The following is a 116,314-nucleotide window of genomic DNA, read 5'->3' as shown; positions in this document are numbered from 1 at the left end:
AACAAAGATTTTAACTGGTTTTCCTGCACATGGAGGAAAGTTTGGCTAGATGTCCCTTGTAGCCCTTTCCAACTTCATAACTTTCTGATTATATTAGAGATAGCTGCTAACAAACTAAACCATTTCTATATCATTACAGAGAGTTAGTGGCTGCTGTGTCTTTCCAAAAATCAGTGTAAAAGGGCCATAGCTTAATAATAAAGGACCTACCGTACTTCACATACTAAAGATCTTGTTTCAGGACCGATTGATGGTCTGTGGAACGACTTGCCTCCAGATATTGTGGGTGCTCCAACACTGGATGTTTTGAAGAAGAGATTTGTCTGAAACCTTGGCTCTTTTATGACTCGTGGACTTCAACTCCCAGAATTCCTGAGCCAGCATGGCTCAGCTTGGAAACCTCTCCCTTTCTCCTCAGCATGGCTGGCTCAGGAATTCTGGGAATTGAAGCCCACGAGTGATAAAAGAGCCAATCCTATCCCTGGTATAGGATTTTCTGCTTGAGCAGCGGGTTGGACTAGATGACCTCCAAGTTCCCTTTCAACCCTGTTATTCTGTTAAGCAGCAAAAGGTTCTCAATGGTTTCCTAGTGTAAACTAATCAAGGCTTTATCTAGTGTGACTTGAGAGGAATTACATGTGAAGAACTCTGTCTTCTCTGAAGGTTGATGAACAGAACCAAGAGAGGTGCTTAAACCTGAACAAACAAGTTGGATTATCATTAAAGAATCCTGATCCGTTTTTTGCGGATTTCAATCCAGAAGGAAAGTTGAGTGTATCCTGGCAGGTTTCAGTACTTGGACTTGCTTTCTCTTGAGACCGAGCAGTTAAATTCCCAATTGCTGATAACAGTTATTGATATTGATAAGGGCTTAAGCAATTCAGTGTTTTTGTGCTGGATTATGTCCTCTCCTGTTTTCAGAATGAGGACCAAACCCAGGAACAAAGAAGCTTCCAGGTGGGTATCATGATCACGTGAAGTATTAATACCACTTTACAATGCCTTGGTAAGGCCACACTTGGAATACGGTATCCAGTTTTGGTCACCACGATGTAAAAAAGATGCTGAGACTCTAGAAAGAGTACAGAGAAGAGCAACAAAGATGATTAAGGGACTGGAGGCTAAAAGCATATAAGGAAAGGCTGCTGGAACTGGGTATGTCTAGTTTAATGAAGAGAAGGACGAGGGGGGACATGATAGCAGCGTTCCAATATCTCAGGGGCTGCCCCAAAGAAGAGGTAGTCAAGCTATTTTCCAAAGCCCCTGAAGGCAGGACAAGAAGCAACGGATGGAAACTAATCAAGGAGAGAAGCAACCTAGAACTAAGGAGAAACTTTGCTTTAGGGTTTATAATAGGACATGAATCCAGAGTTAATTTTCCAAGTGCCTCTGAGGTATATATGATGTTTCACCCAGCATTAGCTAGATACTGATGTTAAAATTGTCCTGTTTCTTGTAGGGCAAGGAAGTTTTAGCAGGTTGAGAAATGTGAAGCCATGATTCTGGTTTTAGCTATTGCGCCTGTCAGGGACGGTGAGTGATGGTTCTATTCTCACAACTGCTGTCCTTCCATGTTTGGGGTTCTAAGCTGGAAAATACACCCGTTTTGTGAAAGGTTCTCCATCCTGCTGGAGGTGGCTTTATTCTGAATGGCTCTCTGAACATTCCCAGTTCAATCTCTCTTGCTTTGCTGAAATGTGCTAAGGTATAATTTGTGCTTGACTGCTTAAAATGGTTGGGATGTTGTAAGCCAGAAAGCACAGCTTGCTCGTTTTCCCTGCTGCATTAACAGCTGCATCTTGGAAGGGGAAACTGGTATAGATAATAATAATAATAATAATCTATATAAATAAAAATGTAAATGTTCGTTTGTTCAAAATCTTAAATCTCCGAAAGTTCTTCATCGATTGCTTTGAAATTTTGACACAATGTTGCATTCGAACACGCGCGTGTTTTTATATACCTATATTATATAGATGTCACACCTGTGACATCTAAAAACATGCTTTTTTTGAAAAACAGCGCCATCTGTTGGACGTAAAAGCAACACACGCTTTTACCAGACTGAGCCACAGCAACGCGTGGCCAGGTACAGCTAGTAGTAATAATAATAATTAATAATAGGAACTGCTTCCATCCTGTGATGATATCTGTAATACCATCAAACATCCACATCTGCCTTGGTAAGGACTCGATAGGTAGACAAAAATGCCAAATCCAGTCTGAACATCTGGCTGACTGTGCGATGATCAATAATAATAAAAAATAATAATGTTGGGAGGGACCTTGGCAGTCTTCTAGTCCAACCCCCTGCTCAGGCAGGAAACCCTATACCATTTCGGACAAATGGCTGTCCAGTTTCTTCTTAAAAACTTCCAGTGTTGGAGCATTCAGAGCTTCTGGAGGCAGGTTGTTCCACTGGTTAATTGTTCTCACTGTCAGGAAGTTTCTCCTTAGTTCCAGGTTGCTTCTCTCCTTGATTAGTTTCCATCCATTGCTTCTTGTTCTATACTTGTCATCTACTTGTTCTATACGGTGCTGTCCTTGAAGATTACCCGGAACATTCAGCTTAATAAGAAAATATCAGCATGCACGCTAGGTGCTCAGTTACAGTACTGCCCTGTTATTCTCATAACATAACTGCTATGTTAAAAAAAAACCTGTATCAATTGAAAATTCCCATATGTCCCAACATATCTTCATGTTGTCATTTATAAAACTAATAAAAACCTGCCAGTGCTAGTGTAACTGTTTCCTACTGTTTTTTTATGCATGTGGATTTTATCAGAGAACTTGTCAAGCAGGGCAAACAAATCTCACCCTATCATTTTTCAAGCAAAAAATGATCCAGATGTTTCCACTGGTGGACCGTGATTGACTTGCCTGCTAAGAGCAGATCACCAATAACCTTCTTGCTTCATAACTACGTATTCTTTCAACAGAACGTATGCAATAAGCAAGCCAAAGTTGGGAAGAAGTCATTCTTTTGATTACGGCATCACTTTGTCAAAGACCTCCCTCAAAATTCTGAGGCTTTATGATCCCTCCAGGGATGAAAATAATCCTTTTTTATTCCTTCTCCAACATCTTGTAGAAGAGTTATGTGGTGCAGAGAAGATTCTTGCCGTTGTTAAAAGCCTATGAGATCTTCAGCTATAATTCCTGCATTGAAGTGGAGAAGAACTTCCCAGGGCCTTACAAGGGTGGCCAAATTGCGTCACCCAATTGCTTGTCTAAATCTAAGCTCCCCAGACTATTTCATGCTTAGGATCCAATCTGGGTCGGTCACCGGAACCGGACGTTTTGTCTTCCGAGCGTTGGGACTAGTGCTGGAGCCCACACGCAGAACAGCACACACTCTGCTAGAGAGAAATTCCCCAAGGATGGGCTCCAGAAGGAGTCCCAAAGCTCCGGTGACCGATCCGGGTTGGATCCTGCAACATTATCCTGGGACACGCAGATTCGCCTTCATCGTTATTTCATGCTCAACGCAAGGAAACCTAGACGGATTTCAGTCTAATTACGAGTACAATTTCTATATAATATGTTTGGGTTGTGCAAAATAACAACTCCTAAAAACTGGGCCACAGGAAGTTGACAAGTTACATTACCCTCTTTGTAAAAATGACTTTGTGTTTTGTGCCTTTACGTCCGTGTCGCCTTCTGGACAAGTTTCTGCAGTTTTCTGGGCAATATCTTTGGAAGCGGTTTGACCTTCTTCCTAGAGCTTAAAGACAGGGACTGGTCCAAGGTTCCTCCGCCCCCCCCCGCCCCCTGCTAGTTTTGTGCCTAAGGTGGGACTAAAACTCCGTGTGCAATTTCTAGTCTAGTGCCTTCAAGTATTATAGCAAACTGACTCTCAAAAATTAATTTACTGGAGACCAAAAGGGTCACATTCTTTCACAGTCCAATTGACACTTTATCTCCTCTTTTGGTATGCTATTGTATCTCTGTAAGAAGTCCCTTATTACATATAGAGCCTTCTTTTCCACAATTTCAGGTGTGGTCTCCTATCCTTGTCCCTAGAGAGGGTACGTAGAAATGCCCAGTATAGATACCTAATACTTCTTCTACATCAGGATCATAATTTAAGTACATTTATTATTTAATGTCTTCTTTGCTAGAGATCTTTTGGTGTCAGGTAAAGCGAGCAAATTTGCAAATGCTAAGGGATGTAGAAGAGATCAACCCCGACTGCTCTTTAGAAGGCCAGATCCTGAAGTTGAAACTCAAATACTTTGGCCCCCTAATGAGAAGGAAGGACTCACTGGAGAAGAGCCTGATGCTAGGAAAGATGGAGGGCAAGAGAAGAAGGGGACGACAGAGAACGAGGTGGCTGGATGGAGTCACTGAAGCAGGAGGCGTGAGCTTCAATGGACTCCAGAAGATGGTAGAGGACAGGAAGGCCTGGAGGAACGTTGCCCATGGGGTCGCGATGGGTCAGACACGACTTCGCAATTAACAACAACAACAAGGGATGTATCTGGGGAAACACAGATCTTCATGGGCACCACGTTGGCACAGCAGTAAAGATACTAATTACACAAATGATTCAGTTGGGCTCAACGAGCAGAATGGAGGTTCCCTGCCCACCAGCATCAGGATCTGCTTAATGTACCAAGTTAGAAGGACCACTTCACAAATGCTGAAATTACACCAGACAACTTGCCAACTGAAGGCAGTGGGGAGAGCACGATGCCCGTTTTAGCTCCTGCCTTCTCCATACATGGTCATCCTCAGTGAACCAGCCGAGGGGGGGAACCAAAGAAAAGATTAAACATCTGCTTGTTTTTGCTTCGCTCCCAAATTGCACTCTCGCTGGGCAAGATACTCAGTTCTTGGGGATATCTGGCTGCCACTCAAACTGTCAGATGCCATTTTTAGCACAGATTAAACTTACACCTCTGTTCAGAATGACATCTCAGCCTAGCAAATGTGACTTTGGTCACCTTCCTAGAGCATTTACCTCCACCAGGCTAAGCCCTACAGAGAAGTCCCCAGTTTGGAGCCATCTCATTTGGGGAAGAACATTGATAGTTAATCAATGACCTTTACTATATAAGCAAGTTTACATTAAAAGCTAGACAATAACTTATATTTCTAGCTTTCTTTAATTTATGTATCATCCGTAGGATACTAACAGGCAGGTCTATAATACTACAGCCTGGCTAAATGTTAGCTTCTTTGATCTGGTGACTATATTCCTTGGGTATTTTGAGAAACAGAGCGAACACATCTGGAACTGAGAGTACCCATAAAATCAGATCACTAAAGCAATTCTCTCCAACCTGGACACCATTCAAGTAGGGGGGGCTGAGCTCTCAGAAATGGCCATGTTGGGACCTGAAGTTCAAGCCTCTGAGCACACCATACTAAGGTCTCAACTCCCATTCTAGTATTAGCCACGCTTAGCTTCAAAGGTTAACCAGAGATTGCATCTGCTAAGACTTTAAGTTGAAAGTCTAAGACAGTTCTATTCTTCCTACTTTTCCCTCCAGTTTTCTCAACCATTCTTAACCAAGATGGTCCTATTATAAAGTTGAATTTAAACTTTTGGAGGGATGTTTCACTTGTTGCAAAGTTTGACTTTCCAAGTTGACAGTTGCAAGTAGGTCCAAGGGCACCTCTGTTTTACTTCCTTCACCAACCTGAGGGAGCAACAGTTAATCTGGTTAATGTTTTACCTCAGGTTTTGTCCATCCGTTACTGTCACTAAGACAAAGCAACAATAGAAGTGAAACCTGTCTTACAAAGCAAGGACACAGGTTACCATCCTCATTTTTCATGACAAGAGAGCCGTAACAGATGCATCTACTAGCGAAATAAGAGTCCAGTGGAACAATACAAGGTTTTAAACAAGCTGGCTTGGTAAACACAAATGTCTCTATTCTTCTCCAGAAGGATAGAAATATCTTCATTTAAATCAAAGCTACATCTCAACTCTTCCTATGCTGGCTGAGAAATGCCTCCTTTGACCCAAGGAATCTCATACACTAGAAAAGTAAGGTATACTACTGTGCTAAGCCATAATACAGTTTATGTAGTATTTAGCATACCACAGGTTTTTGAGGATGCAAAAAGTATGGTCTTGAGGTCCACCAACTTTCTCTTTGCAGACCCAGAGATCTCTGAATAGCCAGGAACAAGTACTCAAACCCATTTTTTATATATGGGAAATGGTTGAGGAGCAAATTGGATGCCATGCCTTGCAGATGGGATCCCTACTTGATCCTTTAAAATGCCCGAAGATGTTCCTCAAATGAATCCCACTCCTGACCACTTCAAAGGGTGGCCCTCAAGCTGAGGGAAACTGAAACCCATTGGCTTATATAGCATGGTATGATTAACTACTAGTTAACTAGCTAACTAGCATGGCATGTCTTAGCAGCAGCTATTTGATACTGATTCAATAAATCATGGTTTAGTGTGACCATAGGCTTGGAATCAGTCAAATGTTATGTAGAGCACATCTCTGAAAATAAAGCTTTTTTCTTAATTAAAGGTTTCCTGTCTGATCTTCAGGTTTTAGCAACCTGACCATATTGCCCGAATTAAGGTGCACACTTTTTTATTACAATATCAAGTCTTCCTTGCTTTGAAAAATAAATCTGGGCTTCAAAGAGTTGTCCTCATCTCTTCAAAAGGTAACCAAAAATGTTTATCTCCAAAAAAGCTAAGAGCAAAAAAAAAGTTACCGATTTCTTTAGGAAGTCCCTAGTATGCCTTTTGCTGCCCTCTCAAAAGGGTGAATCCAATCACAAGGGGTACTATAAGTACATGAAGCAAATCCTTCAGGGCAACAATTGATCTGAACTGCTGTGGTAATAAAGAATCCTTTTCATGACTGCTTAGGGGGAATGTCTGAACAAACTTTTACTGAGTCAACCCATCATAAAGTGCTTTAAAAGCTGATTTGCTGGAGCCACAGATGCAAAATAATCAACAGCCAGGGCCATGGCTACCCAAGTCACCAGAAAGAATCGCCAAATTTGCTCAACAGCTATAAAGGAAAGGAGTATATTAACTGTAGCTAATAATGCACTAAGGCTGCAGATGTTGACTATGTATCTTGACTGCTAGCCTAAAAGCTAGCCAATCTGTGGTTTTCCAGATGTTGGGACTACGACCCCCTTTAACATGACAACACTGTCTGGGACTCCCATCCCACATAATCCAATTAGACCTAGAAAATCTAAGGTTCCCCAATCTTGAATTTTTGAACTGAATGTTGAATGAATGGCATATGTTGTTACCCAATCTTGGCTGTAGTTCATGAGTTGGTCTAATGAAGCGTTTCTCAACCTCGGCAACTTTAAGAAGTGTGGACTTCAAACTGTCAGAATTTTCCAGCCAACATGTAGTTGAGGTCCACATATCTTAAAATCACTAAGGTTGGGAAACATTGCTCTAGTGCAGGGGTGGGGAACTATGGCCCCTTCATGATTCGTGGACTTCAACTCCCAGAATTCCTGAGCCAGCATGGCTCAGCATGGAAACCTCTCCCTTTCCCCTCAGCATGGCTGGCTCAGGAATTCTGGGAGTTGAAGTCCACGAGTCATAAAAGAGCCAAGGTTGCCTACCCCAGGTCTAGTGCAATTTGTTTGTGCAAAAGCAAGCAACGAGAAAGGCGTCCATCAGTAGCACCCAAGCTTTAAGAAAAGCAATGGAGAGCTATTTATTGCACTGATCTTAAATCATTACAAACCAACCTTCCCACCAGGAAAACAATTGCCTGTGGTGAAATAAACCAAGTTTACATATACTCAGAGACAAGATTTGTACAAATAGCTTGATTATGGCTCACTAAACAAAACTCTACATTGTTGGGCTCATACAACGTACCAAACCAAATCCCAATAAACAATATATTATCAGAATCTGTGAACTCAGCTATAATATTTACTCTCCAGCAGAAGGCAAGGGAAATCATCCGAGCCAAGCAGAATGTGTTTTTGCGGCTGTTAAAGATTTAAATATTGAACAGGGGGTGCAACTTGTTAATTCAAGGGGTGTGCCAGGCTTAAAACAACATATCTAGGGCTGAATTCCAAAAGTGCCCAATTTTAAGTTTCAAGGTTTTCAAAGGATATACCTTAAAACAGGAGTAGGCAACCTTGGCTCTTTTATGACTGGCTATGCTCGCTCAGGAATTCTGGGAGTTGAAGTCCACGAGTCATAAAAGAGCCAAGGTTGCCTACCCCTGCCTTAAAATATCCATTTGACTCTCCCAAACATGGAAAATCAGTCAAAAGTTTTGATTCTACCTACTCTGGCAGGTCTGAAGGCTGCAACAGAGGTTCTGGTGGTAATGAGATCCAGGCAGTCCTCAATTTTTATCCCCAGGACAGAATTGGGATACCCAATTAAATCTATTCCTAGATAAACAAGCATCTTAAGAACGCAGCCTGGCCTACACTTCATCTGTTCCAAACCATCTATGTAGAAGCTTGTGCCACAAATCTCATTCTATAGCAGGGGTCTCCAACCTTGGCAACTTTAAGACTTGTGGACTTCAATTCCCAGAATTGACTTGTGGACTTCAATTCCCAGAATGGCTGGCTGGGGAATTCTGGGAGTTGAAGTTCACAAGTCTTAAAGTCGCCACGGTTGGAGAGCCCTGTTCTACAGCCAGCTAAATCAATACAGGATCCCAAATATTCATTTGAGAAGGGACTTTTTTTACAGTGAGGTTATCACCTTCCCCACCCCCCTCCCCTGGATTGTTCTGCTGTCAATTCCTGTACTTCCTGGGATAATGGAAAAAAAACATTTAATGGGCCAAGTTACTTGGAAAGATATAAATAACCCATGGGGGGCGGGGAGCAACTACAAGACACCAAGAATGTGTTCTTTGGTCAATAAACTTTTTATGGGCAGGTTTGGTACCCTGCACCCCTCGGAAAAAGTGCTGGTTAGATATTGGGAGAAGGGAGGGGCTGTGCCAGACCAGATAAGCCCCAAGTTACTCACACAGGCGGAGCACCCTGACCCTGGAAGGCTACGGAGGGTGTCTTTATTCCCCCTTGTAACTAAGAACTCTGTTTCTCGTCTCTGGGAGATGTAAACACATTTGATGCAGCCATATATAGATAGAGAGAACAGAGCCGGTCTATTTAGACAAGAAACATCCTACTTTGGCTGGATTCATACATGTTGCTAAGACATAAAGCAGTCGAGTGTCATACATGGTACTAAAACATTGCACGTGTTTATTTTGGGCAGAGTGTCGCTTTTCAAAACATGCTATTGTGGTTCGTGGCTCAATGTTTGGCTTAGTGCGCTGTGTGAATTCAGTCAAACCGTGACTAAACAAGCTATGGCTTCTAAGGTTGTTCAACACCTACCCTTGAGAATTGCCAACCCACAAACTAATAGGGTATTTTAATTGGTGCTGCAACTCCAATAAGCCATGATTAAACAGGTAGCAACTGGGTTCACACATTATAAACCACTACACTGAAAAGACCCATTTAACCATTCTTTAGTATAGCCCAGTGTTTCTCAACCTTGACAATTTTAAGGCATGTGGACTTCAACTCCCAGAATTCCACAGCCAGCAATGCTGGCTGTGGAATTCTGGGAGTTGAAGTCCACATGCCTTAAAATTGTCAAGGTTGAGAAACACTGGTATAGCCATTCTAAATAGGTTGGACTCCCGTTCTCATAACCCTCAGCCAATATGATATAATACTACAATGGCAACTCAAATGTAGCACATCTGGAGAGGACCACTTGGAGAAATCTTAGCAGAATTTGAACACCTCCTTCCTGGATGTATGTAACTAAAGATGAACTTGAAGGTCAACATAGACCAGGGGTAGGCAACCTTGGCTCTTTTATGACTCGTGGACTTCAATTCCCAGAATTCCTGAGCCAGCCATGCTGAGGGGAAAGGGAGAGGTTTCCAAGCTGAGCCATGCTGGCTCAGGAATTCTGGGAGTTGAAGTCCACAAGTCATAAAAGAGCCAAGGTTGCCTATCCCGACATAGACAATGATGATTAGTGGAGGGGGGGAGGTTGATCTAACAATACTGAAAGGGTGGGTCTGTATCTCCTTGTGTCTGATCTTATTTGATGCTTGAATTAGTACAAAGATCAGCACTCAGGCCTTCGCTTTCAACAGAAGGTCTCTCGGAACTCAAAATACACATAGCATCCCAACAACATTCTTTCTCATCCGTCACCAAGATTTGGAGAAAGGTCTCTTGGCAACTTTACGACTTGTGGACTTCAACTCTCAGAATTTATCAGCCAGCACGGATAGAAGAATGGAGTTGCAGCATGACTGGTTGAAGAATTCTGGGAGTTGAAGTCACAAGTCATAAAATTGCCAAGGTTGGAGACCCCTGATGTAGGCCAACTTGAACTGCTAGAAGCTAGCAAGAATCTCCCAGATGACCTTCAACCTTGTTAGCCTTTTGTAAAGCTCTGAAGATCTGGCCGTTCTCCTCCCCCCCCCCAGACCTTTGAGTTGTTAGGAGGTTAGGTGAGCTCTGCTGATGAGAAAGCTTTTTATTTTGAGGGCTGTTTTAATCAGAGTGTCATGGATTAATATACTGCTCGGATGGTTTTAATCTTGCGGGTTCAATCCTAGCGATCTCCAGGTAGGGCTAAACAAAAATCTAGCTTGAAATTTTGAAGCAGCAAATGTGACATCATTTATGTTCCCTTTTCATTTGTCCACTTCAGGTGTTCTTTAAGGGAAACCTCTCAGCTATTCACAGCAACCATCAAAAGGATTAGAACTGCCCACAGAAAGATTATGTTACAGCGAAAGGGAAACCCCACTCTGCTTTTATTACTGCAAATGGAAACATATTGTTGTTAAACATTTTAGTGTGTAACTATTTTGTGAATGTGCCTCCTGTAGGGGAATTTATTTAAGGAGGGGATTTTTTTTCCCCTCCAAAAGCAAGCTTGCTTTATCTTTACTCTCTCTTCAAAAAAAAAAGCATGCAAGGTGGGCATGCTTTCGGAAGTGGGCTCCTTTATTGTCAGGATTGTTTACCAAAATGCTGAATTTTCCATTTGCAAATTGTGGAAATGGAATCTCATAGACATTACGAGTCCCCAGAACCTCACAGAAATTAAAGCATACCTAAAAAACGAGCTGAAGGTACTTTCAGATGAAGATGAAAGTCATGAATTCTTCCCCCCCCCCACACACACACTGCCAGGTCAAAGAAACAGACCCGCAAACTGTTACTTGTGCCAGTCCTGCCCTTACATGCAAATGAATTGCCTAAATTAGATGCAGCATTGACATTACACTGACCACAAACCATGGTTCAGGTAGCATTCTACCAGCATTAAAAAAAAAAAACAACAACCTTCAAGCACACAGGGAAAGTTATTTAGAACATCTGTACATTTAAAGGGAAGATTCACTGCATGATTGCAGGATATTTACTGTGGGTTTAAATAAGCATCTTGCAGACAGGTTGATTTTGGTCTGTTGACCGACAGACAGAGGAACTGTGTCTTCCTCCTAGCATAAACACACAAAACCAGCACACGGAAGGCATCAGAAAGCGTCTGAACGAAAGGCGCACGGTTGCCTAGCCTATCAGCCTTGGCACTCTCGCTTCACACACAAGAAGTGCAAATATAACGTATCCAGTTGTCATTGCAGTAAGAGCAAGTCTCAGGTGCGATTACCAAACCCCAAGGATCCCACCTCTACGGCTACATCAGGAAATTGTATTATAAGAGCATTTTTTTTTCATACATAACAAAAGACGGAAGTCCATGCCAAGCATTCCCAGAGGTTAATTCCATTAGGGCAATACGCCGGGTGGGAATCCATCATTGGTTAAGGAGCTGGGTCAGAATTGGTCGCCATTCTGCACCAACAAAGCTCCGTGCCTGTTTTTCAGAGGGTTGGGGAAGGAACGGAAAGTGGTGCTTTCCTAAGCGGAGGTCAGCTCAGCCTTAGGAACAGGAGCGAGTTTTCATTCAAGCACTAATTAGTAATAATAATAACCTAAGTTTTGATCAGGTTTAGCAACATCGCAGCATCTAGGGAGAGAAAGCAGACGACTAAACAAACCCTCTTTATAAGGGTGGCTGATACAATTGAAACCATTTACGTCATACAGGAGAGATCCTGGATGGATGGAGGGGGAAAAAAAATCAGCCATCCACCATCCATCACTCCGAAGCTGGTCTACCAGCCACAAAGGGCTAGTCAACCCTCTCCAGTCAAGCCACCTCCATTTCTGACCAGATTCGGACATTTTCACGGCTGCGTTGGGCTTGCGGCTTTCTAAGGAGAAAAACCAAGGCACCTCCAGCTTTCCCCAAATGGGAAACGGGAACCCCCCCCACCGCCGTCCCCCTCTTTTCCCAGCAACTCTACCACTTTCTAACCACCCCAGAAAGAAAGCGCCGAATTGCAGAGAAATAGATCCGTCCAGGATTTAGCTTTCGCAGGCAATGCTGGTTAGACGGGCAGAAGAGGGGGTGCAAGTTGCGAGGTGGGGGAGGAGGGGGGCACGTCTGAAGAAAGCCCCCTCGACTCTGGGAGGGGGGGGGGGAGCCCAGCCATCCTTAGACGGCCGCCTGCAAAGAGGCTGCAGGGGCGACACATCTGGAGGGCAAAGCGCAGCCTCCCTATTGGCCACTTCTTACCTCACCAACCCCCCCCACGGGGAAACCAGCCCCAAAGGGGCGCCTGCGGAAGGGGGGGCGGAGAGGGCAGGCAGGGCCGGGAAGGAGGGGAGGGGGGCATCCGGAGGTCTCCAGCGGAGGAGGGCGAGCCCCAAAGCCTCGACGGCCAGAGGAGCCTCGCCGTCCCGCTCAGGCCACGCGGAGGACCCCCAGACGGCGGCGGCGGCGGCGGGGGGTGCGGCCCAGGAGAAGCGCCCAGCGAGCCCTCGAGCTCCCGGGACCCCGCAGCGCGCTCCCCCCCAGCCCAGCCCAGCCCAGCCCAGCCCCGTCCCCCTTCCCCGAGGGGGCGCACACCCGCCCGCCCGCCTGCCCGCGCTTACCTCCTCCTCGAGGCTGCCGCTGCTGTGCTCGCTCTCCTTGGCCAGGTTGCTCATGGTGGGCGCGGGGCGGGCGGGCGGGCTGGAGGGGAGGGGAGGGTGAGGCTCGCGGGCGCCGCTCCGAGGTGGCTGCTTCGCCTGACCGACGGCAGCGACGACGACGGCGGCGTTTTCCCCTCCGGGCTGGCGGGCTTCCTGAGCAGAGCGGAGGGGCCGCGTGGATCCTCCTGGACGGCGCTGCTGTTGCTGCTGGTGCCGGTGGTGCAGCCGCCGCGGGGCGAGGCGAGGCGAGGCGAGGTGAGGCAGGTGGCGGGGCGGGGGTGGCCGGGCTGCGGGGCTCCGAGGTGCGCGAGTGCGGGGCAGGTGGGGCGGGGAGGGGAGGCAGCGCGGCTTATTGGACGCGCCCCGGGCTCACCGCCAGCTGGACGCCGCTGCCGGCCAATGAGCGGCCGAGGGGCCAACGAGCTGCAGCTGCTGCCGCCGCCGCCGCCGGACCCCGCCAGTCCCCCTGCGCGCGCGTGCGCGTGCACGCCCCCCCTCTCGCCGCCTCCAGGGCGCGCGGCCGGGGTGGGTCGGGGTGGGGCCGAGGCGGCGGGGGCGGGACCCTCTCGGTCTCCAGGGGAACCCGCCAGCCAATCCCCGCCGCCCGCCCGCCCAGCTACTTTCGACGGCCGCGGCCCAGCGCCCGCCCGCCGCCAAACTTTTTCAACTTGGATGAACTTCCTTAAAGGGCCCGCGCGCTTTTTTTTTTTTCCTCCTGGCTCGGGCAGGCGCGTCCCCGAGTGGGGGGGGGGGAGAAGGAAGGGTTGCCCCCCTTTTTTGTCGTTTGGCAAGGTAGCAAAGGGACCCTTTGGGGGAACAAGGAAAGTCCTTTTTTGGGCGCCCCCGGGGGGGGGCGACTGTCCTATCCTCCCAGGTGGAAGGAATGAATAGACTAGAGCTGGAAGGGACCTTGGAGGTCTTCTAGTCCAGCCCCCCGCTCAAGCGGGAGAACCAGACCAGTGACTGTCTAGCCCAGGGGTAGGCAACCTTGGCTCTTTTATGACTCGTAGACTTCAACTCCCAGAATTCCTGAGCCAGCATAGCTGGCTCAAGAATTCTGGGAGTTGAAGTCCACGAGTCATAAAAGAGCCAAGGTTGCCTACCCCTGGGCTAGCCTCTTCTTAAAAACCTCCAGGGATGGAGCGCCCACCGTTTCTGGTGGCAAGCCGTTCCACTGGTTAATTGTCCTCGTGGTTAGGAAGTTTCTCCTTAAGGGGGGTCTTCTGAACGAGCGTTCGCACGACACGCCGAACCGCTGACCCCGTTTTAGCCGGGCTGGCCGCCTGCGAATGCGGCCCCGGGGTGGTTTGGGTCATTTTGCGTGGGGCAAAGGCAGAGAACTGGAGAAACGGAATTGGCGGGGGAAAGGAGGTCGTGGGAATGCGGCCGTTGGCGAGACGGAAGCCGTCACGCGTCCCCCCCCCTCCAGTTCTGCATTTGCTACCATTAGTCGAAGGGTCCTGACTTGCGGGGAGCAGCTGAATTAAAGAGAAACGAGCCTTAGCAAAACCAGCTTGCGGTCGGGGAGACGATAGGAAATAGAGATGTTTCGTTATGAATTCGCTTGTTGGGCGAAATTTGTTCCCTCTCCTGAAATGCGCTTTGATCTCTTTGGAGGGGCCCAACTGGCCCCCCGTTTCCCTTAACGGGAAGCCGTGAAATGACGCCCTGGCCGCGGCCTGTTCAGACCCGGGACTCGGCTTGGCTCCTTCTTCCGTCCCACGTCGGGGGTCTCCCTCTGATCTGGCTCGATTCCCATGGCTTTCACGAAGGGTCCGCGTCTTTTTTTTTTTCCTTCCCTGAGAGCAATAAAAGTCCTTCGCCGTTGACTACTTTCTGACTATTTTTCCCCCCCGGCTTCCTAGTGAGTCCTATGGCCCTGGGGTTTCCTCGTGGTGTCCCATCCAGGCGGTTAACCAGCTCTGCCTTTGCTTCTCTCTCTCTCTTTGTTTTTTCCAGATAAACCAGGGTCACTTTGAGGGAAAGCCGTTCCTAGAACCTGCTCGTAGGATTGTCGATTTTATTCCGTTTTTATTCTTTTGCTGTACGGATGCCAGCCACCGTCGGGTGGGGGGGGTGGGGGGGAAGCATCCCGCGTCTTCTAGCAAGGCGGTTGGTTTTTGAGGGCTGGGTTCACACAACCGAGCCTTGTTTGGTTTCCACCGTAGGTTATGGCGCGACTAACCCGATTGTAGTTTGTAAATTATACAGGTTTGGGCTTAAGACACGGGGCGAACTCTGCCAGTTGTGGTTTAACTGTAGTTTAGCGCGACGGTTTCCTTGTGTGTCTAATCAGACTTGGCCAAATAAAATATTCCATTCGGTTCAGTTCTGAACTCGAGCACGTAACGAACCCCGGTTTATCGGGGGAGCTGGAGAGCGGGGCAGCAGAAGCACCGACGGGGCGGGGAGAGGAGGAATTCCGGGTACCCGAAAAGGACCAAAAGCTGACCCTCCTTTGGAGCTTCAACGAAGGAACTGTGTTTCCTCAAATGGGAAATCACCCGTCAAGGAGCCGGGAGGGCGGCGGGACTGTAGCGTGGAAAACTGCGAAGGGAAGCGCATCTTGCACGTCGGAACGCTTCTCCACGCGAAAGCCGATCCGCCACGGTTCTCAAGAGAGATTCCGGGGTTCATCCGTTGCAGGAAAACCCAAAGGGCTCTCCTGCCCCTTAAAAGCTCGGCCAATTTGCGGGGCATCGTTCCTCTTCTCTCCCCCCCCCCCCGTGTGTAACCCTGTTGCTCCCCACGCGAACGGGGACAGTAGGGCCCGCTGCCTTTTCGCCATCCCCTCCTTTATAGTTAACTTCGGAGGGGGGGGCGGAGGGCGTCCTTGTGAGAAGGAAAAAAGGCTCTCCGCACATGCTCAGGAGCACGGTCGCCCTGGCAGAGATCGCGGGGAGAAACCTGATTTGAAGACAAGCGACGCTTTTGCCAAGCCAGACCTCGCCTGCGCGGGGAGGGGGGCGGGGGGCAGGGGGGGCTTAGGAAGAACCCCGATTTTCTTGGAAAGGGGAGAGCGTTATTGCCTATTATTTCGAAGCGTTGTTTTGTATCTGGGTTGGTTTCTTTGGGTCCCGCTGCCAAGAATTTGAAGGCCACCAGGCGGTCCCCATACACACGTTCGCTGGGAAACCCGGGGCTTTTGTGTGTGTGTGTGTGTTTGCGTGTGTATAGGAGACCTCTGATTTCCTTATTTACATTTTTTTTTTTGAAAGAAAAAATAAATAAAAAGAAAACCGGATCCAAACGGTCCGCGTTTTTCCTCGATCAGAAGACCCGTTTTATCCTGGAAAGGCAGCCAGGCGAAAGCGAAGCGAAGGGTCGCGGGGGTGTTAAAAGCTCCCTTCGCTCTTCTGAGCGGAGAAAATGACAAGCGAATAATAATTTTTTTTAAAAAAATCTCTCTTTCCCTTCCCGGTCCGGGTGCCTCTCTTTTTAGACGGGGAGGCAGGGCGGAATCTGACTGCATCGCGGCCGTCGGAAGGGAGGCAAGAAGGACGCAAAATCTCACCCCTTCTGCCTGCATTTTGAAGGTCTCCCATACCCGTGTACGGAGACTCGTGTGAAGGCGACTGGCGGGGGGTGGGGTGGAGGGTAGAGGCGGCTATTCCCCAAGCCAAGTTGGCCGGAGTTGAGGGCGCCGCCGCGGCTTCTCGTCTTCCGTTTGTTCGGATTAGCTCTCCCGTTCAGACGTGCAGCTAACACGAGGAACACACTTACAGCCCTCCTCCTCCTCCTCCTCCTCCTCCTCCCTTGCTTGCTAAAGTTCCTTTTCTCCGGATACGGAGATTATTTTGTGGAGAAAACAAACGCCCGGTCATATCTTCCTCTAATTTGACGCCCTTCACGTGTGGATTACGACTCTCGGGGTGCTGGGAATTCTAGAGACTCTAATCCAGCAAAAATGCTCCTTGTGCTGGGAATTCTGGAGACTTTAATCCAGCAAAAATGCTCCTTGTTCCTTGTGGGGGGGAGGGTAATCTGATTTCATCTCCAGAAAGCAGTTAAGGTACTGGCCCAGAAGCCAGGAGGCTGTGAGTTCCAGTCCTGCCTTAGGCATGAAAGTCAGCTGGGTGTCTTTGGGCTGGTATTTCCCTCTCAGCCAGCTCACTTTACAGGGTGGTGGTTTGTGGCAAAAAAAAAAAAAAGGAAGACATTTTTTAATGTATATTTGCTACCTGGAGTTACCCATAAAGTAATAAAGACAGGATTTTAAAAAATCTAATAAATTAAAATAAAGCAAATTCTGTACTAAAAGGGATCAGTGGGCAGGAGGCACCAGACTGGGGTAGACTGCCTTACTACATCTCCCCTGATTAAGCAACTTTATTTAATTCGTTCCACTGAATTTTGAAAAAAAAAGTCAGGTACTTCTTCCCCTGCAGTTCAAGTATAGCAACTGTCACTTTGGCTAAAATCAAATGGGATCAGCTAGTGATCGTTTAAGCCAAGACTGCTCTTGCTAATAACCACTAACTCTTTCACAGTCAGGTTATTTGCTAAGAATGGAGTTGCAAAGTATCTTCACAGGTAGATTCCTGGCAAACAACCTTTTGGTTATAAGAATTCTTTGGCAATAGCAGTTGTATATCATCTGTGCAATTTACATTTTATAGAAATGCAAAATGCATTTTATACTTAAAATATCCTGTAAGAATCCCATTGAGCTTCGGCCACAGAAGCCTCTTCTTATTCCTCCATATTTCTGATTATGGTAGCCAGAGCAATTTGTAGCTCCTCACCTTAAGACAGACGGGGAAAATTCTGCTTTATTCTCTCCAGCAAAAGAGGAAAAAGCATCTTAAGTCCTGCTCTAGGGTGAGAGAGAGAAAGAAGTTCTCACCAAAAGTTTTTGAGTGGGAGTGGTGGCGGTGAATTCCCTTTTACATTTTTCCCATCAGGAAATTTTGCTTTTCTCACAGGAAATCTTACAACTCTGAGTGTCTGGGAACGAGGGGAGGGGCGAGAGTTATTCCTTCTCTTTTTCCACATTCTTTTCACCTTTCTTCCCCCCCTCTCTTTTCTCACCCGGAAAAGGCCAATAAAGATACTGGAAACTTGACTTTGAGTAGATAAGGTCCTTATATAAACATCAGACAAAGAGCTCTAGCCCTTATCTCAAAGACTGTTTCTTCTTGCAAGTAGGAGATTCTGCCATGATAGTATTTTAATCTTCCCTTAAATAAATGTTACAGCCATTATTCTGTGCCCTGGGACAACTTACTTGCAAATATTGGAGTGGGAAGTGGCTACATTGGCCCAGGTGAAGATAATAATAATAATACTTTAATTTATACCCCGCCCTTCTCCCGAAGGACTCAGATTTAGTGTTCTGACTGGGTTGGGACTAATGCAGCCTCTTGAGCTGATTTGATAGCCTGGAGGCTTATGGGCTACACCTAGTCCTCAACTTAAAATTACAATTGACCCCCAAGTTTATGTTGCTAGGTGCCCCATTTTATGACCTTTCTTGCCACAGCTGTTAAGAGAATCACTGCAGTTGTTAAGTTAGTTACATGTTTGTTAAGCCTCTCGCTCCCCTCCAGCTTTACAGAGAGATGTTTAATGAAGAGAAGGACGAGGGAGGACATGATAGCCGTGTTCCAATATCTCAGGGGCTGCCCCAAAGAAGAGGGAGTCAAGCTATTCTCCAAAGCGCCTGAAGGCAGGACAAGAAGCAACAGATGGAAACTAATCAAGGAGAGAAGCAACCTAGAACTAAGGAGAAATTTCCTGACAGTTAGAACAATTAATCCAGAGGTCCCCAGCCTTTTGGGCACGAGGGACCGGTTCCGTGGAGAAAGGTTTTTCCACGGACCGGAGAGTGCGTGGTTTTGTGTGTGGCCTGCATCCCATGGATGGGGCTTTGCTTGTTTGTGTGGACCCATTGCTGGCATGCTGCGGCCCAGTACTGGTCCACGGACCGGAGGTTGGGGACCCCTGAATTAATCAATGGAACAACCTGAGTCCAGAAGCTGTGAATGCTCCAACACTCTTTTTAAGAAGAGATTGGACAGCCATTTGTCTGAAATGGTATAGGGTTTCCTGCCTGAGCAGGGGGTGGGAATAGATGACCTCCAAGGTCCCTTTCAACTTTATATTATTATTATTCATTAGACGTGAACCTCAGTCAACTGAACATTCAAATTGACTGGCGCTGATAGTTGACACGGGTTCCTGCCAGCATCCGAGGTGTCAATTAGGTACCTCCTTAAAATGTAAGATGTTCCGAGTAGCGCAGTTTTTTGTAGCATTGCTGGAGTTATTGCAGGAAGCTGCAGTTTCTTGAAATATTTTGCAAAGTTTTTGGGCATAGTTCCCAGTGCCCTGATGACAATGGGTATCACTATTACACGTTTCATCCATAATCACGCAGTTTCGATGACCAAGTCGCGATATTTCGTAATTTTTTCCAGTTCTTTTTCGACTCTGGCATCTCCTGGTACAGCGATATCAATCAGCTGTACGCTTTGGTTTTTTAGAACTGCGATATCTGGTGTGTTGTGTTCCAAATGGCGATCTGTCTGTATTCGAAAGTCTCACAAGATCTTCACCCTCTCATTCTCAACTATGATGATGATGATGATGTACGGAAGGAAGCCCAGGATCTCTGCATGCAAACCACTTGCGCTACCACTAGGTTTTGGCCATAGTTGTTAAGAGAATCACTGCAGTTGTTGAGGGAATCACATGGTCGTTCAGCAAATCAGGCTTCCCCCATTGACTTTCCGTGTCCGAAGCCAGCTGGGAGTGTCGCCAATGACAATTGCCTGATCCCAGGGCGCTGAAAACAATACATGCTGGTTTTCAAGTGCTAGAATTTTGATCGCCTGATCACGGGAGTGCTGTGACGGTCGTAAGTGTGAAGACCGGTCATAAGTCACGTTTTAGTGCTTCTGTAACTTCAAGCAGACACTAAACAAATGGTTGTAAATTGAGGATTATATGTAATGTAGGCGCGTCACAAGCCTGAGGAATAGAATAGAGTTGGAAGGGACCTTGGAGGTTTTCTAGTCCAGCCCCCTGCTCAAGCAAGGAAGCATCCTTGCTTTCTGATTTACAGTATATATTTTTTGCTGTAAATATACTGGGGGGAAGGGGGGCGCAGAGGTGTACAAACACAGCTTTACTAGGACTGTGCTCTTCCCAATAATCAATAGGTATTCTGGCCGTTTTGACACTCCTTATCTCCAGTGGAGGCTTAAGGACAAACAGACTGTGATCACAATACTTAACAGCAGTTATAGTCAGCAGCAACTGAGGATTCGTCAGAAAGAGGGGATTAATCCATCATCGTTATTTTGCCCAATTAACGCAGCAAACCCTTTTGCACGGATCACCATCTTGCATTTTAGTATTTCGTGACCACGGTTTGATGATTGATATTATTTGATAGTTAGACCAGGCTGTCTTTTGTTCTCATGCAACTGACAGATTGGACGCCAAACGATGATTTGAATTGGAATTTTATTTCTTTATTATTTTATTCTAGAATTTAAAAATTGGATATTCCTTGAGTGTTTGTAACTCACTCTGGTCTTTGACTGTAATAAACACGGACCCGGACTAGGACTGTGCAGGGCTTGGGGACATCCAGCACCCAAAACACAGTCTCTGTTGCTTTCAACTGGGGCAGACAGTTGCTGCCTTTTGCAGATGATGTGCAAATTTCCCTGGCGCTGTAGAACATATCAACGCTCGTTTTATTGTTTTAAAAGCAGATTCTTCTTTCCAGGAGCCAAGGGATCGTCTTAAAATGCAAAATAATGCCTTTAAACGGGATGCTGTTGCTGTTGCTGCTGCTGGTTAGATTGCAAGGGTTCCAGGCTTCCCTATCCGTCCCACAAATTAGGATTTATTTCTCAGGCCATTTAAAGCTTCTCTCCGCAGAGAAGAAAGATCCAGGAAAGAGGCTTTTTCACTTCGGAAATTTGCCGTCCCTATAAATGGCACAGGCCTGTGCTTGGTCATGGTGCTGTGATGTTGCATTCCTTCCTGCCTAGAAAGTATTTGTGGCGGCCATCTGATAAAGCAAACCCACTTCATCACGGATCACTTTGTTGTGACAGCGTGAAGCTGATGGTCTCCAGATCCTCTCGCAGACTTATTTTAGCCAGCAACGTTTCTAGCAAACGGTTATATCCGTCTCTTTTCTTTGCGGCCTCATTAAAGGTGAAATCTCCACTGGGTAGGGTTCATTTCTTAGGGCAGGGGTCCTCAAACTTGGCCACTTTAAGACTTGTGGACTTCAACTCCCAGAATTCCCCAGCCAGCATGGCTGGCTGGGGAATTCTGGGAGTTGAAGTCCACAAGTCTTAAAGTGGCCAAGTTTGAGCATCCCTCTATTAGGGCCTTGAGAGAATCGCCCAGGCTGTTTTTCTTGGCAACACTACAGGAAGTAATTAAAAAAAACAAAAATCCCTTCTTTGGGGATTTTATTTTATTTTATTTTTTAAATTGCCATCGGACCTTAAGTCTTTCCAGTACAGGTAGTCCTCGGTTTATGACTGCAATTGAGCACCCGATTTTACAGTTGCTGAGACATTGGTTAAGTGGGTTTGGCCCCATTTTACGACTTTTCTGGCCACATTTGTCAAATGAATCACTGTGGTTGTTAAATCAACAACACGGTTGTTGAGGGAATCCGACTTCCCTATTGGCTTGTCTTGTCAGAAAGTCGCAAAAGAGGATCACGTGACTTTGGAACACAGCAGCGGTCATAAATATGAACCAGTTTGCCAAGCCTCCGAGTATAAGTCGGTGCTGCAACGGTCACGAGTGTAAGAAACAGTCATGTCACTGTTTTCAGTGCAGTGGTAACTTCGAAGAGTCGCTAAAACCAAGACAAACAGGCTGAAAAATAGTTTTTATCCCAGAGCTGTAACCATATTAAATACAACTATAGAGCAACAATGAAGTGCAATATTAGGGCCAGCGCAATGGTGAATAGAATGTGAAGGATGTGTGTATATATGTTTACTTGTGGTTTTTACTTGTGTGTAGTGTGCACTGTGGACAGCACTTAATTTTGTTGTGAGTTACACAATGGCAATAAAGCTATTCTGTTCTATTCTATTTCTATTCAATATTCTATTCCTATTCTATTCTATAATCTATATTCTATCCTGTTCTATTCTATATTCTATTCTATTCTATATTTTATTCTATTCTATTCTATTCTATTCTATTCCTATTCTATATTCTATTCTGTTCTATTTTCTATTCTGTTCTATTCTATTATATTTCTATTCAATATTCTATTCCTATTCTATTCTATAATCTATATTCTATTCTGTTCTATTCTATTTTCTATTTTCTATTCTATTCTATTCTATTCTATTCTATTCTATTCTATTCTATTCTATTCTATATTCTATTCCTATTCTATATTCTATTCTGTTCTATTTTCTATATTCTATTCTATTCTATTCTATTCTATTCTATTCAATATTCTATTCCTATTTTATGCTATAATCTATATTCTATTCTATTCTATTCTGTTCTATTTTCTATATTCTATTCTATTCCTATTCTATATTCTATTCTGTTCTATTTTCTATATTCTATTCAATATTCTATTCCTATTCTATTCTATAATCTATATTGTATTCTGTTCTATTCTATTTTCTATATTCTATTCTATTCTATATTCTATTCTATATTCTATTCTGTTCTATTTTCTATATTCTATTCTATTCTATTTTGTTGTCTGTAGTCTCCTATTCTTTTTACTAACAAGGTTGCTTAGACTCCAAACTCAGAAATTATCAACCAAGCATTCCTAATACTAGAGGTTTTACACTTTACTGCCACTTCCCAGGCAAAAGTCAGTGCAGACATAGATTGCAATCCTGGTCCAGATATGCCAGCCTAGCCTCTGGAGCAGAGATGATGAACCTTAAGCCCTCAGTGTGTCAAAAATTCAGAAAACGTCTATTTTGATTCTGCTGGTGTCTCTCTCTCTCTCTCTCTCTCTCTCTCTCTCTCTCTCTCTCTCTCACCCGTGTACACCGCAAACAAGAGAGAAACAATTCTTTACTTATTCATTTATGTGTAAATAATACAAATCGAGGCAGCTCCAAGTCGTACAATTCCTTCATTCTTGAAGCGGCTTCAGGGAATGCTCTTCTACAGCTTTCGAAAACCGTGCAAAAGCACACCCGGCTCTTGCACAATTTTCAGAGGCTCTGGACACTGTGCAAAAGCAGAGATAGCCCTCTCCCACAACTTTCAAGAGGGTCTGGAGGCTGCGCACGAGAGAGCGCACATCTCATTCTCCTGCAGCCTTGGAAAATTGTGCGAGAAAAGGGCACGTTTTTGAGAATAGCCGTTGGTGAACGTGTCGCCCAAAACATCGTGGTGTGTCACTTTTGACACGTGTGTTTGTAGGTTCGCCATCACCGGCCTGTAGACTTCCCTCCACACTCCAGCGTCAATGCTCACCATCTGCAGCCAAGAACCCCTGAGGGATGGAGACATTCATTTTGCTTGGAATGGGTTTAACTTGGTCATTGTTGCAAGCCGAGCTGATCCTGGTTTGAAGTGATGCCTGCCAGTGGGCTTACCTAGAGAGGGTGGCATTGCTTTGTCAGACTCCGATGCTGCTGTTTTTTGTAATAGTCGCCAAACTATTCAAAGGCAAAGACCAAAAAAGATAGAAGCATTTCATCATATGCTTATGGACTACTCAAGGAAGGGATTTCTGTCCTGGGGCCAAGACACAGTGGCTTCATAAGTCAGCACCGGAGAAAAATAAATTTTGTACCAAGAACAACTGCCATGTTCTGCACAAGCCGAGCAAACTGCAGCTGGTGAAATCATCCATAAGCTTAGCATGATGTGTGCACTGAAGCATCTGGGGGACACCCAACCTTCCACAGCATCTTTCTCAGAAAGCCGCCCCCCCCCCCCGTCCTCAGTTTGAGATGCTCTGCTCCAAGAACTAATGCTGTGGTTTTTTTTTCAAACTCGGCCACTTGAAGAGGTGTGGGGTTCAGCTCCCAGAATTCCCCAGCCAACTTGCTGGGAGTTGAAATCTACACCTCTTAAAACGGTCAGATTTGAAAAGCTTGATCAACCGGACTGTCTTTACTGGCATCCTCAAAGAAGTAGATCTAGACAGATGTTAGCGCTCCCTTTTTGCAAAACAAAGAGGAGAGATCTCTAAACACTGCAGAGTTAGTTTGCCACAAAGAAACCCCCAGGAAAAAAAAGATTGTTAACTCCAAATTTTAAGTCAATAAAAGCCATGCAGCTTGGAGACATTTTTTACTTCCTGGTATAACTTGATCTGCAAAGAATAGAATAGAATAGAATAGAATAGAATAGAATAGAAATTCAGAATTGAATAGAATTCAGAATGGAATTCAGAATAGAATTCAGAATGGAATAGAGAATTTAGAATAGAATAGATAATAGAATAGAATAGAATAGAATAGAATAGAATAGAAAATACAATAGAAGATAGAATAGAGAATTTAGAATAGAACAGAATAGAGAATAGAGAATTTAGAATAGAATAGAACAGAACAGAATAGGAATTCAGAATAGAATAGAGAATAGAATTCAGAATGGAATTCAGAATGGAATTCAGAATGGACTAGAGAATTTAGAATAGAATAGATAATAGAATAGGGAATAGAATAGAGAACACAATAGAATAGAATAGAATAGAATAGAAAATACAATAGAAAATACAATAGAAGATAGAATAGAGAATTTAGAATAGAACAGAATAGAGAATAGAGAATTTAGAATAGAACAGAACAGAACAGAATAGCAGCTGGGGTATCCTTTTGAACCCTGATCTTCCACATGACCCTGGGAGAAATGAGGGGAGTGGTCATCAGAACTTTGGAATTGGGTCGTACATATCTTTGTGTGTGTGTGTGTGTGTGTGTCGTAACTTCGAACAGTTGCTAAGTGACCGGTTTTAAGTCAAAAGACAACCTGTACTCCACCGGAGATAAAATTAAGAAAGTTCTCAATGTAAAACTTGTTAACATTTAGCCTACAGCTTGTTCAGTCAATCAGGTGCTTCGTCTCACCTGGACTCAGCCGAGGGCGAGAACGATTAGAACTTTTTTTTTGGCAAAACCCATCTTATGTTCTTACATTCAACTTTTTTTTACAACCCCTCCCCCCAGTTCATTATGTCATATTTTTAATTTTGTCCATGTCAGTTAGTTTGCCTATCTATCCTCTAATGGCCAAGTCACAGGTAGAATCCAACAGGTGGTGCCTTTCCCAGCATCCAGATACTGTATAGAACTGTCTGGATGGCTTTACTTGTTTCATAACAGCTTTAGGGAAGAGGTCCAAAGAAGTATGATTTGGAAGACCCTGGCAAGCCACTACCTGATTTATGGACTTCTGCTTTCTCTGTTTGTTCCCAGCAAGTTATTTTAAAAAGCGGGCAGAGATGGGTTGAGTGTTTGGAGTAAGATTTGCCTTAAATAGTCAAAGCAAGAGGGAGCAGCCCAGAGGAAGGAGGGGGTCCGCCAGGGGGTTCGCAGACCACACCAGCTCCCTAATAGGTTGGGAAGAGAGTTAATCCAGTTTAACCCTTTAGGATTGGGTTGGGAAGATTGCAAGACATTCGGCTTTAAGAGGGAACCAGGCCACTTCACTTATTTTATTGAAGGCCTTACAGATGAATTTAACTTCAGTTCTGGCAACCAGGCAGCTTCCTGGCCCAGACACTCTCCTGGACCTTGGGACTTTGATTCACACAACCGGCAAAGTGAACCATATTTTATTGAATGAGCCCAATGCCTGCTGGAGTCACTCACGAGACACAAAATTAGCAAGCCAGCCATGTGTGGTGAGATCCCACCGTTTTGCAAAGATTTGTAAAGGATCTCCTCTCCCTAGTTGGAACTGAGATCCCGCTCGCACGGCATCAGCAACATGGACTGCCAACGGGATAGAACAGGGGTCTTCAAACTTGGCCCTTTTATGACTTGCAGACTTCAACTCCCAGAATTCCTCAGCCAGGCACGTCTGCCTGGCTGAGGAATTCTGGGAGTTGAAGTCCGCAAGTCATAAGAGGGCCAAGTTTGAAGACCCCTGGGAAAGAACTTGGCTTTCCTGTAAGTGAACTACAGGCTGCATCTAAAATAAAGGAAAATTCTAGTCCTCATGGTTCTGGTTAAAGGTCTGATTTAAATAAGAACAGAGGAAGTTACTAAACTCTAACGCTTCCTCCTTCCGTTATATGTTCAAGATGGGCAGTGATGAATATTTATATCTTACCTATATGTATGGGTGTAGTCCTCATGGTTCTGGTTAAAGGTCTGATTTAAATAAGAACAGAGGAAATTACTAAACTTTAAAGCTTCCTCCTTCCGTTATATGTTCAAGATGGGCAGGGATGAATATTTATATGTTACTTATATGTAAGGGTGTAGGTCTATACATATTTTGGATATAGTATATTTAAATGTGTGTTATGTATGTGTACGCTTTGAGAGCAAGCAACTAAATTTCATTTTTAATGTGTGCCATTGTGCCCACAGTAAAAAATGACAATAAAGATCTATCTATCTATCTATCTATCTATCTATCTATCTATCTATCTATCTATCTATCTATCTATCTATCTATCTATCTATCTATCTATCTATCTATCTATCTATCTGTCCAGTGCTTTCTTTGTAAAAAAAAAAAATGGTGCCGGAACTCACACGTCATACAACCCATCTTGCCTACCCTACAAGGTTCCATCCAAAAAACGTGGCGGAACTCCGTTCTGGGCGTTCTATGACAAAAAAAGCCCTCTATCTATCTATCTATCTATCTATCTATCTATCTATCTATCTATCTATCTATCTATCTATCTATCTATCTATCTATCTATCTATCTACCTACGTACCTACCTACCTACCTACCTGAATCTCATACCATCCCAGTCAAATGGTTGTCCAGCCTGTTTTGGAAAATCTCTAGTGATCGGTCACTTACAACCGCAGGAGGCAAGCTATTCTATTGATTGATTGATTAATTAATTAATCCTTAGTTAGGTCTGTATCAGGTTCCTTTTTCTCAACCTCAGCCACTTTAAGACATGTGGACTTCAGTTCCCAGAATTCCCCAGCCAGCTTGCTGATTGGAATTCTGGGAACTGGAGTCCACACACATTGCTAAAATTGAGAAACACCATTTAACTCAATATTGTTCCCATTGGACTGGCGGAAATTCTCCTGGGTTTTGGCATCCTTCCTTCCTTTCTTCCTGGGATGCCAAGGGATGCAGCTGGACCCTTCTTGCGGTACAAAACAGCTGTTCTGTCCCATTGGATTGGTCCTTCTCCCCCCCAACACCCCAATTTTTCCGGGCACCTGAAAGAATTGCCAACAGACACTTAGCCATTTATTTCATGAGTTACAGCCTTTTTTTATCTGACTGAGCAGCTTTTCCTGCCAGAGTAATATTCCTGAGATTCCGTTTGCGTGCAAAACCAGCAAAGGAAATCAGGTAAGGAGAGTGGCGTTGTCACACCTGGTCAGTGGGTGCAGATGGTGATTTTTCAGAGAACATCTGTACCTTTAAGGTCGCCCAGAGGGCAATTTTATTTTATTTTTTTTATAAGATCTCGATTTTCCGTTGCAGGGACCGGGCAGAGATTTTCCTCCCATGTGCCTTCCTAAAAAATAAACAAGGGGCCCACTGCCAATTTGGGAGGCCTCTGAGAAGAAGCCAAAGATTCAAGCCTCTAAAACTGAGCAGACTTTCCCACGCAAGCCAGAGGCTGGGTTCACACGTTGCCCTGAGCTGCAGTTAATTAACCAGGTTCAGTGGCTCAACAACCATTGCCTCGGCTTTGCTTAGTGTAAGTAAACAGCAACAAATCGTGCTGTAGTAAATAGCAACAAATCGTGCTGAAGTATGAGTAGCAGGGAGGGCAACCCACGGACTTAACTGAGCCCTGTGGCCGATTTGACGTAGTGTGATGTCAAGTAGGGTTTGTGAATGAACCGGGGTTTGTTTTAGGTAGTGAGTACCACTGAAAATCTGTGTTGTTTTTGCTTTTTGATTGGAAGTGTGTCTCAGCGTGACATATCAGAGGAGCCAATAGTTTTTGACTGTTTTATTGAATGGAGAAGGAGGAGGAGGAGGAGGAGGAGGAGGAGGAGGAGGAGGAAGAGGAGGAGAAGGAAAAAGAGGAGGAGGGATAAGGAGGAGGAGATGGAGGAGGAGAAAGAGGAGGGATAAGGATGAGGATGAGGGGAAGAGGAAGAGGAGGGATGAGGTATAAGAGGAGGAGAACGGAGGAGGTGAAGGTGGAGAAGGAGGAAGAGGGATAAGGAGATGGAGGAAAAGGAGGAGGGATAAGGATAAGGGGGAAGAGGAGGGATGAGGGATGAGGAAGAGGCAGAGGAGATGGAGAAAGGAGGTGAAGGTGGAGAAGGAGGAAGAGGAGGGATGAAGAATAAGGAGGAGATGGAGGAGGAATAAGGATGAGGAGAAGAGGAAGTATGAGGAAGAGGCGGAGGAGATGGAGGAGAAAGGAGGTGAAGGTGGAGAAGGAGGAAGAGGAGATGGAGGATAAGGAGGAGGAATAAGGAGGAGGAGGAAGAGGAGGTATGAGAAGGAGGAGGAGGAGAAAGTGGAGGAGAAATATATTGATCTATAAATATATTGATCTATTTAACTGAGAGGACCTCAACTGGGTTTTCAAATAAAGATGTAGAATGATGCTTTGGGGGGCTCTCCTAGCTGTAGCCCCTCAGACCTGGCCTGGCGCTGCATCCATGGGAAACCTGCTCAAGTTGTGTCTCCCGCTTGGCTTTGCCTCCTTGCCTAATGAGGGAGCCAAGACGAGTGAGCGGAACTCACAGCCGTCCCCTTTGGGCGCCCAAAAGCGCAGCTGCTGCGGTTGTGCTCCCGGGAGGAAGGTGGGTGGGAGAGATAAAGACACTTGCAGGGCCCTCACTTCCATAAAAGGCTTGGCCTGTCACATCATCCAGGCCTGGGTTGTCTCAGCTCCCTCCCCTGATGTGTGTGGGGGAGAACTCCCCCCTCCCCTCAACAGTGCTGGTGGCTCTGGATCCCTTGTCCCTCCCCACTTCCTCCCCACAGGCTTATCCAGGGGGAAGGGGCAGCCGTGGGGAGGGGACAAGGCAGTACAAGGGGGGGAAGGCTGCTGCTGCCAGTTCTGCCTAATCAGTTGTGTGATTTTTTTGGGGGGGGGAGGCGAACTGGAGCCGAAGACGCCTGCTGTGAAATGTCTGGTCCATGACATGGGATCCGGCTTATCTCAGCTTGCTGCCTCCGTCCTGCCCACCTGCCTCCACTTTCTGCAACCTGGATGCTTTCCAGAGAGGTGCCTTCATCTCCCAGAATGCTCAGCGATTCTCAGGTAGGCAGGCAATTCTGGGACTTGAAGGCTGAACTTGAAGGGCGCTCCATCCATCTTCTAGAGCAGGGGTCTCCAACCTTGGCAACTTTTAAGAACTTGTGAACTTCAACGCCCAGAATTCCTGTCTAGCTGAGGAATTCTGGAGGTTGAAGTCCACAAGTCTTGAAATTGCCACGGTTGGAGACCCCTGCCCTAGAGACCTCTTCCCGAGATGTCCATCCTCCAAAATTATCTTGGCTGCGTTTATACAACGCTCAAACCATAATTGGCAACCTCAGCCACAACTGGTTGAGCCCATCCCCAGCCCAAGCTACAAATACGCAGTCCCTGCCAGGCTTCACACAACACGCCAACTGCTGCATTTGGGGTGTGGTGTGAATCCCATCCTAGAACGGGCTCAGCAAACAGCACAGGCATCTGGTGGCAACAGCATCCATCCTGGAGGAAGAGAAAGCGGAGCAGGTGCCTGCAGGATTGTGCCGGAGACCCCACCTTCTGCAGTTTGGGAGGGTCACCTCTCCCCCACCCCATCCCCAAGGCAGCCGCTGAGTGGAGTCTCCACCTGCACGCCTGGCTGCAGCCATCACATCCGATCAATATCCAGCAGCCACAAAGCACTTAGAGGGGGCTCCCTCGCCTGAGTGAGCAAACGCTGCATTCCTAGAGCCTGGAATTTTCTCCAGCTGGTACAGTTAAAGAAACAGAGCTCACTAACAGATTTTATTTTTTTTCCCAGGCATATGTTTCTCTTCCGGCCTGCCGGCTCCAAAACTTTTCCCCCTGTAAAGCCTGGCAGGGTCGTCCCCGGGATGTGGTCCAAATACCCCATCAAGATGCAGTCAAGATGGCAGCTACATCGGTGTGATGGAAGTTCCCTTCTCTCCCTCTTCTGCTTTGGGTGTTGAGGGAGATGCAAATTTCTGGTGATTACTCTTCTGGCAGCCTCCATCACTGTTAACTGATGCTGCTTTTGTAGTGTGTCTTTGATGTTCTCTCCATCTTCTTCTGGGTCTGCCTCCTGTTCTTTGGCTTTCTCCTCTTTTTTTTCAATTCAATTCAGAATAGAGCTGGAAGAGACCTTGGGGGTCTTCTAGAGAATCTAGACCAATCCTTTGCTCAAGCAGAAGACCCTAGACCAGAGGCCCCCAATCTTTTGGGCTGGGGAATTCTGGGAGTTGAAGTCCCCCTGTCTTAAAGTCTCTAAGGCTGATAAACACTGCTCTAAGTACTAGGAGAAGGACCTCTTCTTCGTGCTGGCTGGGGAATTCTGGGAGTTGAAGTCCCCCTCCCGTCTTAAAGTCCCCAAGTTTGCAAAACACTGATTTAGAGAGACATCCCCCTCTTCCCACTGCATCTGTTGGGGCTTCTATTCTTCATTCTTCTCCTGCTAAGGCATGCCAAAGCAAGCCAGGCAGAATGGTGGCGTCTGCAAACCACCAGGGGACAACCATGATAAAATATTGAGCAACATCTCCACTCTCTGCGCAAGTTGAGATGATGGGAGCTGACGCAGTGTGCAAAGGAGGCAGGGGGTGGGTGGGTGGGTGGGTGAGGAGGCGGGAAAGAGGAGGATGCAAAGGTTTGCTGCTTTGCTGCTCTTCCAAAGAGAAAACCTCTAAAGCAGCTCTCGGTCGGCGTTTCTCGGAGGAGCCGTGATCCAGCCATGGAGAATGAAGGGTGGGCCGAAGGAAAGGTGGCATCTGGAACCGAGAAACGTTCTGCAAATGCAAGCCATCTGGACAGGCAACTGAAGTGACCAACACGGGTGACGTGTCCTCTACTGGGCCTGAGAACAGTATGGTGGACGAGTGATCCACACGGTGAGGTCCTCCAGGACATCTCCAGAACTTGGGTTGCTGCTTTGCTGCTCACTTATTCAGGGCCTGCCTCAGTTCTCCTCTCTATGATATAATGTGGTAAGGGGATTAAGAGAAATTGTCTCAGCAGTTACTGCCCACGGTACCAACTGGGAAAGATGTCAACAGTGGGATGATGGGATTTTACCATCTTCCCTTCTTGCACCTGTTGCTGGAAGGGACCACTGCTTAGTAATAGTAGAGCTGGCCCTGGAAGTAGTGCCAAGAGTATAAATATTGCTAAAATGCTAACAAGCTTGGACAATCTTCTTCATAATTGACTGAAGCCCATCATGTTACAAGAAGCGGAAAATAGTCCGGTCAACTGTTGATGGATTTGCCCTGTCCACTTTTCGTGACTTCTCAGGGTTATCCTTTCTTTAATCTTCTGAGTCTGAAAGCTTGAATTCTGAGTTCACAAAATCATGCAGCGGTAGGGGAGAATAAACCACAGTGGGATGGGCTTGGGTTAAACTACCATACTTGCAGTGGCTGGGGCCACACAGCACATAAAATCCCAAACTCAGCTTCTCTGCCAGGTCAGAATGATGGCAGCAAAGGGCATTACACAGTTAAAAACAAACTTATTCCTGTTTTTTTAGACAGAAGTGCCACTGAACCCAACTTGTTCTACTTTTTATTCACAATAAGCTCCGGTCAGTTTTACCCTGCGGGACTACAAAGCCGAGCAGTCTAATTTGAAAGTGGGTTCCACTGAAAAAAAATTGTGCATTTGCCTCCAAGTAAACCTGATTACACTTGATTCACAAAAATGCAACACAAAAATGCCTGATATTTAGAATGGAGAGGTTAGTTGAAAAATGGAGCCTCTGGAGCTTTCAGAAGAAAAAGTTAGACACTCAGTTATAAAATATGCATACCCCAAGTGTAAAGTGCGATAATAGGGTCTATAAAAGTTCTACGTTATTGCTGATTGAAACTTTTATGGGATTAAATACAATTTTGATTCACTGTTTCAACTTTCCAGTCCTTAGTGTGACCTCAAAATTTCCTGATGGTCTCCTCTCCAAGTATGAACAAGACCCAATATTAATGTTTTTGTTTTTAAATAATGCAGATGAGTCAATGCAGTTGCTAGTTGTTATACTTTAGAGCAGAGGTCTGCAACCTTGACAACTTTAAGACTTGTGGACTTCCGGTCTCAGAATTCCTCAGCCAGCATAGCTGGCTGAGGAATTCTGGGAGTTGAAGTCCACAAGTCTTAAAGTTGTCAAGGTTGCAGACCCCTGCTTTAGAGCAGGCCTAATGGAACAACTGTTAGGTTCAAGGGGACATGAGGCACAGAGGCCAAAGTTACATTAGATTAAAACTGCCTTCCCCACCTTGGGGGATTCCAGATGTGCTGGACTCCAGCTGCCACTCTGGCTGGGACAATCCATCACAATCTGAAGTCATGAGGTTGATAGATGCATCTAAAGGGGAAAAGAGGAAAGGGAGTCAATGAGAGACCATCCATCCTCTGGACAAAGGGGGGAAATTGTGCGGGTCTTCAGCAACGAAATGGTAAGGCGCATTTTTGCTTTTCATTTTAGTCCTTGAGTTCCAGCTGCAAATTCTATTGAGGTTCCTCTCTTTTAAAGGCTACACTGCCATCTACTGGTTGAGGAGGCTAAAGGCCACCCAGCCAGCCCGCGTTTCTAAAATTAAGCATTTCACAGCATCACAAGTCTGACTTCCTTTTAACAGAAGCCCACAACTGTTTTCTCAGATCAGGGCAGTACTTGCTTTATCTGGCAGTGGAGTAAAATAAAATATCAGGCCTGGTCAGGAGCATTATTGGCTGAACAAACGGAAGGCTGCCAATCTTCTTGCTTGCTTGAATAAACCTGCTATCATCATCATCATCATCAAGTTGGAAGGGACCTTGGAGGTCATCAAGTCCAACTCCCTGCTCAGGCAGATAACCCTATACCATTTCGGACAAATGGCTGTCCAGTTTCTTCTTAAAAACTTCCAGTGTTGGAGCATTCACGACCTATAACAGTGGTGGCGAACCTATGGCACGTGTGCCAGAGGCGGCACTCAGAGACCTCTCTGTGGGCACGCGCACTGTTGCCCCAGCCCCGCCTCCCTGTGGCCCCCTCCTCACCAGCAGCCCCCTCCCGAAGGAGAGTCGCCCCTGGGCGCGGCCCATGCAGAACAGCACAGCCAAGGACATGTCATCCAGGCAGCAGAGACAAGACTCCACCCTTGCGCCCTGTCACACGCAGATGATGCTGCAAGGCGCGGGTGGAGGGTGTGGCTACCATGGTGCTGCAGGGCCACCTGGGCGATCTGCTGCGGCAGGCCGTGGAAGTGGTAGGTGGCCCTGCAGGCAGGTGGGGCGGGGGTGCAGCGGTTTTGGGGCACTCGGTGTCTAAAAGGTTCGCCGTCACTGACCTATAACAAGGTACCTTTTCGTGGGATTTATGTGTATTACTATATGTTAGTATGGAAAATGCTTAAAAACGTTAAAAGGTGTTAATGCACCTGGGAAGAGGCAGGAGACGGCAGAGAAGGTCACGTTGTTCACCAGAGCACCAGAGGGAAGGACGAGAAACAATGGTTGGAAGCTGATCAAAGAGAGAAGCAACCTGGAATTAAGGAGAAACGTCCTGATAGGCAGGACAATTAACCAGTGGAACAGAAGTTGCCTCCAGAAATCGTGGGCGCTCCATCCCTGGAGGTTTTCAAGAAGAGGCTAGACCGGGGGTAGGCAACCTTGGCTCTTTTATGACTCGTGGACTTCATTACCCAGAATTCCTGAACCAGCCATGCTGACTGAGGAATTCTGGGAGTTGAAGTCAAGTCCTAAAAGAGCCAAGGTTGCCCACCCCTGCATTATACACAGATAGTCCTCATGTAGCAGCTGCCTTGTTTAGCAACTGTTTGTAGCTACAACCTTGATGAGAAAGTGATTTTGCAACCAATTCTGGGACTTTCGCAGAATTCCAAGCCTGAGCACAAAGGTAGGGGGATCAAGAAGCCATGTTTGCAGCCGTGCCTCAGGTTCAGCCATCATGTGATCTGTTTACTTTTGATTTAGTGCAGAGATGCACCACTTCTGTTAGCTCAAGGAAGGCCGAGATTCCATTCCGAAAGCAGACTCTGAATCGTTGCCAAATCCATTTCCTTTCCCTCCCCCTGCGAGGCTGAGGGGCTGCACAGGGGAGGCTGGAAGGTCCCATCCACTGCGTGGGCTGTATCTGTCACACTCCTGGCTTAGGAGTTGTGTTTGCACAGCAGGCTCCTCTTTGGCTTGCTTAAGCGTAGGCTGCTGAATTAAGCTACAAGTTGTCCTCGGCTTATGATGACAACGGAGCCCAAAATTGATGTTGCTAAGCGAGAACTTGGTTAACCGGCTTTTACGACTTTCCTTGCCACATTTTGTGAAGTGAATCCTTGCAGGTGTTAAGTTAGTAAGAAGGTTGTTAAGTGATTCTGGCTCCCAACCCCAATTAACTTTGCTTGTCAGGTGGTTGCAAAAGGGGATCACGTGACCTCCAGGGGATACAGCGACCGTCATCAATTCCCAGAATTCCTCGGCAAGCATGTTGGCGGAGGAATTCTGGGAGTCAAAGTTCATGGGGCTTAAAATGGCTGAGGTTGAAAAACACTGGTGTACATTGTTGATCTGTTCTAGGCTAAATGGGGAGAGGGTTGGTAAATGGGGCAGCCTTGATTTTTTTCAACCCTTCCTCATAAATGCCCCCACCTCATTTGAAGGCAGAAAGCCAGAGACACCCCCCCCACACACACACACACACGAAAAAACAAAATGGAGCACAAGGTAATCCAAAATCAGCAGTCTAACTTCGCCCGTTTGGATCCCAGGGAATCCGTGTAGGCCAAGGGTAGGCAACCTTGGCTCTTTTATGACTCGTGGACTTCAACTCCCAGAATTCCTGAGCCAACCATGCTGAGGGAAAAGGAGAGGTTTTCAAGCTCAGCCATGCTGGCTCAGGAATTCTGGGAGTTGAAGTCCACGAGTCATAAAGCGGCCTAGGCCTAGGCCAGAGGTAGGCAACCTTGGCTCTTTTATGACTCGTGGACTTCAAATCCCAGAATTCCTGAGCCAGCCACATTGAGGGGAAAGGGAGAGGTTTCCAAGCTGAGTCATGCTGGCTCAGGAATTCTGGGAGTTGAAGTCCACGAGTCATAAAAGAGCCAAAGTTGCCTACTCCTGGTCTAGGAGGCTCACCACTTAGAACAGGAGGACTTAGGACAGGGATAGGCAACCTTGGCTCTTTTATGACTCGTGGACTTCAACTCCCAGAATTCCTGAGCCAGCATGGCTCAGCATGGAAACCTCTCCCTTTCCCCTCAGCATGGCTGGCTCAGGAATTCTGGGAGTTGAAGTCCACAAGTCATAAAAGAACCAAGGTTGCCTACCCCTGATGTAGGCCTATCCCAGAAGACCCCCCAACTCCCCAATCTGAATGAAACTCACCTATTGGCTTCCCTGGAGCTGCCCCATCAGAGCCCAGGACATCCCTTGGGAGCAGCAGACGGGCTGGGTGGAGGGGAGGTACCTGTTTGTGCGTGGCACCTCAGGTGCACCACACACCCATTATTTGTGCCTGTTTGGGCTGCCGGCATTTGGCTGGGGACTGGCACATTGTCCCCGACTTCCGTGCCAAACACAGCCAGGGAGGGGAAGCAGCTGCCTTGAGCCCGGCAGGGAGCTGTCGCCGAAAACCGGTTCCCACGGCCTCCTGTCCTTCCTGTTTCTGCTGCTCTTGGAGCCGGGCCAGGCGTCCATTGGAGGAGGTTTGGAAATGGTGGGAGGCTGCGGCACTTGTAACAACATCCTCAAGACAGCTTTCCACTCATGCCAGCCTCTCTTCCTCAGCAACTGGACAATCCCTGGTCTTGCCACTCTGGGAAGAGACAGGAGACGGCAGAGAAGGTCACGTTGTTCACCAGAGCACCAGAGGGAAGGACGAGAAACAATGGTTGGAAGCTGATCAAAGAGAGAAGCCACCTGGAATTAAGGAGAAACTTCCTGACAGGGAGGACAATTAACCAGTGGAACAGAAGTTGCCTCCAGAAATTGTGGGCGCTCCATCCCTGGAGGTTTTCAAGAAGAGGCTAGACCGGGGGTAGGCAACCTTGGCTCTTTTATGACTCGTGGACTTCAACTCCCAGAATTCCTGAGCCAACCATGCTGAGGGGAAAGGGAGAGTTTCCAAGCTGAGCCATGTTGGCTCAGGAATTCTAGGAGCTGAAGAGCCAAGGTTGCCTACCCCTGGTATAGGTTCTCCTGCTTGAGCAGGGGGCTGGACTAGAAGACCTCCAAGGTCCCTTCCAGCTCTATTCTATTCTATTAAGAAGGGCTGGCTGAGATCCAGTCCCAGTCCCTCGTCTCTATGGCCACCTGCAGCTGACTTCTTGCAATTGCAGGTAGTCCTCAACTTACGACCACAACTGAGCCCAAAATTAATGTTGTTAAGTGAGAAATTTGTTAAGTGAGTTTTGCCCCATTTTACGACTTTTCTTGCCACATTTGTGAAGCGAATCGCTGCAGTTTTTAAGTTAGGAACACGGTCGTTAAATGAATCCGGCTTCCCCATTGACTTCGCTTGTCAGAAGGTCGCAAAAGGGGATCACGTGACCAGGGACGCGGCAACCGTCATAAATACCTGCCAGTTGCCAAGCATCTGAATTTTGATCACGTGACCGCGGGGATTTTGCAACGGTCCTGTGAGAAACGGTGATAATTCACTTTTTTTCCTGCGCTGTTCTAACTTCTAATAGTCACTAAGCAAACTGTGGTTAAGTCGAGGTCTATCTGTACAGGGAGTCCTTGACATACGACAACGGAGCCCGGAATTTATGTTGCAAAGCGAAAAATTTATGAAGCGAGTTTCATCCCATTTTACGACTTTTCTGGCCACATTTGTTAAGTGAATCACGGCATTGATTAAACGAGTAAGACGGTCGCTAAGCAAACCTGGCTTTCTCATTGACTTGGCTTTTCAGACGGTCGCAAAAGGGGATCACGCCACCCCGGGACTCTGCGACCATCATAAATATGAGTCAGTTGCCAAGCATTGGAATGTAAATCACGTGACCGTGGGGGAGGCTGCAACGGTCGTAAGTGTGAAAAATGATCGTAAGTCACTTTCTTCAGTAATTTTGAACGGTCACTAAATGAACTGTTATAACTTGAGGACTAACTCTATTTCTCTTTCTCTGGGTGCTATTTACCTCTCAGATAGCCCCCCAGCAAAACATGAGACTTAACTGGAATAAAAAATAAAAAAAGAAATCTGGCCTGATAAATATTCCATAGCATTGGAAGTGAGGCAATACTCTTGCTCCCCGTCCTTTTCCCACGTGAATCCTAAAAATAATATAAAGCACATTCCAGCTTCCTCTAGCAACAATTGACCGGCAGACCAGCCTCTGTGAGAAAGGGCAGTTTTGTTTTTCCTGAGGCGTATAAATAGAACTTTCCCTCAAATATGGGATGTTGAATCAGAAATGGGGAGGGGAGGGGGAAATGACAGCAATTGGCTCCATTTGAACTCGGGTTGCAAATTGAATTCTCCCCCCCCCCCCCGAAGCGAGCCGAGTTTGGTTGAGGGAAAGTCACAGCAAAGTATCACTGCCGTACCAATTGATGGGCTGGCTTCCCGTGTAAACCACAGTTGAACAAGCCATGGTGTCATGTGTGAATGCAGCCGCACAGCGTACTAAGATGAAGTATGGTTGATTGGGTGTAATGGTGAGGGGGCTGGCTTAGAAACCAGGAGAGTTCTAGGAGGCTGTGAGTTCTAGTCCCACCTCAGGTATGAAAGCCAGCTGGGCAAAATTGGGCCAGTCCTTCTTCAGCCCAACCTACCTCACTGGGTTGTTGTTATAGGGCAAGGGTCTTCAAACTTGGCCCTTTTATGACTTGTGGACTTCAACTCCCAGAATTCCTCAGCCAGCAAAGTCCACAAGTCATAAAAAGGGCCAAGTTTGAAGACCCCTGTTGTAGGGAAAAAAAGGAAGCAGGAGTATTAGAATGCTTGGCCCGAGTTTCATATAAAAAGCAGAATAATAATCTAATATCTTGGCTTATCAGATCTGTGAAAGATGATGATCCAAGATGTCAGGAAAGGAGCACCATATTTGCTGCCATTTATTGGCCACAGTGGATTGAAATCCTAATTTATGACTCAGTATAATGAGTGAACCCAGACACATTGGCATGGACTTAGTCCCGCACAAACAAGCTGAGTGCTCAAGAATACACCCAGCACTAATTCCCCTTTTGGCACCACACATAAGATAACACACAGACCTTTGATGCTGACCAGCCAGTTGGCTAGGGAATTCTGGGAGTTGAAGTCCACACAACTTAAAGTTGACAAAGGTTGAGAAACGCTCTATAAACACCTCGGGTTCTAAGGATGGGAAAAGACCACCAAAATTAACAAATGAGATCTTTAATAAAGGTGATCCTTATTTAGCAACAGCCTTATTTAGCGACCATTTGCGGTTACAATGGTAAAGAAAAGCTAATTTAACCTCGCATTTGAAACCTTCGCTGGTCTATAGTTATATCTACACACACACACAAAACATACACAAATGCACATACATACAGAAATGCACACATGCAGACATATACACACGTTTCTTTTGTGTATATAAACATATTACATATATATATATATATATATATATATATAAAACACATACATATATATATCATATATATATACAGCTATCTTTCTCTTGTGTGTGTGTATACACACACATATATATGTACAGTATACATACACACACATATATATATACAAAACACGAACACACACACATACATATATATACAGATGGTTGTTTTGTGTGTATGCTTGTATATAAAGATAAAAACACACATAAATGCACACGTGCAGACGTATATACGTTTGTTTTGTGTGTGTACATATATATATATATGTACGAGGACAGCCGGGAGCCTCATAATGGTAAGCAGGGAAGGAAGGCAAAACGTTTACACGTGGGTAAAAGGAAGACAGGTACCGCGCAGGAGCGCATATATAGGGAGTTCAGACAGATTGGTCTGATTTTATATATATATATATATAAAAACACACACACACATATATATATACAGCTATCTTTCTTTTGTGTGTATTTATATATACACACACACAGATACACATATATATGTACAGTATACACGCACACATATATATATATACACATCTATACAAAAGACAAACACACACAAAACACACGCGTATAAAAACACAAACACACCAGCCCAGGTAAGATTCGGTACTTTCCTGAGGGCGCCCCACGTGCCTTCCCACGCCAGCGCTCCCCGCGGCGCCTGCGCAACGCGCTCGGGAGGCGGAGTCTCCGCCGGGTCCCCCGCCGCGTCCCTCCCCCCGCGTCTTTGTTTCGAGCGGCCTGTTTCCCAGGCAGCCTGGCGGCGGAGGGGGCGTGGCCATGCAAATGAGTAACGGGGCGGGCGGCGGCGGCGGCATCGGCTCTCGCTCTCGCTTCGTTCGCAGCGCGGTCGGTCGGAGCTCGGCGCTCGCCCACGGAGGAGCTGCTGTGAGGGCTGAGAGCGAGCGCCTCCCCCCGACCCCCGAGGATGATAAACACCCAGGACAGGTACGCGGGGGGGGGGCTGGGCGGGCGGGGCGGGGGGCCCAGGCGCGGGCCTACTTCCCCCCGCCAAGCCTTTTTTTTGGGGGGGGGCTCCACAAGCAGCCCCCCCACGCTGGCAAGCGTGGATCAGGAGGGGGGNGGGGGGGGGGGGGGAAGAAGAGGAAACAAAAACAACAGCAGCAGCAGCAGGCCGGAGGGGGCGGGGCGGCGCTGCTGCTCCTCTGCACGTCCACACCGCCCGTGGGGGGGTGAGGGGGGGGGCGGGTCGGCGGAGAGGATGGGGGGGATCCCCTCCACCTCCTTGGACCCGGAAGCTGGGAAAGGGGCCGCTCCCCCGGTTTTGGCCCCGGCTGGGACCGCGTTTGCACGCATGCAATGCATGCATGCATGCATGCACAACACGCACGTTGCCCCCTCCCGTGTTCCAAAGCATTCGCTCTTTAGATCCCCCTTTCCCCCCCCCAGGGTGGTCGCCCAGGGATTTCTCCCCCCCCCCCCCGATTTGCTTCCTGGGTTGCAAGACTGCCCGGAGGTCTTCTAGCCAGCGGAGGGAGGGAGGGAAGAGACTGGTTGGGAGGCAAGGTTGGGTTTCAGGTCTGTTTGGTTTCAGGGGAGCCTCAGGTGTTCTCCTGGAAGGGAGGGAGGCGGTGGGTGGGTGGGGGCGAAGTCCTGGTTTCGCTTAACAAAGAAACACATCTGGGGCAAAGAGGGGGGGGGAGACCCCCTTTGGGGAAGGTCCAGACAGCAGGGCAGGGTCGGGTGGCAGAAAAGTGACCAGGGAGCCTTGGACAATAGGTGGACATCGGCAGGTGAACTAAGGCCCTTTGACTACCTGGCTGAGGTCCAGAACTTGTTCTCTGTATTGGGAAAGGTCCTGTTTTTCTCCTGAAACAATGGGAGAGTCTATTGTGACTCAGCCTGGGATGGAGGAGTAGGTTCTTGTCCACCTTTTTTTTTTCCCAGGGAAGTTAAAAGACTGGTCTTTTCTTGACAGGTGCCTTTGGAGGTCTTGCCAAGAGCAGTGAAGTCCCTGTTTGGGCTTGAGGGAAACAAGGTTTCCTCAGGGTGGGATAGGTAGCGATAGCAATAACACTTAGACTTATATACCGCTTCACAGTGCTTTACAGCCCCTCTCTAAGCGGTTTACAGGGTCAACATATTGCCCCCAACAATCTGGGTCCTCATTTTACCGATTCTGGAAGGATGGAAGGCTGAGATGATATGGTGTCACTATTGCAAAAAGAATCCCCAGTGTTGGGATCCTGTATTGGCCTGGATAATAGTACAGGAGCCTGTCTTTTGTGCTAGGGAAATAAAAGCTTGTATTTTGAAGTTGGCTGTGTTTTCTGGGAGAATTGCTCTTTCCCCGATCTGCTTTTTCCTCCGATAAAAGCAGTCATAGATAGCTACACCCAAGATTGTATATGCAGTTACTTTTGTTCCCAGAAGTGGGTTGGCCTTTCACACCAAACTCTTGATGGAAAGTCGCCATTATATTGGGGACAAATGGAAAGGAGCTGTCACCTAGATGGAGAAAGAGATCAAGTACACCTCTGGCCCGTTTTATTCCCTGTACACTCTTGCAACATTTGCAGTCAAAAGGAGATTTGCAAAGTAGCTTGGATTCCAGCAAGCATAGCAGTTTCATGCTATGGTGATTAGCCTTCTTCCAACATGATAATTCGCACTTTGTGGGGTTTTTATATTATATAGTAGTTTGCATTGGACAGAAGCCAGTAATTATTTTTGGAAGGTGTTGCATATATTTTCCTTGCATCGTGTAGGTTTCCTAGAAGTGTTTATCTGAAGACAGTTTTGGGAGTGGAGGGAAAGTTGTGTCTGCGTAAAGTACAGTTTCCTAATTATTACCGAACGAAGGCGGAATTCTGTCTGCAGGAGTTGAAAGAATTTGAAGCGATAAGTGCTATTTTTCAAGCTCAGGGTTGAATTTAACAATCAGACCCCCTCAAGTGCTTTCAGCAACAGCCTTTCAGAAATGCAGCTCCCTTCCTTTCAAAACAAAATGTTAGTATCTGTTTAGGAATAGGGTGGTGGTGGTGGTGAAAGTTTTATCTTAATCATAAATGTTTGCAAGTTAAGCTTTCGCTTTAATTGGCAAGCAATGTGATTGAAATGGTTTGCAAAACAGGAAGGCTGTTTATTTACAGTTACTGCAAGGCAGGATGTCTTTATTTTATCGAGGCCATGAGTAATTGGTGAACTTTAAAAATAAAAGTCCAAAGCCCTCGTGGGTCTGGTCCTAAATTTATCTGAATATGTGTGGTTAATGGTTAAATCTGGGTGCTGCCTACCCATAAAGCTCTCATCAGGGAGGATTTTTTAATCTACTTAAGACCTTTGGTGTTACGTAAACAGTGAAGTAATTCCATCTCCCCAGAGACCTACCAATCAGCTCAGTGATAGGACTGGAAACCATCCTTTTAACTATACTGTTTACAAACTCCACATAAACTTCCTTGCAAGTGTCCCTCCCTCTTCAAAGTGTCAGATCCAACTAATCTTAGATTTGTTTCTGCTAATATGTTGGCTGAAAAAAACATCAGGTTTGGCATAGCAACTATAAAATGTGTTTTTCATTGTAAAATGTGTTTTCCTTTGGAGTGTCTGCTGGATAACCAGATTTCTTTTATCCCTATCTGCAAAACGCTTGTTTTTCTATCTTGGCTTTTCCTCTGCTTGAAAATACAGCGCTGAAGGAGTTGGAACTGTAGAAGGAAGTTTGGCCTTGTAGTTTAACATCCACTCTGTTTAGTGAGTTATACACAACCCTTTGTATTTATCAGTCTGTTTCCCACGCTGGGCATGTGTCTGCCAGGAAATGTTTATAATTCATACACTCGACATTCAAAAGACTGCACCTTTGTTCTCGGTTCAAAACAGGAAAATATAGGCCAGCCAGTATAATGCATTAAGTTGGTTAGTGTGTTGATAATTCAGAATTTTTACACCTCTTTTCTCAGTTTGGTACCTTCTGTAATTGGGACCACAGCATCTGGAATTTGCCTCCAACAAAGTTATTCTCCTGTTTTTTGTTTGTTTGGGTGCTTTTGAGTCAATGTTGATTCCTGGTGACTGCCTGGACAAATCAATGCAATTTTCTCAGCAAGGTTTTTCAGAAGTGGATTGCCCTTACTTGTTCCTTCCTAGGGCTGAGAAAGAGCAACTGGCCAAAGGTCCTCCAGCTGGCTTTGTGCCCAAGGCAGAACTAGAACTCCTGGTCTCCCAGTTTCTAGTCTCATGCCTTAATCACTACATGAAACCCTGCTAGTTGGGAATTTTACCATTCATAATTCATTTAGAAAGGAACAGGATGAGGAAACCTGCTCTTTATTATGCATAAATACAGTGTTACTTCTTTTTTTAAAAAAATAATATTATGCAAAGCAAGAGTCTGGATGCGGCCCGTACTAGGACAAATTCTGCGACATTCACAGATAATCAGTGGAATTGACTTGGTAAACTGTTGCCGCTGTTGCAGAACGAAATCAGATGCATCCTGAGAGTGTTTTTATCCTCGTCAGTTGAGTTACAATAGGATTAGTCTATAGATCAGGAATGTCCACAACCTTGGCAACTTTTAAGACTGGCTGGGGGAATTCTGGGAGTTGAAACCCACAAGTTTTAAAGTTGCCAACGTTGTACACCCCTGCTTTAGGGCCTTGATCTGGAAGAGTGAACTGCTTCCTACTGGGGGATTGATGGTGGGGATCTTAATTTTCATTGCTATATTCGATTATTCAAGCTTCCTCTGAGCAACAACAATGCTGCATTGTTGAGTGGAGAAAACAAGCACATCTGCCAGCTGTATTGGAGGCTACGGTGGGGAGGGGTGGACAAAAAAAAAACCATAGTCTAGCATTATGCTTTACCAGTCTCCGCCAGACACCAGCCTGACAGAAGAGCTGTTTTTCAGTCAATTATTGCAGTGAATGTGGGTGATGAAGAGAGCTAGGCCAAGTCAGTGTATGCAGACTCCCTTCCTAGCAACCTCAGTTGCAGCTGCTTTGTGTCACTAAATGGGCAGAGCGAATTTGGGTTTAAAAAGAAATGATTTTTGGAGGGGGGGTTGGGAACAAGCTGCTCGACTTCCAATTTAGCACTCGGTTGGGTGCTGCGGTCTACTTTAATTGTGTTCCATTCAAGGTAGTTGAATCTGTTGTACAAGAACAGGCCAGCTTCAAGCCTCCGTTTTGAAAATTAGGATTAGCCCACTCGCCAAGGACCTGCTTGAGGAGCCAGATGTTCTGTTTAGGCAGCAGAGTATACAACTACCATTTCTCTGGTTAAGGGAGATTGGTTAAGTGAGTTTTGCCCCATTTTACAACCTTTCTTGCTGCAGCCGTTAAACGAATCACTGCGGTTGATAAGTTAGCAACCCGGTGGTTAAGTGAATCTGCCCCCCCCCATTGACTTTGCTTGTCAGAAGGTCATAAATATGAACCAGTTTGCAAGCCTCTGAATTCTGATCACACAATCCTGGATCTGCTGTGAAAAACGGTGAGACGTCATATTTTTCAGTGCCGTTGTGCCGTTTGAACAGTCACTAAATGAACTGTTGTAAGTTGTACGTGCAACTGGCTTCAGCCTGTGTGTGAACTGGTTTGGGGAGCTGTCAGAAAGATGCTACGAAACGATACCAGAAAGAGACCGCAAATTGATACCACTTTCATCTGAGATTCTGCTTGTTTTGTGTACAAAGTTTAGAAAATGTAGCCTGAGTTTGCAGGTGTCTTCTTAAAATGTCTTCAAATACATTCCTAGCTCTGAGCGAAAGGAACGATCACACACAAAACCCAGATATGAAATATGCAATGTTGTGCATCTTGGATTACGGCTAGGCCTTTTGGGGAAAATGGGAATTACAGTGTCTGTTTTTACAAAACCTCAGCAGAGCCGAAAGTGTGTGTCTCTACACCAGTACAAAGGATATTGCAGCCAGCTGCACCTGTGCAGGTGTTGTATGGAGTTTAATAGATCGAGATAAGGGTGTGGTATGGGAAGGATGCTGTTAATACCTATTGTATCTTTCCTGCCAGATTGAGATTTCACCTTAAACCAGTACAAGGCTATAATCAAAAGATGATGATCAAAAGATGAATGCTGTATAGCAGTATTTCCTCAACCTTGGCCACTTTTAAGGTGGGCAGACTTCAACTCCCAGAATTCCCCAGCCAGCCTGAGAATTGAAGTCCCCCCATCTTAAAGTGGTTAAGGTTGAGAAACACTGCAATGTAGGACACAACGCATAAACATTCTTCGCTCGGCAGTTACGTGGGTGGCGCATTGCCTAAATATTAAAATAATATATTGCAAGGTTGAACGCAACAGCCTTAGCTTGCTTCTGGAAAACATGTAACCACACACACACACACACACACCCTTTGAAAGGCCTGGTTGCTCTGTCATTTGTTGAAAAAATGTGGTTTAATCCTGCTCTTGTGGTCATTTGGCCAGTAGAAAAATGGATTGTTCAGACTGTCCGGTGGCTGTCTTTATCTTGATAGTGGCTGTTGTGCTTTTGAGTTTTGCTGGGATCTTGCAGGGGTTTGTGGTCCTCACCTTGTGCTCTTTTTCTTCCAGGAGTATCTTACCTTTGAGTAACTGCCCCCAACTACCGTGCTGCAGGCACATTGTTCCAGGGCCTCTGTGGTGCTCCTGATGCCCCTCACCCACTGACGAAGATCCCCGGTGGGCGAGGGGGTGGCAGGGATCCTTCTCTTTCAGCTTTGATATATAAGGTGAGCCTAATTCCATCTCTCCTGGGCTTTTGCTGCTAGACAAGAAGCTTTTTTGCTTCATAGAACTCCAAGAACACTCTTGAGTATTTTTCATTTCTGTGTCTCCAGTTCACAGCGCTGTGTAAATTCAAGCTTGCTGCTTCTGGAAGCTCGTTATTTTGGGGGCTGGTTGCCTTGGAGATCTTTTTAAATAAGTGACTTCTGCTACTTTTTCTAGCACCTCTCAGTGTTAATTGCTTTGTTACTTTTTTTTTTTTTTTTAAGAATCCAACATGTGAGAAAATATAATGAAACCATGCTCTGCGTCAGGTCAGTTAGATTTTGAGTTCACGAAAAGAAGAAAACAAGTACGGTTTCCAATTCTCTCCCTAGGGTGATGCTTCGGTAATCATCCCACTGTTCTTCTCCCTGGAGCTGTTTCCATAACACTTACAAAGCTCATACTGAATCGCAGGCACCTAAATATCTTAGAACTGGGAAGCAAAAATAATGGGACAAATGAAGAACTTTCCAGTGATGAAATTTCTGGGCAGTGTAGAACTACCACCTAGGGACAACTTTATAGGCCAGTGATGGCAAACCTTTTAGAGACGGAGTGCTCAAACTGCAACCCAAAACCCACTTATGTATCGTCCGGTGCCGGGTAGGCATGGCCCATTGGGTGGGTGTCGTCCATTGGGTGGGCATGGCTGCGGTGGTAACTGCAGACTGGATGGGAATTAAAAAGTTCAATCAGTCAATTCCAACTTTGCAAGATCTTTTTTCCCTGCGAGAAGTTGAAATTGATTGAACCTTTTTTTTTTTTTGCATACGGCGGAGGCCTAAAGCGAAAAGGTTTTATAAAACCAGGCTGAAGGGCTAGGACTGGGGCGACGGTGTGCGTGCCCATAGAAAGGGCTCTGTGTGCCATAGGTTCACCACCACGGTTATAGGCATTAGAGATGTTTCGTTCTGATCCTGAAGCATCAATACGAGCTGTTACATCCACAAGACTTGGCTACCCCATCAAAAGAGGAACATTGTTACGAAGCTTAGAGACGGATAGTATTCTGGATTGGTAGAATCAAAAGTAACGCAAAGGCCAGGGGTTTTTTTTCCTTGTTTTTCTAAAGCTGCTTTACAGTTGGTTCCCAATTCCTGTCTTGCATAAAGTGTAAGATGGAGCAGCTATCAAGCGACCACGCTTGTAATATATCGACACAATTCTGTGGCTGCCAAGGCTAGTTTTTCTAAGACCATTTCTGTTAGTATAATCTGTTTTTGAAAATGGGTGAATTTTGTGCATTTCTCTTGGAGATTGCTCAGGAGATAAGGCTTTGATTTATTTAAATGTACTCAGTTGGGTCATGGAGGACAGCGGGTTGAAGTTTCGTGATTGTTTTTTTAAAAAGCAGAAGCACGGGTTGGTGTCAGTTCCCATAACAATGAGGAATTGGGGAACTTAACTGCTCTTTTCTTGTTCTTCCTGTGGTTCTAACCCTTGAAAAATATTTCCCTCCCCCCCCCTTTCTTAAAAAGGATGAGAAGCTCACTGTTAACCAAGATCTTCCGGTGCATGATGGGAAACCACATATTGTCCACTTTCAGTACAAAGTTACGGAAGTGAAGATCTCCTCCTGGGATGCAGTGCTATCCAATCAGAGTCTTTTTGTGGAAATTCCTGATGGCTTATTAGCTGATGGGAGCAAAGAAGGGTAAGATATGCACAGGTCTTCCACAGATTATACCCCAAGGAACATAGTCACCAGTAGGAACAGGTTGTGCACTTCTGACTTCTCCTACAAGTTGCTGGGCATAGATTTATCTCTCTTTAAGCTCCTAGTATTTTGAAGATAGGGTGTGTGTGTGTGTGTGTGTGTGTGAAGCATCAGTCCTGCCCATGCATGCTGATTTGCGCTCCAAAGCTCATGCTGTTACATTTTCCCTTTGGATTAAGCTGGCTTGAGTCTTCCATTTATAAAAATGCTTCAGCCAGTTTATTCTTTCCTTTTGCCGTAATTCTTGGGTCCCTGAGTTTCCCCTGTCAAAATGCTTTAAGTACAATTGCATAACTGATTAATTACAGCCAGCTAAAATAAGCAGCTTGGAAGGTATAATTAAAATGGATGTTAACAAAATCCCTTCTAAGTTAAAATCGCTGCTGCTTTCCGCCTCCGATTAAAACCTGGTTGATCCGCTACTTGCTTGATACAGTATGCGAGATTCCCTCGACCAAGCAAGAAGAGCCAGGCAGTTTTTATAAGGCTATTAAATAGGTAACTCTCAAACCATCTGCAATGTGACACTATTCCCTAGCCCATGCAGTACAGAGGATTGTTACAGCTTAGTATTTGTTTATAACTCTAGCTGTAAAAAAAAAAGTGATGCATTATATATGCATCTCGCAGCCCACTGCCTGTGAGCTGGATGCAGCTTGCAGAAATTGGTCTGAAATAGCAGCACACCACCCGGCCTCCCCCAGCACACAGCTTCCATAGGAAGTCTCTTGTGATAACAGTCTCCTGGCGTTCAAATGAAATTCATTAATTTTTCAGACCTCAGCACTTGAAATCTTCCTGCCTGAGCAGGGGGTTGGACTAGGAGACCTCTAAGGTCCCTTCCAACTCTGCTAGTGTTATTTTGTCCCCACTTTGTTTTACACAGCTGTGCTGTCTTGCTGTGCAAATAACCACTCATGCTTGGTTAGTGTCTTGACCACCTTCCATTTCCCTCCCCAAATTCTGTGTAGCCGGCGCACGCTTTCTTGCCCAAGTATGTGTGCCCAACGTGACACGGGGGGGGGGATGAGCTGAGTGTAACCTTCTGTTTTCTCCTCACCTGCCAGATTATTAGCGCTGTTAGAATTTGCTGAAGAGAAAATGAAAGCAAGTTATGTCTTCATTTGCTTTCGAAAAAGCAGAGAAGACAGAGGTAAGTGCTTCCACACCCCCTCCTTTCGCTCAAAAAACCTGCCTCATTCAGAGCACTTTGTGGGTGTGGCTTTTCTCCTTCCAGTTGAGGAATGATTCAGGTATAATTGCTACCAATAGACACCTTAAATTGCTGGCACAATTTTCTCAGTAAATTTCTGAGATCGAGTCGCAGTTCCAGCTCGGAATGTCTGCTGAATGACAAGAACAAGCAGTGTCCCGCGGTCTTGAGGTGCTGCGCGTGGTTTGGGCCAATTTGCAGCCTTCACCACGAGCAGAGCAAACTCAGCTTTGTTCACAATACGACTTGGATGAACTGATGGGAGTGGACAGCAGACAGGCAGTCCTTGACTTACACCAGCCCCTTTAGTGACCGTTCGAAGTTATAGCGGTGTTAAAAGTGACCGATGACCGTTTTTCAGACGTTAACGACTGTTGCAGCGTCCCCGTGATCAAAATCCAGCCACTTGGCAGGCTGGTTTCAGAAACCTCAGCAGAATGGAACAATTCAGCGATGCCCAATGTATACAGAAATCCAGAGCCTTTGCTTTAGGTATAAAACCGGCCCATGTCTTGTTGATCTGATCGTGTTCCTTTTCTTCCTTACAGCTCCGTTACTGAAGACATTCAGTTTTCTGGGTTTTGAAATTGTGAGGCCTGGTCATCCTTGTGTCCCATCGCGGCCAGATGTGTTGTTCATGGTGTACCCCCTGGATCAGGTCTCTTCTGATGATGACGACGACGACGATGACGATTAGACCTAGTGCAGCGTTTCAGTGGGGCCCGGACATGCTTCGAGCACGGGAGGGGGCTCCAATGCCTCTTCTGAGGAAAGGGAAAACAAAATCCTTCTGGACTGAAACCGCATTTCTTATTGTTAGAGTGACCTGTATATCTTCTGAGTTGACTTTTCCATTGAAATGTGTTACCTAGCGAATAATATAAAGTCTGCACATGTAATTGCACAATAGTAAATGGAAGGTAAATGGAGCTCTGAGGGGGCCCCCGCTGTTAAAAGCCTAGTGAAGACATCCTGTCCAGCCACACGGTGGCTAAGGAGCCCACAGATGGAGAGAGAGAGAGAGAGAGAGAGAAAGGGAAAGCTTCAATTACTCGTTACATACATGTTGGGCTACCTATTAGTTTGGATATTTGGCTTTCATTTTAAATGCATATTTATATGTTCACTCAGACTCTTAAGCAGGGGGGATGTTTTGAGCGTGGAAATATGAGGAATGGTAGCTTTTTTTTTTTTTTTTTTTGCAAATAGATGATTTGCACCACTGGGTTAATCAATATTCTGGGGTTCTTGACAAACGCTATCCTCTTTCCGGCTTTTATTAGGTTAGCATTAACTCTAGCGCTGCTTCATTTAGAAGGGGGGGGGGAATGAACGCAAGGTGTGAAGCTGGCCTTGCTTCCGAAGGGCATCGCCATCCCTTTCGAGAGGATCAGGGCAGTCTTGTGTTCTGCTGTGGAATTGGAGAAAGAATCAAGTCAAAGCAAGCTTTCCCTTCCTTTGGAAGAATGTCTGGCCCACACCGAAGTCTGGATTCTGGAATCGTGACTGGCAACTTGATTCGTCCCTTGATTAGGATTCAGTCCTTAACGCGTCTTCAAAATGCATTTGGAAACTTTTACCTAAAAGTAGTTCTTGTAGTTGACATTTCCTGTCCTCATCCTTCCTTCAAAAATGCCCCCTGGGAATATTAGATGACTGCTATCATGCTTACGTTTCCTTCAAACAGCCAGTTCCTTCAAACGTCATTCACAATATACAATTCTAAAACGGTTCTTGTCTATTTACTTGTGTTACCCAACGCACTTTTCACTTCTCAGGCGTTTATCTTGTGCAAAGTGGGAGCCATCTGGCTGTCACAGAAGGGAAACTCTTAAAAAACCTAGGGGTGCAGGATAAGCTGCCTCTTTGGAGGAAATTCTGCTTAGAATTCCGTTATCGTCTGGGAGCGTCTTTGATTTGCCTCACTGCTTTTTAGGGTAGCAATAAGCAGTTATTTTTCAGGCTTGCTGGTTGGAGGGGAGGGAACAACATATGAGTGATATCATGGGGGTAAAACAAAACTATCTGTATCCTCCCAATTTTTGCTTGTAAAAGGCTGGATCTCATAACTATAGGCTTTAATATTAGCCAAAACCTGAAAATTTATTGGAGTAACCTATTGAAGGAAAAATAGATAATAGACTAGGTAGGCTAGGGAAGATATTCCTTTATATAGGGCAGGGGTAGGCAACTTTGGCTCTTTTATGACTCGTGGACTTCAACTCCCAGAATTTCTGAGCCAGCCATGCTGTGGGGAAAGGGAGAGGTTTCCAAGCTGAGACATGCTGGCTCAGGAATTCTGGGAGTTGAAGTCCACGAGTCATAAAAGAGCCAAGGTTGCCTACCCGATACAGGTTTATCATTTAGGGTTACCTGGTTCTTTGATAAGCAGCTGTCCAGTCCAATGTGACATGAGGAAACCCAACAACTCATTGACCCAAGAACTATACACCAGTTGGACAGACTACCACCTGGTCAAGTTGGCTTCAACATTCACCACGCTTTTTATAACCTAGACTGATGAGGCTATATTTCTTAAATGGTATTTAGACAATTCTTGAATATATTGCCCTTGCAAATTAGGACATCTTAGATGAACCCTACTCTTTGAAGTGAATTCTGCTTGCCTTCCTGGCTGTGCTTTGTGTTGGTTGAGTGATACTTAAAACCAACAGTATAGTATGACTGCTGTTTGTGGAAACAAGCATAGGCCAGCTAGATCCTAAACTACATTGGCCTCTTAATCTTTAAAATATTTGTGCCTACTGTTTTTTCAGATTTCTAGCCTATATAAAAGAAATGTGGCTCTTTAAATTCATAATGTCCCCATTTTTTTTGCTTCTATGTATTGTTACAAGAACAAGTAGTTCCTGTCATCCATCTTTTGAGTTAGCAGAAAGATCTAAATCAAATTTAAAGACATTTCTACCGAACCCAGGAAATATCAGTCCAATAAAATTCAGAGTCTTTGATCAAGGGCTATTCAAAATGCAATTTTTGAGGAAAGGGGAAAAATTCAAAATTCATTCCTCTCTCCGTTGTTACATTTACAAAGGAGCTTGTTCTATTTAGGAAAATACATATTTGGAAGAGAATAAAAATATTGCCTAGTACTACCAGGTTTTCTTCCCCTCATTTGTTACTACACCCTGAGTGTAGATAAAAAAAAGCTCATTTAGTTGGGCTTTTGCTAAATTTACGTTTTAGCCATAATGATACCCAGTTTGCAGAATAGGATTGTTACTCATGAATATTCCCAGCTTGTTATGACTTCTTTGCAGTTGATATTAGATGGGCCAATAAAATATCCTGTAGTGTCTTGATTCAAAAGCCTTTTTGGGAGGGTTTGGATACATATATATCTCCCACGAGTCTAGCTTTTTTGCCCTTTGCTTACAACCTATGTTAAAAGCCATATGGCAACTGAAGTCTTGGCATTAAAGGTGAAAAAAACATCGCTGCTTATTCAGTTCTCAGGCACATCCTGGGACTGAGTTGTTACCCAAAGTGCTGAACCAACACCCTTTGTGCCTATCCACGTCTGTGGTCCTACATATCTATGGAATACCGTATTGGAAAGGGCGAAACATTAAATCAATTTGCTTTGTGAAATACCAAAATTTGAGAGTAGTGTGAAACGTTTCCTCACCATTTCCACTCCTGTTTTGTTTTTTTACATTGACTTACGATTTCCTCTAGACTATATCTTTGGTTTTTAATTCTTCACTCAGGAAGTTCTGCAAAGCAGGAAAAAAAAACACCCTAGTGAATGGTAGACTGCAAAAAACTGTCTACTTACTAGACTGATCCAGCTGCTCAGGCCAGAATGCTCGACCTCTATGTCAGGGCTTTTCAACCTTTTCACCCATTGTACCACTTTTAGATAAGGCAATATCCGAGTACCACCAGTCGCCTAGCAAGGTGTCAAAAACTTGATGACCCCCCCCAAAGGAAAAAAGTGATGAAGTACAGGTAGTCTTCGACTTACAACAGTTTGAAGTTACAATGGCACTGAAAAAAAGTGTCCCCCCAAGCCACAGCTGAGCAAGACGCCTGCCTGCCCACCCGGCGGGGCTCTTCCTCCTGTCCGAGGTTTTCATTGTTGTGAGCCTTTCTGTTGAGGATTGGCAGTGGGGGTGGGGTGGGGTTTGGTTTTATTCCCCTCCCCCCGTCTGCTGGGTGGTTGCAGCAGGTTTTGGTCACTTCACATGACCCTGGGACACTGTGACCGTCATAAATATGAATCAGTTGCCAAGCATCTGAATGTAAATCACAAGACCCTGGAGAGGCTGCAACATTCCAGCTGATCGGTGCTTCTTCAGGGCTCAGCAGAAGCGCCAGGATCAGTGCCGAGCTCCAGCTGGAGTCTGGCACTGATCCTGGCATTTCCACTGAGCCCTGATAGTCCCAAAGAAGCACTGATCCTGGTGCTTCCGCTGAGCCCTGACAGCCCTGCAGCTCCAGCCGTCTCTCGCTCAGGCTTGTGCGGTGCTGCCACCAGTTCAGCTCACTCCCCTCCCCTGCTACCCCTTTTCTAGGATGGTCGCGTACCACCCGCCAGGTGCCAATGTACCACAGGTGGTACCCCGTACCACTGGTTGAAAAGCCTTGCTCTGTGTAACCTGCACAACTGCAGAAGCAGCTTGGAATATGAAAATGTATTTCTAGCCCTTACACAAGTTGGAGAGGTGGGCTAAGGTCAAGTTAAATAATTTTTTTTTTACACAAATATGACTCTCTGTATTTTTTTTTTTTTTAAAAAAAACAACAGCAATACACTAACACCAATACAAACAAAAGGCCAAAGCTTTGCATGCAGCCAACAGGGCAAGGATCCTGCTGCTGAGGTAGGGCCTTTCTTATACAAATACCTTATCTAGTAAGGTCAGGAGCATAAAGTCAGGCCCGGAAGAGAACTCCAGTCATTCCTTATCCCCCCACCACCTTTTTTTTTTTTTTTAAACAAGAGCTTGCTACAACACGGTGCTTCTGTAAAGGCTCCCCCTCAAAGTAGGTAACCCTGAGGTTTACTCAACTGACACTACATCTCTCTCGCCTCGTCAGGAGTTGCACGGCTCGCATTTTGTGGCTGTCGCATTTTGTGGCTGTTGCATTTTGTGGCTACCTGAGTCATGAATGCATAAAACCGTAATCAGGTGGTGAGCGCTCTACTACTGAATGTTCTTGCAGGACTGTGCTGGTCAGAAAAGGCTTGCAGCCTCCCAACTTTTTTTTTTGCCTTCGAGGTCCTCCTCTTGCTTGAGTGAGAGGTCCTAGGTCAGGGGTAGGCAACCTTGGCTCTTTTATGACTCGTGGACTTCAACTCCCAGAATTCCTGAGTCATAAAAGAGCCAAGGTTGCCTACCCCTGTCCTAGGTGATAGTTCTAAGGCAACCATTGGAAGCTCTCCCTGCAGAAGGCCTTGGAGGGCAAGTGCCAGAAAGGCAGAGAGGATGTGTGTGCTTTTGAGACGGTGGGAGTGGCTGCCAAACCAGACTGTGCCCCAGGGATAAGCAGTCTCTTCTGCCCGCTGCCCCCCTCCCCCAGGTACTTTGATGAAAGCTAGGTGAGGACTCCAGCTGGGAAAGGAAAAAAAGAAACCCCGACAAATTTCAAACAATTCCTTTTTACAGTATGTACAAAGTCCAAGAGGCAGCGGGGTGGCCTCGCGCACACATACAGACAGGAACAGAAAGACAGAGCTGGGAACTTGCACCGCTCAGACAGGCAGACAGACAGCGCCCATTCCTGAAGAGTCAGCTGGGGAGGGCGGGACTTGGGCCCCTTACCATTCCAACTGACAGGTCTGCAGGAACCGGGGGGGGGGGNCGCAGCAGGGCTCTGCAGGGAGGTGGCTGGTGGCTAAATGTGCCCTCGCGGCGTCTCGGCAAGGTCAAGCTTGGTTATTTTCGACACCGCAGGGCACAGCCAGCCCTGGCTTCATTCCTTGCCGAGAAGGAATGGGGAATTTCCAGGCGTGGGGAAGGCCTGAAAAAATCAAGCAGCTCTGCCCAGACAACTGGGCCATGGCAGCAAGGCTTCCTTCCTCTGTGGAAAGGGCTGGGGAAGACAGGAGCGACAGGCACCCTTCAAGCAGAGAGGAGCGACTTGACTGCCGGGCCCCCACGGTGGGGGCCCGGCAGAAGCAGGACCAGCCTGCCCGAAGGCCATGTGATCGGCAGTGCTGAGAGGCTGTTTTGTGCTGAGGAGCAAAGTTGCCGCCGCCTCGCAACACACAAGTCCCGCCAGCAGGCAGAGGGCTTAGAAAAACGGTGGGTGGGACGGCCTTTCCCAGAACAGCAGGCCCCAAGGCAAAGTGCTACAGAGAAGTCCGGTAACCGTTTCCTGACTGGAGAAAGGTACGGCTGGCTGGGGCTCGTGGCAGGCCTGGTGGCCTGCCTGCTTCCTCCCCCCCGCCCGTTTTCCCAGGCCAGTGTTGAGGCAGGAGAGCCTCGTGTTTCCGGTGCTCTTTGCGAGAGTCCACCTACCTGCTTGTGCCACGTGACTTACTTCTCCCCCCATGAAAAGAATGGAGAAGGAGAACCCCAAAACCCACCATCTGGACCTTCTCTTCAGCCAACTCTGGAATGGCTTTCTCGGCTGCAGCCCAGGAACCAGGGAGCTGTGTGGGTGGAACTCGCAGCTCGTGCGCTCCACCTCCCCAACGTTTGTTTTTTTTTTCCCCCCCAAAGGTCCTGCAGATGTCACGCTGCTTCTTTCCCAGAAGAGTTCTGGAAAACGGCCAGTCACCCCAAGTCAGATGAATAAATATTTCGGCAAGTCCCAGCTACGTAACTCACTCATACGGGGCTCAGCGTGTGTGTGTGCTCGGTGGGGGAGGGGCAGAGTCTGCATCACACTGTGGCAGGACCCTCAGGCAGAACAATCAACGCCTTTCAACTGATGTCGAATGCAGTTTCCAGCGCTTCCTCATGTGAGCCAGTCACATGTCTTGGTACAGCCCGGGTTACCTTATCGGTCGTGTCCTGTTGGAAAGAGAAGAGAGAGGTCAGCAATCTCCGTCTCGGCCACAGGGTGGAGCCAGAGCCACAGCGGCTCGGGAGGTGGACCTGGCGATCTCGCCTTCCCAACAGGAGAGGCAGGTGGGCTTAGAGCAGACATGTCAAACACAAGGCGGGGTGGTGGTGGAGTGGTTTCATGCGGCCCGCGAAGCCATCCTGGAAACAGTGAGGGAACAGCCCCCGCTGCCTTGGCCCTGGCCCAGGCCGGCTGGGAGGGAGCCAATGTACAATTTTGTGGTGGCCATCTATGCTGAAACGCATTCAGTCTTAGCTCCACAAGGCCGTCCAGAAACAGCGAGGAACCAGCCCCTGCCGCGTCGGCCCCGCCCCCTGGGTGCATGCTGGGGAGGGGTCACCCTTTGTGAGGAATGAAGAAATGGACCATGCCTTGGCGCTTGCCCTGGTCCCCCCCCTTCTGCCAGAGACCCTCAGATCTGTCCCACTCTTGCCCAGGCCCCCACAGGCACCCTTGACGCGAACGATGTAGAGCTGGCCATGCCCACCCAGTAGGCCACACCCACTCCATCCATGCCCACCCAGTAGGCTGCCCCCACTCTGACCACACCCACCTGCCCCCCCCCGAGGGCAACCGCAATGCTGATGCGGCCCTCAATGAAATTGACTTTGACACCCCTGGCTTAGAACTAGGAAGTGGGCAGTTCCCTGGTAGAGAATCCACTACAAGAAATGCTGGCTAGTCTTACATCCATTACCCAACTTCTAATTTTCATCAGAACCTAAGAATAGGAAAGCAGTCCCAAAGGTGCTTTTTCAAAGGGCAACTGGACTTTTTTTTTTTTCCTCCTTCCCCTCCTTGAAAACCTTTTGCTTCTCACCCAAGAACCTTCTTCAATTCTGGTCAAGTTCTAGAAAGAAAGAAGAAAAAAAAACCTCCAAGAAAGTCCAGCAGCCTTTTTGTTCCTCCCCACAGCCACTAAGGCGGGTGTGTTGGGGTGTCCTTACCATTTTCACCTTCGGGGCGGGGGGTACAGGGAAGGAGCGGAACCTTGCTGACTGGCAACAATGGCTGTAGATGAAAGACCTGTAGAGGAACAACGAAGATATTCCCCAAGACCATTAAAATCGCAAATGTGGGATGGGTGGCTATGTAAACTGAATCAATCCATCGAAATAAATACTGAATTTGGAATCCTGGAAAACCCCCCCCCCCAAATAACACCCCTCTACAGAAGTACCCCATCTGTTCTCACCTGTTGCATAGGGGAGGTTATACTGGGCTGGGAGCAATGAGTAGCCCAAGTGGTGATGATGGTGATGCGTAGACATCAGACGCTGTGAAGGGGAGGAGCGGGGCCGGTCCACACTTCTCTCGGCCCCACTGGCTCCCCCTACGCTACTGCAGCCCGCGCTGCTTCCTCCTATCCCGCAGCCGCTGCGCTCCTTCTCGCTTATCTGCACAGTAAGCAGAAAAACAGAGTTTCAAGCCCAAGCGTGAATCTGTTAAGGAAGGGCAGGCCATCCTGGGAAGATTTTGTCTTGTTGCCCTGCAAGTGTTGGTTGGCTTTCTCCAGTCCCTGCAAACTCCAGCCACCAGGCAGGACAAGTATCATATGCTCCAATCACGATAGGATCCATGAGAGAAGAGCCACAGGTTCTGCTCCAATCATGGCAGGATCCACGAGAGAAGAGCCACAGGCTCTGCTCCAATCACGGCAGGATCCACGAGAGAAGAGCCACAGGTTCTGCTCCAATCACGGAGGAACCACGAGAGAAGAGCCACAGGCTCTGCTCCAATCACGGCAGGATCCATGAGAGAAGACCCACAAGCTCTGCTCCAATCATGGCAGGATCCACGAGAGAAGAGCCACAGGCTCTGCTCCAATCATGGCAGGATCCACAAGAGAAGAGCCACAGGCTCTGCTCCAATCACGGCAGGATCCACGAGAGAAGAGCCGTAAGTTCTGAGCCAGGCTCAACCAAAAGGCCCGGCATTGAGAACTGGTTAGTGCAGCACCCCCACCAGCACTCACCGTTGGCGATTTGCTCTTGTAGTGGCTGGCGTGCTGCTGCAGGATGTCCAGGGCCTTGGATTCAGAGCTGGATTTACAGCCAATAATAGGACTAGCTCGGGATTTTTCGCTTTCCTCGCTTCCAGAGGATTTACTGCCGTAGGGGGAGAATGAGTAGCTGGAGGGTAGGTAAGAGCCTGTGGGAGAGACACCAGTCAGCATTTCTGCCCTGGGTTTGTCAGAAGAGCCAGCCTCCCAAGGGAACCAACTGACATCACACATTCTACAGGAAAAAGATGAGAAAAGGAAAGGGACTGACTCAAGGCTGGCAGCAGGAGAGGTTTTAGGAGATGGCATTCCTCCCAGACTTTTTCAGGTTTCATATTCTCAGAACCTAGATCTTCAGCCCCTAAGACATAATTACCCAACTTTGAATGCTTGGGGAACATGGGTTAATATAACTCATACAAACAGAAGCCCTTTTGGGGTCCTCCGTCATTTTTAAAAATGAGCAGGGGACCCGAGGAAAAGACAAGTTTAAGAAACGCTGCCATAAAGCAAAGTAAAGGGAATTCCCTATTCTCTGCCACTGTGGTGGAATGGGGTCTGGATTCCCAGCAGGGAGGGGGTGCATTCCAGAGGAGCAAGAAACGACTCAGTTCAGATCGTTTGTGTGAGAGAAAGAGGATGAAGATGGTTCCCTCCCCCCTCATAATTCCCAGATTCCCAGTGTATATGCTTTGCAGGAGTGCAAGTTCGCTGGAGTTTGACCAGATGTTGTCTATGGGTGAGGAACAATAAAGAAATCTGCTTGGAATAACCACGATGCGCCTTAATCTTGAGTTTCGGAGCCTGACAGAAACTTGATGTTAGATATCTCACTATATCAGTCTATCTGAGCTCAATCCCCTCATTTTATGCTGAAGACTTAGAGCCTTCCCTCTTGATGCAAGATAGAAATCACTTGTAACCTACAGGGTTCCCTTTCAATTCCCCCTACCTGGATAGTTCTGCATCATGACGGTTGGCATGCCACGGTAACTGGAATGGCTGGGGTCGTACGACTGACTGTAGGAGTAGCCGTGCATGTAGGGGATGTAGGACTGGTGCTGGCTGAGGGGGGAGGACACGGGCACGTGGGTGCCGGATCTGGCTTCTTTGCCCACTAAGCGTGAGTCCTCGCTGGAAGGCATTTTGCAGTCAGAGTTGGTGCTCTCTTTCCCGTCGTCCTTCACGAGGGATTCTTTGCCACGGCTCCTCTCCTCCTTTAACTTCCGCTCCCTTTCTTCCTTCCACCGCTCATCCTCCATTTTGATATCAGGGTATTTAGCGGGGTAAACGTAGGTCCACATGCGGGGTTCGGCCTCCTGCAGCAACATAGGGTTGAGTCAGTCAGGTGACTAGCAATTCCACAGCCCAGAACTCGCCATATTGGAAGCTGGGAGAAGCTCAGGGGGAGTATTTGAAAAATAAGAGTCCATGGAAGCAATTCTGCATTCACACGGATTCCTCCCACCTTGTAAAAGTTGTACCTCTGGGCTTTTGGGGTTTCCACCTACCATTCAAATCCCTCTCTGAAGCATCACATAACATTCACCCAAATTCTTAAATTCTAGTTACATTAACAAGCAGAAGTAAATATATATTATAAATTGTTCATTCCTATTGATTAATGTTACTTCATTTATTACCACTGGCCTACTTTATTAAGACCGAGCAGCAAGCTAAACACATCTCATTCACAGTGAGCTGGCCCAGCTTTCGAAGCACTGATCAAAGTAAGACAAAAGCTACACAATTCTTATGCCTTTTCTGCTGTGTGCATCCCTAAACAGCCCCCTTTCCTCTATTTGGCTGTCCAAAAACTAAACATTAATGTGGGTGCGGTGTGGGGGGGGGAGTGATTAAATACCATCCAGGGTGAATTAAATACCAACAAATCTGAACCGACCAACTATAGTTGCTCTAGCCATACTTATTTTGGCAGAGATTCCAAGATCCATAATTTGGGAAACCAAACAAGCATCCACATTAATGCTCTTCTCACTTCCTCTCCGTGTAGTTTTCTGGACCCAGAAATCAGTCATTTTGACAACGGCCCTCCCAGTTCAACCACCCAGCATCCTCCTCCTCGTTTACCTGTCTGTACCAAAGCACTGGGTCCACCTCAGCCTGACGACCGCAGTCCAAACCCGCCTTGGAGTCTGCCGTCTCTTTGCCAAGATGGCTTTCATTTAATTTCCCCTTCAGACCTTCTATAGTCTGGCCTTGGAGTTTTGTGGAGTCCTCTAATTTGGGGATAATGACCGACTTGGCTACATCACTTCCCTGATCCTTGGCCTTATTGAGTCCAGGTTTGACCAGGTCAGTTAAGCTGGGTGCTTTGGTCAGAGTGGGTGGGAGAGAAGTCTTCTGCTTCCACTCCTCCTTGAGGACCACCTCTCTCTCCTTCAGTCCCAGATCCAACTTCTTCTCCAGCCCGCGCTGCTGCTGCTGCTCCAGACTCTGGCGCTGCTTCTGCTGATCTTCATACTGCTGCCGATAGGCTGGGTTAGTGCTGAGCAGGTGCGCATGGTAGCCTTGCTCACTGTAGCCATAGGGAGGCACGTAGGCATATTGGTTGTAATAGAGAGATTGCATGTACATGTTGGACCTCTGCTGTATGACGGACGGCTGCTGGCTTGAGGGACCCAGCTCTGCCTTCTTCTCCTCACAAGCCTCATTCTTCACCTTCACCTCTGGGCTCGGTGGCTCTTCGTCTTTCTTCAGCTTCAGCGCCTGGCTGTCGATGGACGTTTGGTTGATGGGATTAATGGGGCTGGGACTTGACTGGGCATAACCTGGTGAATAGTAGGCCTCAAAACCTTGGTAGTAAGGAGATTCCTTGTTCTGAGGCTGAGAAGGGAAGAGGGCTTTCTTGGCCCCTTCCTTGGCAATCGGATCCGGGTCCTTGACCTTCATGCTCTCCAGCTTCCCTTCCCCATCCTCCCCTGCATCGGAGATGTCAGAGTAGGCCGGGCTATTCGTTTTCACAGAGCTGGCTTCGGCCCCGTTTTGGGTGACCACATGAAGCGGAGTCATGGGCTGTGTGGGTGCCGTGCTATCTAGCCGGCTGGCCCCCCCGATGGACGGGCTTGGGGCATTGTCAGTGAAGCTGTAGATTTTATCCGCCTCGGCTTTGATGCTGGCAAGGCGGCTCTGGTGGGGGTCCGAGGAACCATTGAGAAGGCTCTCTCCCTTCGCCCCCGGATCACTGAGCTCCCCGCGGAAGGGGCTCTTGCCTTCCTCAGCCCGACCCCCTTTCCCGGGAGTCAAGGGGCTCTCCGCCTCCTTGGGCTCTTTTTTTTTCTTGTCCTTCTTTTTCTTGTCCTTGACAGGGGTCAGTGTTGGGCTGACGGTGAAAGGCTCGCCCATGACAGTTGGCTTAGGCTGAATGGGCTTCAACTGGGGGCTGTTAGGCATGGCCTGAACCACCGTTGTGGTGAGACCTGCGGAGGAGCCAGGGCTAGCAGCAGTGAACGTGGCCGCCTGAAAAGTGTAGATCTGGGGTGGAATGGCTGGGGCTATGGGCCGGGCAGACTTGATGGTCTTCGACGTCATCTTCTCGGGCTTGATGCTAACCAGTTTTTTCGTTTTTTCCTTGTCGCTGCTCCTCTTCTCTACGGAGTCAAAGCCGTCGTTGCTCGTCTCGTCCGGTATCAAAGGACCGTCCTCAGAACCATCATTAGAAAGAGCACCGGAATCAGGATCTCCTTCGGCACCTAATTTCTTCTTGCAGGTAGCTTTGAGGTTGAACTTGTTGGACGAGGAGGGACTGTGTGGTTCTATCAGCCGCACTTTAGGCGTAGTTGAACGGGCCGGCGAAAGAGAGCCCTTCTGGCTACCAGAAGCACCATTGCAGTTGCTCAAGTCAGCTGGGAGAGAGGATTCCTCTCCATACTCACTATCCCCATCAGCCTCGGGCTTGCTGTCATCGTCCGTGTGTGCGTGGGCCTGGTGATACTTGAGTCCATTAATGTGCTTGTATTTTTTGCTGCAGTTGGGGTGGGGGCAGTCAATGAGGATAGGAGAGGGGCAGTTCCTATCCAAAATGGCAGGCTCCACTTTGATGGTTGTGGTGGCGGCGGCGGCGGCTGCCGCAGCGGCCGCCACAACTAAAGGTGTCGCCGTTGAGCCCATGGAGTTTGTGCGAACACGTTTGCTTCCCTTTGAGTCCTCAGAACTGGAATTCACTTCCATATCCGAGAGAGGCTTGCTCTTTCGCTTGGTCACGGATGAAGGGCTGGCCTTGACCTCCTCCGAAGTGCCACTGGGGGGGAGGCGGTGCTCCGAAGAGTTCTGGCTGCCTCGGCGTCCTTTGCTGTTGGTCCCTGCCCGAGTCTTGCTACTATTGCTGGAGCCTTTGGTATCTGAGACTGTTGTGCTTTCGGTCATTGGTGGGTTGCTACTGGGACGCACACGCTTGCCTCTCCCTCGGCCATTCCGCATCTCCAGGTCACTGGTGGGAGAGTCACAGAATCTAGGAGGTAGGAGAGAAGAAGTTAAGAATAAGCACTGAGTTTAGCCCTTGAGCCATTCTGTGACTCCCTATCTCCCAAAGCTAGAATCTTAGCGCCAAGGCAGTGGTGGCATCCTAGGCAAGCTCAAACCGGACTTTCCCAGCTTTTAGTACCTTATCTCTAGCATTCAGAGACAAAAAGAGGTTTCAGAATAAGCACAGTCCCCCCCTGACAGTCGTTGAACAATCCAGTATCTAACCTTTCTCAATTCCTCTTAGTAATTCAACCAAAAGTAACACAACAGTTCAACTGTCTCAGCTGAGACACAGTACTGATTGGTTTCCTAGGCAGAAGTTGCCTTACCAGCTTTCTACGAAAAAAAATGAGAAGGCTGATTACCCAAGGTATGTTTTCTTCAAAACCTGTAGCTGCTTGAGTTCTTATGTCACATTGATATTTTTTTTAAAAAAAAAGTGCCGCAAGGGAAAGAAAATGCACAGGCTGAGAGTTTCTCAATATTCCCTAAAAGGAGAGTATTTTCCCTAGCAGACTCTCCTCTCACCCCGCCTACAGCTCATGAATGAGCACATAATATCAGCACACAGCAAAGGGAGTCTCTTCATCTGGTTATTTTACCTGGGTGGTGCCCAGTCATGTTGTGTGCAATCCAGTAGTGTACCCACATATGTCTTATTCCTCCAGGTAACATTCACCACCAGCATGCCTGTGAGGAGGAAGAAGAGGATGGTGAGTGCTCGGGTCTTTGGGGACAGCAACATTTCCCCACTTTTTTTCCATCGTTCTCAACCACAGTACAAAAATGATCCTGCCAAACAAGTCAGAACAAGTGTGGGTGGTGACTAAAATTCTATGCAGCTACTAAAATCTATTCTGTGTAGCTAAGTCAGCAGGAGAACCTAGACAGTATTTGCTTTGGGCTTCATAACTACTTATTTCTTTCATATAGGAAGATCCTCCCCGCTCTAAAAGCTACTGGCTGCAAAAACTACAGACCAGACTCATAATGTTGTTGAGCTTGGATAAACATAAAGACACTTCGGCAATAACGTCAAGAAAATGGCAAGGATACGGTCACGCGGAATCAATTCTGACTCAAAAAGCATTTTTACCCATCGACCTTGATGCGGGTGGGGGTGGGGTAACATAAATAAGAGATATTTTTGATCAAGCCAAAAGCCAAGCTGGTTCAGCAATTTTTTCCCATCATGTTCAATCAAGTGCACCTTTGGAAGTTTTTAGAACACAATAGCACTTTTTTGCAATAACGCAACCGGTAGTGAAAAACACTATCAAGACGTTAGATAGCCACCATATCTATTAATTGTCGTGAGTTTTGCAGATAGCTTCTCCTGGTACAGACTTCAATGATCACTTAGATCAGTGTTTCTCAACCTTGACAATTTTAAGGCATGTGGACTTCAACTCCCAGAATTCCACAGCCAGCAATGCTGGCTGTGGAATTCTGGGAGTTGAAGTCCACATGCCTTAAAATTGTCAAGGTTGAGAAACACTGACTTAGATTATCTTGGGATACCTGCTCTCTGGATTACTCTCCAGAGTTGGAGAGTAACCCCAGAATTGGAGACCCTAACCGATCCCTTATCCATAAACAAACCCATAAATCGTCCATTTTTAATCCTGGCGTATTGATATAATTATTTTCAAGATCTTACAGTAGAAGTCCAAATAGTCCTAATTTGTCTAGTTCTTTAATTAGTTTATAATTTTCTTGGATCAGAGTTAGGCTGGGAAAGCGGTTATCGTGCATGACTCTGCTTTTCTTCATCAGTTCCTAGCAACCACAGTGAGTCAAACCAGTTCTTCAAGGTAATATGATGATTAATCCTGTTTACAGTAGACTACTTACATTTCTCTTATGGTTTGCCATTCTAGGATAACTGCCTTTGGGGGTGGTGCTCTCTGCTGAAGTGGATCAGCCAAATCTGCCTTGATTGCTCACACACTACCAGATCATTTTGAGCTGTCCCAAGTCAGCATCCCTCCATCCTGAGAAACAATGATAGTCTCTTTTTCCTACTATTTGACTAGCTACTGTTCATAAAAGGGCCTGAAGAGGCTAATGGGAGAGATAATATGACCTCCTTCCATAAATAGGGTCCTATGTTCTTTTGGTGCAAGTATACAAACAACAGCTACATGTGGCACTCATCTACTCTCTATATTGCCAGCCTTTCCTAAATTACTCTTCCAAAAAATCAGAACTAGTGAGGTCTCATAATGAAAGACAAAAGCATCTCCAGCCACCAGTTTCCTGTTACCAAAAAAATAAAGCCCTCCACGGAGTCCTAGTTCATATTTTACATATACGTTAAGATCCATATACTGAAAACTAATTTTCACCTGAGCAATTTCTTATGAAATAAATACACATCTGTTTACCAGTACCAGTCACAGAATTTGGATTTCTATCCTGAAGATTTTGAACAGGGTCTTTGTCAGAAAACGATTGCATCCTATAATATCAGGCGTTAGCAGAATTTAATTCAAACAGATGTTCCTTCCAATGACTAGCTGCCCTGATTTTATCACAAAATCGCAGGTGTGCTCATGCAAGAATCTGGGAAAGCAACGTGGGCAAATCTCTAACCCTTTGGGGAGATTAGAGAGAACTATTTAGAATGGGAAGAATGCAAAACAATCTAAAGCAGTAGGATCAGTAGCACCTGCTTCAGTCATAACCTCTATTTTTTTCAGAAATTAACTATGTTATTAAAAAAAAAACTAGTATCTCTCTCTCAAGCCAAATCCTAGTCTACACTACAGAATTCCTTTTCTTTGGACAAAAATCTTCCAAGATATAGAAAACTGATACTAGCATGTTCTAATATTAGCCAGAATAGTACAGAAAGGAAACAATACGAACCAGAGCAACGTCCAGGAAATAAGGTAAAACAAAAGCAGGTTGGACCACATTTGAAATACAAAAGAATACTTTTCTTTAAATTAATATTGACGAGCAAAAGTTGTTTTGTATGCTTTCAAATATTTAGAAAATGTCTCTCTTCCACCAAAAATCATCCTGTTTTGTTAACTCACACTCTGTTAATATATTCATAGGAAATTACTGTGTCTGTTCAGCAGTTAATGATTTACAGACCTCATTAGCCCAATAAGAGTGGCCGATTACTAGAAATGACAAGGTTATCTCAACATGGCTGTAGCTTCAATCACACTGCCCTCTGCTTCAGCTTCTGTAGATATTTCACCCTGAAAAAACCTCCTTAAGTTGCAAAAGTTCATTTTGCAGGATTGGACCGGGAAGATAATGGAAAATTATTCCTTCCCTGTGAAGCAAAGCACATGCACATGTGGGTATACACTCCGGTGTTTGTGCTTTATGCAGAAAGCAAGCTGGCAATATGTGGTGTTGCAAGCACTCAAGTGTGCTGTTTAACACATACCGGACGACTTTGGGCCAGTCACTCTCTCTCAGCCCAAACCACCTCACAGGAGTATTGTTGTGGGGAAAATAGGAAGGAGGAGTATTGTGTGTGTTCACCGCCTTCTTGAGTTTTTTTGTAAAAAATAATAATAAAGGTGGGATATAAATAAGATCAATAAATAAAATTATCTCCAATAAAATTCTCAGGCAGGGTTACTCTCGAGTGGTAATACAGCAGAGAAAAAAGGAGACAGATTTGGATAATGGGCAGATGGACATGGAGACTTAAGTTCTATAATACCAGGATGGATTTGGGGATGCAGGGGAGAGACCAAGGGGGGAAATCTTATTTTTGCTCTGGAAAAGGCTTAGAGCAGGGCTTTTCAACCAGTGGTACGGGTACCACCTGTGGTACATGGGCACCTGGCAGGTGGTACGCGACCATCCTAGAAAAGTGGTAGCGGGGGAGGGGAATGAGCTGAACTGGTAGCACCATCGCACAAGCCTGAGCGAGAGACGGCTGGAGCTGCAGGGCTGTCAGGGCTCAGTGGAAGTGCCAGGATCAGTGCCGCTTTCCAGCTGATTGGCGCTTCTTCGGGGCTGTCAGGGCTCAGTGGAAGCGCCAGGATCAGCGCCAGGCTCCAGCTGGAGCTCGGCGCTGATCCTGGTGCTTCTGCTGAGCCCAGAAGAAGTGCCGATCAGCTGGAATGTTGCAGCATCTCCAGGGTCTTGTGATTTACATTCAGATGCTTGGCAACTGATTCATATTTATGACGGCCACAGTGTCTCAGGGTCATGTGAAGTGACCAAAACCTGCTGCAACCACCCAGCAGATGGGGGGGGAATAAAAACCAAACACCCCCCACCCCACCCCCGCTGCCAATCCTCAACAGAAATGCTCACAACAATGAAAACCTCGGACAGGAGGAAAAGCGCTGCCGGGCGGGCGGGCAGGCAGGTGTCTTGCTCGGCTGTGCCTTGGGGGGGGGGCACTTTTTTCAGTGCCATTGTAACTTCGAACAGTCACTAAGCAAACTGTTGTAAGTTGAGGACTACCTGTACTTTATCACTTTTTTCCCTTTTTTTCCGGTCATCAAGTTTTTGACACCTTGCTAGGCGACTGGTGGTACTCGGATGTCGCCATATCCTAAAAGTGGTACAATGGGTGAAAAGGTTGAAAAGCCCTGGCTTAGAGGGAGGGAGGGAGGGGGATGAGCAGATTCCTCCTCCTCCTCTCCGTTCCCCTTGCCTTCCTTACGGAGCTCCTCTTGCTAACTCCTGAGCCGCCAAGATGACCTTCTACTCCTCCCAACGCCTTCCTCTCTACTCGGGGAGGGACCTCTCTTCCTGCAGGTGTCAGCATCAAGCAGGAGGCGCCAGCTTTTCAAGGCACGGCTGGCTTTGTACAGTTTCACGCTCGGGCTTCGCACACCGCTTTCCTGCAGAGCCTTACAAGTTAATTGTGTGGCAATGCGCCAGCAGCTGCTTCCATCTCAGTGCTGGCAGGTCAGATTAGGAAGGACGTCCTGGCAGCTTGCCCGCTGCCATGATCACAGGAGAAAGATGGAGAGCTCTGTAAAGCAGAGACCTCAGTGGTGGTTGAACTCACCCCCCCCCCTCCCTTTTGCCTGCTGCTCTGGCAACCAAACAAAGCACAAGACTAATTGTAACTCCTGCCTGACACACCGTGTCCTAGATTTAACCTACCTCAATCAATCATGCACACACACAGAGGGGGGGTAGGGAGAAAACCCTCCCAGCAAATAAATGCAGAATTATTTTTATGAAATGGAAGGTGATTTGCAAAGCAGCCTTTTAACCTGTCTGTCGCTGAAGAACCACCACCTTTGCTGGCGAAGAAAGCCGAGGGGGAGAAAGGGAAGGACCATTTCCTGCAAACGCCCCCCATTCAGGGCCAGCGATGACCGCTACCTTCGGAATAACGATACGGACGGTTTATTATTTAGAAGCCACTAACTGCTTTTAAAGAGCATTTTGTGAAGCAATAATACAAGATAAAAACTTGGTTTTAATAGGGCCAAAAAAGATAAGAGCTGTCATCCAAAAAGCTGTCATCCAGTAGTTCAGCTACTGAGCCAAAATTGTTTTGTGCTGGTATATAGGCTGGTTTAGTCAGATTTTCCAAAGTGCAGCCATTTTGTCACTGGGCAATTCAAGGAGAGAAGATTGTACCCATTTGGCATTTCCAAACTAAACATGTACTCCTTTCCTACATTATTATAGTTACATATCTGTAACTCGGGAACTGCTGTGGTGTCCAAATATGATCTGCCAAAGAGACACTTCTCTTAGGAGCATTGTTGTTGTTGTTATTAATTGCGAAGTCGTGTCTGACCCATCGTGACCCCATGGACAACGTTCCTCCAGGTCTTCCTGTCGTCTACCATCTTCTGGAGTCCATTGAAGCTCACGCCTCCTGCTTCAGTGATTCCATCCAGCCACCTCCTTCTCTGTCGTCCCCTTCTTCTCTTGCCCTCCATCTTTCCCAGCATCAGGCTCTTCTCCAGTGAGTCCTTCCTTCTCATTAGGTGGCCAAAGGACTTGAGTTTCAACTTCAGGATCTGGCCTTCTAAAGAGCAGTCGGGGTTGATCTCTTCTAGGACTGACTGGTTTGATCACCTTGCAGTCCAGGAGACTCGCAGGAGTCTTCTCCAGCACCAGAGTTCAAAGGCCTCAATTCTTTGGCACTCAAGACTTTCTTATGGTCCAACTTTCACAGCCATACATTGCAACTGGGAAAACCATGGCCTTGACTATACGTATTTTTGTTGGCAGGGTGATGTCTCTGCTTTTTAGAATGCTGTCTAGATTTGCCATAGCTTTCCTCCCCAGGAGCAAGCGTCTTTTAATTTCTTGGCTGCAGTCCCCATCTGCGGTGACCTTGGAGCCCAGGAAAATAAAATCTGTCACTACCTCCATTTCTTCCCCATCTATTTGCCAGGAATTGAGAGGGCCGGATGCCATGATTTTGGTTTTCTTAATGTTGAGTTTCAAGCCAACATTAAGAAAACTATTTCAAGTTTCAACTTAGGAGCATTAATGCCCCCAAAATTCAAAGCGTGATTTTATTGGAAAAACTTTCGTTTCACCTTGTGCTTCTGTTTGTGTTTGCTACCTTGTGACTGGACATGAAAACTAGCATCATTAAGAGAGCCTTAATGAACCAATCCCACTTTGTCAATATTAGTTCCAAGGGGTTTTTACTTCCTTTTTATTTAAAGGGGAAAAAAAACATTTTCCCTCTCATATAACACACATTCTTTTGTGTTCTTTTAAGTTCGGATTTCACTTGTTTGTTTCAACCATGGCAATTTTGCTGCGCTTTGCACTTACCGGACTGTCAGCTTAAGTTCAAATTATTTTTAAAGCATCTAGCTGTGAATACATGAACATTGTTTATTCAACTTCAGTACTGGACTGGGTAATTCCTTCTTCCTCTTAAATTTTTTTTTTAAGAAAGCCACAGGTCTCTAGTGCTATAAAGAGAAACCAGAAGTGTGAGAAATGTTATTCTTTCTTTTAAGTATCTTCCTTTCACCAATTTTAGTTTCCCACTGCCAATTACCATTAAAGGCTAGGGAGGCTGGGGTGGGGGTGGGGGGGAACGTGGATTTTATTTAATAGAAAAGATGTTAGGACAGCTCCGGCGATGGCCACTGACGCTTTCAAACTGGCATACAGGCTGCAATTTGTACACTAGAGCTTCATCACGAAGTTTCAGCTCTTGCGGCAGAATTTAATTATGCAAAATTCAAAGAGCTGGCCTGCTATAAGCTTACAATGCAAGGGCCTCCCCCCCCTCCTTTTCTTTCCACTGGAGACTTGACAGAACTGCCTGCCCTCTTTCAGAGAAAATGTATACCTCTCAAAAAAAAAAAAAAGAAGAGAGAGAGAGAGAGAGAGAGAAATATTGCAACCCAGAGTGCTTCTCATCCACTAGATAAAAGGGAAGGAGAAAGATTTGGAGGAAGATGATTCTTTCTGATGGTTCCTTTGTGCAGCAGCTGCTGTTGCCATGCAGTGATCCTTGTTGCTATGAAGATCTGCGTGTCAGACAATGGGTTGTTTTTTTTTTAAACTGCAAGCCCCACTGCTATTGGCTGAGACATTTCCCAGGTGAGGGGCAACGGTACTTCAAGCCTCAGACTTTGAAGGGGGCGGAAACCGGGTTTGCCTCCCACCTGGAGCAGGTCTGCGGCCATCAAAACCCCTCCCCTTCCATTACTGGCTCCCCTCCAGATGGCATCCATCACAATTAAGAGGAAATGGGAAGCAGGCGGCTGGCAAGGCTGTGAGTGAGTGGAGAGGGCTGCGTTTTGGTATAATTAAATCCATTAATGATCTCAGCAGATCAGCACTGCGCGTAACCGAATTAGAGAAACTGCTATGATTGCCGTCTTAAGCGTCTTTACAATATCCTTGCTGTTATTCAGCATGATGTATGTCTGCACGAGGCAGGTGAACAGAACAAGCAGTACTGTAGTTAGAAGTCTGTTTACTCAGCGAAAAGAGCAGATGGCCATGAAAAAAAAAAAAAAAGCTCTCTGTGGAGCCGCAAAGACAAGGGCTACAACTTGCGCAGAGGTCAATCATTTCAGGAGAGACAAATTTAGCCGTTAAGAGCTCTGAACCAGCGTTGTTGATGCCCACAGGAAACATTTCCACCCTTTTGCCCTCCTGCGTAACCGGGGCATCCTTTCGACTCAATTAAGGCAAACAAAAATATGACAAATTTCATAGTTAATTGGCTTGTAATCAGTTCAGATGCAAGAGTTCCAATTTATCAGAGTATCAATGACCTACATGTTTAGTTGTACTGGAAACTGTGGCTTCAGCAAAACTTAACAAATGACGTCTTCATTTTATACTGAAAATCATGTGTGAACTAAGTCGCTAGGTAAGTAGCCCAAACGTGCAAGCAACTGCGTAAAAAATGTTCACTTTGCTGCCCAAACACTGATGTTGTTAGTGCTACTTGGCATCTCAAGGATTTGAGGGAAAGAGAAGAACCAGCATTTTTAAAAATCTTCTGCTTGCCCACCTAGAAAAGAGCTTTGCTTGCTACAGACAGCAAAAGTAAATGAACAAGGATTGTGGGAATCTGTTTCCTGGTTTGGCATCATATATCATATAAGAGAAATGCATTCATCAGGCAAACTTGAATCACCTGAAATCTAAGTACCATTGTTAACTAGGGAGCCACTGTCTTGCCCAATGCACAATTAGAACACACAACAATATAATAGTCCAAAATTGATCTAAAGGATGCAAAGACTTTGTTGTGGGGGTTATATTATTTCTCCGACAGTACGAACCGTGGCACAGCTGGAGCAATGTGGCAGACAAGAACTCTGCGTGTTTACAACGAGTGCAGGCTAAAAATAGTTAAGCGGCAGGAATCACAGAATAACCTCTAGGCAAGATCTGAAATTATAGCTATCCTAGAAAAGGGCAATTCTGCAAACGTTCAAGACAGTAACAAGCAGGCAAGGATGAGTATCGTCATCTCATTTGCCTCCTGAAGTAGTTTTCTCTGAAATACGTGGAAGGTGCTCAGATCCTGATCAGCGGGTAGACCTTCTTGACAATTTTCAGGAGTTCTGCTAGGGTGATGGAGCTTGGGTTTTTTAGGATACAAGGACCAGTGTCAAAACCTGACCAATTTGACAATGGGTCGGCCCCTTCTTTCATCGACAGCTCGGGAACCAATATTTCGAATTGCCACTAACAAGAAATAGAAACATCCACCTAAATGCAACTTGACAGCTAACAGAGCTATCAAATGGTGAAAGTAAGAAAACTCTGCACGAGCTTTCTATTTTTGTCTCATCCTGTCTGGCGGGTTCACCTATTCATTAGAATGTTTTTCAGTTATAGAGAAAAAGAAAGCAATCAGCGGAAACCCCAAATATACCGAAGACGGTAAAGCTGAGGGACGAGATAATTGGTTCTGATCTTCAGTCAGTCAGCCAGCTTCACACAAGCTCCTGAAGATACACAAGTGTGTGGGCCAAGTAAGTTTGGAAAGAACATTTGTCGGCATGCCTTTTTGTCTTTCCAAATTATAACCTCTCAGAATCTGTCAATTCCACTCTGACTGGCATCGCATCAAAATGGATCAGTAACAGCCAAGGATATGCATTTTGCATCTCAGCAAGATGCTTCTTTGTATCACTCTCTCCAAAGATAATTGACTATCTCCCAATTGTTACTGGCTCCTTGCCAAGGCAAATCATACCTCTTCAGAAGTTTCTAAAGGGGTAGCTGCATTAATCTCTTGTGGGCAGAAACAACAAAAAAAGAGTTTTATGGTCTCTTAAAAAGGCATTTTTGTGGATTGGGGTGGGCTGAAGATACAGTGGGAAAGCTGGTGGAAGAGGACATTCTAGCTTACGAAACAAAGGAAGGTACTCATTCGTTTTTTGAAATGGAGATCAAAAGTTTCTCTCCAATTTAGAATATTTGCCCATCTTACAAACATTTACACTGCGTTCAGAGGTGCAAATATTAAAAGAGCTTAACTGAACAATGACTTGGAAAGATGGCTTTAGAAAATGCAAGCTTGATGCAAGCTTTAAACAAAGAACAGATTCATGAATGAACAAAGCTTCAAATCAATGCGTTCATCTTTTTGACTCTAGGACAGGGATAGGTAACCTTGGCTCTTTTATGACTCGTGAACTTCAACTCCCAGAATTCCTGAGCCAACATAGCTGGCTCAAGAATTCTGGGAGTTGAAGTCCACGAGTCATAAAAGAGCCAAGGTTGCCTACCCCTGCAGTCCAGGACACAGAGCCACTATATGCATATACATGTGCAAACCTGCAAATTACAGTGGGGGTATGATCTACTACATTATATCGATCAAAGTGACTAGCACTAGTCTAAAACAAGTATACTGAAGGACACCTACCGTCTTCTGTCTCCTGCCACACGATGCCTTCCAGATTAACGCTGGTGCCAGGTTCACAGGGGCCCAAGCACTCTGGTTCAGTAGCTAGTGCCACATCACAGGTGTTCACCCCTACAGAGCGAGTGCGTACCATTATCTGTTCACAGGGTGACGAGATATCATTGTTAACAACGGGGACAAGAAGATGCAGTGGTAGCACTGCAGGGGTGGACACAGGAGACTCCATCTGGAAAGACAGAAAACGAAGCAGTCACAACTGAGGCATGACAACGACTGAGGGATCCCTGGGTCCCACCACCACATGCATCTTCCCAAACCTGGGCTACACTTGATCTTACCTTCAGGAGTGGTTGTAGTAAGTTAACATCTAACGTATTTATCGGTGAAGAATTTTAGAGCAAGGGTGTCCAACTCTGGAAACTTTTAAGACCTGTGAACTTCAACTCCCAGAATTTTCTAAGGAATTCTGGGGAGCTGAAATCCACAATGTTAAAGTTGTCAAGATTGGACCCCCCCCTGCTTTAGACAGGCTGACTTGGCCATTCTGACCAGCTATGGCAGGGGTGTCAAACTCAATTTCATTGAGGGCCGCATCAGCATTGTGGTTGCTCTCGGGGGGGGGTGCGGCCAGGGTGGGTGCGGCCTACTGGGTGGGCGTGGATGGAGTGGGTGTGGCCTACTGGGTGGGCATGGCCAGCTCTATATCGTTCGCGTCAAGGGTGCCTGTGGGGGCCTGGGCAGGAGTGGGACAGATCTGAGGGTCTCTGGTAGAAGGGGGGGGGACTGGGGCAAGCGCCAAGGCATGGTCCATTTCTTCATTCCTCACAACGGGTGACCCCTCCCCAGCATGCACCCAGGGGGCAGGGCCAACACGGCAGGGGCTGATTCCTCACTGTTTCTAGACGGCCTTGTGGAGCTAAGACTGAATGCGTTTCAGCATAGATGGCCACCACAAAATTGTACATTGGCTCCCGGCTGGCCTGGGCCAGGGCCAAGGCAGCGGGGGCCGTTCCCTCACTGTTTCCAGGATGGTTTTGCGGGCCACATGAAACCACTTCGCGGGCCGCATCCGGCCCCTGGGCCTTGTGTCAGACATGTCTGAGCTATGGGAAAACGTTAACCTTTCCCCAAGAACACCTCCTCTCAATTCATGACACAACTATATCCATTCTTCGGCACTTGTCTCTCTGCTAGGCTGCTGAACTAATGGATATTCATCTGGAGAGAAAAAGAGGTAAAAATCTAGGCAGACAGGTTTATTTACCTGTTCAAAACATTGGTAGAGCTGCCCATCTTACATCAAACCGCCTCATGCAAGTTTATGCCTGAATTGTGCCACTTTAGACTTCAAATAGAATTTTCATACGGAACAAATGTTCCTCCTTGATAATAGGATTCTTATACGGAGCAAACTAGCATCATAAACGTATACAACTTTCTCCATGACATCTAGGTTTTCCATCTGAGGGTACACATAAATGTCCAATCTCTTAAGTCTCTGCCTGGTGAAGGACAGGGGTTTCCTATGGAAAAGGCACTTGATGCCTGCCATCAAGTGTCTATATCAGCGGTTGCAAACCTATGGCACGGGTGCCAGAGGTGGCACTCAGAGCCCTCTCTGTGGGCACGCGTGCTGTCGCCCCAGTCCTAGGCCTTCAGCTGGGTTTTATAAAACCTTTTTGCTTTAGGCCTCCGCCGTGTGCAAAAAAAAAAAATAGGTTCAATCAATCAGTCAATTTCAACTTCTCACGGAAAAAAAAAATCTTGCAAAGTTGGAATTGATTGATTGAACTTTTTAGTCCCACCCGGTCTGCTGTTATCACCGCAGCCACGCCCACCCAATGGGCCATACCCAGCTAATGGGCCACACCCACCCGGCATCTGACGATGCATAAGTGGGTTTTGGGTTGCAGTTTGGGCACTCAGTCTCTAAAAGTTTCGCCATCACTGGTCTATATTGTTATTCACCCAACCCAGAGATCTAACTGTTGCATACAGCAAAACAATCTCACTCTCCCAATTTAAGCATCCACCGGAAAAAGTTAATAGATTTCTAGGCTGAAACATGAGCTGCAGTGTGAGAATGCTGGCTGCTCACCCAGAGCGCACTCCTTCCATAAAACAAGGCTTCTAACTTGGCTATTGTTGTCCCTCGCATCATCAGCTAATTCAAGAACTCCATGACATGTCACTCTGCAGTTAAGTGATGGTCTGAGTGTCTTTTGGTAAGTGCAGACACATCCAGGGAGATAAAGCCTTCAAGATGTCACTCTGGGAAATCTGCCCGCCTGCTGCAGACTGGAGCTTGGCTTTTTGGTTTCAGATGAGCCCAGATCGCATCCCCTTTGCCAAAAGATAACCTGCATCCTCTTTCCCCGTGAGTATTGGCGACCATAAAATCAGAGGTTATTTATGGAACGTGACTGCCAACAGCCACACACTCTCATTCAAGCTAATTCTGTTTTTGAACGGTTGCCAGATCTTTGGTTGCTGCAAATTGTCTCTCTCTCTCTCTCTCTCACTCACACAGGGCTAGCACTGTCTTTTTATGAAGCAATTAAACACGGTGAAATGGAGCAAGCTGAATCTTGCACGCTCAGTGTTGCTTGTCCAGAACATCAGAGGAGCATCTATGCATTTTTTTTTTCTTCCTGCAAACATTTTTGCGGAAGGGAAGAGTTGCAGCCCTGATTTATTAAACCCCTTCAACTGACAGGTACAGCCGTGCCTAGAAGATAGTAGAATTATCTTGAAGCCCGCCAGGGCCTCTGCTGGACCAGGAAGAGAAGGAAACGCTTGTATTTATCCTTCGGTGCACACAATCTCATTAAATCTCCCCCATCACATAAGCAATAACTGAGGGAAACAGCTGTCTACCCTCTGGCAAGGTTCGGTGCCCAAGAATGTAGGCACTGCTGAGTTCTGGGAATGGATTTTCACTTCCAGTCAAGTTAACACAGCAGGGGAGAAAAAATCACCCTGAGTGTCACTGCCTGCTTGCCTGCGTTAGGCTCTTTTTCTTCTGTGTACATGTTTGCTCTGGACAGCTAGCCAAACAAAGCCGATCTTATCTGATCAACATTTAATACTGTCTGCCTTTTTAATCTGTAGTGATCGAGCTGGCTGTGTTTGTCCAGGCAGATAACAGAAGCTATACCCTATTTTTTTTTTTTTCAAGGGCAGTAAGCCATACCTCAGATGTGCAAGCTCCCTGACGTAACCCCCCCATTTGCAGGGCGTCTGGGTTCTCAGCATAACACAAATGCCTTTCTCGCTCTCTCTCCTTGAGTTTGTCTATGTGTATTTGTGTCCACAGGGAATGGAGTAACTTACGTTTTGCTGAACAGGATCCTTGACCCTGTTGATTACCCTTGTGGAGGCATACTGATGTAGTTAGCTTTCTGCTCCGCTTAAGGAAGGCACCAAGAATGAAGGATAAACATGGTGCCCTGTTTTCAGCTAAGCAGAAATTCTAGGCTCTCCCAGCACAAAAAAACAAGGGCAGTGGGGGCAGCTAGACACCTCACCCAAGTCAGAACATAAGCAACACATTATTACAGCTTTATCACTGCTAAGATTCCAGAAACAGAAGTCAATCAATATTTATTTGACCAATCAAAGCAAAATTTAAAAGAACAAAAACAGAGTGAAGCAAATAAATACAATAACGTATTAACAGTTCATATACGTGAGGGTTTCCAGGCTAAGGAAGGCTGCATTAATCAAAGATGCCATGCTATTTCCCTTCTTTTTTTCAAAGCAGCTCTGACAATAGTAACTAAAGGAAGTAATTTTTGATTCTAACACTACAAACTGGATTGATTCTCTGCTAAGGGCACAATAGGTGCAGTCCCAACATTGCCAGCTTGAAGGTCAAGGTTTTACCACCAGATAGAATAAAGTAGAGACTTCTGCCTGCTGTTTGGGAGAGAAGAAAAACAAACCTAATCAGCTGCTCCAGAAATCTTTATGCTCTAATCCTGAGCAGATGTTCGTTCCTTCTCATGTATTACAGCAAAACATTTGGCAAAGAACTAGGGACCGTCAATTTGTCTTGGAAGATGGAAATTGGTTCACCACAACACTTCCCTGGAGGCAGAGATGGGGCACTTCTTGAAGTGTTTAGAGTCAGGAAAGTTGTAGGTCTGCAAACTGCTCAGCTGCTCTTCTACTATGAAAGGTAATCAGTACTCAGCAGAAGAACGCTAATTGCTACTCCAGCTTTGCTAATTATCATTTGGTCACGTTTGTAATCTGCATTATGCCACAATGCATTATAAGCAGCTTGCTGAGAGCCATCTAGTAAGTGAGAAGCCTTTATGGGGGGATTTCATATTTCGGGGATGGCGAGTAGCTCAACCTTCCTCCATTAGCTTTTGAAAAGATGAAAGAAAAGAAGAGACAACGGAGGGGGGGGGAAGAGAGGGAGCTCTTAAAGAATTTATGACACAATGCTGCTGATCAACGTACATCTGACGGGGAGAAAAGGGAAAGGGAGTTGTTCTTCTATCATTGATCAAGTTTCTGCCTTAACCACGTATGAACTGCAAATGAGAATAGGATGTTTATCTAAACAAGGATATAGGTATTAGTGAGAGAAAGTTTTTGACCTCTTTAGAACTATCTGTAATCCTGCAGTATAACCAAACGACCTGTTGCTTTCTTTAAGTCCTACAATAGATAAAGGAGTTCTGATTAAACAAAACACCTCAACAATGCACTATGTCATGTCTTTATTGAATACACTCAGCCAGCATTTACGATCTTTGTTGGGAAAAATACATAGTAAAGCTTTAGATTTAGCCTATCGTTAAGACTATATTTTAAAAATTGAGCTGCTTTTCTGTACGCATTTTTGTCACTTTCTGTTCCATTTCTTTCCCTCCCTTTTTTGTGTCTTTCCCCCCTGTAGTCTAGAATAAATAAATAAATAAATAGAAGGTTCACATTAGCACTTGCGAAAGTTCTAGACCTTGGGTCTTTTATGATTTGTGGACTTCAACTCCCAGAATTCCTGAGCCAGCCGTGCTGAGGGGAAAGGGAGAGGTTTCCAAGCTGAGCCATGCTGGCTCAGGAATTCTGGGAGTTGAAGTCCACGAGTCATAAAAGAGCCAAGGTTGCCTACCCATGCCTAAAGATGGTGTTATCTTTAAGGGAAGATGTCACATGACACGTTTACGAAATGCTGATGCTGAAATCTTTCATGAAATACATTGGTTGCAGAAGTGTAATGTACCTTTTTATTAAATTGCAGTTATGGATACAAAATGCAGGCACCTATGGGATTGTAAATTAACTTTAACAATTGGTATATTTTATTCCTTTTGTTCCGTCAAACATTGGTTAGAGGTTATGTTGCTAATAATTGGTTATTAACTGCCACTAAATTTCAGTGATGTAATTTGAGGGTGCTCTGGGAATTGCAAAAAAAAGGGGGGGGGCGGCGGTTTAGAAGTGGTATAGGCTGGCAGTTATCCAGCTGCTGTTACAGTGTGCTTTAAATAAACACTCTCCACCCTTCCCTTTCTTCCTATTAAATGACATTTATTTATTTATTTGTGTGTGTCGCCCATCTCATCTAAATGACATGAAGGTTGCAGGACGCAAAATGGAATTGTTACATGTCTAAGCTGTCATATGCATATATCTATAATTTGCATTCTGCTGCAGTGCTCTTAACAATTCACTGCAACGTTTTAGATTTCAACTTTAATGTGAGTTATAGCCAACTGAAGAGAGAGAAAGCACAGGGAATTATGATACTATTTGCTCTCTGTAAGAACGAGATGAAAGCATTTCAAGATTAAGTAAACATCAAAGCACCAGATGTATCTCCAGTGCCCAATATTTACATTGCCTCCTCTGAACCTAGTCCCCTACAGGTATGTGGGATTAATATTCTCATATTCCTGTGATATTTTTTCCCATTTAATACAACGCCAATTTATTAAATCAAAGAACCTGTGGCACTTGTGACAATGAGAGTTACCTCATGGAAAGTCTGATGTTTGAACACATTTGGTCTAATCAAAAAGGTACATTTTAGAATGCTAACCCTCATATAATATCAATTTATTAGTATACTAGCGACATAATGTATATATTATTCCTCATTAAAGAGAATACAGAATACATTTTGTCACGGATATTAACAATTCTTACCTTCTGCGCCTTTTTTCAAATCATGAGGTTTAAACATGAAGTTTAAAATATTAGATACAGAAACAAAGCAGTGGAGATACTGAGCAACTCTAAAACAAGCAAGGACAGTCAGTCCTTCAGGACAGAATGGGGCTTGCAACCTGAACTAATTCAATACTAATACTAGCGAGAAGTAAATGAAAAGCTGATAATTTCATAATGATTACTAAACAGTGGAAACCATCCCCCCCCCCAAATCTGCAAGTTTTGGAATCGTGATCAAATCCATAAGAAACTGCAAGGACTCAATAACTTTATTCATAATGTGAACACGAAATGTACTGCAAATGTGAAAAATGTTAATGCTCACGGCAAAATTTCATGTATTCCCCCCCCCCGTTCAATTAAATGTAGCTTATGAACAGAACATGATGACAAGATCTCTTATCACACCGGCACCTGTGGGTGGTACAAGAGCCGTGCCTGACTCTGTCACGCAGTGTCTTAAGATGTACATATTCCAACTGTCACTGTCAAGAATGCCTTGTACTATAATTGTTATGTGTGGCAACATCACCTTAACTGGATTACTGTGCAATTTTAAACATAGTACTATTTTAAAAGGATATGGAATAAAATTTGCCTTTATAGACTTTTTTTTCTGCTGGCAAAGACTTTCTCCCCAAAGCACAAATATACAACCCTGGACGGTAGAGTTATCATTTTAAAATCTTATTTACAGCAGGCTCTGTGAACACTTCCACCACATCTCAAGTTGAGATTATGTTTAAGAGGATAATTTCCTTCTCATAATAAATATCGCGAACAAGATGGGAAATTATTCACATCAAAGGTATGTAGTTCTAAATGCAGATTTGTTCGTTACAATGACTCCAATGTCATAATACTTGCTACAGAAACTGCTAAAATGGCCAAGCACTTCTCATTTTATTAAATGGCTTGTAAATATTATCTAATAAAAGCAAATGCAATTCACATTGAGGTGACTGAATCTTGATAATCTATTTTATTCATATTCTAACAGCTGTGTTGAATTAAATATAGTTCAATATACAAACAGTAAAAGGTGCCTACAATACTTTTTGTGTAACTACATTGACAAGTAAATGTAAACATGCGTAGCTTAATTTAAAACTGCTCTTTAGTATTACATAAAACTCCCTAATTTAGTTTTAATTAACACAGTCCTATTAATTTTTGACAGATTGTTGCAAATCCAAGTTAAATATGGGCACATGAACTGCCAATGTGTGTGTATGTATAGTATGTGTGGATATAGATATAAATGAAAAGCTAATACCTGAATATTGACTGGCTGTATGACAAGATGTCCCTACTACGTTAGACTCCGGAACGACAACACTGGTGAGGTTACAAAAAAAAGTTTGCTTTTATTCAAGCCTACAAGATATGGCCTAAATTAGAAAATGATGTCTTTGCCACTTTAGCATTACCAACATTCTCCTTAGTTGGTCCATCTACAGACGCTACAAGGAATGTGTTTGGAGGGACCAGCTGTCATATTTATGGTTGATAAGGTCATTTCAGGGAACATATTTGGACCAGTCTTCAGTTAATTGGCATGACTAGAGAGTAATCATTTTGCAAACTTTCAGCAAGGCAAGGACTATTTCAACCATCTGTGTGTATCCAGGGTGTGGTCTCCAGATTCTTTTTTAAGCTTGGCTAACAGCGGGGAGGGGGGGGATTTCTTAGTTGCTGCAACTAAAAGCCACATATGCTTATCAGGAACTAGATCCATCCCTTTCCTCTGTCTTGTGATGAGTTAAAATTGTACACATTTAAAGTGTTAGTTTCGACTCTCCTGGAATGGCTATTATTTTCCTTGAAAATGTTGTTCCTTGTCCTTCTTGATCATAAGACCTATTGCTTCATAACTGTTGTTTTTAAGACTTAAAGGAACAGTGTGAAAGTACCTGCAGATTTGGAGAACATATATTTTACAGTGAGTACAAGTTCCATGTTACCGAACACCACCAGGGAGAATCAAAGAGATGGAGAAATACAGTAAAAACAACGCAAAATAAACACAAACTACTTCTTTTGGATGCGATTCCTCAAATTGCAAGACAAGTGGGCTGGCTTAATGCGTTGTCTCTAACTCTGGCTTTTTAAAGAAATCACCAATAGATTATGAGCGAAGAAAAAAAAAATCCAATTTATATTTCAAAAGTGGCTTAACCGTTTCAAGCTGAGCTTAGCCCAGCACAAAAGAGAAAATGTGATGAACAGACTGGCTGTAAGTGAGTCACACAGACTAATCCACTACGAACATAGGTTGAGGGCTGTTTCTAGGAAGAACCTTCTTTTTCTAGTTCTATGTAATTAATACTTGAAAACTTTCTTTTATCGTTTGTTCTCCATTAACTACAGGTAGTCCTTGACTTACAATAGTTCATTTTAGTGACCATTTGAAGTTACAATGGCACTGGGGGAAAAAATGGCATGACCATATTTCACACTTACGACCGTTGCAGCATCCCCAGGGTCACCTGATTTACGTTCAGATGCTTGACAACCGACTCACATTTATGACGGTTGCAGTGTCCTGCGGTCATGCGATCCTTTTTGCGACCTTCTGACAAGCAAAGTCAATGGGGAAACCAGGTTCACTTAACAGTCATGTTGCTAATGTTAAGAACTGCAGCAATTCGCTTAACAAATGTGGCATGAAAAGTCGTAAAATGGGGCAAAACTCACTTAACAAATTTCTCAACGTCAATTTTGGGCTCAATTGTGATCGTAAGCTGAGGACTACCTGTATGATGGAGAAGTACAGTATAGTTTCATGCACTTCTTATTTGTTGTATGTTCCATTTTCTTACCATCAAGTATTATTTTTTTTTGAGAGGACTGTATTCACCTCTCCCATTAATTCATTCTCCACTTCAGAAAAGTTTTACACAGCTGGAAGCTTATGCTATATTAGCTAAAAAGATTAGCTATTTTCCACCCTAACATTAAACATAAAACTAGGGTTTTATAAATACGTTTGGCACGGTGAGAATGAGGCCATCCACGGCAACTGTGGCAAGCTCTCTCTATGGTTCTTATTTTCACTTCCCCTTCCCCTTCCCCGCTGTATCCAAAACAACACATCATAGTCGGTGCTTTCAAGTGAAACTGGGGGTTCGCTTCCCATTATGATGCACAGCCCTGTTCCTAACTAAAGGGGAAAGCATGGTTTATTGATCTTGGTGTGATAGCAAACAATGAGGAAAACAAAACCGATGTGCATGAGAAGTGTTCAATTGGCCAGAATACAGAGATATTTAGTCCTCTTTGGAATAAATCCCAATGTTTTAGATTACTTAAGACGGGCAAAAGAAAGGTGAAGCTTCCTGCTCCCCGCTCCCCGTGTAGTAGATTGTACAACTGAGATAGTATGACTTAGCCTCCCACTTTCCTGAACTAGCCACCCAGAACTACATGTGCGATGAGGAAACCAAATAACTGCAGAAAAGAGTTCCAAGGGGAGAAAATTAGAATAACTCCATCCTCCTCTGAAGTACATACAACTTGCAAGTACTGGGGCATGCATAGCATAACAAGTTGGAGGCTTTAATAATTAACAGACTGAAAGAAGATGTCTTTTCTTGCCTGAGGGATAAACAGCTCTGAAATTATGTTGTCTTGCCTACTTAAGAGACTTTAGAGCGCCAAACATCTTCCGCTTCAAAAACGTACGTATGTTATAAATTCTCCTCCAACCTGTACACAGCATGTGGGTTAATATTTGCAGCGACACTGCATGCTCATTTGTTCTCTCTGGGTCTCTGCTGGCACAGAAACTTCTACAGAGATACCAAAAGTTTTGACATGCGTCCCTGTGTCAGGGCTCCCCGGTATGGGTTGAGGAGAGATTTTTACATTCACTAATTTTTTTTATTTTTTAAAAAAAAATTAAAGAGATTTTAGCAAGATGGTGACCTTTTATATTAGGACGGTTGAGTTGAGTTGAAGGACTGATTTTTCCATTGTAAAGAACAAACCATGGGAGAGGAAAGACCAACCCAGTATAGTCAACAATTTTCTCCATTTAATCTGTGTCCATACATTAAAGCTTGCATAATCTGTCCCTTTTTTTAAACAAGTCACAATGGTGGTTTTAGTGTCCATCATCCTGGGCTTGGAAATTAATCTGGGCTAGGCCTTAGATTAAATCTATCTTCTACTTTGGATAGAAGTTCAAGGGAGGATTCCTGGGCTGTGGGAAAGAATGGAACGTTGAAAAAAAAAATAAAGATAATTAAAGAAAGCAATACGACAATAGGGACACCAAAAAAGCTGTATGAAGATATTCATATGATCTCCAGAAGTGGAGTTTGCTTTGAAGAGCATCTATGCCATTTTGCCATCCTAATCTATATACTTGTATGTCATTTTAAACTGAAAAATAAAAAAAAAATCGAAAAAAAAAGCAGAAGACTCTCCACTTAGTTTCACTGCTCAGTAAGAATTTGTACCTTGACTCTTTATCTGCTTTGGTAAATATCGCAGCACTTCAATCAACTTTAGACTCCTGAGTTATTCAGATAAGGATACTGATATCATGGCACCATGAAATCCTGACTTGTACTTGATGAAGCAGTCATTGTGCAGACACTGAAGTCACAGGACCACAAGTTGTAGAAGATACATTAGTTTAGGCAAGTCAATTGTTGCTCACTGGGTCTGGACACTAATTTTTATCCATACAAATGCTGCTTGGACACATACTCAATATGGATGTTTCAAAGCTTTGTTATCTCTTAAGATCACATGATGAGCAGATATTTAAAAAGTGTATTTTGGGATTTAGAACGTGTTTTTCTTTGATTCTGGAGGGTCTGTTTAACCAAAATAAAAGGAAAATATACAGGAAAATGTTTTAAGTTTTGCTAGGGGGATGGATACTGGCTTATCATTATTTGGAGAGGCATATTATTTGCAACTTCAACATATGCAAAGCACCATCTTAATCATTTACAGCAGGTCTGCTCATCCAACACTTTATATAATATGGCTGAGCAATCATTTCACAAACTAATAGTGCAACTCCACTAACTATACAGAACAACCAAGCATAAACATCTCATGTGAGTTGTTTAGTCACAGTGTGTCCAAAACCAATAAAAATAGAGTTGCTTTTCCATATGATCACAAAGAGCTTTGGGGCTCCCACAAGAAAGATGATCTGATTGCAATTCATGGCAGATAGTTTTCCTCTCGCTTGTTTGCACTGTGTGACTTTGCCACCCACAAATTCTCTGAGTGTAATGTTTGCACTTCTTATTTGCTTGCAATGCAAACAGGGAGTTACATGGATCACAGCAAATTATAGCTTTTGGGGAAGCACGAGCCTTTCTACACATTAACCAATTTTCACTCTCCGTAAGAATGGAAGCCATTTCAAATTTTCAACTATACAAGGCTGCCTATGTGAATCACCATTTCCTCATATTAATGACAATCCCCTTTCAGTATTGAGAGGAAAAGAACACTCCCTAGCAACTGGAAGGTAGAAATCACCATCCTGAAATGTGCATGTTTTTTGTAATTATCTGAACCAGGGGTCCCCAACCTGTGGACCATGGCCCACTACCGGGCTGTGGCTTCTTGGCCACCGGGCCACTTGAAGGAATGGCCAATGCACACATGTGTGTGCGTGCACTCATCCCCCACACTTGCAGTAGCGCTACCCCGAGCATCCCGCCGGTGCTAGCACCGCCCCGCCCCGAGCGTCCCACCAGCGCTAGTGCCTGGGACCTCCGATCTACACAGTAAGTGCATACAGGCAGGCCTTGCCTTACAAACATTCATTTAATGACTGTTTGAAGTTACAACAGCACTGGGGAAAAAATCACTTGAGGATAGCAGGCCAAGGACGGGCCTGGCAAGTTTGGCTGACTAGGTCTAATGGGCTAACCCATTGGTGGATTCTCCATCTCCGGTGCTGGAGAAGGGAGTACAACTATAAGAGGGTTCACCTGATAATTTCATGCACTTTTTATTTACCGCTTAAGGTATGTATGGAAATTCTATCTGGAGCCTAAGTGTGTTGAAGCTGGATTACCTATTTCTGCAGCTACAGAACTCTAAATAGCTAACGCCACTCAGATCCCAGTAGGAAAATTATGGTCAGGAGAAAGACTGTCAAACATAGGAATATTTGCAATGATCACCCACTGGTTGACTCACTATAACTGCAGTTCACTCTTTCCTGTATGGTTTAATAGCTTCTGCTATTGCTGCTTCCTGATTTACTATGTTAAAAGCATTCATTACACCTGTTGTAATTTCTAACTCTTCCTGGTTAGCTGCATACTATACCACTTGCAGAGGGCTCGCATATGCATTTCTCACAGTCTTGCTCCTAACCAACCCTACCAAACAAACACTGCCTACTATGTCTTTCAGAACAGCACAATGAGATGGGCTTGCCAATTTAGTGCAGGCAATTGCCTTTTCTCCCAAAGCTGGATCTAGGTTTTAGAATTGTTGAGAAATTAAGAGAGGGAAGGAGGTCAGGATTGTCCTGGACCTGGTACAGAAACATATTAAAGGAATGTTGTCTTTTAAAGACCAAGATTTCCAAATGCATGAGTTATTGGATTGGATTAAAAGATACAAGGAAGGAAGGATATGAAAAATCACAACATTCTGTTGTTATTCTGCTGTGAATGAGCAAATGTGATTTATTTTTTTTTGCCATCTTGCTACAAGAACTTTTTGAATACATTGAATCGCTACATCGTCTAAGCTATTTACTCCATCAGTATTGGACCTTGGAATTTATCCAACACAATCATCATATAACAAGATACAAAATGGAATAATTCATCTATATCCTTGTTTTTTTCCATTTCACTTGCCCAGTCTGGAAATTATCAGATATTCCATTTAACCTTTCCAATTCTTCTATTCTCAGAATGAACAATCAACGCCATCAAATTCTAGCTTTATAATGTTCTCTGGCTTCTCAGAAAAACGGCAAGACAAAATACATTTAGCACAAACCAAGAAAAAAAAAGTATAATTACTTGCCGTTTGGGACAGGCTATCAGAAAATCAGGCCTCTTCCAATTTTATTGAAACCAAATATACGATATGCCATTCTTGTGCTGCCTAAATAGAGTATCATTTGAGAAATATACTGCATATAATGAAACAGCAATCTGTAAATGTAAACAATAAACATTGCTATAAAAATGCCTAGGTCAGGCTATCAATTACACAAAAGGTACTTGGATAGGGGAATAAGCATACATTGTTCTGGCCACAATTTGACTAAACAAAAACTTTCTGAATAGTTTTCAGTTCCTTGTTGTTGTTTTTCCCTTGTAAATCAATGGCAATGGGTCCAATGGCAAAAAACCCCCCCAAAAAACAAAAAAATGCAATTACACATTATTGTTTCATTAGCAATACCACAAGATGATTGCTAGAGTAAGATATTATTGATAGAATTCCTTTTACCAGGGATTAGGGTAACCACTCACACACAGCATTAATCAAATATGAATTCAGAGCACTTCTAAAAGATGTAATTTTTATGGACACCAACAATTCCAACTCCGACCAAAACACTCTTTACAATATGTTATTTAATTCGATAAACCAGTCACACAAATATAGCTAACAGACTCACCATCTATTCTAATCTTTAGCCAACAGAAACAATACCTCCAGGTTTAGAATAACAGAGTTATTCTATAGACTGGAAGGGTGTACCCAGTTGCTAGTTTTAAGACTTGAGTAGCCCCTAAAACAAGACGTTAACTTTGTCAGATTTTTAAATGGCCTGACCTTAAACCAGCAGACCCCAATAAGATTACCACAAACAATATACTGTATGGCTATTACTATCCATGGGGCAGCAGATTATTAAGCTCAGCTAAAAAGCGACTTTTTCAAGATTTAATATTATGCTGACTCTTAACAAAAGTGTGTACTCAAGAAATGGGGGACTAGTTAGTGCCATCAGCATAGCAGTTTGTTTCTTCCTCCAATTTTAAAATCGCATTCCTCTTCTTCCAACAGCTTTGCCAAATATACATTCAGCATATAACTTGAACAAACAAAAAACAGTGTTCCACAGAATTGGCCTATCTGAGAAACAAAGCCAAGAATATTCCAAGCAGAGCAAGGTGAAATTGTAATGTTGTCAATGTAGCTGCTGGTTGAAAAGAGGCAGGGAGGTAGAGCGATGTGTTACCAAACAATTCTCTCTCCATGGTGCATTCTCAGATTGTTGTAGAGTTTATTTAGCAAGGAAAACCAAATAACAAGAGCAAAGCAAATAACATAAAGACAAACATCCCCAAACTTTAGGACACTGGGTTAACTTTCCTGGCCTTCATCATTCAATTTTTTCACAGGGGGCGGGGTGGGTAATATTTGGAACTGGATAATTGAAACTGGATGTGGTTTAAATGAAGCACTAGCAGACTGCCCAGTGTAGGTTCATCTCCTTCCTCCGTCAATCGGTCCTTGCCTGCTCCTTGCTAAACTACTTCCCAGAATTCTTTGATGGACGTGTTCGGCAAGGATCCAAGCACATGGATGTTTGGAAAGAGGCTGCACTCTGGCTGTAAAAAGCATTTTTAGAATTAGAACACAGAGAACTTGAGCACAACCAGTGCTTGGAAAGAATGTTAATAGGCTTTTTCCATGATTTTATAAACCATGTTTTTCTAATAAAGGAGTTGCTGCTCCTAAGTACAATGATTCGTGCAAGACAGAAGCTTGTATTTTGCAGTCGTGAAGAGAGCTTTCTTGATCGATCACATTTCACTAGAGACACAAAAAGCTACATGTTGCTAGAATTCTTTTTAACCTAGACGGTCTTACCCATGAAAAAGAACTCTACTCCTACATGGCAGCGAGTTCATTCCAACGCGCACAAAAAAGAAAAAAGAAAAGAGAGTACAGTAGCTTCCATCTGTTCAACAGATGTGAAGGGATGATTCCATGCACAAAGAAGAGCAGAAACTAAGCATGCAGTTCATGGTTATAGCAAGTTGTTGCTCTCATTCCTATCCACAGGATATTCGGATTTTGCCATTAAAGGAGAGCAACAAAGCAAAATGCAATTCCTTTCCAATCTGAAGAATCCACTATCCTCTCACCTACATGCCAACTGTATTCGATAACATATCCAGTCAACTCCAGAATTCTGACTGCATCATACTGTTTGTTAAGAGCTTTGACCTACCATTGTTGAAAAGGTTTAAAAATGATTAACACTAAAGCTCTAGTATTTCTCAGAACAATTACCGGTATGTGATTTGCAAACTAGACTAAGGAGTGAAAAAAGAATAGAGTTTTAACAAGTGATAGGTATTAAAATAGTAACAAGTCTTTGTAGGCCACCATGCTGAATGAATGGGGTGGAATGAATAGGGTGACAGGAGAAAGACTGAATAGATTGGAGATATCAAAGGATTAAACAGACGATTGAGATCTGAGACTGCATTCACAATGTCAAGCCAAGATTTTAAACTACAGTCTATTGAACAAGCCAGAGTTGCATGGTTTATACATAATACTACACCATAATTTTGTATCTTACTAAACCAAACAAAAAGTCATATTATGGCTAGGTACATGCAAATCAAGATATTTTTACAATTGAGATCAGCACTTATTGGCATGTTCACAACAGCACACTGCGCAACATACAGCACTGTGCATATTGTCTGCAATCCTTCACAGCACGTCAGTGGAAAGAAAAATAGTTTAGGAAAACATTCATTCCATTCCAAATTATTTAACTAATAGAGGATATATAACAGAGATGAGTAAGTCACATGGAAATAAATGATACTTATATGTAGCCTGAACAGTAACCCACATCTTCGAAGTATTCTAAAATAAAGTTCAATGAAAATACTAAGGATAAGGTATGCACTTAAAACCATACCTATATGATTGCACCATTCAGGAAATGTATTTAATACAATTAATAGAATTTACTTTCAAGTAAAATGTGATAAATCAAATTCATCATGTTGACTGCAATAAGTATCTTCCATGAAATATGTGTGGCATTAGCAATATTTGTAGCAGTGTACAACATAAGAAAACTATTGCACTTTTTCTATTTAATTGTTATAATTTAATTTGCACTTTCTGGAGAAACTTTTAGATATACAGCATAAGGAGTATGCGTTAAGATGAATATATACTTCTAAAACTGCCTTCTCCAATGTCATGTTCTTCAACTGTAGATTAGAATTCCCAGAAATCCTGAACAGCAAGTTTATTTGAGGGAAAAGATTCTTTATAACATCCAAGATGAATCCCGATAATAGCTCTTGACACTCCATCAAGCATGTTATACACACTGGCTGTAATAAAAGTATGGGAAACATCAGAAAAAGTATACAAAAACGCACAGATAATTTATTTATTGAATGTCAGTGGGGACACCCAACTTCTCTTTGGTTTTCACTGGCTTCAACTGAGAAACCCTTAACCTTCTAAAGGTTGGATGTATTCAGCTACTCAATACAAGATTCATTCAGCAATTGTTACTTGAGGCAAAAATGCCAGGAATGTTTCTGCATTGCAAAATCTATCAGATTGGCATGACAAAAAGGAACATCAGTTGGCAGGACCACTGATGGGAGCACACTTAGCTATCCCGACAATATGTTTAGGAAGTATTTACCTGTTGGACACAGAGATTGGCAGAACCCAATTTCAGCATTTTTTACATGAAACTAATGTTTAAATCCCATTTCAAACAAACCCACATTCAGCATACGTAATAGAGAATGAGCCCAAAGTAATTCAGGGGAGCTGTTTTCACTTCTGGAGCTGCAAAGAGAAAACCTGCTTTTTGTATGTTAATACTTGCAGCATTATTACATCTGAATACAACAGAAGATGCAGATAACAGTGATAAGGTAGAACGGACCCGATTAAAATTGTTATTTTGCATTTAACATTTCTTTCTTTAAAAAAAGCAAAACCGCATCCATCTACCTCCCCTGGTTCATTTCCAGTAGACCCAGAAGAAGTTTTATAGCCAATATTCTGTTAGGGCAGTGGTTCTCAACCTTTTTAATGCCGCGACCCCAACCGGTCGTAAGTCGAGGACTAAACCGGTTGTAAGTCGAGGACTAAACCGGTCGTAAGTCGAGGACTACCCAGCCGGTCGTAAGTCGAGGACTTTCCCTGCCCGGGAGCGCCGCACATGCGTGGTTCCGCCCCCTGCGCCGGCCAAGGCGTAGCTGGCAAGCGGCAGAGACGGAGCAGGCCGACCACCAGCTGGCCCAGCCCAAGGGAGGTAAGGCACCCGCCGGAAAAGGGGGAAAAAATGGCGGACAAAAAAAATGGCGGCCAGCCTTGCTTGGCAACCCCCGTGAAATGGTCGATCGACCCCAAATGGGGTCCCGACCCACAGGTTGAGAACCACTGTGTTAGGGTATCTTACAGGGTATTACAATGGATGGATGGAGGCACAATCATGGGACCCAGAATCAAAGGTTCCCTATTAATAACAGGAAAACCTCTATTTCCTTAGGTGTAGTTGTCTGTATTATGTTCTTGCAATTATTCCCCTGCTCAGGAACCCAAATGACTTGCCAGAGCTTTTCAGCTGCAGCAGTTAGTTTCTATGAATTTGCTGCTTTTGCTGCCAGCCTAAGTGTGATTCCAGTGCTGGCCCATTTCCCAGGCATGGGCAAAGGCACCAGTTTTCCCCTTCCATTTGCTGACATATCAAATCCTTCAAAAATTACCTCCTCTGGCAAGCGGGCCTGAAAAGCAGAACAAAAGCCATCTGCCATAATGCCTGCTAGGAGAGTCCAGAGGCTCTAAATCAACCATGCAATACCTTTAGGGGCTTACTAATACAAGATGCAGATGGGTCCTGAACCAGGCTAACGAATCTGGAAAGCACAAAACAGGAAAAAGATTTTTAAAAAAATGTTGTTTTGTGGAAATATAACGGGGTTTCAAGCTATCACTAAATAGATCCCATCTTAAATAATAGACGTTTCAGATGCGCAGAGGACTTTGACTCAGCACACGACTTTCCCTTTCCAAGGTTCTGTCCCAAGAAATCTACAATGAACCATACCTGATCACAGTGGGCACGCTAAGACCAATATGAGACCCAAGGGCTGTTCTTCTATCTCAAGAATCCAACATATGTCACATAGACAGCTAAAGAAATGAGGAGCCTGCTATTAAGAACTGAGAACTGTTAGGAGTGGGGCGTCTTTAGTATCAACTACATCAGAGAGAATATACATATTTTTTATTATCAGATGCTCTATTACAGAGGCCCCCAACCTTTTAGGCACCAGGGACCAGTTCTGTGGGGAGAGATTTTTCCACGGACCGGAGGGGGCGTGGTTTCGTGTGCTGCCTGCATCCCATGGATGGGGCTTCACTTGTTTGCGCAGCCCGGATTCTGGCATGCTGAGGCCCAGTGCTGGTCGACGGACCGGGGTTTGGGGACCTCTGCTCTATTACATCATGGAGGGGTTTTTTTTTAAAGAGAAGCATAAAAGCATATTAGATATCCTTTAGGAAACCTTATTTTGAACAAGTATTGTTGTGAGCATGCTGCATTAGACCTTTCCTTGACTATTAATATGTTAGGCTCACATTAAACCATAAACAACAGTTTTAATAGCTTAGTGTACTCTATGAACCAAGTAATCACAATAAGCCATAATGCTTTTTTTTTGTTTAGTGTGCTGTATAAGCTACTGTAGTTTACCATGTTTGATGTTTTAGCATCCATAATAACCACTGCCCAAATGTGATTTAGAGAAAAAATAATTACAAAAACGCCAAATGTTTTAGTTTTTTCTTATGAACACAGTGGTAATCTTATAGGCACCACTGCATTTGTGGTTTGGCCTAATGAAGATTTAAAAAATGGAATAAGGTATAATGTGTTTGGCTAATGTTACTGCCTAAGCCAAAATAATTCTCTCATAGTTTGAGTGATGTTTGAACAGTCAACAAGGAAACGGAAGGCAAAATAAAACCATTGGAAAGACTTCTTCAGAGCACTATTCTTTTGCTAGAGGCTAACAGTGGCACTGCCGATGCGAAGCCCAAGGCAACAACCCACTGCACAGCTCATCGACGCTTTCACAACTCCGAAAATGTTGGAGTGCTGTGAAAAAGAAATGGTGGTGATGCTTATCTAGGATCATAATAAAGATCTGATTTGATGAAATGGTGATCTCAGGTTGATTGAAGGAGTGAGCATGTAAGCATGTATGTCGCATAAGGAAAGCAGAATAAAAATGAAACAAATCATTAATATGTGTGTGTGTGTATGCGTTACTTCTCACTGAATGCATCTCTTCTACTCACAAGGCTGGTGTAACAGAACAAGAACAGTGTATTTCTCAATTACAATACGTCTCCAGAAAAAAAGCAACTCATCTCAAACCTATGGCATCTCAGGGTTAATGGTACATACTTTTATATACATACTGGATACCAAATTAGAAGCCAATGCACCAGATTTTGGCCTGGTTTCTAAAACAGGGAAGGGGGGGGGAGTAAAGAAATAAACCTTCATTTGCAAGTCCTCCAAAGGCGGCCCAGTCAGCAGCTAATCAGAGAGCACAGCAAAAGGAGCAGAGTTTGAGCAGCAACTGGAAGCTCTACTAAGAGAGGACCACCTTCTGGTGCATTCCAGAAATATTTAGGTCAGAACGCAAAGGAGGTAACACATCACAGTAAATAAGTGGAAATTTGAATGCAATAGTTCAGTGGTGGCGAACCTATGGCACGGGTGCCAGAAGTGGAACTCAGAGCCCACTCTGTTGGCACGTGCGCCACCTCCACCAGCAGTAGGTCCATCAGGCCGCCACCGCCGCCCGGAGCAGGAGCCCCACCCAGCACAAAGGAGGCAAAGCGGCCGACTAGCAAGCTCGAGTAGAGGTGGTAGAGCAGAGGTCACCAACCATTGTCGATTGGTGGACTGGAAGAAAAGGGAGGGGAAAGCATTTTACATGCGCGCATGCGCACACGGGGCTGCGAGCACGCATGCGCTGCAAATGGGGCGGGGCTAGTGCCTGCGTGATACTCACTAGCCCTGCCCCGTTCTTGCGTGGTGCAGCGCTTTGTATTTGCACCCTGCGACGCGGCGGCAGCCATTTTTGCGCCTTGCAGCACAGTGGCCCGTTTTTGCGCCCCTGGATTTTCCGTACCAGAGGCGGCACTCAGAGGCACCTCCTTTCCCCCCCCCGAGGGCACCACAATGCTGATGCGGCCCTGGCACTTTGTGATAAATAAGTGGGTTTGGGGTTGCAGTTTGGGCACTCGGTCTCTAAAATGTTCGCCATCACTGCAATAGTTAATAGATGGTGTCTCCACTCCTAGAATGGAAAATAAAAATCAGCGCAACTACCATAACACCACAGATAATTCCTGGCCTCTTTGCAAATCTACTGGCCTCAAAATATATCGGGTGCATTGGGAATTCTAGCTACGAATAAATAGCCTTTTGGACTGATAGGTGGAAGGGAAAAAGTAAACGTGAATAGCAACAGCAGTCAAGACTTCAGTGTAGTATCTGCTTGGCGAAAAACTGCTTTTAGTAGGAATGGTTATATTTACTGCTGCTGGCATTTTTAGAATCACAGCAACTGACTGGCACCACTTAACGGGAATGATAAGCATGCCTCTACTCCAGCTCGCTGGCCTTCAGCCCTTGTCATCGGGAGCAGTTGCCTGGCTTAGAAGGAAGGAAATTGATGGCTTGGGAAATTGTCTCTGACAGAGCCGCTGCCCTTTTTGTCACATCTCCAGGAGAAAAGGGGATCGAAAGCTTGTGGCTATACTTAGCTCAGCGTTTTTTTTCTTCACACCAAAGTGCTTATGGCGAGGGCTTTGCCCATTATTTTTCCAACAATCCCATAAACACCATATCCCTCCACCGGCAAATGTGTGAGAAGCCCTCCAAATGTCAGCTCCCTCAGTTATTTCGAGTGTTGTTATGTTACTCCTGTAACAGCCCTGCTGCACTCCCTAACTGCTTTTGTATCCAATCCATTGAAGAATTACTTAGAAATTTTAACAATTCAATGTTTGGATAAATGAGAGGAAAGGGATTCAGAAGGCACAAGCTTTGAAAGTCATCCCTCCTCCTTCTAGACAGAAGCCCAGATTATTATTACTGTTCATTACAGCCAGATGTTTGGACTGGACTTAGCATTTTCGCCCATCTATTGAATCCTTCCCAAGGACCTGGGATGGTGTTAAAAGGTATCGTCGCAGGATGTAAGCTGTTCCAAGTAAAGCTGCCATTTGCAATTAAGTGATGGTGATTCTGTCAATGCCATATTATTATTATAAACATCTGCCTACTTCAGGTCCTTGGGAAGGGCTCAGTAGGTGGACAAAAATGTCAAGTGCAACATAATTCCCCTTAAAGATTAAGAGGACATGCTATCAGTTCATCTGCAAGCTCAGGCATAACTATTTTGCTTAAAGAAATACTTAAAGGTAAAAAATCCCCTCTAAGTAAATAACCACTAGAAGCTCTAGGAATGTAAGGAAAAGAACAGATAGAAGCTTATCTAATCATAAGAGTTTCAGCATAATAAAAAGATTTGTTTTGAACTTAAGCTCCCAGGGATTGTACACCACACCATCCATTAGAAGTATTTATTTGACTTTAAACATGTAATCTATCAACTCTCAAGTTACAGAGCGTGTGTGTCCAACCTTTTGGTTTGCTTCTGCTGCATTGGGTGAAGAAGAATTGTCTTGGGCTGCCTATAAAATATACAATATAGTCAATGTGCAGCCTACAAATCACATAATAATAAATGATCTTGTCGGGCTGCATTACAGATAGACCTTATGACCGTTTTTCACACTTACGACCGTTGCAGCAGCCCCAGGGTCACATGATCAAAATTCAAAGACTTGGCAACTGACTGATATTTATGATGGTTGTCATGTCCCTGGGTCATATGATCATTTTCTGTGACCTTCTGACAAGCAAAGTCAATGGGGAAGAGAGATTTGCCTATTAACTGTGTTACTGACTTAACAACTCCCGTGATACCCTTAGCAAATACGGCAAGAGAGGTCGTAAAATGGGGCAAAATTCACTTAAGAAACATTTCACTTAGTAACAGAAATTTTGGGCTGAATTGTGGTTGTAAGTGGAAGACTACCTATACTAGCAGACCAGAGCTACATACAGCCCGTGGGCCATGAGTTGGACACGTTATATAGAGGCTCTTGTGAAGGTCAAATTAAATTGGTACCACATTTGCAGATAAAAGCAATGCAGAAAACCATTTTATATGCTGTATAAATCTCAGTGCACGCTTTATCTAGTTTTGAGTTAATTTGAGAAAGTTCTATTTTGAGTTAACTGTTGCATGAGAAAGCAGACAAATAAATTAAAAAAGGAGAGCTGAAGTACGTTAACTTCTAAAGTCTTACTGAAGTGTTAACTTTTAAAAGTTTTTATTAACCCTTTTACCTCAGAAGCAGACAACTCTGAACAAAGCTCCAGAAGGATACCCCAGCAGTCAGCTGAATTTATTTAAAACTGGCAAAATCGAACAAGTTTTATCTTGCCATTAATTATGACTTCTTATGAGTCATATTTCCAAAATCTCTAAATACATATATACCCATCAGGAAAAAAGTCACATAATGCAAAATACAAAATAAGCAGTTTAAAAGGTCATGATATTTTGGGGGGGGAAGAAATTAATTAAATTTCATTTTCACCAACATGATTCACTGTCAGGTGCAAGTAACCAGGAACAGGAGTTCAAAGCACTATAAGTTTATTACAGGCTACCTATGCACAAGACTAACCGTCAAGGCAAATTGGCAGTAGATAAAGAGTCAACAAAATTCATAGAGAGCTGGACTTAAGTCTCTTGTGGCTGCATCAGGATTCCAAACCGATGACGCATTTAACCCCACCTTTGGACTCCACCTGGCCATCTCCCACATTCACTATACTTCTCCATGCCTTTCAATCATATGTTGCTCTGTGACCACAATAAAATTTGATTTGATCCTTGCAAACTATATATGCTTTAATAGTTTTTAATTAAGTGAGAGCTGTTTCATAATATCCCATTGTGTGAAGTGCTAAGGACCAAGTCCAGATTTCTACATTAGTCTGTGACATGCAGATTTATTGATTGTACAATTTAAAAATATCAGATTCCTAAGGCTTCCCCAATTCATACAGAAACAAGCAATTCTTGAACTCTTTACCTGAACAAGGAAGGAAGGAAGGAAGGAAGGAAGGAAGGAAGGAAGGAAGGAAGGAAGGAAGGAAGGACATACAATTCTCCCTTAGCAGCCATAATTTGGGAACAGGTTTTGCAATAGTTTCAAAACTGCCATCAGCAGGAGAGAAGGTAAAAATGATGATTGAAAATAATCAGTATTATCTAATCAGTATTAAATATTTACTGTATTTCACTTTATCATCTATTTATCTGAAGGCCCTTCATGTTTTGCTGTTTAAAAAAACCCAACTTTATTTTCACTAGGCTAACTCTGTGCCAACTGAAATGCAAATGAAACTATAAATATTTGTTGATAAGGCTTCTTTAAAAAAAATCAGGCCCATTGTTAGCAATTCAATATGATTGCTGTGATTCAAGTCTTTATTTCCAGAACAGATAACTCTTACCTGTTACCTGTTATCTTTTACCTAGTTTCCACTGGTGGGGAGGTGTTTGGTTTTGGTTTGCTTGAAAGATTAGGCTTCACATAATCTGTCTTTGGCTTTACAATCACTAAGGAAAGGCTAGCTTTCCTGTTGATCTGATTCAGACAAGAACATTTGTGAAGCTTGCAACTCTTTTGGTTTCAGAAGTTAAGATTTATTCTCTGCATTCAGAAATGAAAAAACTCCACTAATGGAGTGGTTTCATATTCTTGTATGAATCAATTTTAGAATGAGCTAAAAATTTTCCCACTCATATGGAACAAAGTACCACTGTTTATGCTAAAGTGACACAGGATGTTTTCATTTTGTTTCTGCCACAAAGAAGGGAGGGTTTCTCTCCCCCCCCCCAAGTTTAAGATTGTCATGATAATCTCAACTGGGCCTATAAATAATTACTGACATACATTATGAAAAGCTTTGATTTGTAAATTGAGATTGGTGCCTCTCCCCAACTATAATTTTAGTAGGAGAGTAACTGAGTCTTTTAATCCTTGACAATGACAAAGAATGCATTCAGAACACTATGTGTGCAAGACCAGCTGCCCATACATACCTCTACAAGAAGCTTATTAAAATCCCATCTTCCTCCATTTAATAGCATCATGTCAGCATCCCGTATCTCAGAGGAGCATGCTTGCTCTCCATCCCATCCCACCCCGTAACTCTTAAATTAAAACAAAGCTGCAACAAAAGCAGGGGGGAAAGTGAAGCTGTATTGTCCACTGGTTACCCCTTGTTCTCCATTTGTCCTAAATCAAGCCAGACAGTCATCACAGCAGAGAACAATGATAACAGATGGAGCTGCCAGTCCACTAGGTTGTTCCTCCTACTCTCACAGGCACTACCGAAGTTGTTGCCCCACAGCAAGAAACTGCCATTTATTGTGCTATTATCAGCACAAGCAGTACATAGCCAGAGTACTGCCAGCTGCCAGCCACACAATCTCTGAGCTGGCAGAAGGAAGTGAAGTGGCATTACGCTCAAACATTAGTCCCCTGATCTTCTAGTTATTTCTTTTCCAAGGTCATGGGCAAGAGAGCCTATCACAAAAGAAAAGGAACCCCCCCCCACAAATATTGGTGTTATACCTTATAGAAACATCTCCCAATTAACACAACAGCCTGGGGGAGAGATTTACAAGGATGAGTAGAATCTTTTCTGATGCATGCAAAGTCTGTTCTGGGAAACCTTTTCCTAACTGTTTTTATTTTCTGTTCAAGGCCAAATCTAATACACAGGATTCTGCTAAGGTGCCTTGAAGTGGACTCTGTTGCTACTCCAATTTTGTAAAGATATGCATTACTGCCAAATTCAAGCTGAACAGTTTTTCTTAAATTTTTTGCCCTACAGGTAAGTGGGAATACAACTCCCATTGGGTGTGCTGCCTGGAGATAATAGAATGAGAAACAAGCAAGACTCTTACTAAGGCATGTTTTCCTATTAGGTTTACCACAGGCCATTTTCACTGCTATAAAAAGCAGAACCAGCTCTATGCTCAATTTGACAGGACTAATCAATTTTGTTTTAGAATCTGGAATCTAAATTCCACATATTACAGAACTAGTGTGGCAGTTTTCTGTAGACATTTGTGGGTTGAAAAAAGGCGTAATACCGCCAGTTTTTTTTTCTTCATACTGCACAGAAGTAATGACAGTAAGCTTCAATATAAACACAAACCATTACCTATAATCAATAGGAAAGAAGCAAACTAGCTCAATAGTACAGGCAATAAACATACAGTGAACCAACATCTCTACTCACTTGTTAAAAAATATCTGCCAATCCTTCAATATCTGCTATTTTAGCTGTATACCAAAGTATATTCTAGCTCATGGTATTGATAGAGAAGGAAAGAAATTAAAGATATAAAGATACTAATCTTCCCTTCTTATATAAGCCTCCTGAAAATGCAGATTTCAGTTATTAAATATCACGAGGCTTCCAAAGCACTTAAACCAAAGTATGTTTTCTTTTTCCTCCACAAATAGCTCTTGCCATAAAAACCATGATAGGAAAGTGATGAACCTTGACAGCACTCTGGAGAAAATGATACTGAATAGGCGTTTCCCCCTTTTTTTTACAGTGTAAGCAAGAGCTCAGTCCCACTTCAGCAGCCATCTGGAAGGCATCAGGCTAGGGAATGGCTACCCTGTAGTGGAGAAAACAAGTGTTCACAAATCCTATCTAAACCCAAGTGGTAGATTTTTGTTTCCTTTATGACAGTGTTTCTCAACCTTGACAATTTTAAGGCATGTGGACTTCAACTCCCAGAATTCCACAGCCAGCAATGCTGGCTGTGGAATTCTGGGAGTTGAAGTCCACATGCCTTAAAATTGTCAAGGTTGAGAAACACTGCTTTATGAGATAAGTAGGTAGCTATGTGCATTTTCCCCTGCTTTCCCACATCGATATTTTCCACATAAAAATAATAATAAAGCTAGGGCCAGGCAATGCATACACATACATACATAAAGCTTTGCTATTCCCAGAATCTAGGCAGAATAAAGTAATAACCTATCAGCTGGGCTACAGATCTGATTCTCTGAAAGCCATTAGCTTTAAGCATTTCCTAGAGGAGCACCTGAAAGGTCAAGTAAGCCTTATGCACCATCCATGAAGATGCTCTTTTCTCCTCAAAAACAATACATTGCTATAAATAATTCAGTACGGGCAGGTGACACTTCACAGATGTGCTGGGAGATGCAGTGGCAGAAATAATATATCAAGTCATACAGCTCCCGCAAGCTTCTAAACACACAGTCTTGCTTTGAAAATCTTTTGAAGCAACCCGAGAAGCTTTATCTGCTTCATTCCTTCTGTTCTTCCTAGGACAGTGGTGGCGAACCTATGGCACGGGTGCCAGAGGCGGCACTCAGAGCCCTCTCTGTGGGCACGCGCGCCGTCATCCCAGTCCTAGGCCTTCAGCTGGGTTTTATAAAACCTTTTCGCTTTAGGCCTCCACTGCCATGTGCAAAAAAAAAAAAAAGAAGGTTCAATCAGTCAATTTCAACTTCTTGCGGAAAAAAAAGATCTTGCAAAGTTGGAATTGATTGACTGAACTTTTTAGTCCCACCCGGTCTGCCGTTACCATCGCAGCCACGCCCACCCAATGGGCCACGCCCACCCAGCACTCGACGATGCATAAGTGGGTTTTGGGTTGCAATTTGGGCACTCGGTCTATAAAAGGTTTGCCATCACTGTCCTAGGAATACAGCCAGTCCTCAGTTAATGACCGCTCGTTCGGCAACTGCTTGACGATACGATGGTGCGGAACAAGAGGAACTCGTGACTGGTCCTCTAAGTTCCAGCTGTCCAGCACCCTGTTGTCACATGACTGCAATCTGTGTACTTGGCCACCTTGCTTGCACTTTCAATGGCTGCTGTGCCCCGTGGCCAGGGGATCAACATTTGCAACCTTTCCAATTGGTTTTCCACAAGCAAAGTGAATGGAAAGCTGGCAGGGAAAGTTGCAAGACACAATGCTAAGTCTTCCCCACCCAGCGGCAGCCCCCACCCTCAGCCCTGCTTGCGCTGCCCTAGCCACCCGCGCAGCCTCCCCACCCGACGGCAGCCACTTGCCAACATGCCAGACTGCTACATGGGACGTGCAACTTCCTGTCACTTTTGGGTCGCGGGAAATTGGCAAAGTGGTAATGAGGTTCTTGCTTAACAATTCACGATCCTTGCTTAATGACGGCAATAGGGACTGCTGGGATTGCCAGTGAGGTCACAAGAACACATTACAACTGCGTTGCTCGGTGACAGAAATGTTGGTCCCAATTACCGTTGTTAACCAAGGACCACGTGCCTACGATAAATAGCCCGAGATACAGGCTACACTGAAATCACTATCATTTTGTACAAACAATATAAAGAACAGGATAGGACAGTGGTGGCGAACCTATGGCACGTGTGTGCCAGAGGCGGCACTCGGAGCCCTTTCTGTGGGCACGCGCGCCATGCCCCGGAGATGGCAACCGTCCCTCTTCAACCAGCCGCCTGCTAAGTCACCGAGGTCCCACATGGCCAAATGCATCCCAGCATCCATGTGCTCGCTGGCCTCTGTGTGCGGGGGCCGATGGTGTCAGGCAGCAGCCGCCCCGGCCCCTGCCTCGCCTTGCCCTGCGACAATGGCACCCTCGCCTTGCCTCACCTCACCCAGCAGGACGAGCCTGCTGCCCACCGCCCCACCTGCCAGAGACCCCCTGGATCCCCCCCAACCCTGCCCGGGCCCCAGAGGCGTCCCTCCCCACGAGCAACATCGAGGTGATCACGCCCACCTTGGCCACACCCACCCAATCTGCCATGACCACCACAGCCACCCCCACTCAGTGGGCCACGCCCACCTGGCACCCGGTGATAAATAAGTGGGTTTTGGGTTGCAGTTTGGGCACTCAGTCTCTAAAAGGTTCGCCATCACTGGGATAGGAAGTTCCCAGATTTTTTTATAGCATCAACGAAGACGATGAATAGCTACACCTTCATCATTCCATCAATTGCCTTTCAGAAACAACCCTTCCCGTCAACAGATTTAAAAACTACAAAATCAGCCTTCCAGTTCTTCTGGGCCAAGAATGACACCCATTTAACTATCAAGATTCCAGAACAAGGGACACCATATAGCCAAATAGGATATCATATAAACTATGGGACAGCATACTCCACCCGTTATTAAGGAAAACGCTGTGGATATTAATATTAAAATGATATTAATGATTTCAAGCAAAAGCAGCGTCCAAGGAAACACCCCCCCCCCCCGAAAACCAACCTGTGTCTTACCTTCTCTGATTTGACCTTTTTGAGCTGTCGGCACTCACTCTCCCCATCTTCCAGTTCTGATTTAACTCCCAAAGGGTTGAGCGCAGATCCCGTGTCAATAGCTATACCTCCAAGCTGCTCGGTGGCGGCAGCAGTAGGATCAGGTCCTTGGCCACCGTCGTACTGCCCAACCCTGACCGCCAAGGGAAGCGGTTGGAGGACCGTGGGCTCCTTTTCTGCTGGAGTTCCCACACCCTCACTCCTTTCTTTCTTACTCTTGGAAGAGCCACCTTCCTTCTCCTTCTTTGAGTTCGCCACGCTGCGAGAAGTCTTGGCTGATTTCTCAGAGCCTTTGGGGGCCATGGCAGCCACCAAAGCCCCAGAGTTCACACCCTCCCCCGAGCGCCCCTGAACCTCTTTCTTGCCAGTAGTCCCCTCGCTTGGCGTGAAGAGGGAGGATCCCGGGGCAGCCTTGCCATTGTCCTTGCTACTTTTACTCCGCTTGGATTTGGACTTGCCTTCCTTGTTCTGCGGACCTGGCACCGGAGTCACAAACTTGATGTTCTCTGGCAGTGTCGCCACAGCGTTCGGGGCTGGCAGACCCACCTCCTTGGAGCCTGACATTTCCAGTTTCTGCTGGTCCTTCTCCAAATCTGCGTCCAGGTCAATGATGAGATTCCCTACTCCAATGTCCCATTCATCCCCACTGTCGTATGTCTCAACTGGGTTTGCATCCACTCCTTTCCCTCCGGTAGCTCCACTGCTCAAGGACATCTTAGAGTTAACGGCCACCTCAAGATTCGAGCCTGTTGGCTGCTCCTTCAGCCTCAGGGTGTGAAGTGGCAGCTTCAGCTATGTTCTCAAGCCTCCAGTGATCAAGAAGGACCCAGGTGATAACATAGTGGCTGAAAGGAAAAGCAGGGACAACATATAATTACATTGCCATTATTTAGGAAGTGTATTCTAAAATCGTACACAACACACCAATAGGGGAAAGGATTTTACATGCAGAGTAATAGAATAGCAGCACCTATTCCTGCTTTAATTTCAGGCTGAAAGAAAATTATGAAAATGATGAAATAGCGTTTTTCCTTCAGTCAGCCAAATGCCAGCAAAGGGCAGTTTCAGGTGTGCCTATGAACCCATGGCTGCCTATGAACCCATTATGTCTTTTGCTGCTCCATGCTAAGCACGAGATACTGATGATCGGTACTGTAACACATGGGGAACACTTACGGGAACACAACAGCAATACTGCTTTTCAGAGAGATGGGTACTGTATTTTCATTTTATTCTCTAATTCCACAAAGTACAAAGATTATGCTTCGGTAGCAGAAGGATGCAGGTTGATAAAGTAGATCAGGAGGAAGGAACACGGTATAATATTAGCAGTTAATTCATATGATTGTAGTAGCCTGTACTATTTTCCATTCGTTCCCTCATAGATTCTCTGACTCTGGCTGCAAACAATCTGCTCTCTGACAGATCATTATGGAGATTTTTCACCTCAGGAGCTGAGAGTTGGTATTAGAGCAGGAAATTTAAAAAACACAGCAGTGATTTTGCCTTTACGGTAGATAAATATAGAAGCATAAGCAACTGCAGAATCAGGAATGGCTTGGAAAAACTGCAGCCTCTCGCTACCCCACCTTCTGATAGAGTACATAGCTTACAGTACTACTATTTGTTTCCCTGAAATATTCTGGCTGATTGGCTTGTCACATCTTCTCCCTAAGCCTTTATTCCACCTAATGAGATCAGAAGCAACCTTCTTCCTATCTGGAGCAGAAGGGGCAGAGCCACAAAATGAATTATCGACGTGCCCCATCTTTTTTTATGTACTAATAGAACAAGAAACATGTCCTACAGTCAGAAGAGCAGGAACCTGTGCATACTAACACTCCTTGAAAATCATCAGCCTCGTGCAATTTCATTTTTTGTTGCCGTTGTTCAAGAGGCTGGAAGAGAAATTACAGCATTCTACAGACATTTCTGCCAAATTGAAAAGGCTTATGGGAATTAAGATTTGCAGAAGGATGCCTGCTCAGAAGCACTGCTGTATTAAATATAGCCCAAATCCATCTTCAAGCACGTATCAGGAGACTGCATACATGGTTTATCCTAAACCAAGTTAATAATGTGGTTACTATTAATAATTAAACCTCCTCGGTTTAAGACGTCTTTATAACTCATGACAATTATTTTGATCCCAAGACCGATTTGCTTTTAACACAGAGAAAAAAAGCATCGTGCTTTTGGAGGACTGAATGTTGCGATACACAGATTAAATTGTCCTACTGAAAAATGGCAGATGACAGAATTTGAAGAGTTGCATTTCAGTCTTGATTATAAATCTGGCATGCAGTGCTCGGCTCCAAAGCAGGAAAGAAGCTTCAGATGGGGTTGATGTATTTACTGTATCTGCCAGAGGTTCTTTAAAGAAGACATGCTTTTTTCCAGACTTACACATGGCCCCTGAAAAATATGTTTACCATTCAGCTCAGGAAAAAAAAACTCCACCATCTTTAAGGAGCTGCTGGCAGGCACAGTAAATCTACCCTTCTTGGATCTGGAACGCCTTTCCTGCTTCAGATCTGAATACTGCACACCTGGCAAATAAAAACAGGGAGTGTTAACTATCTTTATGCCAACCAACTCTGTCAGTACTAAAAAAGTAAATATCCTCCATGGCAATCATATCTTTACACTCATCACAGAAAACAACACACTGCAATCAAATACGAGCTAATCTTGTTTTTTCTTATATGTTACAATTGCACGTCTGCCATAAATATTACCTGCATTCGGTACTTGAACGCTTAATAAAGCAGACTAGGCTCTCATCATTTGTTCAGTTGAGCAGAAGCACACATTTTAAGAACATAGAAAAGGTGTATGTGGAAATTTTGGCTTTTCTACCTACAGATTAAATAAGTAGTCTACTTTCAAACTCATCTCAAGCTAGAGTAATTTTCACCTACAGCAACATAACACAATTCTCCAAAATTTTCCTTCTCCCTCAAACATAAACAGTTCTAGACAAAATATTACTGTATGTTGTTCCTCCCGTGTTCACATAATGGCACAAAAAGCTGCCTATAGAAACTATGCCTTGCCTTGTAGGACAAATAGCAATAGCACTTAGACTTATATACCGCTTCACAGTGCTTTATAGCCCTCTCTAAGCAGTTTTACAGAGTCAGCCTATTTGCCCCCAACAATCTGGGTCCTCATTTTACCAACCTCGGAAGGATGGAAGGCTGAGTCAACCTTGAGCCGGTCAGGATCGAACTGCTGGCAGTCAACAGAATTAGCCTGCAATACTGCCTTCTAACCACTGCGCCACCACAGTTCTATCTATATGCTCCAACAAATACTTACTACAATGGGTGGAGGTGTTATACTAATACAAATTAGAGTTCATAATATGAATTCCACTTCTGGTGTCTTAGATTCATGCCTGTCTAGGCTTCTTTGGGTGTGGTTGTGTAGGTATGGGTGTGTGAATAATTTCTGCCCAAACTCTTGTTAAAATAAGTCACGTCTTCAACAACACTAAGATTACTATAGTGTGCTTGATCAGGGATTATTTTTGAAGGCTACTCAGAAACAGGCGCTGGTACAAAATGCAGTAGCTTATACAGTAGCAGATGGAACTACTACAATCATACTATACTCATATTTCAGGTGATACGTTATTATATTGGCTTTATGGAACTTGGCTCCCAAGTATCTTCAGGATAGACTCGTCCAATTAGAAATGCCCATTCTGGGCACTTGTTCTCAATTGGGGTGCTTACCATAAACCATGTGGAAAAGGGGGGGAGGCTAGGGGTACTTCCCTGTGGTGTCCCCTACACTTGGAACAGCCTTTCCTCAAAGGCCAGGCTGGCAGCTATACAGGCATCACTGTAGAAGGCAACAGACATGGAATTCTTCCAGAGCCTTCAAGTTGCAATTTGTTACCCTATACTCTAGAGTTGTGTCCTGGTTATCATATATATTAATATCCTATTAATAATATTGCTTGTTTTATTGAATGTATCTTAAAATTTTACCGTATTTTTAGTTTTGCTGTATTTTTACTGTAAACTATGGATCACTTTCATATGGCGGCAAATAAATATAACAGAAATAAGCCAGAAGTTTGCCTTTTGTACATTACACGCAAGTCCCAATATTTAGTTTTGTTTAAAAGTATGGCTGGAAAATGTAACTAATAAACTCTGTGCACTGTGGATTTAGCCAGAGGTCTGAAATCATACATCCTACTAATCTAACTGCACCTTAGCTTGCAGCTTGTGGCACGCTGCCCCTCAAGAATGTCTAGTGCAGAAATCAGAAATAGGCCTCCAAACCCCAAGAAATTACTGAGATCAGATGGGGAAGAAATCAGTCCAAGCATAGGAACTCTCCCCCATTTCCTTCTTGCCATGCAGAATTCTACCCGTGCAAAGCAGAAACTGCATGTACTCACTTGCACAACTGGCAGTATTCCAACAGGATTCTAAGGGAAGTCTTGGAACAGAAATACTGAGAGAGACGGCTTCTCACTTGGGGAAAAACCACCCATATGCAGGGGCCAGACATAAATATTTTAACTCCATTAAAGGCTGCATGAAACCACCATCAGCTGCATCTGCATTCCGAGAAAGAGTTAGGTCACTAAAGAGCAACTTGACAGTTCACTTCCAAATTGTAGCCTCTACGAGGACACCTCCATTAGATTTCGCAAAGACTCGTTTTGACTCCTCACACAGTTTCTGCTCTCTTGCTGATCATTGCAGCCTGCACGACTGCTGACCTTTGGCGGGGAAGTAAGAGGCAAAGAAAGGCCAAGTGGGAACGACGACGACGTGACACCGAAAGATGGATTGATCCCACCAGCAGCTTCAGCTACATACAAAGAGAACGTCTCCTACCAGCTACATTCAAGCCTGCAGAAAGAACTCTTGAGTTGCTTCCAGACATTACCCACAGCAATTTTCAGCCCGATTAACTTTCAGGAATGCCATCGCTGAGGAACAACAGAAACGGGTGGAAAATCTCCAGCACCAGGCAACCACAGCGCCAGAGCATGGCCAAGCTCACAGGATTTCAGATGGTTGCCTTGCCTTTCCAGGGCCGGAGCAAGCCAGTTTGTGTGCCTTCTGGCTCCAGGCGATCCCCACGAAAACAAGGGAGAGCAATCAGAGCAGAACAAAGCAGCTTTTGAGATGGATCTGCCTCTGACAATTGTTAACATACCTACCTTGGAGGGCCCAGAATAATTCCACGCAAGCCGGGACCTTGTTCCGTTAACCCCATCCAGCCTCTGAGGTGCCTCCTTTTCCGGAGAGGGCTGTGGAAGGCCGAGCAGCTGCTGTATTCTAGGGCCGCGCCGCCCGTCATCCTGGGGTTGGCAGCCAGCCCACGGCTCTCCTCCGTCCACCACCTCGACACAGGCGGCTCCTTTTTTGTTTCCTGACTAAAGAAACTCAGGGGGGATGCATCTCGCTTGGCAGAGGAGGAGGACGACGCTGCTGCACTCTGAGCCCCTAACACTACAGAGCGGAGCTCCCTCCAGCTGCTTTGTTCAGGTTGAATCTTTCTTTTCTTTTTTCCTTTTTCCCTGAGCAACTCCCATGTCTTTTTGTAGCCTCCTTTTTAAGATGTTGCTCTCTCTCTCTCTCTCTCTCTCTCTTGCGCTCTCTCCAGCGATGAAAACAATGTTGAATGAAAGCCAGCTGGCAGCCAGAAGGAGATGAAGGAATCTGCACAAAGGAGCTTCCTAACTCACTGCTTTCGTTCAAGGAACTGTCTGCTGGCAGGGGGAAGCGGGGGGGGGGGGGGCTTTGCTTCTCTCTTTCTGAGGCAAGATCCCCTAAGACTACAAAAATGTGCAAGGGTTACAACTCCCACCCCCCACCCCGCCCCCAATCCCTTGGCCCTGTCTATAATATGCATGCCCAGCCACAAAGATTGGGATGTTACAAGGAAAGCAAGATCAAAATGAAAGATAAAAATGGCCACATAGGATTATCCACACCTGTCGGTGACTTAGAATAACGTACAAAGTCATTCTAATTAGGAAGGGTCTACATGAGTCATTATTTCTCCAGGTTCTCATCTTAGAAATAATTGCACATCAAAAAGTCCAAACAAAACCACACACAGAGGATTTTGCTCGACTCACTCTTTATGACAATTTCTTTAGCTGCACCACAGATGGATTATTACCAGGGTACAAGGTGGAGCAGAGAGTACTTAAAAAGTAATAAAAAGGCAAGTTTACTTTGTGTCAGGGGGGGTAACGCTTTTTTGACGCAAATGACTACAGTCATAAAATATGTCCATTAGGCTGCTTCTGAGTTATGCCCATGTATATAATTATATGACACTCTTGTAGATGAGGGAGCCAATAAACAGCAAGACTTCAGAACAGTTTGTATGATCTGAAAAAGAAGCTTAATTTTTAAAAAAATCAATGTTGTAAATCACAATTACAGGAGGCCATAGGTTACATGGCCCCAAATAACAGACATGGTAGTAACAGTTTTATGGATAAAGGTGCTTATTGTGCCCAAGAAAGTTTCCACTTGCCTAAATAATCAGACAATCTGATTCTTGAATTTAGTATTTTTTTAAGTTCAAATGTTCAGTTTATGTATTGTGGCAAGATGGATGGCAAAATAAATAAAATAAAAACTTTTTTCCTGTTCAAATGTTCAAAGATAACATGATGACTACAGCTTAAATTAAACCCCAACATTTCCAGCTTTCAGTTGGAGATAGCAATTTAAGCGACAACTTTGTGCAATTCAAGGGATAAAATGCCAACACCCCTAACATTCATATTTCTCACAATCAGAAATAGTTTCTTATGTTCTCTATGTAACTTTTATCCTCCCAATGAAAATACTGATCTTTTAAAAATAAAGCAGAGTCTTTTTAGTTGAGAAAAATTACTTTTTTTTTGCGCCATGCTGAATAGATCTGCTTTAAGATTCATCCCACATGGCAGGTTTCTTCATTGTACACATAATCTTGCGAGTTCTCCTTTGCGGCTGCTCCAAACTAAGTTTGTATTTCATGAACACACAAGAACCGAATGGAACCGAATGCTCTAAATAAGAACATTTAGAGCATGAAACTCTATTAGCCATGAAGGTTAATTGACACTTCCAAATTGAGAGGCAGCATGCCACTGAATGCTTTTTAGTGGAAGACAACAAAGGGGAAGGTGATTGCTTTGATTCCCTTTTTGTGAGCTTCTTGGGAGCATCTGGTCAGCCTTTATTGGATTGAGGATGCTGAATGAAGGATTCTGATCTGGTCCCACAAGGTGGTTCTTGTGTTTTCCATTTCTCATTGTTTTCTTATCCCTCTTTTCTAGCCAACCCTCACCTCTATTCAAGTTTACACAATAACAGCCCCAAATAAATTGACCCTCAAGATGGACCCATCTTGCCATTTCTGAAATTAAATGACTGGAAGACAAACAAAATACTTAATCTTCTCTTACTTTAAGGCTATATTTTGACACAATAACATGTAATCAAATTAACAAAATGGAGATGCTGTGTTCATACAACCAGCTTATGTCATTTTCACTCTATATCCTTTCTCCTCAGAGGAGGAACTACATCAAGTTATCTGCTGCAACCGTTCTTACTGGAACTATCAGTGGCATATAACAGATTACCATCCAATTTCACTTTGATCTCCAGCAAAGGGGAACTCACGATTTGATCTAAACCAGGGGTAGGCAACCTTGGCTCTTTTATGACTCGTGGACTTCAACTCCCAGAATTCCTGAGCCAGCCCAAGATAGCATTTGCCTTTTTAAGAGCTGCATCACACTGCGGGCTCATGTTTACCTTGTAAACAACAAGGAAACCCAGAACCCATTCATATATATTACTGACTAGCCAAAGATAGAAAAGAAAGGGAAAAAAATACAAAGAAGTATCTTCCCGTCTTCTTTATAGCAATTATAACTACATAGTTATACTTCACATAGTTATGGGGTTTTTAAAGATAAATTGCTGTTCCATGCCACTGAGCATCCAAGGAAGAGCAATTATAATAATGGCTTATTATTATTTAGTACTGCCAAGTAGAAAACATCCTGGGCAAAGACAGGTAAGGAGAAATAAGCCTAATAAGCCACAAGCAACAATTAAAATGCTAGCCTGCAGAGGAGTGAACGAGGCGTACTAGGTTTAATGGTGACCTCAAATATGTCCCCAAAAGCTCCTGTTCACTCCTTCAAACGCCACTACAGGTGGGCAGCAGACAGGTTGAACTAAAAGTTTCTTCAGAGGGATTAGAAATGGGCAGCTTGAGATGCCTTGGTGCCTTCAGGGAAGACAATAAATAAATAATAAAGCCAAACCAGATTCTAGACATAAAAGACGGTTGCTGTGTTGGCTAACAGCTGCAGTTCCATTCGTTCAGCAACTAATTAAGTAAGGCGTGTTGGAACGAGATGGGCTTTGTATGTAATAGACTGTTTACCTGCATTTGTCATCTTCTCCTGTCATGATATGAGAAAGTAAAAACTGCGGTGGAAAAGATTTGTTTTTGCCCTGAAGCAGAAAGTTACCCTCTTCATTGCAATGGAATCCCCATTCCTGACTATCATACCTGTAGGGTTCCCATCGATTTGAGAGAATGGAAAACAAGACAACTCTATGTGGACACCCCCTCCCACATTGCAATGAAATACAAGAGATCTATTTTACTAGATTAACCACATGCATAAATTAAATGCATTATATCAATGATATGTAAGATTTGTTTTTGCACAGCTGCTGTCAAATCAATGTTAATATGATAAAAACATAACAATTACAAACTGCAGCAAGCCTACTTAATATATTAGTTAACAATTAGCACATGAAAAATAAAAATAAAATTCAGATTTTGCATGTAATTGAACAAAGGACTTCTTAAAAATAAGTTTGATGTCTAAAACACACACACACACACACACACAGAGGGAGAGGGAATGGTATTGAGTACATACATGTTTGTTACAAAAAAGTCTTACTTGAAAAGATACAAGAAAACCAGAGAATGAAACATAGTAAATATTAAGGTAATACACCATGTGTCTCTGATATACACTTTTCCTCTTTTGTTAATGAAAAGAGAAAATAAACCAGACAACTCTAAACAATACCTAGATGAAGGGTTATTTTACAAAGTAACATTAACTTCGCTTCTTTTTCCACAAGTTTTATTCCTGCTGGCCCATTCCTAAAGCATATATTCTTTTTCCATTCTGCAAAATATTATAAACTAACATTTTATAAAGCAAATATATATATATATATATATATATATACATGTGAACTAAATTAAGTTGCTAACTTAATAAGCATGGTTTAATCTGAAAGCAGAATATGGATTTCTTTCACGCATACAAAAGAACACACCTAGTCCTAATCTATCTTCTGATTATTCAATCGAGACAGAACAGTAGTGTAACACAAAAATCAATATTTAAACCATGAAAAAATCTTCATCTTATTAACAGCTCCATATTGGCTACTTTTATGCAACTAAGTAATATAAAGGTACAATTAAAGATTATTTGATTTCTAAATAAGAGCTATTTTTAAAACAGATTTGATAGGTAAAACACACGAGAACCCTATTTTATACTTCTAACTGCAGTTCTGTTTTGATCTTCTTCTAATGTCATGAAACACACTGCAATTTCTCTCTCAAAGGGAAATGTAGAGATGTTTAATATTTTTAACTCAGCTTGAACAACTGCTCTACATATCATGAGTGTACCTGAAACATAAAAATGCCCAAAAGACAACACACACAATGAACTGGTAGCTTTTCAATCCACTGAGACTGAGAGGGTCAAAGCAAAACTCTTGAAAGCTACCAACGCCAACTGGGACCTCATATTTTCTACCGTAAATTAACACTTGCACTTTCTGGGAGATGTCCTTCTAATCACTAAAGGTGGACCTGGAATGAAAGGCTTAACTTCATTTTATTTGGTTTGGTTTTGTTTTTTTTTAAATCTACCCCGTAGAGATTAAACCCTGCTTCTCAACTGCCTGAACTAACTTCAGCTGAAAGGTAATATAAACAGGACACTTTATTATTCAAGAAACAGCTCACAACACGCATTGTGATTCCCTATGGCTTGCGTATCGGAACGCAGAAGGCTCACTAGTTGACATGAAACAAGATCCTTCCAGCAAATACTTGGGCAGATGACCTGAAGAACAAGATCTTACTGGGGTGGGACTGTACCTGAAAGGAATCTCATATTAAACCCAAGTGCCATTCTTGGTCACTTCTGAAAGTGGAGCTGCAAGAATGGGATCTATTACAGTGGGGGGGGGGGAAGGGGAGTATGTATCTGCGAATGTCTATCCTATTAATGTTTAGGCAGACAACTCTAACTATCTGGCTGCTTTCCAATTCTCCACTACTGGAATCCATGCCAATAAGGCTATAAGGCTGGTATTCCCTTAATGGGGATAGCAATAATGTCTCCCATAACTGTTTACTGCTAACTTACAAGCCACAGGATGGACCCTTAACCCATCTGCTGATAGAACAGTGGTTCTCAAACCTGTGGGTCGGGACCCCATTTGGGGTCGATCGACCATTTCACGGGGGTCGCCAAGCAAGGCTGTCCACCATTTTTTTTTCCGCCATTTTTTTTTGTCCACCATTTTTTTCCCCTTTTCCGGCGGGTGCCTTACCTCCCTTGGGCTGGGCCAGCTGGTGGTCGGCCTGCTCTGTCTCTGCCGCTTGCCAGCTATGCCTCGGCCGGCGCAGGGGGCGGAACCACGCATGTGCGGCACTCCCGGGCAGGGAAAGTCCTCGACTTACGACCAGTTGGGTAGTCCTTACGACCGGTTTAGTCCTCGACTTATGACCGGTTTAGTCCTCGACTTACGACCGGTTTAGTCCTCGACTTACGACCGATTGGGGTCGCGGCATTAAAAAGGTTGAGAACCACTGTGATAGAAGAATAAGAAACTCACCTCCCCAGATTGCCTGCTCTACAGGAGATAGGCAAACTATTTTGCTCTCTAGGATTAATAGGATTTGGATAAACATTTGGAAGAACAATCTCCTGCGCCCAATGAAAACTTAAATTTATCTTGCCTATAAAGACAGGATCCAGTCTTCACACCATTTTTTTCCTGATGGAACACACCCAGGTCACCCTGCCTTGATAGGGTTGTCAGTTTTCTAAACTGCCTAGCGAAGACTAAGACCATCAGTAAGGATGCTCATAAAGATATGCTTAATTGGCTCAAAAGGAATTGGGGTCAACATCCTGAGGACCAATGTTAAATCCCATGATGAGAAATGGAGAACAACTGGGGGAGAAATAAAAACCTGAAACTTTCCCTACCCATCCAAAAGTATAATTTGAATGGTGGCAGCTTGTCTTGTCAGGGTATTTGGTACCAGCCTTTTATCTAGATCTGTGGTGGTGAACCTATGGCACGTGGCACGCAGAGCCCTCTCTGTGGGCCCGCGCACTGTCGCCCCAGTCCTAGGCCTTCAGCTGGATTTTATAAAACCTTTTCGCTTTAGGCCTCCACCGCCGTATGCAAAAAAAAAAATTTCAATCAATCAATTTCAACTTCTCATGGGAAAAAAAGATCTCGCAAAGTTGGAACTGATTGATTGAACTTTTTAGTCCCACCCAGTCTGCTGCTATCACTGAAGCCACGCCCACCCAATGGGCCACGCCCACCCGGCACCCGACAATACATAAGTGGGTTTTGGGTTGCTGTTTGGGCACTCTGTCTCTAAAAGGTTCGCCATCACTGCTGTCAAACTGCTGGCCCGTGGGCCAGATGCATCATAGCAAAACTGCACCCACCCCATTGCCGGCAATGGCAAAAAAAAATCATGACACATCACAACACGTCACGTGACGTTGCGAGTTTGATACCCCTGCCTTATAGGAAACCCAGAATTTCCAGTATTCTAGATTCCTTCTCCTGTATAATCAGACAAACATCTGCCAGATCATCTGGTGTATCTTTCCAGCAGATAATCTTCACTCTGAAATCTGAAAACGGGGGTTCACCAAGCACCCCTGTTCCAACTTCCAAGCACAAGCACAATTTTTGGTCTGGGTGAAGAACAGCTCCCTCCCTCAGCAATTCTGCTTTGCCCAAAGAAATTTCATAATTATTTACATCCATGCAGAGAAGTACAGGCTCGTGAGCCAGAAGGGAATGATCACAATTACTCATGCCTTGAGAAGCTTCATCTTTTATGCTATTCTGGACACGATCTATGTCAGTGAAATAGTACAGAGCAAACCCCTCTGGCCATGACATTACCAGATCATCTATCTCCTCTGCTCCGACATCATGGAAAAATGAGAAATGGCTCACCTGCTTGCTCTCCTCTGTTGCAAACAAGATGATCAATAACAAACTGAATATCTCAGTTATCTTCTAGGAAATCTTTGGTAAAATGTCCACGCTGACTGTGGTATATTCTGGTGGCTGAGCCAGTTCACTGTTGTGCTCATTGTTTATGTGGTCTTCTGTTTACCTCATTAAGTGATTCACCTCCTTCTAAAGGCCCATTGATCTCATACCTCCCTGGGGGGAGGGTGTGTGATGCCAGACTTGGCTATATTATTGTCCATCTTTACTAGGAAATCTTTTCCCCTCACTGGATGCTTCAAGTTCAACAATCCCAGATACACTGCCTGAATCTCTAAGCAACTGATTGGCAGGAAGGCCTTAGATTGGGCCACAGGTTCTCAACTGCGAGACACAAAATGACTTTCTCATCCTGTTGTTGACATCTATGGTTATCTTTTCTCTGTTTGGCTCTTTGAGAACTATACTTGGGGGTTAGAATAGATTACTACAAATCACCACTTCAGGGATCTTCCCCCTGCATAGGACTATCAGGGTCACTCAGATCCTGGAGGCTGTCTATTCCTGTAAGGAGAGCAGAAGCAACTGGAGCAGTCTGGAATGAACATGTGGGGCTAATACTATGTTCTGAGCTGCTCTTATCAGTCCCTGCAGTCTTGCCAACAACGTGAAGGGTTGTTTTCTGTAGCTGAATGATTGTTCTGGAGATAGGAAGAGTCTTCCCTCTTTCAGGTCTATCATATATTCAGATGCAGTGTTTATCTGAAGGGAACAAGGGAGTTCTTCTCTATGTTTATCACAAAGTTGTAATATCTAAGGAGTTGCAGTTAAGCTAATTCAATTATTTTCCCATTGAGGGAACTGTGATTAAAAGGTCATCCCATGGTCATCCTAATGAGCCCTCAGGTGCCTGATCAATTATGCCATCACTTTGAATAAAAATTCCAACATTGGACTGAAGGGGACAGACGTGAACTGGCCTGATAAACTGAACCATGTACACAAATCTGAGACATTTCCAGTAGGCTTATCAGCCTACCCAGCACGACCACCACCAGGTTATAGAGGCTAGCCAATTGTTTGGAATAAAGGCTTCTAACCTTAGTCATCCCAGTCCCAATGCTGAAGGTCAACTGTCTGATGAACCTGTTTGGTGGCTTGAAAAAGAATGGCGGTCAGGCCAGAGTTTCCTGGTTTGGAACATATTCCTGGTTTGGAACATATGATTATCCATAAAGGATCTATTCTCCGTTATATCTCCCTTTCTTTGAAACTGGGGAAGGTAGGAATCTCTCCTTCAGTTTGTCTCTGAACTGTCCCACATGCTCCAATTGGATTGTCTACTTGCCAGGAGACCCTCTACTGGGGAGCTGATAGTATCAATTGGAAGGATATTTCTTCTGAAAATTTTCTCCCTTACCCTGATGGCTATTCCTATGTTGTCTTGAATATTCCATGCTTCTAAGTGAAATCATCTAGGAAGAAAAAGCAAAAGGGCAATAAGAAGGTAGGTGGCCTTTTCCTGCATTTATTTTTTTGTTTATATTGTTTCTGCTGCTGACAGAGCCGTCCTATTGGCCTTATTTTTAATTAGGACCTGGTCGATCAATTCCCCAGACATTTTCTTGTAAGGCCTGCTCACAATAGTGGTCTGGAGCAATGGTTTCCTTGGAACTGCTGAAACCACAAGCTGGCTTACACTAAGGTCCTGGAGGCTTCTGTCTGCACATCTGCCATCAGCTTGGCTATTCTATAGACCTTGGTTATCTCCTCTTTCAGATATCTCTGCTCTTTGGATAATGCTCTGAATAATTATTAGGGCCAAATTGTCACACCTCTACCCACCATGGATATTAGGCATCTAAGCTGATTGCAAACTGTGCAGCTTCATGAATCTACCGGAGCAAACTGTCTCTTTTCCATTCCAGGGGGTCTCACAGACTAGCTGAAAAGCCTCTAGAAATTTTACCTGGTGCTGCCAAAAGAGATCCCTGACACTGGCTCCAGTTAGCATGAGTTACCATCATGTGGTTCCTTTTCTGAACCAAACTGCCTGCTCTGTGGGTGAGGCCCTTGGCCCATTCACAACGGTGCAATTATCTAATGAGAACTTCAATTGGAATCACTGTGATGTAGACTTTTCCTGAGGCCCTACTAGAGCGCAGGCTGTTTCTGTATATGACAGCATTTACATTAACAAATCTTATCAAGCAGCTGTTTTTAACATTTTTTTAAAAAGGTATTCAGCTTGATAAAGTACAATCAAAAAATTCTGAAGTTGATTTTAGTGTTTCCTGGTGCATTCCAAATGCTGTAAAGCTGGCTTTATCTCCTTAGAAGCCCCGATTTGGCAAAGCAGACTACTGTAGTGTAAAGGCTTAAGCCGATATATTATCCAGAAGGCCTAGTCCCCTTAACTCTACATGATCAAATTAATCTAGATTATAAAATACAATAAAATAAGAAATTGTTTTTATCTTTGTTTAGTGGTCCAAGTGGTTTTTTCCCCCTGGTCTATCATCTACATTGTGTAGCTGTATTATACCTTTATAATCCTAATATTAGAACTAAGAAGCATTCTGATAATTAGATCTTAGTGTTAAGGTTTTACAGATTTGCACAAAATTTAATAATCCCTGTTATTTTATACCTTAATCTTGTAATTTCATGTGGCCTCTGGTAGTATCAGACTAGATTTTTGGGACTATTTTTAGTCTGTTATGTCATGTAACATATGACACCATTTACCACCACATTGTATTATCTTATTTTAATTTCAATAGTGAGAACAGTTTTAGTTAGATCTTAGCATCCTATTACGTGTTATTAATCCATATAATTATGCTGATTTACTGATTTTTAAAGCCAATCACT

At 44.6% G+C, this 116,314-nt stretch overlaps 2 protein-coding genes across 2 annotated transcripts; one reads left to right on the top strand and one right to left on the bottom strand.

Moving 5' to 3' along the window:
• Window positions 1–39,748: 39,748 nt before the first annotated feature.
• OAZ2 (ornithine decarboxylase antizyme 2) lies at window positions 39,749–50,322 on the top strand. The gene is given in 6 exon segments (XM_015818446.1): window positions 39,749–39,864; window positions 45,463–45,538; window positions 45,540–45,620; window positions 47,139–47,314; window positions 48,445–48,530; window positions 49,139–50,322. Coding segments are annotated over 6 exon segments (588 nt in total). The 5' UTR covers window positions 39,749–39,844; the 3' UTR covers window positions 49,288–50,322.
• Window positions 50,323–56,580: 6,258 nt separating this feature from the next.
• Window positions 56,581–101,954, bottom strand: ZNF609 (zinc finger protein 609). The gene is made up of 8 exons (XM_015818444.1): window positions 101,082–101,954; window positions 72,440–72,665; window positions 62,718–62,805; window positions 59,722–62,101; window positions 58,583–58,949; window positions 57,604–57,779; window positions 56,824–57,025; window positions 56,581–56,654 (listed from the first exon to the last, which is right to left on the bottom strand). The coding sequence occupies exons 1-8, from the start codon at window positions 101,832–101,834 to the stop codon at window positions 56,581–56,583; spliced, it is 4,266 nt and encodes a 1,421-aa protein (XP_015673930.1). The 5' UTR covers window positions 101,835–101,954.
• Window positions 101,955–116,314: the final 14,360 nt, after the last annotated feature.

Source organism: Protobothrops mucrosquamatus, unplaced genomic scaffold (genome assembly GCF_001527695.2).
Source record: "Protobothrops mucrosquamatus isolate PMUCROS unplaced genomic scaffold, P.Mucros_1.0 scaffold741, whole genome shotgun sequence".
NCBI classification, from domain to species: Eukaryota; Metazoa; Chordata; class Lepidosauria; order Squamata; family Viperidae; genus Protobothrops; species Protobothrops mucrosquamatus.
The sequence above is the reverse complement of the archived record's forward strand: the minus strand, read 5'-3'. Positions and strand labels throughout refer to the sequence as shown.

What these genes read in the sequence shown, in the direction of transcription:
- ZNF609 (XM_015818444.1), bottom strand. Translation starts at nt 101,834, where the DNA reads ATGTCCTTGAGCAGTGGAGCTACCGGAGGGAAAGGAGTGGATGCAAAC. An exon ending in CAGTGCTTTGGTACAGACAG is followed by an intron (nt 58,950 to 59,721) that starts GTAAACGAGGAG and finishes ATGTTGCTGCAG; the next exon opens with GAGGCCGAACCCCGCATGTG. An exon ending in TAACCTCCCCTATGCAACAG is followed by an intron (nt 56,655 to 56,823) that starts GTGAGAACAGAT and finishes GTTCCTCTACAG; the next exon opens with GTCTTTCATCTACAGCCATT.